This window comes from Tyto alba, unplaced genomic scaffold, assembly GCF_018691265.1.
Source record: "Tyto alba isolate M040663 unplaced genomic scaffold, T.alba_DEE_v4.0 Super-Scaffold_13, whole genome shotgun sequence".
NCBI classification, from domain to species: Eukaryota; Metazoa; Chordata; class Aves; order Strigiformes; family Tytonidae; genus Tyto; species Tyto alba.
This window is the reverse complement of record NW_024881275.1, coordinates 26,967,667-27,111,845: the sequence shown is the minus strand read 5'-3', so window position 1 is coordinate 27,111,845 and position 144,179 is coordinate 26,967,667. Positions and strand designations below refer to the sequence as shown.

General features: G+C 36.1%; 1 pseudogene; it reads left to right on the top strand.

Annotated features, from left to right (window-relative positions):
- Nucleotides 1-13,051: 13,051 nt before the first annotated feature.
- LOC122152897 lies at nucleotides 13,052-15,345 on the top strand (annotated as a pseudogene).
- Nucleotides 15,346-144,179: the final 128,834 nt, after the last annotated feature.

Below are 144,179 nucleotides of genomic sequence, written 5' to 3'. Positions count from 1 at the left end.
GTCAGGTTTGTAATCAGCTGCAAAGTTATACAGTAAACATTTTTAAATTTCTGTATCAAACTGTCTATATTTTCTCATCCTTCAAAGAAAGAAGGCTGTCTTTGACTCAAATACTGAGCAATAAATTGTACTGGAGCAAAGCAAACTTAAAATAAATTCAGATGTCAAGCAATGACCTTGTGCTGGTGCCCAGGGACAAGACATTCAAGGGAAAACTATTGAATCTTTGTACTTGTTATTTATTGGGAAGTTACATGAAAGTGAAACACAAGTCCAGTTTTATTTCTATTGGTCTATCTTTTGCATTAAGACAGAATCATAGCCCTGTACATTTAGATAAATCCCTCCCTATATGTTTATAAAGAAAATATTTTTTCCCAACTCACATAGCTGTAATTCAGAAGTAATTATTTCCAGGAAAATTGAATTCCCACTAGAATAAAACTAGCATGAGTAACCAGAAAATGGGACATACTACTGAAAATTATAAGAAGTCTTTAAGATCAAGAAATAATTTGTCTTAGTTCACCAGTTCACTTACTAAATTAATCAAGCCTTTTAGGAACATATGGAAAAAAACCTATGCATTTTCATCTTGGAACTGCATATCTGCATCATCTATTAGATTACTTCTTCCTTCCAGAATTTTCCATAAAAGTTTTTATCCCTGTCCAAAATTATAGTGTCATTGAAATCTTGATTTGAAAATTACACATGTGCAAAAATAGTTGTATGACTGGATACCTTAGCTATGATTGAACAAGAACTGTCCACACAAAAAGTACAAGAGACCAGATGTTAATTTAGTAGAAAGCTAAGGGTGTAGCAGAAATATTAAATTGCTGAACTGAACCAGAATGGGTTGTCTTCAGATAACGGTAACCATGTGCTGTCCTTAAATCCCAGACAAATTCCACAGCGAATTTAATGCATTTATTATTAGTTTTACACTAATGTATTAAAAGCATAAGTTGGGGAACTGTCATCACATTATTCACAACAGCATAAACTTTTGTGGTTTATCCTTTAAGCAATTTAGGAGTCATATTAGTTTAATTGCAGAAGTGCCTATGCCAAATATTAAACTATCCAACCTCTTCTTTAAACATGAATACACAGTACAACTGTATTTATATATGAAGAAGTAGTAGACTAAGCAGAGGTCTCAGCAGAAGTGCCCTAGCATAACAAAAGTAAACTTGAATTCTTTGTTATATAATAGAGAAAGTGGTTTGACTGGTGAATATTTCAGGAATCATCCAAAGTCCACACTTGTCTCTTGAAGGTGAAATCACCTTGTTCTCCTAGGTTCATGTGAAAGCAGTGCAATTTGTTGTTGAACTACAAACAAAAGGGAGTTTCTTTCTTTATCTTCACCATAATTTTCTTTTTACCAATATTGGTTTCTTGTGCTGTTTCAATCCTCTGAGCTTATAGTTTTTATCAGCATTTTGAATTAATAGTGAACTAGAATAATAGACCTCATTGGCATGGAATCATTGCTATTTTATGTGGAGTTAATGTGATTCCTATTCATTTCTGAATGTTAAAACATCCATCATAAAACAGGTACAGTCTTCAGATGTGTGTACTATTCTTGCAAGATATCTTATATGCCCGAGAGAAAATTGATTCTGTAAATCAACATTTCCTTTATCTCAAACATTCCCACTAAAGCAATTTCAGGTCCTGTTTACAGTCTATTTAGTTATTTTGTTAGTATTTCTTTGGCATAATTGTTAAGTTAGAATAAGCATGGAGCTTAGACTGAACAAATAATTAATTGTAGTTTGGCATAATGAATATGCAAGAATTAATTACTGCAATCCTTATTTACCTAGGATCACAAAAGAGGCATTTTGTCCTCAAGGTTAGAATAAAAGTCAGTACGAAATAAATCTGACATTTCTAAATTCATTGCCATTTAGATGGCATCTAGCAGAAATTTATAGGAGCACGTGTAATGTAGTTGAGGTAGTCTAATTTTAGTACATTAAGTAGCCTCTTGAAACATTCTAGTCTAGTCCTCTGTTTTAATTCTCTTGTAATGTCATATAAGTTATTGCATTTATGTCAGTCATTGAAAAGTAGCAAAATATTCTATATGTTGCAGCTACTACAGAGATTTGTGACCACTTTATATATTATAGCCTGTATCATGAAAGCTATAAAAAGATTAATAGGAAAGCAATCATAAATACATAATGAAATGGACATACTGCTTACAAAACATAATTTACATTATAAAAAAAAAATGCAGAAAAAAAGTAACACTGTGAAACTATTAAAAATAAGTAATACAGCTTGAAATCTAAACCTATTGCTAATCAGATCTGTAAATAGGATTTGATCAAAGTAATCTTGGAATATTACAGTGCCTCTAGAAAAAGAAAGATTTGGTATTTTCCACTCTTTACAGCTCTTTAAAATGACAGCTGCCAATGTTCTTTTAGATATTATTTCCTGAAATACTATGTCTAAGAGCATATATGATGAACATATATGTAGGTAATGTTGCTGTGGTCTTAATATAATTCAGTTTTATTTTAAAAAGATCAGCAATAGAAACAGTATTAAAAATAGATGATTTTTGCTCACTTATACTTTAAGAATTAAAACAAAGCTTTAGAACAGGAGAACTATGATCAGGACAGGCATGGAGTGTGAATGCCTTCAACACTGCTATTTTCAAAAATGTTATTAAGGCACACTAAATACTATAGTTCAAGATAAAATATGATAATATATTTTTAAAAGTGATGAGTGACACACAACCTCTCCTGAAGTCAGTAAAAAAACCCTACTTAGACATCTCTGGAATACTTAAGTGTCTGTGCACAGAATCATTGAGATGTATAGAACTATTTTTTTTTTTTTTTATGCTGTGATATGCTGCTGAGTAATATGAAATCTTGGCTAGAATTGAAAGCAGACAGATTAGTGAGATACAAACAGAAAAAACAGGTGACATCAAAATATCTTCAGTGCAGTGAGTCTGATGGTATGCAACTCCATCTTCTGCAAACTGGTTTGAAGATGAGATAAAAAGCTTTGGATTAAGTATGTAATTAACTGACATCAGAAAAGAGATTTGAGTCAGAGCTGAACTTTGTTGAAAGATAAATTTTTTTAATTGTCATAACGTGAATGAACTGGAAGCTACAGTTGACAAGAAAATGGTAAGTCTGACACAGAAAAAATTTTGGTAGAAGAAACAAAAAAAAATGCTCAAGAACCATTACATGAGGGTTGGGAAATATGAAGATGTTGAAGATTACTTTACTAAAGTAATTAACTGACTAAAGAATACAGTGACAAAGACCATAGTGAAGTTTACATATCTGAGTCTTGTAAATATATGGTCAAAATAGAAATAAGTTGTAAATACAACTATATAAATGTGCTGGTAGTTATATGTCTGATGGACTTAAAGAAGTGAAGGATTTATTGGAGAGTAATTTCATAGTGGAGAGGAAGAATATATATACCTATTAAATGCTCAGAAGGGGAAGTGATCTCCAGATCATCAATCTAGAATTTTCTGTGATCTTCTCTATGAAGAATTTGTTAAGAAAAAAAAAAAAAAAAAAAAAAAAAAAGAAAAGAGTATATTTTCACAGTGACAAAATTGTTATCTATGATGTATTTTAATACTTGATTTTGCTTTCTATAATCAAAATGCCAATAATATTGTTTAGAAATAAATATGAAGACTATCATTAGGGTCAATTGCCCATACAAGTACCTAGAACCTAGAATTTTAACTGCCTCCTTGGACAGACCTGACCTCTTACATAAATATCTTCATAGTAGGTCTTTAGGGGAGAAAGCAAAGGAAAAAAAATTTCAAGCCTTTTAAATTTATCAAACAACTTCACTCTTAAAGCTGATCATTTTACACCAGTTATGATTTATTGCATCTTTTTTTTTTTATTCAACTTGGTAAGTCTGACTTTTTTTGCTAATTTTCTCTACTGATGTGTCTCATCCTTGTAAACTTTACAACAAAGTTTTGCAGACATATCAGGCAAAATATGATCTTAATAATTACAACTATGTCTCCAAAAATAAATTAGGAATGTGTTTTTTCCATTGCTGAATTTAGCCATGACAAGAAAGACAGTGAGGCTGGATGAAAATTACACTTCTGCTTGAAGAGATCTAAATATTCTTTTTCTGAATGGAAATTCAGAAAGATTACAATAGTGTAAATTACTGTTTATCTAAACACAAGTAGTGTAAATATTTTACTGACTGAATATTGATAATATGGCTTGTTTTTCAGATTTATATACTAAATTTTATATACAGTTAATGAGGTGGATCAATCTTTTTTTTTTTCTTTCAGTTAGATCAAAATCTTTTTCTTCAACATGTTGCCTTTTCCTGCCATTTTCCATTGTTTTCTTCCTCTAATCTCCAGTTTGTTTGTTCCTTTTTTTTTCAGAAAATTCTGTTCAAATGTGCAAAACATTCAAGCTTTGTCTCACTATTATACAATCTATAACCTATATTATCAATACATACATACACACACAAACAGATGGAGATGTGTGTGTCTGCATATAAGTGTGTAGTCAACACATTGTTAAATTGAAATCAGTTAAAATAAGACCAAGAAACATTAACTCAATATTTAGGGATTCCTTTTATTATAGTAAGTATAGTAGTATTGTCACCGAAATTGGGAACGAAAGCTCCTTAATTCTGGGTTTAACATTAACAAGCAGGCATTACTTTATTCGGCTGGGTACATAAGGGAATCATTCCATCTAACATGTACATCATACGTTAGAATAGCCAAAGCTTATATCACTCCATTACATACATATTCATCAAATTTCCTAAAAGTCATTGTTATATTTACATAATTGTTACATATGTCATTTAAGTCTCTGAGGCATTTCCATGGGGGTCTCTGGTGGTCTCTAGTGGTCTTTGGAGAGGAACCTGTCTTGAACTTTGTCTGTACTTTGGAAATGGCCTTTCTTTGGTTTATGTCTACACTTTATTATCTCCTGTCTAGCTTCAGCTAGTTCATTCTTTTTCAGAGGGCCTTAATCTTCAAGGACAAGTACTTCTGATTAGGAGTCTCCCAATTTGCTCATGGAGCTTCTCCATTTATGCATTCCCCAGGAGGTGTTTATCATGCTTGCCTAGCTTAAGGACCTCTGTGCAATGGGCAACATGTTGCAGATGTTTGACTTATTGCCTAAGTTCTTATGCTACCCTAAACAATTTTTTTTTCTTCATTCATTTGCCAACAGTATCATATTACTAACACCCAAATATATCTTACTTAAAACTTTAACCCTGATGTGTTATTAAAAGGTAATCATAATATTTAATAACATTAAAGTTTAAAACAGTCATCAGTCATTACATTCTACATATTTCCTTTATTTACTTCTATTCTTCTAAAAGAATTCTTCCAATTAATTTATCTCTCCTCAGGTCCAAAAGTCACTGAGCAGACCTCTCTAGATAGATGTGATTCCCTCTGTACTTCCATATTAAACTAATTTACCTTTCCTATGATTTTCATAGGTGTCTTTAAATGAGAAGTGCTTCCACCCACAGCTTTCTGTTAGTCCATTTTGGACTCCTCCATTATGAAGGATTTGTCTGACAATGTTAGTTCATATGAGGATATTCCATGGCTAAATTCTCTGATCACTAAATCCAAGAGACTCGCTGAAATGTTTTCAGCCCATTCAGCCAAAGTTTAGACACAAGACAAATTTTTTTCAAGTTTTAAAAAAAAACAAAACTAACCAAAGAAAAAAAAATTAAAAAGTGTTCTGGAAATAAATCTTCTACATTTCTCATACGGATCCTGGGCAGTCCACCTGGATCATTCACTTTGATAATGACACAGAAATATTTCCCTTCTATCCATTTTCTCTCTTACTGTTATAAATTTTATGCTGGCCTTTCTTATGTGTCACATTCTGTCCTTGCACAATAGAAACATGTTACGAAGTCTCTTCATACAACAATCAGGGAAATTTCTGCAGTCAGACTTTCTAGTAATTTCATTTGTCAAGTTACTGAAAAACTGTCTGCTCAGCTATATATCAAGGGAAAAATTAACACTTGCAAGTATCTCAGGAAATTATGAGATAACATTTGCTTCTCACATAAAATCTATTCAATGGTGTTGATGCTCTAAATTTTAACAAGGAATCTAGAATCTCTGTGGAAATCATTATAAATGTTAGTAATCTTGCATATTTTCATAAAACTGTAAGAGATCATAAGATCCTCAAATGAAAACAATTTGGTGAAATTGGCAGATCAATTAAATTGGGTTGTGGTTTTGTTTTTGTTTTTGTTTTTGTTTTTTTTATTTTATTTTAATCAGATTATTAGGCAATATCAGTGTTTCTGGAATCCCAGAAGAGCAGAAAAATATACTGAAAGGAAAACATATTGAAAGGAAATAAACTCAGTAAACTGATGCACCTCAAAATACCCACCAAAGATGAGTGACTGTTTATAGTATAAAATAAAAAGTTAATAGCATAAAATTGGGGCAAAAATAAGGAAAAATAATAAGGAAAGCATGGATTTTATTTATTTATTTATTTATTTATTTATTTATTTATTTATTTATTTATTTATTTTTCTGTGTGCTCTGCATCATTAAACACAGCATGCTTCTGATTGTTAGCTCTTATCTGAATCCTATGAGTTTGACAATAATACCAATAAATTGAATGAAAAATCTGTGAAAACATTTTTAACCTGTATTTGATAACAAATCCCTTAATCCAGTGTTTCAACCTGGATCCCAAGATGTCCCTTTAGGGAAGTCTTTGTGCAGTGCTTTGTAATATCAGAGCTCTGCATCAGCCACAAGCAACAAATCAGTGAGGGAAGAATGACTGATTTTTTTTTCTTCATCATTTTATGTTTTTGTTTCTAATTTTTTTTTCCAAATCTTTCCCCCATTATACAGAGAATAATATTTCTTCCCTTTCATTAAGAACAAAATCCAAAATATTAACATTTTGTTTCTTAGCAATAGAGAGGTTTGGATATTTCTTTTGTTTTCCCCAGGGACACATAGTGTCTTTGACACCCTGATATTATGCATGACTAGTGTTTTTATTACACTAAGGATGTTTTATATTATAGCTATACCTACCAGTACTGAAATACTTAAGGTTATGTCACTAATTTCATTATAAGCCCCCTATTTTCATGGCTTTATGATTCAGCTGTAAAATTTTACTCCATGTTTAACCTTGGAAGACAAGGTTTCATCCTTGAAGGGATTTTTTTTGGTGTTGTTTTTCTGTTTTAAACCAAGTTTGAAAACAGACCATTTGATAATCTTTTAAATGGAAAAATCTGACAAAATACAAAAGAAGCAATTCATTCTATGTCAATACATTGTGTCCTTATGATTAACCTCCCTAAACCTGACAACTAAAAAGATAAAGACCACAATTTGTTTGTGATTATACCATGATGTAACTTAGCTCTGAAAAAAAAAAAAAACCTGAAGGCTACATAAAACATTCATTTACTAAATGCAGTATACAATCTCTTTATTAACCTTGTGGAATACCTGCTTATTCATCTACTACACAGCGGAAGCCACATGCAGGTATATCTACGAAGTACAGGTATATGCTGAGACACTATGTGCCATTTGAAACACTGCCTACATCTTAACATTACTTTTGATACTCAATTACTGTGGGATGTGTATATTACGAATTGCAATTTCTATTAATTTTAAACGGTTTTAGATGATGTTCTCTTATGGTTTTAAACATTTGGAAAATCTGAATAGCTCAAACCACTGCTTTGGGCTTTTTGTCACTTTTTAGGCCCCTGTTATAAATTGAATCTTTTTCACAGCTGCTGTGAAAGTATAGTTTGCGTGCATATTAACTCTTTCTATCTTGAATACATGGTTCTTACTACTCACATCATTAAGAGACTGCAAATGTTCAGATGTCCAGCTTTGCAGAGGCATAGGCTACAAAAAAACAAAAACAAAAACAAAAACAACAATAACAACAACAAAAAAAACCACAAAGATTAATAACATAAAGGAACCACATCTCAAATTTTCAGCAAAATATACAACAATGGTTTTAATTTTACTCCCGGGAATTCCTTCAATATTAAACCTTGAATTGAACTGATTAAGAATAATATATGTGGTTCAAGAGACCATTAAAAGTTTGTAACAGTGTGTCAGTCAAAGCATTCTTCTTCTGAAGTCTCTCGTTGCTGGAGTTATATAAGTGAAGTATAGTAGTGGAAACTATTTCTATTATTAGTACAAAGAGTTTCATAAACAGAGTAAATGTCAGTTACAATAATATAAAACTAAACATATTGCACTGTTTTGCTGAAGCAGATTATATCTTCTTAGAAATAAAATAAAAAAAAAAAAATATAAATAGTCTGGCTCAAGTTTTAGTTTCATTTTTGACGGTTGTTCACTTTCAGGGCTTAAAAACCCCTTTAAACAAAACAATTCACATTGGGTATAAAATTTTAATTGTTAATTACTTCCCTTAGTACAAACTCAAACTAATTCTTTTATTCTAGTTAAATGATTATTCATGGATACATGCATGTCTACGCATGTGTCAAAATTCTCTGGCCCTACAGGCTAAAGGGCTCTAGAAAGATGTTCAGTTCCCAGTGAAGGAAAAGGAAACTATTTCATTAGCCTCATTAAGATCCTTGCATTCTCAAAATCCACAAGAAATATAGTGTTTTATCATAGATATGCATATTATCATATTATTAACTAATACAGAAGGCAAAACTTTATTATTGTGGCTGAGGGGATGTTTTCAAAACAAGGCTGCTGCAAATAAGTTGTAATTACCACACATGTAAAACAAACTGCCCAGCAGTTGCTTTCACTTAACCACATGCAAGCTGTGTGGAGCGTACATCTCACTGAGTTCTTCTTAAATTGAGAAAGTTACTTTCTGGGATTGTGCAGCAGAGCACAAGTGCATGGAGGAAAGTTTCCCTGTTCTGTGTAAGACTGGTCATGGTTATTGTCTCCTTGGGTAAAACTGGAGAGGAGACAAGACATGCTCTACCACCTCCCAGAAGAAGGCAAGAATTCCAAACGTAGAAACTGACAGATACCTCCCTTTCAACAGCCTGTGTTGATTGCATTATTCTCTGTTGTACAGAAGACATAGGGTCATATTACAGGATGGTTAATTAAAGCAGATTTCTACAATCTTTATATTAAACTTCTCAGAGATACTAAACTTTTGGATCTAGATCTGTAGGCCAAAGACCAGCATGAAGTTACAGTGAAAGAATTCTTATTTTCTTAAAACATATTGGGCTTTATTGTATTCCTCATTTAATTTTGCAGATCTTTGGCTTTCAACAGTACTGAAATAATAGTGTGTGATATGAGGACAAAAGAGGTGCGCTTACCTTCAAAACTATTGGTGTACCATATTCTTCCATAATTATTTGTGGATGTCAGGTAAACAAGTATTTAAAAAAATATATTTTTTACTTTAAAAACTTTATTTTAAGAGGTCTGACAACTAATTTTCATTGAAAAGATGCATTTTTCTCTGCGTTGATTTCATCATCCATATTAAGCCTTGCACTTAATTTTATAAACAAATACATAATTCATTATGTTCATGCAGCTAGTTGTAATGCATCGCTTTGATGAAGAAAATGTTTAATTCCTGAAATAAGTTTCATCACTCTTTTCCAAAATGGAAAACTTTTTGTTTGTTTGTTTCTTGGAACTATGTGATACAACTGCTACATTTTCTACAATCTGGACTCTCCTCTTAATTTTTCAGTAACTGATTGTCATGGCATAAAGCATACAAAATTTGCAATAATATTTCAGATACCATGAATACATTCAAAACTGAATTCTGATAGTCTCAGCAATTATTAAATTGTTCCTTACTATGTAAGTAGTTTTATGAAAACTAGAATAATTACAGATTGGATACAGCCCAATTTTTCAACACAATTAAATACATATTCTGTCTTTTGTAGCTTTTGCGTTGGGTGAACAAACATACCTTTGAGTTGTAAATATAAAAAAAAAAAAAAAAAAAAAAGAAAAGGCTTTAAAGACCTGTGGCATATTGGAACACCTTTCTCAAAATCCTAACAGGTAATCTTTGCTAGCATCATAAACAGACAACATAAAATCTTTTGCAGTTATTACAAATACATTATTCTACTCTCTCGTTATCTATTTAGATATTACCTTTCATTTTTAAAACCTACTTTGTAGATTCTTTATAAAACAAATCACAAAGCCTCTCATCTATATTTCAATCAGCACCAAATGCTGTACTTTCCCTTAAAACTTGTACCTATTTTCTCACAAGGAAAAGAAAAATCAGAGGATGGTTTCTCTGACGTCTACTCACCAGAATCAGTCTCACTGGGATACACAAAATAAAGTGCCCATCTGGCTATTATTTCTCTTCCAAGCAAGTGATAAGACCAGCCACATGATACTATTGTGCTTTCCCAGTCATGCCAACAAGATCCCTAGTGACAGATGTTCACTCCAGTAACAGATTTTGGAGTAATACCTGAAACAAAAAGGGGCCCAAACAATAGGCCTCAAACCAAAGTTGACTTCTGAGTGAATTCCCCGACCAGCAATCAGCATCTTATCAGCAGAATGAAGCAACCAACATCTTATCAGCATGAAAATGTAACCCTGGGAACAATCCTTAGGAACTATAAGTAAACAATAGGAAGTAACTATAAATCCCAAATGTAAAGAAAAACAGAAACTCCTCGGACATGCCCAGATCCTGGCCAGATCCGGACATGCCTGAGTGAGGCATATCAATCTGCCAGATATCTCCTGTGCGTTTTGTTTAGACTTGTTTGTTAAACTGTATAAAAGCTGGACCCTCTCACAGCACAGACGGAGACCTCACCTACGAGTGGACGCCCTGCGTAGGACTTCCCAATTGCCGGGAAAAGCTCTCCAACCCTTCGCTGTGACGGGGCTCCCCAGCTGATGCACAGATCTGGATGATGGTAAAGCATGAGGGCAATTGGTGATGTATCTTTCTTAATCACTATAGCTAGCTTTAAATAGTAATGTCTAGGTGCATTACCTTGCTTATTCTTTCTGCTGTTTTAAACTAAAGTAAAATAAGCCTATTTCTTTAGCTTGGTGTCTGTGTCCTTTGTGTTAACCTCGTCAATTGGCAAAACAAATTTGGCATCATGGACAGGATTAGAACAAAATGTCATTTTGTCATTAAAATGTATCCAAAAGTTATCTATCGAAAAAGGAAAAGAAATTGTGTGTTCGGGAAGACAGGGATGGGTTTTATTAACAGCATATCGGAAACAGCACTAACGGAAAGAAAAACTGTTGTTAGAGCGCTCCCACATGGAGCGACAGTTGTGTGATTTGCAGAATCAAATTGTAATGTTATAGTGTCAAAACAAGTTGCTTGCCGATAAGTTGGGTACTTATCAGACTGTAGCTGAAAGAGCTGCAGTAAGAGTTGCACAGTAGAAGTATAAGAAAAGAAGGGGACGAGTAAACCATAGGAAAGTGCATGTTGTGATTGCAGAAGCAGGGGTACGGTGGGATCCTGACAGATGGGATGGAGATATTTGGGATTCTACAGGTTCTGATGAGGCTGGTTCCTCAGATGAACCTGTGGATGTAAAACCAGTGTGGAGACGGAAAATAGAATTGGATACTAACGGGCAACAAGTAAGGAATGATGTGATTGAAGATTATACTCAGCGTGAAATAAATGATATAATTGAAAGATTTAAGCAGAGACCAGGGGAACCCCTGCTCTCTTGGATGGTGCGTTTGCATGATCAGGGAGCAGCAGGGGTAACCCTAGATCCAGGGGAATCTAGGAAGTTTTTAGTTTTGAGTTCTGACTCCTTTGTGCAAGATGCATTCCGAAATAATCCTCAGGATAAAAATTTGTTAACCTTGGCTGCCTGGGGATGTAATAATAAATACCGCACGGACAATGATTGGCCAGGTGGGGAATGTCCCTGGTATACTTTGCGAGATTGTATACAGCGGATGAAGGAGGAAGGTATGAAATTGGCAATCTTTATAGGAGACCCTGACAGAATGATGCAAGCTGCCTTGTCTGTCACTCATAGAAACCGATTGATTAAAACTGCCCCACCAGCATATAAAAATGTAATAATGACTCTCTTAATTAATGAGACCGGAAATCCCATTGATGAAATAATTGAAAAAATACAACAGCTAGGTGATCTTGGAGAATGGGGCCCCCGAGGAAGTGCAGAAAACCGAGATACTCGGGACAGCCCTAAAGGAAATGAGAACAGAGTTTCTTGCAAAGAAATGTTTACAGCTTTATTGAAGGATGGCCTATCTCCTGAAAAGATTGATGGTGTTCCAACTAACGAGCTGTGGCGAATATACAAACAAAGAGGGCTGAATAAGCCTAGCAGGAGAGTGCAGAGTTCTGAAACTAAGAATACAGGGGTAACTCAGCCTACAGTACCTCCTCCTGAGCCTCAGCAGGACTTCCCATCTGCACACGGTGGGGCCTCCGCGGGCAGATCAGTTGTTCCGGGGGAAAGGGGGGATTGGGAGCTCTATTCTGATTTATACCCATGGAAGGAGACTAGGGAAATTGTCCAGCGTAGTAAACAGGAATGAAATTATGGCCAAGCTCCAGTGCAATGGGCACGGAAGGACCGACGGCCCCATGCAGAGCTCCAAATATTTTGGAAAAACCGGTCCTCACAAACAGCAAAAACCTTAATTGACACAGGAACGGAGGCCTCCTTGATGTATGGGAATCCAAAGAAATTTAAAGGACAACCTGTAATTATTACAGGTCTGGGAGGGAAACAAATTGAAGCTGTACAAACTCAAATTGAAATGAAAATAGGAAACCTCCCAAAACGACTGTATTCAGTCATGATTGTCCCCATTTCTGAATACATAATCAGAATAGACATTCTGAAGGGACTAACTTTGAATCTCCCAGATGGTCAGTAGCAGTTTGGGGTGAAAAATCATATCAGTATTAGAACAATTTTAGTAGGAAAAGTGAAAATGCCTCCTGTACAGATTCCTGCTGCTACTAAATTAGTGACTATGAAACAATATAGAATTCCAGGAGGGCATGAGGAGATATCACAGACAATTAAAGATTTATTAGATGCAGGAGTGTTGAAACCAGTTACCACAGCTTGGAACAATCCGGTATGGCCTGTCAAGAAAAGTGATGGGTCATGGAGAATGACAGTAGATTTTAGGGAATTAAATAAACACACCCCACCACTTACAACAGCTGTACCAGATACTATTACTTCAATAGAAAAGGTTCAAAAGCATTCAGGGACTTGGTATGCTGTAATAGATTTAGCTAACGCCTTTTTCACTATCCCAATTGCAGAGGAGCATTGGGACCAGTTTGCCTTCACCTGGCAAGAACGACAGTATACCTTTACCAGATTGCCTCAGGGATGGCTGCATAGTCCAACCATTTGCCATCGGACAGTGGCTGAGCATCGGATAAGATAAAATTGCCTCCTCATATGCAAATAGTGCATTATATTGATGATATCCTAATTCAGGGAAACGATGAGAAGGAAGTGCAACAAATACTTGAACAGGTGGTAGATCATATGAGACAGAAAGGTTGGGAAATTAATCCTAACAAGATTCGAGAACCATCCCAAACGGTAAAATTTTTAGGAATTCAGTGGCATTGTGGGCATCGGGAAATATTACCCAAAGCTCGACAGAAAATTTTGGATTTTGCAGTACCACAAAATAAAAATGAGGCACAGAGATTTATTGGATTGTTTGGCTTTTGGCGGCAGCATATTCCCCATTTAGGACAGATCCTGACTCCTTTGCATAAAGTAACAAGGAAAAAATATGAGTTTGAATGGGGAAATGAACAGCAAGCTGCTTTTGAGTCAGCAAAGCAAGCTATTCAAAAGGGCCTAGATTTGTGGCCATTGCAGGAGGGAGAAGTGGAGTTAAATGTGTCAGTAAATGGATTACATGTCAATTGGAGCCTATGGTAAAAACAGGGAAAGAAAAAGGTTCCCTTAGGTTTTTGGGGACGAAAGCTGCCAGAGGCAGGAAATAATTATACACCTTTTGAGAGACAGCTATTGGCATGTTATTGGGCGTTGGTAGAAACAGAGCAGCTTACAGTAGGACATGAAGTGTCCCTTCGTCCTGAAATTCCTATCATGCAATGGGTTAAAAGCTCTCCTAAAACCCATCGAATTGGGCATGCTCAAGAATCGAGTATCATAAAGTGGAAATGGTATATTCAGGATAGGGCCAAGGTAGGGGTTGATGGAGTAGCTACCCTCCACGAGAGAGTAGCTACTGCCCCCACAGGTGATTAAATAATGAACCCTGATTTCACAGTTGAACGGGAATCCCCAGTACGATGGGGAAATGCTTTCGACCAATTGACACCCTCTGAAAAGGAACATGCTTGGTTCACTGATGGATCAGCTAAGTATATAGGAGGGAAGAGGTTTTGGAAAGCAGTAGCTTACTATCCCCATCTAGAAAAATTTTTAGAAACTACAGGAGAAGGGAAAAGCAGCCAGTATGCTGAATTATATGCAGCTTATATGGCCTTGAAACAAGAAGACCTAGGAGAATGTCATTTATATACTGACTCCTGGTCAGTAGCTAATGGGTTAGCTACTTGGCTGCCAACATGGGTAGCCAAAGATTGGAAAATATACTCCAAAGAAGTCTGGGGAAAGGAATTGTGGAAGGATATTTGGGAAATAGTACAGAGGACTAAGGTGTCTGTGTTTCATGTTGATGCTCATAGTAATGTGGACACTTTAGAACGACTTTATAACTCTGTCGTAGACAACCGGGCAAAGATTTCCCAAGCTGGATTAGAATTCCCTCAGAAGGATGATCGTGAAGGCTTGGCAAAATGGGCACACCAAAAGTGTGGGCACCTTGGAGAGAAAGCCACTTACGGGTGGGTCCAAGAGCGTAGCATAACAATGTCACTTGATATGATCAAAACTATAATCGCCCAGTGCCCCGTGTGCCAACATACTCACAAATGTCCAGTGCCTAATATTGTGAAAGGACAACTGGGAAGAGGAAAATTGCCCAGACAAATTTGGCAAATGGATTATATCGGACCTTTACCTCAGAACCTAGGGTGTAAATATGTCTGCACTGCTGTACATACATATTCTGGATATTTGATTGCCCATCCTTGTAAGAAAGCTACTCATCACAGTACTATCTGTACTATAGGCATAATCATTTTGTACTATGGAATTCCATTGCAGATTCAAACTGACAGTGGGTCTAATTTTTGAAACAAATTTGTCCAACAGTATGCTGAGCAGCAAAATATTCAGTGGGTTTTTCATATACTGTACTATCCACAAGCTGCAGGATTGATTGAATGAATGAATGGGTTGTTGAAAGAGCAGTTGAAGAAGTTAGGAGATGGGAACCTATCCCGATGGAAAACTCATCTCACAGATGCGCTACATATTCTTAACAATAGGCCCACTGGGGAAATGGAAACCCCTTTGATGCTCATGACTACACCCAATTTACAAATAAAACCTCTGACAGTAAGTGAGACTTTGACTTACTGGGAAATTGTTCCAGGTGCGATGGCCCCTTACCGGGCCACTCCAGAGGCTGCAGGGCTAGATCTCTATGCACTGGAATTGATCAGGATAAATAAAAAACAGATGAAAGTTATCAATACTGGGATAGGAATTAAAATTCCTCCAGGACACTTTGGTTTGATAACTGCCCGTTCGAGCCTAGCCTTGAAAAGTATTCACGTCATGGAAGGAGTGATTGATGCGGATTATAAGGGAGAAATTAAAGTAATTCTGTTAAACAATGGTGAACAAGATTTGATTATTCATCCCCATGACAGAATAGCACAACTATTGATATTGCCAGTTTTGAAAGCAATTGTGAAAAAAGGGGATCCACCTCAAGTCACCACTGTTCGTGGAGATAAAGGGTTTGGATCAACTAATTTCAATAACGGAGCTGAAGTATGGGTCCAGAGTTCAAGCGGACCTCCTGAACCAGCTGAAGTAATAGCCACAGGAAAAGACAATACTGTTTTAATCATGAAACCTGGACAGGAAAAATGGGAATATGTTCCTGTGACTAAATGTTATCTGCGGGAATAACCAGATGTCTTAAGATTCTATCTTTTAGATCCTGCTAAGATGGATTTGCCTGTGTATCATCATGGTCCATTTGGGAAAGGCTTTCACACCAGGATGGCCATTGGAAGGTCCACGAGAGACACCGCTTAGGTGGCAATGGAAAAATGCAACCAAGACAAGACAACAGGATGATTTCCGATGCAAAGCCAATTCTGCCTGTATTATAGCCAATCTTACTTTCAGTACTCAGTATAATGAAACATGTACATACTGGTGGCCTTCAGGAACAGCATCACGATGGAGAGATCGTGGACGTCTTTTTGTAACCTGTCCTACAGATAGTTCAAATGTCACTATATCTAGTAAAGTATCTCTTAAATGTTGTAATGTATCAGGTCTGCCCAGTTCGAAAGATTATTACAAATGTGTTAATCGAACAGATGGTCATGAGGTGAATGCTGCTCATGCGATAACCCTTCCCATGGAAGAAATAGAAACACTAATATGCCATAATAATTCAGTAATGAAAAATCGGTTACACTGGGGAGACTTCTTTATTATGTTAAAATCTAAACCTCATATTTCTGTTGATCATTTGTACCGCATTCCATCTACTTGTGTTCAGGTAGCTCAACAATATCAGAAACATGTTATTCATTTCAATATTTCTTTCCCCCTGCTACCATCATGTAGATGGAAAAGCGCATGGTATGGTACCCTGTTAGGAGGAACTGGGGCAGGAATGGGAGTTTTAAATTCTATTGATATCGAAACCTTAACAAACAAAGTAAAGAATGCTGGTTATGATGTGGCGGAAGGAATTAGGTTGTAGGCTCAGTGGTTTCCAACTACCTTTACCCCACAAATTGGGTCACTGAACTATGATACAGAATTTTTAAAGCTCTTCAATAGGACTCAAATTAATCAGTGGCATGTTGACCACAACTTTAGCCAGATTATGAATTGGACAACAGGTACACTGCAGACTTTACATGTCCTTATGCAACGAAACAAAGTTCAGAGTGACTTAATGGCTAATAATGAGCTGTTATGGAGAAACATATTTAAGAAATGGATTCCTCAAACCCATTGAGTCAAATTATCTCCACAGACAGTGCAGTACACAGATTTATTCTGTGCTGGTCAAATAGTCCACTACGATGTTAGACAACATGAAGTTATGTGTAAATTTCTAGTACTGCCTGTAATTTTTGGGGAAAAAACACCCTTTGAACCAGAATATTGGCTGCTCCACTTGGAGGGAGATTATATAGACTCTAGGAATCGAACCCGTAAATTAGATTTGTGTACATCCACAGCAAATGGTTTATTGTGTGGACAAAGCTCACGGTTATATGAACCATGTTTATTGGAACAGTCAGTGAATCTGTGTAAATGGACAATTTTGCCCAAAAGCTTTGATATGTTTGTAGAAATTAGTGCTAAGCATGATTGTATAGTAACAAATGATAAAAATATTATAGAAATGTATAATCTAAGTACTCCATTTTCGGGATGCCTCAGAAATGTATTCTATCTCATCTGGCATGGACAGATGTATACTTTTTATTCAACGCATGAAGAATGACTAAACATGTACTGGCATCCCCAAATCTTAGGACTTAATGGAATCAGCTTATCCCTGACTCCACTGAAAACCATCATGGAACAATCAGAACATTTGCGACAACACCTAGAATGACGAAATAAAACTCTGTCAGACTCTGTGATACAGACTGTAATCACAAAGAATCAACTAATGTCGCTAGCTAGCCAGATGGAGGAGACTGCACACCACTGGTGGGACATCTTTACTGGATATTCATCCTCTGCAACCCAAGTGTTGAATTTCTTAATACATCCTCTTGTAATATTGTTAGTTAACATTATTATTATTACTTTATATAATTGTTATGTATGGTATTGTATCAAACGGATAGAGCGAACATATTGGGCTCTTCCAAAAGGGTCGTGATCTTCACTCATAAGTCAAAGGACCAATTGAAACAAAAAGGGGCCCAAACAATAGGCCTCAAACCAAAGTTGACTTCTGAGTGAATTCCCCGACCAGCAATCAGCATCTTATCAGCAGAATGAAGCAACCAACATCTTATCAGCATGAAAATGTAACCCTGGGAACAATCCTTGGGAACTATAAGTAAACAATAGGAAGTAACTATAAATCCCAAATGTAAAGAAAAACAGAAACTCCTCGGACATGCCCAGATCCTGGCCAGATCCGGACATGCCTGAGTGAGGCATATCAATCTGCCAGATATCTCCTGTGCGTTTTGTTTAGACTTGTTTGTTAAACTGTATAAAAGCTGGACCCTCTCACAGCAAAGACGAAGACCTCACCTACGAGTGGACGCCCTGCGTAGGACTTCCCAATTGCCGGGAAAAGCTCTCCGACCCTTCGCTGTGACGGGGCTCCCCAGCTGATGCACAGATCTGGATGATGGTAAAGCATGAGGGCAATTGGTGATGTATCTTTCTTAATCACTATAGCTAGCTTTAAATAGTAATGTCTAGGTGCATTACCTTGCTTATTCTTTCTGCTGTTTTAAACTAAAGTAAAATAAGCCTATTTCTTTAGCTTGGTGTCTGTGTCCTTTGTGTTAACTCCGTCAATTGGCAAAACAATACCTCAAATATTCCCTTTCATGTGTTGTTCCCTTTTTGTTCCATTTGGTATGGGGAAAGTTGTATGGGGATAGAACCTTCCCTTATGATAGTTCAGTCACTGTTGTCTACAATTTGCAGAGTTTTCTGCTGCCATATTTGTTGCTCTTTGTTGATCTTAATGATTGGGCAAAGGGAAAAATAACTAATTCTTGCAGTGCCTAACTGAATTCTTAAATTTTGGACTTTGTCATCATCTGTCATTAGTAAAGATTACAGGAATAATATTTATAAGTGACATTAATTCATGATTTTAGGGACTAAATACACATATGTGTCCATAAAGTCCTTGTCAAGGGGGGAGATGGAAAAGAAACAGAGATAGCAGGAATTTCTTGAAGACTCAAGTGCATTGCAGAAAAATACAAGTTAATCTCAGGGGTACATCTTTCCAGTTCTGTGAACTGATGTGTACAAACCTCACATCATAAGTCTGCCAACATTTTTACTTTCCCCTGTGGGAGACCCTGACTTCAGCTCTGCATGGAAGGAGAATGAATGTTTTCAGTAGTGGAAATGTGACTTGTTAGATGGCACTGCTAACTCAGAACAAACCCTCTCTGAAGTGTTCTTTACATGTGTGAAGACTGAGAAAAAAAGAAGAAAATTGTCCATTATCTGGCTGGAATTGAGTAGACATTGTTTTTTTTTTCTGGAATATTTGTTTATTTTAACATTTCCTCTTGTAATACAGTAAATATTTAGCTGTCCTAATTAGAAAGAAGCTAAAATATCACTATTAAATATCTGTGTAATACATTCTCATTGTCTAAAAATTAAAATGGCTACCTCAAGGGACATTTGTTTTATTGGGAAGAGGCTGGGAGAGGTGTGGAAGGGTGTAAGGATGCAGATATTCCATGAATTTCATCCAGAAATAAAAAATCCTGTCCAACTACACCCACATTATTGAGATTTTAGAGTTGTTTTTCAACTGGATGTTAAGTGAAACAAAGCAGGGATATGTGCCCTGGACTCACTGAGGTTTGCATGCTACCTGGTAAGATGTGATATTTCCTTATAAAAAGCAGGCCCAACTCCACTTAAAGAATTTGTAAAATGTGAGAGAAATATTTCAGACTAGGATATACTTATATCAAAGTAGTAGTCAAACAAAATTATCTACAGAATAGTATTTGAACTTGGTAATGCATGATAATCCTCTGAATCTTAAGCAAGTAGAATCAGAAGGAGTTTGGGCACTCCCCATTTCCCCAGTGAAGCGATAGCCTGGAGGTAATGTAAATGCTGTTCTTCAAACTACTGGAAATGAATGTCATTTCACTAATTTCTTTTTTCTTTTTATAATAGAGATCTTAAGGACTAATTTCATTCATTCACACTACATCCATAGTGACTCTATATATTTATATTCCTTCAGCAAATCTACAGATTTCTTCTTTATACATCTGCCTTGGAATAATAGATAAGATACAACATTACTCAATCAGAAACCAGAAAGAAATGAAGATTTTTTTTTTCTCTAAGTATTTTTATTTTTGCATGCTTGACTATGTGTTTCAGTGTGAGCCAGCAACTCTTGTGTTGATTACACATTTTTGCACAGTCATAGACAACCATAAAAAAACAAACAAACAAACAAACAAAAAAAAGGGCAAAAAAACAGCTAATTCATTTGAGTCTTTGCATAGAGTTGATATCCTTGAATTATGTACAAGATATGTCCTAAGAACTGGCATTATGTACCAAAGTCTGTCTATGCAACCATTCCCACATTCACAGGAGCCTTTTCTGCAAGGATTCATCTGGATGCGGACTGGCCAGTTCTGCAGCAGGGTTCCCTGATGCAATTGCTGGATTTCCCAGACTCTCCACCCAGGGTGTTAAACAACATAAACACACAAATAAATAACACTGGAGTCCAACAGAGGCTGCTGCAGTTACTCTGGGACTCCTTCCACCCAGACAGCTGGTGCAATAATCATTCTGTGCTTTACAGTGAAGGCTTCTATGAGCTGAGGTGACTCTCTTGTCTCAGTTTTGTCTGTTGTCTCCAGTCAGCTGATTGTCTCTACTGAACAGATATTCACTGGGAAGGGAGTATCTGAACAATTCAGAGAATCGGTAACTGCACCAGATGTGCCCAATGGCCCTTATACACAGCTACACCGGAAAAATAACCATAGGAGAAATCTGAATTTCTTCCTTATATCTTCTTTATAACTTAAATTCCATAACTCTCAGAAAAATATGTTCATAAGTATTTATTTTTACACATGTTTAAGATGTATTTTTTTAAATCTGTGGGCTTGTGTCTAGAGGAGAATACACATGGTGAAGATGTGAATCTACTGCATTCTTAGGTTAGTCTTGGTTTAAGATTACTTGAACAGTTAATCTATTGTTTTTTGGCATACATCCAATTTCCCAGTTTTTGCTTTGATGCTTTTGTCTATCAATATCAAAGCAGCACAGTCTGTTGTTAAGCATTCTCCATGACCTTCTTCACTTACTTGCAAATGCTTAGTAAAAATGAGACTGATCTGAGTTACTGACATAACACATTACATATCAGAGTCATGAGAAATACAGGGTGATATTTTGTTTTAACAAGTTCTCTGAAAAGGCAGGAGGTTCTTTGCAAGTCAGAATTCAGCAGCATAATGGATACTTTGGAAATATTTAGGTTTTGGAATGAAGAAATTTTGGCTTTGTCAGGTATTGCAAGTGAAATTTCAGCCATTCACCATCCATTCATTATGCATTCACTATCCAAACATACGGATACATTTAAACTCATTGTTGTTGCTTTTGTGTATCCATTGATATGCAGTTCTTATCTTTGACTGACTGATACGTTTCCCTGTTCCTGTTTTAACGTGATTTTAATTTTTTCTTTTAGAAACTCTCTTGTAATCTAATTGAACATGGGAAATCAATTTTTTAAAATTCATCAATATATACATATCCAATTTAGAAGTAGAGCTATCTAGCATACAGTGAATGACAATATAGCTATATCATTAGAATACTGTCACTGAGATTGAATTGATCTGTCTCTCAGGATATGCAAGCTATGCTTATAAATCTACAAAAAGTGCTGCAAAAATTTACATTTTGGAACTGTTGAAGGAGTTGCAACAATGCATGTTTTCATGCTCAGACAATTAAAGACAATTTTTCCTACTACAATTTAATAAAAATATCAAAACAGAACTGAACTATAATTAGAAGAGGAAAGTACTTTTTTCAGAGCTTTTGTGGGTTTTGTTGTGGGTTCATGAATACAAAAAAAGAAAAAAGAGAAGGATATGCAGGCAAAAGAGTTGTTTTGGCAGTCACAACAGTCTTTGAAAGCTTATCGTCCAATTGACTTTAAAAAAAAAAAAAGAGAAAAAAGAGCACATAAAATGATTAAAACTAAGACAATTTCAAATGTATAACTGTCTAACAGATTTCTTCAAAGGTTGTTCAAAGGTATTTTTCCACTCAACAAATGATAAAATCCTCCCTGTTAAGTCACAGAGCATCTGTCCATCATTAAAATGGATAGTGAATCCTGAGCTGGGACTGTCTAGACTGAGTTGTGTAGCTCTGACATTGGTATTTTAAGAGAAATCTGAAAAACATATTGGTGTTTGGGCAGTTGGCATTTTCTTTTAACCCCATTTAATTCTTGATGAAGAATTCTGCTGTCTTTTGGTAGGCTTCTTAATCTCTCCTGTTATGTGAGAAGTAATCCATTCCTCCAGAGTAGGTACTCATCACCAATAAAACATTTAGAATAAGATATTCCATAATAATAACTCAGAAGTTACACGTGCAAGTATTTGTTCCCCTAACTTCTTGCACCATGTTCAAAAATCACTATTTTTTTTTTAATTTTGGTGATTAATTTTAAAAAATCTTAAAATACATACAGATATTGTATATAAAACATGTGACACTGTTAATTAAGTTTTAGGTAAAGGAGACTGAAAAACAGGAGATAAAAAGATATACTTATGGGTTTTAACTTCCCTTTTATTTTTATCAAAATTGTGTTATTGGCAAGTAACTTTTCTAAAACTAAGGTAATTGTGATTACTGCTGCCTTTCCGTGGTATAAGCCTAAAATTCATGTAATTATATGGATTAGAAAATAGACTGTTCATGATCTTAGACTCTAAAAATACACTCTCCCACCACTATTATACTTATTATATTTCTATCTTATTATATTAATTACTATCATAACACATTAATATATGATATTATGTTATATTATATCACACTGCAATAGATTTTAACAGAAGAAAATCTATATCTCATTAAATCTGATTCCAACCCATCTATATTTCCAGATAATAACATTGTCACCTTCATGGCATTTAGATGAGTTCTTTTGGTCCAAGGCAAAATCCACAATTCTACTTCTGCATTTTGCATCTCTTCCTCAAAGTAGGTCCTCATTTTCTGGATAAGAAATAACAATTAAAAAATGTTTATACCCTTCTATATATCCTTTCTATGTAATACTTATACCCTTTCAATCAATCCACAGAAGCAGTCCTCTGACTGAGGAAGGTGTTGACGGTTAACCAACTTCAAATACTTCAGTGAACAGTATGAGCCACCTTTCATACATGTCACTTGTGCTTTAGGTCTTGCCCTGTTCCACTGTGGTCAAAATAGATTTTACTGTTGTAACAAATGATGGAGGAATGGAGTGGTCAAAAACTCAAACATTAAATCCTGACTAATGACCAGTGAAGACTGACATCTCTTTGTAATTAGAAAATGACAGAATTTATCAAATAAATGAATCCTTATGTATAGTTCTTCAATTTCTGTTTAGAAGCAAGAGATGCTTAGGCTGATTTTGAACTCCTTTTGGAAAGGATTCAGAAAAAACAGCTCATAATACAAACATGTTAGTTTGCTTGGCCAGGAAACAAGCTGGGTATGTAATGAAATTAAATAAAGACATTAAGAACATTTTCATTAGTTACACTGGTAGCTGGGTTTGTAATAAACTTTGTCAAACTAATTAGATGTTACAATAGCTATAAAATAGGAATTTATGCCCATACAACCTTTCAGCAGAAAGATATATTCAGTTCTTAGATATATAGGTTCCTTATTATAGATTTTATGTTTTGGTGTTGTCTCACTCACTTCTTCCAGTACACGCTTTGAAACTCTTACACATGGAATCACAGATGGAAGAAAAAGATCAGAACATGGGTGTTCTAGTAAGAGATATCTGAAGAGATAATCAGCAAGGAATCTGTAGATACTTCAGAAGTGTTGTACAACAGAGAAGAGACAAAATAAGCTAAGGATAGAATTATATATAACCATTGATTAAGATTCACTTAGGAAGATTCAAAGAACTGTAGAAGATCATTTCAGTTTGAAAAGACATGAACATTTTAAATTGAAAAACAGAAAAAAAAAAACCCTATAACTAATGGTAGGAAGAAAGAAAGGAAAAGAGTAAGAAAGACTCAGCTGAGGAAAAGATAATCTCATTGAGGAACTTTACTGAGAAGGAAAAATAAAATAGTTCATTTAATAAGAATTTAGTTGAAGGCATAAATTTGTGGAATGAAGACATTAGAGCAAGAAGGTGTTTACATATGAATTTAGATGGAAATATTAATGAAGTAGTTAACTCCTCCTATCCACATACAAGAGTCCCAGGTAGACTGTTTCTTCAGGGACACGTGCTTGGCATATGGCAGCATGAGAATGTGAAAATTCTCCATGTAACTCACAGAATGGTGAAATATCCTGTGCAGAGTTGAGTGCTAACGTGGGCATATGGCTCTCTGATCTAAACGTGCTCAATACTGCATTCTGTCTTCAGGACCTGAACAGGGCCATGGAAACCTAGCTCAGGATACTTGTCAGACAACAACAGTTAAATATATTCTGAATGCATTTGGGAACTGATATTAACATACTGTTCCTGAAACTGAGATGTCTTACTTGTTTTTCTTCGAGGATTCAGAGAAAATGCCTACAGTTTATGAAACATTGCCTGATCTATGCAGAAGTATGGACACAGGAATTGAAGTGCCTGAGGCCTCAAAATTTTTAAAATTTCTTGACCATGATTTCAGAGAATAAGTGTGGACCACCGGTCTGCCAGAAGTATATATTTAGCTTTGAAGATTTATGTAATAAAAGCAAAGATAACTGAAGGGAAAATTATTTCTCCCTTCTTGGACAGTGACTGTATTATTACAGGGTAAGAATAAGGTTATCTTCCTTCCATACTGCCACCTGCAACATGAGCTAAAATGTGTTTGGAGAATATTTTTTCTTTCATGATCTTTCCGCTTCTATGACAGATTTAAAACACTGAGAAGACGCAATACTAAGTACAGATTATTAACAAAATTCTATTCTATTCTGGTGGTGAAACATGAAAAGAGATGCATGCTAGGACTGTGAAAAGGACACTTTTAAGGAAAATATTCTTTCAGTTTACACAATGAAGTAATAATTGCTGTAAATTCAGGTAGATTACAGCTAGACAATCCTGATGTATTACATTCATATTAGACTCTGCTATACCTTTGCAGAACAATCATATTATTACAATGAATTTTGTATCCTGAAGTTCATAATTGTAAAACAATATAAGAAGACTTAATATAAAAGCAACTTGACAATAAATGTCCCTAAAATCAAACTGCTTTAAAATGATTGATTAAGATTTATACATAGACATAGAAAAGCAATGTATTATAATTTCTTGAGGGGAAGTAATATTTGCAAACAAATTTAATCTTTAAGACAAACCAGACTATTACCTATAATCTTTTTGAGCTGTCAGTATTTTTTCTGTTAATTCTCAGGCAACTCAGCTTTATAACGGATTTTTTTTTTTTAATATGAGGGAAGCTATCTACATAAATAATCACTGAAGAAATAAAACAGTGGTAGGAAAACCTTAAATGACTGTATCAAATTCTATAGGTGGTATAGTGATATAATTTACAGTATTCATAAATAAAAAATGTCTGCCCTCGCCTACTTCCTTTTCAGTCAGGAGTAGTCATAAACTGGTAAAGTCATTTTCTGTAAGAGTGCAAAAATGACAAGAGCCCATTTTTGAAGAAAATAATGCTAGTTTACTCTTTCCCAAATAAGAATTTTACAATCTCAGCTGGGGAGGCAATATTGCATATATTGGTTTTCATCTTCTGGAATGGTTATCAGAAAAGTATTGTTTGCAGTATAGTGATTTTTACTGCAACCACAGGGGGAAAAAAAAAAAAAAAAAAAAGTATATATTTTAAATGAAGCTCAATAGAAGTCCAGTTGGAGAAAAGAAGCAAGTTTGAGAAATGTAATTACAATGGAAAATCGGTACATAGGAACTTCTGAATACAGGACTGGCTTCCTAAAGTGTCTATCTGCATCCTAAAATGCCTGAATACATTCATAAATACATCCTTGGTAGTAAGTGTCTCTCAGTACAAGGAAGAAATTAAGATTTATAAGGGAAGATTTATTAGGAAATGTATACCTTTGCTTTATGTAAATTAGTTATCTATATATGTTTCAACAACCAAAAATTTAGATCCAAACTATAAAAGAGCCTATATTTTTCCTGTTAAAATTCTCCATGCTGTAAAAGACTGTTTCTGGGATGCTCAAAATTACTCACTCTTTGACAGGTTTTCCCTGTTTTGACAGACTACTTGGAAACTGTCCATCCTTTTGGTGCATAGCACTCCAGAAAGGTCTCACTGTCTCTTTACAATAAATACTTACTGAGCTATAGAATAGGTGAAATATAAAATTCTCTTGGATAAGTGTGTAATAATCTGGAATATCTTTTTATCTTATTTCAATTAAAATTTATGTGAAGCATTTACTTGAGCAAAGGGTGGAATAAGAGTGCTACTCCTGTGATAATGTGGTCATTGCTGAAAATCTAGCTACATTCTCTTTCTCTCTCCCTCCAGGCTGTTAGTATGGAAGGAAAAAAAAAAAAATAGAATTTGGCAATTTAGAACCACTAATTTCAGCCAATGTGCTGACTTTTGTGTCACCCTATGAGGTGTCATACCTCTTAAGTCTCTCTTACAAAAGACTATGAGACTTCCTCCATAATTCCTCTTTCCATAACACTGTATTTTCTGAGCCTAGTATATTTTGCATTTAGAGTGCTGCTGCAAAATAACTATAGCATATGAAAGACTCAGAAAAAAAGAGACAAAGAACTGTACTACATACCCCTTAGCACCTGCCTAGTGTCATAAATCTTTATACACATTAACTCTTTAATCTTTACAGGAAGACTAACCCAGAGCCAGTGGTTTCAAAAGACAGGAAGCTGACTTTTGCCTGACTCCTTTTTATCTTATAGTCACTGCTTAGACTTGAGATTAGCACAGCTATCAGTGAGTTGCCAAGCCAGTCAAAAAGATTATTTCTTCTAGAATGTATGAACCGGATTGGGTGCCTGTGATCAAGATAAATCACTAATCTTTTTCAGCAAGGCACTCTATTCCAAAGAGCCATGAGGGCTTGCAGAAGGCAGCGCTGCCCCAAGGCACAGACACTTTAATGAAGAAGTACCTCCAAGAGAAATAATCCAGTAGGATTTGGAGGCAGTTGCTAATGTTGTGTGGTTCCTGAGGAGAGACCTTAAATGAGAGATGGGCCTAGAGTTAGAAGAGGTTTCTGGATGGAAAAAAGGAGGAAGGTGATGGGAGGAAAAGGGAAAAGGAAGGGAAGGGGAAGGAATCTTAGGGTTAATGGTCATTTTAGAGAACAGAGACTCTGTCAACAAATGGAATTTGAGCACTGTTCCTGCTAGATGAAAGGTTTGCTGTTTGCTTTCTCCACAACCTGTATAGGACTAGAAAAATTATTCTCAAAAAGAAATGAGAATCTGAGGGACTCCAGATATTTAAACTCTTAAACAGCATGAAAAAGATAGAAAAGTTTGGACTGGAATGAGCAAACTAGTGCTGAGTACTTAAAAGATGGCAGGATGCAGATGTAAAAGTTAATAAGGAAATTAGGACAGAGCACTTAAGAGACTGTTATAATGCAGCAGAAGATGTTGGGATGATACTCTATTTTCAGGCCTAATAACAGTGTGGAGATACTGAATTAGTCTACCTATTGAAGTAGAAGAGAATAGTCTAAATATCCTGAATATAGTCAGACTCTTAGGGGAGGAAAGAACTGGGTAAACATAGGACTATAAACTTATTTAAGTCAACGTGCATGAGCTCCACGGAGCCACATTAACAGGAGTCCATTAATAAGTATTACAGAAGGAATAAATTCCTGTCCCTCATCATGAGTAGAATCAATTCAGACAATGAAATAGTCAGATCCTATGTCTATTTTTTCCTCCTACATTGGCTTTTGAGTCTATCAATCATTCAAGGAATTGTTTTCTCCCAGTATTTTCTTCTGAAGATACCTTATTCCTTCAGGATACTCATTCTTTATATATTTACCATATTCTGGCAGCTATTGCAGCAACAGTTCCTGTCCTGTTGTAGGACTGATTCTTTCTACTGAAGTCAACCCTAATTTTACTCCAAAAGGAACAAGATCTGGACCCATTTGTTGTTTATGTGAGCTACAGAACAGGGAAAAATCAGTATTCTGGTAACACAGACATTTATTTTGTCTCTTTCTACTGAAACATCTAAAATATTTTTCAGAAGACCTGACAGGCTGTTGAAATGTTATTAAAATGTATGCCAGATGGTCATATTCTCAAGACAATTTCCCCAAACATGCCTACCTCAGTGATCCAGGATCCTTATGTCCTTCACTTCCCAGTCAAAGAGGATTTGGTTAGGGGGATCTAAATACCAACATTTGTCCCTAAGTGAGCGTTACTCTTGAATAATATACAGTCTTATCTATGCCCTATAGAGGTTAGTGAAAAATGAATCATATAGAAATAACTGTAGAGGATGGAGATTTACCAATAATGTTTCTGGATATAAAATCTTAAAAAGAAGATCTAGACATAACTTAAAGTTGATAATAGGAATGTGTTTGTGTTTCTGGTCTAGAACCCTGCTGCATTTTTTTTTTTTTCCTAACTTTATATAGAATCATGGCATTCTGAAAGAATGTATTCTGTAATTTGGGAAATAGAGAAACTGGTTATACTGATCTTAGGGCAGTATGAAGTTCTAAATTGATAGAATTATTCAGCAACTGACTCAGGCACCTGTGTGAACAAATGTCCAGAGGATACACCTCAGTTTTCCCACAGAATTACGAAGTTTCCCATGTCACATGTGCAATGTATTATTCAGACTTCTTTCCAAAGTCGTATTTAATAGTACCAGAGGCTAACAATGTGAGAACAGTATATCTGCAAACAGTGTGGCAAAAAGCAAAGGCATATTTAATTAGCATGAATCTGCATGCATGTCAGTTAATAGTGACAAGGACTGAGCAGCAATTCTTCAGTGCAGAGGAAACAACAATTTGTAATCCTCTCATGCTCCTGAGGCAAACCATGAATTGAATTATAACACACTTCTCTTGAGATGTTTCTCTATCTTGAGTTTTAGTCTTGATATGGTCGTTATGCCCCTTACCAAAGGCAAAACTCTACCAGCTATTTTCCTGTGGATGCATTGTGGAATAAGAAAATACAGCAGATGAGATTTCCTCTCCCTAATCCCTGTGGAGATAAGAGGGAGCAGGGAGCATCTCAACAAATATATGTCATAAGCTTTCTCTTCTTTCCCCCTTCATTTTCATCTTTTAAAAAGTGGGTGGGAAATACGTTGCCTTGCCATAGCCAGGGAGGCTCAGGGGACTCTAAGCACATATCTCAGTTTATAGTGGTTCCCAGAAGGTGAAATAATCCTACAGAAGCGTTTTCAGTTCAGAAGGAAATTTCTTATAGACAAGTGGAGGTTATTCTGTTAGGTGTGAATCACTGTTGTATTAAAAAAAAAAGACCAGAAAAATTCAGAGAATATCATTATATAGTTAATTCTTATCTGTACTCTGAAGACAGATAAGCAGTAAAGTCTCAAGCTATTTTTATTGGAAAAGACTCTGTATTAATTTCACTAATGCTTTGTATATGTTCTCAGCTAATTTATCACTCAGCTGCTCATCCTAGAGCTACTAAAAATATCTGTGAATAAGTCAAAGACCACTAGGACTGGAGTTTTCAATTGTGCTGCTCTGTTCATCCATCAATTCTACTTTAAGTTCAAGCATTGCAGGAAAAAAATCACAGAATCTAGAAATGATACAAAAATTGGTGCATTTGCAACTGGGACTAGAGCAAAGAATAACACCTGAAACCAAGTTATCAGGACTCAGATATCTTTAACAGAAATGCAATCAAATGTTTTACACATTTCAAGAGTTTGAGACTGAAGGACAACAGAACTCAGAGCAGTAAACAACATAGGTTTAAAAATAATAAATCAAAATATATTTTTTTCAAAAGATTTCCAAAAGTAAAGAATGCAAGAATACAGTGTCATATGCATAAGCTTTAGTGAAATTTAACAACATGTCTCTCATTTCTTTCATAGACAAATAAATTTAAATGGATTAATATAGATGCTTTATCATATGGTTTTAAAATCAGCTGGATGGCTGTGAAGAGAGTGATAGCTAGTACAATATCAAGGTAATCGTAAAAGGTCATAGATCATGTCAAACAAACATCTTTGTCTAAAAAAAAAATAAAATGACTACATTTAATTGATTAAAAATAATTCTGTTACAGGGAATGCTATTTAAATATTACCTCTTGCTCTTAGTTTTACTGTAGAATTGATAAAGGGTTTTAAGAGCAAGCTAAAATCCCATGACTAATCTACAGGGATTGTGCCTCACTATGGAAAGACAAATGATGTTTGGTGTAATAAAGTAATTTTATATATAATAGGAAACACAAAATTTCTAAGTTGGGTGGTAGGGGGAAAGCTATCTCAAAAAATGGTTTTGCAGAGAATTGCAATAATATGTTTTAATTAATCCCGAATCCAACCAGTACAGTAAAATACAGTAAAATATTCACCATGGGACAATGTATTTAACAGAGTCACATGATAGAAGATCTGATGAGAAAGAAACACTTGGCAGTTAATATTGATCAGCATTAGCATGCTATCTTAGATATCCACATAATAAAATAGTGTACATTGTGTTAAAAAGAACAACTCTTCCTTCTCCTTCAGTTAACTACTTCACTGACTTTCATACAAGATTCTCCTGACACCAAAAAGAGCCAAAGTTAACCCAATGACATTATAAAAGCAAGAAATATATAGTGTAGTTACGTAATGACATCAAATTAAATTTGGTTTAGAGTTGTCTGTTGTTTTTTTTTTTTTTTATTATTATTTGTGAGTAAAATTTAATTTAGACCGCATTTTCTTGAAGTTGGGATGGGAAATATGGAAAATCTGTTACTGAAGGTCACTGACGTTCAGAATTTATTTTGTTTTTACTTCATAGATATATCAGTCCAGCTCCTAAAGAGGCGTCTTGGAAAGGGTGGTTTCCAGATACACCAATTCTTTATCCACACAGGGACTTAAAAGACAGACAAATCGCAAAAAAAGTTTGCTCAGGACAGGTCGGTGCCTGTATAAAGCTGGTGTAAAAAGCACGATACCGTTTCAGCACTGTGCTAAGCTGTGACTTGTTTAGCCCATGTGGGGCTCAGCATGGGCTCCCAAGGGACTCTTAAGTCTAGTGCCAGGTTTCTTACCTTCATGGTTTATTCATTTGTTTTGAACATACCTTTAGGAAAACCTTAATGTAAGAATATTAATGCGTTTACTTTTTTTTTTTTTTTTTTCCCTGAGAATTACAACCTATATTTACAAAGTTATCTTAATACGAAAGATGTGTATATATCATCCTGAACTTTTTTTAAGCATGTTCCTAAACCCATGTAAGAAGGAACCTAGAATTCTATTATCTGTATGCACAGACACAAAAAATTAGTTCTGTCCGCATACAGATAAAGTGACTGGACAGAAGTTCATCTCCATTCAGAATAATGCACCTAGTTGTGTATTTCAGACCCATATATTCTATAAGCATTCAGATTCCTACCTTCAAATGAAACCATTAATGAATAAATTATTTTCTATATTTTTCAAGAAAATCTACCTTCTCTACGTTGCCTTGTCTACTTGTCTTTACAGAATTTATTTTATGTTATTTTAATACATGGATGAGATGATAAAATATTCTGGAAGACTTGGATTTCTTACTTTAATGTGGCTATTAAAACTGTTGTCTTTGGTAAAGTTTTTTTCAGGTAAATAATTAGCTAAATTATTTAGATTAGTGGAATATATTTAATTTTACATGACTCTTTCTTACTGGCTTTTGGTGAAGTAATTCACTATGTATAGATTAAGACTGGAAATTAAGTGGTGTCTTACTTGGGGGGTTTTTAGGGTGTGGTTTTGAGGTGTAAGGTTTTTTTGTGGAAGTTATATAGAAACATGTATATCTTCTTGACATCTGTCATGCAAAAATACTCCTGTGCTGAAATACAAATATATAGCATAAATAAAGCAGACTTCTTTTAACCTCTTTAGTCAGAAACACAACTATTTCTGAGATACATTGTGATTGCCTTATTTTACAGCTATATCTTACACATTTTTAGTTATGTTAATTTGGTAATTATTATCTAAACATAAATGTATTCTGAGGGGTGAAAAGTAAACTTTCTCTTCCAGTTGTAGGGGAAAATCAAAGTTATTGTATATCTCATAAACATTTTGTTAATCTGTAGAATTCATTAAAAATGTCTTTTTTTGTAGATGGAGAATTCATCAATGAAAAATTGTAAATGAAGGTAATTTTTTAAAATTACTTCCTCTTGGAATGTAATACTGATATGCTTAATTAGTCAATAGACCCTTCTAATGTGCTTTTAACTACTTTATAAATTGACTTGAGAATAAGGATGAGTGTTTAGATATTCTGGTGGGATTGACATTTTATGTTCTTTCATGAGTTTTATTTTAATACACAGAGAATCATTGGCTGTTTTAGTACACTGATCTCATACAGTATATTTTAAAGTGTTATTTGCATCTTTCCATATTACATTAAAAAGAAAATGTAAATTCTCCAAGAAAAAAAGATTACCAATGAGTTCCAGTGGGATGCATTCTAATCTTGCTGTCGTGATGCAAAATTTACGACTTATATTCAGGAGAAGGAAAATCCACAGAAAATAGATTTATTCTATACCCATTTGCATGATGTTTCAATTTGCAATTGACTTTAGAATTCTATGCCCAATAGGAATTAAATTCTATAAGCTATCTGAAATACAGACACATTTTTTAAAAAGACTGTATTTTTACATTTAATGATCCTGCTATGGTTGGTTAACAACTTGCTTTTACAGGAAACCATTCAAGAAGATATCTCTAATAATCTATTTTTAACTGGGAATTTATTTCTTCTAATTTCTCAAATTATCCAGTTTAGTAAGTGTTTTGTAGGATTAATAAAATGCTTTGCAAATAAAAACTGAAATAACATCGCAATATATTTGAAACATTTGGGCTTCAGATCTCTGAGTGCTCATTTGAAAGAAAAAAATATTCAGTGAGCTGACCTCCTTGTAATTCTGTTTCTAAAAAAAATGGTTACAACATAGCAACCTATGTTATTTTTTCTTAATATTGCACATAAGGAAATCTCTCTATCAAGATGAGGGGTTTTTTTTCAGTGAAGTACAATCATAAGTTTTTATTTCTGGGGACCTTGAACAATGCTAAATATAGATATTTTGGTATCTGAGTAAAAACATCTTTGAATGTAGTACTTTATGTTCATCTCCTAACAGTTCTTATACTAAGAAAAAACAGCAAGTAGTACAAGGAAAGGATATAATAGTGTTTATGCATGTGTTTTTTGAAGAAGTAATTGTACACAAACTCTTTTTATCACAGCCTTTTAAATTTTACTGTTCTCTTCCCTCTCCTCCTGCACAAGAACTCAGTTTTCCTACATTTTGAGTGTTTGCATCATCCATGTAAAAGAAGTATTTAAATGTTGAAGTGACTTTGGTTGACTCCTTCTCTTTTCTTTTTTTTTGTTTTGACATTTGTGTGATTCTTTTTTGTTTTCTGGTTTCTGCCAGAAAAAGAATATTGAACTACCAGAAGAAAATCAATTAAGGTTGGCCAAACACCTTACATTTTCTCTACAATTATTCATGTGAATAAAACATAAAATCTACTTAGGATGAGATTGTGTCTCTTGTCTTCAGTTTCTGTGACTGTTTTAGCAAGTGAGTTGCTGGCAAAAATAGATACACAAAGTATACGTTTTAATGTTTCTGGCCAAATATTTTCTGAGAGAAAACTAGAGACTTTGAATTGATAGCAGACATTCACATTAAAAACATGACTGTAAAGTAACTTATATCAAGGATAGATGACCTCAGCTTAGATTCATAGTTTTAGATGCAATATTTTGAGGGCTCTTCCACCTTTCTTTTCAAAAACAGAAGTGGCTTGGGACAAATTGAATTAAGGAATGACAAACTGGAGTACTTATTGAATAAAGTGGAAATCAATTATTTAATCAATCCAGAATTATACAGGTCCAAATTATTTATGTATGCAACTGGGTTTTGCTTTACTGTAGTTACAGTGCTTTAGACCCTGGCTGAGATGACAGTGTGTTTAGAAAATATTTGCTAAGCTTTAAGATAAGACTTTTCTTCACAAATATGTGGACCCTTACAAAAAGTCTGCAATGTTTTGCAGTATGTCTTAATGGTTAAGAAAGAAGCAGCAGAGGCCTGTCATTATGGAGATCATCAGGTTGTCAAAAGCAGTCTGTGCTGGTCATTGGGCTACATCAGAAAACATTTTATGTCCCTTAAAATGTCCTTCTTGAGCTACTGAAAGTATAACCTCAGACTACAAAACCACTGGGTAAGTGCTGAAGCTAATTCTAGATCCAAAGGAAATGCCAGAGTGTCAAATTCAAGCTCATTCCTGTGACATTTGGCATCCATCTTCTGGTAAACTTTGGGCTTGGGTACAAAAGAATATAAGAATTTATTAGACTTCCTAATAATTTTGAAAACTTCTGGTCACAGAAATGCTCAATATAAATCTTAGGATTATATCGAATCCTTCACAAGAAAGGTAGATATTTTTCCACTATATTTCACAATTTATATTGTGAATTGTTTCTGCCATGTAAATTTACATTCGTAAATTTAAAATATATTTTTTTCATGCAGCTTTTGACCTAATTTAGTAGGTTTTTCCTTGGGGATAGCACATCCATTTTGAATTTGATGGTCTGACACTTTTCCCATCAAACTGTCATTTTTTTAGGGAAGACAAAAAGCAGACCATTTTCCTGAAAACAGAATATAAACTAACCAGTGAAAAAAGTAATGCTTGTTTGAAAAATGAGGCAAAGTGGGCTTGTCATTCAACTTGCTGCATTAGTTTTGAACTTCTACAAAGAGAAAAAACATTTATCTGGAAGGAGCACATATCTGCTTAACCAAAATTATTTTGTCACAAGAATGATTCTGCCACTTGGAATTAAAATCTTCCTCCCTAAAGAATAATTATACAGTTTTAATTAATATTTTTTTACCATTTAATTGCTGAAATGCACAATAGGTATCTTACATTAGAAAATCACCATTTCGCATGTTTCCTTCAATCTCCCAATTTTGCATGATTTTAGAATTAATTTAGTTGGCACCAGTTTTTTTTGAAAGAGTGAAGATAGTATAGGTGAAAAGCTCAGTTCTGTTTCTCAAAATCAATTAAAATTTCAGAGTTTCAGAATAAAACATTCCTTAGGAAGCTGAAATAGCAAGACTACCATCTTCTTTATGACACTCTTTCACCAAGATTTTTAGTTTAAATTGATGTATTTATAATTTTATACTGCTGTAGATGCCACAGCAAACATCGGACTAAACAATGATGACAACTGGGAAAAGTAGTGGAACCACAAGACAAAAAAGATGCTTGTTACTGGATCAGACAGAATAGTCAGATGTAGATAATTAAATCCATTTGAACTTCTTGTGAATTTGAACTCAAAGATAACCGAATTTTTATTAACTTTTCTACGCCTTCCACTAATGACAAACATATGTTATAGCTAATCATTCATTTTATCAATAAAAAGAACTGAAAAATGTTAGACACTCTTCCACTCTGTTGAAATAACAATTAAGATAACAATTAAGATAACAAAAACACTTCATATTTAAACTGATTTTAAATATTTTACCCCATAAGAGCTTGCCTTTTAAGGGCCAAACTGCAATCAGTTCACTTATGTAAGCAGATAAGAAAGGAAGTAAAAATTAACCTGAAATTTTCCCTTATTTACATTACCGGGACTTTGAATCACTTCGTATTCACAGATAAATTTTAACATAAAAAGTAGAAAATAAAATAGCAAATATGGAACGAGCAATAATTCAGCAACTAATTCCTTGTAAATCATGTTTTAATAAAAACAGAGGTTTTATTAAATACCAATTATGATTAATGTTCTGAGCATATAAAAACTTACTGTGTAATAAAAAATCAAACTAAACCAAAAAAACTCTCAGGAGTAGAATAGAAGTGTTGACAGCCAGACATATATGACAGCCAATTGATCCTTATTTCTGAAAAGCCTGTTAAATAACTAATTATTCGGGATGAAAAATATCTCTTGCTGTTAGCTCCTAAATATGATCTATATGTCCAAATGATCATTACAGAAGAAACAGTGTACCTGTAGGATCATGGCTTTCTGCTTTTCAGATAACAGTTAAAATGAAATGGAAGAGAAGGAATTTGTATAGGTTCAATGGTTTGGTTCTGTCACAAGATTTTAGAATGCAGTGATCGTGTTTTGTAAAGAGGCTGAACTCCAGCTTTTCAATTCATTAAATTTTATACCATTGTAGCAGCACCCTCGAGAGAGTCCATCAGCTTTCAGACATTGCTGTGTTCTAGTGTCCTGCTCTCATAATATTCACAGTGAATTTTCTTTTTCTAATACACAAGTTTACAACTAGATTTCAGTATTTCTTTTGTAACTCAAATTTTTTAACAGAAACAACAGTGAGCTCATGACTTCCTATTCAAAGTTCAGCACTGTCTGTGCATGATTGAGGTACTTATTCACTGCAGTAGATGTGGTAAGTTAATGATGCCTCTCTGTAGACATGGTATTATTATGTATCTTGTAGGCCTTGTAGGAAGGTGCAGAAGTACTCACAGGTAGGCCCTATTAACCGACTAATTTTTTGCATGCAATTTACCTTTATTTTTTACTTCCTATGTAAAATAAGAGATTTTTTTTTGTGTTTGATCACTTAATTTTAACTAATCTGAGGATTATAATACTATATAAATATTATATAAGTATTATAATAAAATATCCTCAACAGAAACAACTTCAGCTCTATCCTATGCAAATCAGTTTCTGTAGCAATCTTTGGAATAAAATCTCTTGACATCCAAGTGTAGGTTTCAACCCAAGCAGGTCAAGTTTGGTTGTTCCAGAGGGAATTAACTGGACTGTGTATGACAGGGGAACAAGGAACTGGAAGAATAAGAGAGTTGTAAGTTTATGTGGGTCCATTTACATCAACAAATCTGCCTTTCGGTAGTTTGTAGATAATTTGAAAAACGCCCCTCCATTCTGAATCTATATTCATGTGGCTACTTGCAGAGAGGTCCAAGGCACCATGCCATGTTAAAAAGTCCTCTTAGACTGGAACCGGACAGGCTTCCACTCAAGCTGGGCAGAAGAGCAGAAGTAGCACGATATTTATTAGCGTAGATGTGAACCTTTGTAGAAGTTAACTGTATGTTGCAAAATAGAAGGACTCTAAAGAATTCTCAAAAAATAGTTTTTTAAAGGTCAGACTTTTAAAAAAATATATTAGTGGTTGGTAATACCTTCCTCTCAAAACCACAACCTAACAGAAAGAAAATTAAACTAGCAAAAAATTGTGAAGTGTACTGAAAAATGACTAGGCACTGGTTTCAGTTTATAACTGGGAAGGCAAATCAATCAAAAATATATATATATCACTCAAGTATCTTTCTTCTCCTCATTCACTTCTTTCAAAAGTTCTGGGATAGAAATAATATTCATGCAAATAAATTTTGCAATTAAAACCACCTAATTTGAATCTATATTTTTATTTGCTGTGATAGTAAGCAGTTGGATATTAATATTTCCTTATGTCCTCCATGGTTCTAAATGTAGAAGAATACAGGTACAAATTTTCCAACAGACTTCTCAAATAGACATTTCATCACTCAGTTTCATCACTCATACTTTGACTATTAACCCACAGGGAAACCTTCAGTAAAAGACTGATTAATAGGATGCATTTTCTTCACTTACTTGCTTGTTTAATTTTGTTGATATTTCTGAATGATAAAAGGCAAATTATTTCAGTTCAAATGAAAGTGATTCTTTGCTTGACCAAAAACAGGACAACAAAAAAAATTTCCCAATTTAGATAATTGTACTTTTTTTAAAAAGTAAATATTAAGTGAAATATGAAACTATAAATTTAATAATAAAATGTACTTTAAAATGACTCATAGCTGTTGAATAGATTGCAATTGAATGGTTCAACTGCTTGTAAGATTCTTTAAAAGATTCTCTTCAAACAGTTTGGAAATAGTAAAATTTTAAAAGAACCTTCTCATATCTACAATTTGCATCCTTCAAACTGCCACTTAATATTAAAGAAGATTTACAGCCCATTCTGGACTGATGATGTAGGAGATGAAACTTTCTTTGTCTGAAATTATTTTCTTTTCTTTCCTCCTGCTTGCCTAATTGTACCAGAAAATAGCTGGGCATTTATATTCATGATGCAATTTTTCTAAAATTCAATATCCTTGACTCCAGACTTGCGGAACATTGGAGAATGTCAGCTGAGAGCTAAATCCTGGAATGTCTCCTTTCAAATGCTTAACCAAAGGAATCATCTCATGGACAATTACTTTGTTTCTGAAAACAAAAACCAAACCAAACCAAACCAAAACCACAAAACCAAAAACAAAACAACAACAACAAAAACAACAACAACAACAACAAAAAAAAAAAAAAAAAAAAAAAAAAACAAAACCAAAACAAAAACATAAACATAAACAAAAACAAAAACAAGATTTCAGTACAAACTCAGGTTTTTAATTTTATACTATATATGTTAGGGTCTGTCTCATCCTAATCAGGTCTCTCCATTACAAGTCTGAATTACTGTCTCATTAAACGTGTAGCATATTCTATTGCTGCTCTAATGAACATAAAATTAAGAAAAACACATCTAGATTTAGATTTTCAGCTTTTTTTCTATTTTTTTCTTAGAACTGTGTAATAAATTGTATGCAATTGTGCCATGGTTGTGTGGCCTTATGATGTGAGTATTCATGCAAGTCACTTAAAAGGAAGAAATATTTGCTCTCTGGATTATGCTAGACTTAGTCTGCAGTATACATATCTCTATATGTCCCTATATATCTAAAATTTATAAATAATTTAGCATATAAATATATTGGGTTTGTCTGCCTACTTTTAAAAATAAGACAAATGGTAACACAGAAAACAAGAAAAAAGACTAGTCAAACTGGAAATTAGCATTATGGGGTGAGTGTTGCAAAGACAATCCACATTACATTCTCTCTCTAGGGGGAATTACACATCTCTAGAGGGTAAATGTAATTTTTCCCAGTTGATCAAAATAATGACAAGAATTCAAATACTCTGAGGTTCAACATTAGGTTTTGTTCATGCTTTGTATGCAGCTGATACAGCACTGTGCATGTAAGATGGCAAATTCATTGATTTCACCACCCTCCTTAGTTAGACAGCATACCAGATATAACCTAGCATATAGTAGTGTCTTCACTTACTGAGTCTGTTTTATGGCCTTTAAGTGGAAAAAGATTGTATGGCTTTCTAAGGCTAGTAATTGTCATAAGAAATTGTGAGTGTGGGAGACAACTTGAATTGCTAAGAATATAAAGCATTAGATGAACATGTTCACTTTGAGACAGACTTGCTTTACTCAAAGAATACTTATTATTACCAGTGAGCACATCTCAATAGTCTTTTTTCAACCACCTGACCTGCATTCTATGAGGGAGCTACTAACATTGCCAGAATGCATACTGCAAATATACATATATGTGCAAAGGAGGAAAAGTGGAATTTTACATTCAAATGATCCATCCCCTTCACCCACCAATATTCTGTTTTAAGAAAAACTTCATGAAGACAAATTATGGATACTTTATAGAATATTTTCTCTGATTGTTCAACTCTCTTATCTGGGATGTGGTTGAGAACATTGAAATTAAATCAGTTTTTGATTTTTGAGGTCAAATAACTCTGCTTTTACATGGTAAGCAATGCAGAGATCAAGCTTTTATGAAGGACTTATTATCCAGTCTCTTTGGTTAACAGATCAATAAACAGTAATAAGTAGCATGACAGAGAAGTTCTATAGAGCTAGTTGCCTACGCAACAGGGCTTTTATATTTCTGACATTTTAATAAATCACCATCCAGAACATTCAGAATCAATTGTATTCTACATATTGCAGAGATTTAAAAATAACTGCTACATTTCTACACCACTGATTTGTCATTAAAAACTTCAGAACGCAGGCCTGAAAAAAAATGATGTCCCCTCTTTCTGTTAACCTTACTTACAAACTCTTTGCCTATCCTCATAAGATCAGCTAAAAGTTTAATAGTTTTAATCCTGAACAAGTATGTTAACAATTTCATTAACCACCTTAGAGTTTCATTTATGCTGCCATGCTTAGTTTGTTTATATTTTACATTGGTTTTCACTTTATTTGAGGATTTATATTATTTTCTCAACTAGAAGTATTATTTCTGTAAAAAAAAATAAACAAACCCCAAACTTAATTTCAATTAATTTAATTTAATGAGGTTTTTTTAATTATTTATAGCACTTTTACAGAAAAAAAATGTAATTAATATAACTAAAGGAAAAAGTTAAGAAGTTTAGATTTCTTAAGCAGCAAAGACATCTTCATCAGTGTGTCAGGTGCACCTGCCTGCTGAAAATGTGGCTTCCTGGCTGTTGAACCTTTCCTGTGCCCTTGTTCTCAGGGCTTTATGGTAGTTGTGGTCCTTGGCCAATAGGAACTGACATTGCCCACAGATCAGGTTTGGCTTGGGTGTAAATGGAGTCCCCTGGGGGACCCATTTTGAGCTAGTCTCTCTCGGAGCAGTGTGCTGCAGGGAAGGACTCTCCCCTTGGGTTGGGATATCGCCCAAGGAAACCCCTTGAGCTTCCTATGGTTTGGGATGTTGCCCTAAGAAGTTCCTCGAGGCTGAGAGTGCTTTTTTTATTAGGTGAGTGATTGAGCATTTTGCATTGTCATTAAACCCTAGGAGAGTATATTGTGTTGTCATTAAACCCTAGGAGTTTGTGTGGTGATAGTCTGTTCACTTCTCATAGACGTCTGAACCTGCCATTTGTATGTTTGTGGAGTGTTGATTAATTATGCTGAAAAATAGATATTATTCTTATTGCTGTTTATCTGAGATTTTCTGCAACAATTATCTCTGAAATTTTAAGTGAAATTTAGCCACTGAACAGAAAATCTATTATTTATAGTGTTTTATCTGTGACTCCCATACTAATTTCCTTTCTCTGTACTTTCTGAACATGCAACAGTAGATCTCTTCCAAGACATACTCTTGTTAGCAGGTTTTAAGTACTTTTCATTCAGAGTTTCAAGATTTTTATAGAAGGAGTAGACCTCCTCTGAAATTCAATAATATACTCAAGAGAGAAACAAAATTTATTTATTGGGGCACTCATTTGATAGCATCACTGCTTACAGAATCATGGTTAACATTGACAAAAATGAGACACTGAACACACACAAAACTCAGGGACAACAATACTGACAGAATATGTAATCACTGTAATAGGTAGTAGCTGTAACTAATATTGAATTCAGAGAACCAAAATGAAGCATTCTCTGGATTACAGCTGAAGCCAAGGATATTTTTCTGACAATTTTAATGGACTAACCATTATGATACGTAAAAAGGAGAGTTATTGAGGCTACTTCATTCCTTTAGTTTAATTTTTTTTTTTCAAAATCCCAAAGTGCATTTCCTCGAAGACTGTGTAGGAAAATAAAAGTTTTATTGCAAGCATTTGGAGAAGAAAGCACTATTTAGTAGAATTACACATTTCTCATGTAGAGTCTCTCTTTTACAAAAGTCACATTTTTGTATTATATTTGGAACTTTTTATGAAAGATGCACACATGAGAAAAAAAAGATACTAGATATATGATAAGTTGAGAAATGAGGTCTGTAGCAAAACACTGTGTTATTCTGGGCTCTTTATAGAAATGAATACTCAGCTCATTGTGCTGAAAGATGGTGAAATCTATATATACATAACTTATATACATATATATGAGTGGCATGTGACATTGTTTTAATTATTTTTATTATTTAATTAATTTACATTACTAAAGTAGGACCATTCTAGGATAGTGCATCAGTGATAGGTAGCTGATCCTCAGTGATTTTTATATCTAGTGGTATAAATTTCCCTATATAAACAGTGTAGGATAATGAAACAACTGCCCTGAATACATCTGTCATTTGGAAAAACTTTTAAGTTTTATTAATGTCTATGACTGGTGTAGAGCACTGGGATCAAAACACATTAATTTATTCTGATATTTAGTTTCTCATTTCTCAGAGCTGTGCACCAATTGACATAATCATAGTTAAAGCTTTCAGACCATAATGGCAACATTATCCACTTGTTGCTGAGCCTGTTTCCTTCACTTCAAAACCTTCTACTGAAAGGTATCCAAAGAGATACTTGTTCCATGAGGCTCAACTAGAGTATTTGCTGAGAGTAGTAACCATTAAGTGGATTTAATAGTGGGTTTAAATCAGTTTGGGCTTAACACTGTTTTTATGTTGTTGCTTTAGAAAATATAAAGCTGACATTAGGAGGAATTCTTTTGTCATATATTTAATGCAAGGCATACCCTTCAGTCACAGTAAGTCAGAATTTACTAGTGGTGATTTTTCATCAGCCATGTGCCTTCATTTATATAGTTTTGAATCCAGTTTGTTTGACTCTATTCTCAGAATCTTCAGACTTTTAAATTTTGGAATATTCAACAAAACATAACAAAATTCTATGTGACTATTCTGTGTTAGAATAAATAAATTATTAAAAAAAAATTCTGACAAGATTATAACTCTTAAAGACAAGTAAAACCTACCTTTTCCTTTGGATAGCTTCAAGACATATGTTTTTTAGAAGAAATATGCACTATTTTCTTGCCCTTACATTATGCAGATATCTGTGAACAGGAAAGCACACATCTGCAATACCATGACAGAACATAGTGATTATTCAAATCCTACATATTTGAGTTGGTTTGTTTTTATTTACTCTAGCTCGGTTCCTTACTAATTTCAGCTAGCCCATATTAACTCATATTATTTGGTTTAATATTAAAATTTTTGCTTTGCTAGTTCATCACAGGCAAAAATACAGTATACATGTTAGAGCTACAAAAGCTACAGTTTTCCTCCATCTTAGCCCTTTACCTATTTGAAATCATTATTTTTTTTTCTTTTAAATATTGGATATATCCAGCTATATAGATAGATTTCCCATGATTTTTCCATTTGGATGACTGTCCTGGGTTGAGTGAGTGGTGGAGTTTTTTGGTGGCAGGGGAGGGGGCTATCGGGGCGGCCCCCTGTGAGAAGCTTCTCAAAGCTCTCCCGGCTCCACGTCAGCTCCACTTCTGTTTGGGAAATTGAGCCAATCGGCTGCGCCTCTGCGATAACGTATTTAAGAAGGGACGTGGTGATGTGCAGTTGGACTTGTGAGGAGGAGTTGCTGCAGCTGCATGAACACCAAGGTCAGTTGGAGGAACGGAGGAAGAAAGGAGGGGGGAGGTGTGCCAGAGCAGAGACCCCCCTGTAACTTGTGGTGAGACGGCAGGGTGCCCCCCCCTCTGCCACCCATGAAGATCTATGGTGGAGCAGACATTGATTTACGGCCTGTGGCTTCTGCTTGCCTGATCAAGGTTCTGTGCCCAAAGAAGGATGGGGTCTCATGGGAAAAGGCAGCCCCACTGCTGTAATTCAGTGCTGGGAGGATTGCAGCATGAGAGGGAGTCCCACGCCGGAGCAGCTCGGGAAGGGCTGCAGCCGTGGGAGGGAATCCAGTCCAAGAAAGTTAGTGACCCATGACGGAGCAGTGTGGGGAACGCTGAGGCCCATGGGAGGAACTCATGTTGGAGAAAGTTTGTGGAGGACTGTCTCCTGTGAGAGGGGGACCACGATGGAGCAGGAGGAACAAGTTCCGGACACTGCCCTCACCGAACATGAAGGAATGGCAGCGCTGACTGCACCCCCCATTCCCTGCCCCTGCGCCACTTGGGGAGGAGGTAGAGATATCGGGAGCAGAACTGAGACCAGGAAGAAGGGAGGGGTGGGGGGAAGGTGTTCTCAAGATGTGGCAATGCTTCTCACTGTTCTACTCTGTTATGTGTTGTTATTGTCTTTAATAAATGTACGTTCTTTTTTTCTTCCCCTAACGAGTCTGCCTTTTGCTCGTGATCATAAAGGGGAATTTTTCCCCATCCCAGTCCTATCTCAAGCCCCAAGCCTGTCTCTCTGTCCCTTCTCATTGCCGGAGGGGAAGGGCGAGAGAGCTGCTGCATTGTGGTTGGCTGCCAACCAGGCCCAAACCACGACAGTAACAAAATTGCTTTTCAGAAGTGCCAGAACAGGAACACCAAACACTGTAAGATATAATTTAATATTAAGAATTATCTTGGCTCTCCAACCAAGTGAGTCTTTAATACTGATCACTGAAGTCTGTTAAATATTGTGGCACAAGAAGCTACTCTCTGATCTTCTTGAGCCTCTCAATTTTTTTCTTTTTTGACTGTTCCTATAAGAAACCGAACACCTTTGGTTACTTCCAAAGTCTCACAATTCCAATAACACTGCAGGGATATAAACCAGGAGGAGGTTAAACAAAACCAGTAGTTACCTGAGCATCTGATTTTTTGACTACTTCATTTTTTGGCCAGCAGCTGCAAGAAATTTAGCTAGGTTATTTTCGGGGAAAAAAAAAAAAAAAAAAAAAAAAAAAAAAAGGAAAAAAAAAAAACCACACACACACAGAAAAACCTCTATCTTTCTTTCTCTTTGAAGAACCACTTGCCTTTGTCAAATCTTTAAAATAAAACACTTAGAAAACTGAAAGAAATTAGCATATGTAATACATTCTAATATATGTGTTTGCAGAAAAGCATAATTGGACATTTGAGGAATATTTTTGTACATTGGTCTTAAATTACTTTGTATTGAACAAAAAAGCTCTGGAAATGCCTTCTGGTATAGTTCCACAAAGATTACTTAATTATACTGTGGGAGCACTGAAGGGCAATGCCTGACCTAAGGTATATCACATGGGCATTGTTATTTACTGAGTGGCTATTTGTTTATTTCTGGTATGTTCCTCTAAGTCCCTTATTAATTATCCTTAAGCTTCCAAGTTGAAGCTGATATGTAAAAGCATTATATCATCTTATGCTCTTCTTTACCTAAGGGGCACTTAAATGTTAACACTGGATACAGTGCCTCAAGGCTATTTTCTAGCATTATTATACACTTTATAAAATATTGCTGAAGCACACAATGAACCATGTTAAACAGTAACCAAATACTTAATAAATGTATTTTAATGGGTAGTGGCATTGCTGAAATGTGTGCTTAGTTGGCAAATCTACTAATTAAAAGAAGTAATTAATTTATTTAAACTATGTGATGGATACTATAATTCCAATACAATTTTCTTTAAAAATTGTAGAGATTTGACCACAAAACAGTTTTCTAGTTTCAGAAAACTTTTCATAGAAATCAATATAAGCATTTCTTAAGTAGAATTTTTGGTAGTTTTTCAATGAAAGAAAAGAGTTATCAGGACTATATTCTTATATTTATTATATTTTATTTAAAAACACAAAACAGTATGATTCAAGAACAGTTACTGTAGATGGAAAGGAGATGATGATATTTGCTTATATGTATATAAGTACATTGAAAATATGTTCATGGTGTCACTGACTGCAACTTTAAATATCTGTATTGCTGTATAACTCAAGCACAGGAGGAAAAATTGCTGTAACCTGCTGACAGCATGTTGAACAAACAAGAATGATATGGTTCCCTCCCTCTGTTTTTTACTCCAGATTGTTCTGCCAATTTATCCTGAAAAATTTTGATCATCTGGAAACTCTGTCTCTTCTAAAAACTGTATTGCCACAAGAGGTGATGAGATCTTATATGGTACATGAGAAGTTGTTTTTAATCAAGCAACGTCTGCCAAAATCTCATGTTTTGAATTTATTTTCTACCATTGATCCAAGATAACTTGAATCTGATGCTCTTCAAACACACTATGTATACTATTTCATTCTAATAATTTCCTTCTGAAAAAGTTTAGAATTTCACTAAGTCCTTTATGTTTTCACTTTTGAAGTAATAGTTTCCAAACTGCTTGCAATGCCTCACATATAAATAAAACATTTAAAGGTCTATTCTAGCGTATTGCCAGATGATTGCAGTGAGTTCAGTTGGACAAATTTAAAGCATTAGGAACCCCTCAGGTAGACTACTGTTTCCTTACCTGAATTTCAATAACTCTATTAATACTGAAGTAATGCAGCCCAGTAAGACCAAAAAAGTGAGTATGACGCAACACGACGTTCATACTAGGGTTTTTTTCTGCTATCTTATTCTTGTCTAGTACTGAGCACTGGTTACCCATTAACAGTTGGAACATATTAGATCTATCTCTGAGTATGTAATGCTAGTTTTTTCATCTTAAATGAGCATACTTCATGTTTTCCAGGAACACTTTGCAACATGAATCAAAACATACTAAAGGGAGGTCATAAGGAGATTTTTTTCCCTCCTCCACCTGCTTCTCCTCTCCCCCCTCTCTCCTTATCAGTTGCTGTAGGAAGCAGTATAAAAATATTTCAATGCTGGGAGCAGGTATCATTTCCAGAGCTATTAATCTACTGTATTTATTGCCACTGCATCCTTTCTGCTGTACACTGCCAGGCATGAAAACCAGCTCTGCTTCACTTTCTCTTAATGTTCTTGCTGACATAGCGCTGTGCCAGAAAGACAGACGTGACTGCCAGTATCTGATGGGATAAATAGTTCTGTGGCATGTAAAACCAGAGTGGCAGTAAAACCTAGGCAATGGCTTTACTTTTTTATCAGCTAGAGGCAGATACATAACTCAGAGTTGTAGGGATTCTGTCCCAAGCTGTTTCAAAAATAAACTGTGTTAGCAGTTGAAGACTCTGTGACTGAAATACAGTATATTTCTGTTATTTAATATGATGGGCTGGACTGCAATTTTTATCCTTTCCTAGGCGATAGCTACAAATGCAGCAATTTAAATATGAAGTAGGAGGTCAATAATTTCCTACATGGCTACTGAGTTTTGACTACATATGGTAGTCCACCTCCCTTGCCCTGAAAAGAAAATGAGTTGGAGTAATGCAATTTGGGAATTTCAGTAATAATCAGCAACAGTGGAAATTATAAATACTCAAAGCCATTCACACAAAATATCTTTCATTTAATCCTCTGGTGCTGTATAGTGTAATCAGACCGTTAAAGAGAACAGTTCCTCCCAGTGTGAAAGTCTTTTTTTTTTTTTTTTTTTTTTTTTTTTTTTTTTTTTTTTTAGTGTAATAAGGTTTGTAGGGGTGCATTTGGGAAAAAATAGTTATCTTGGGAGATGATTCACCAATTATTTAACCTTCCCTGGAGGCTTTCCTCTTAAGTTTTCAGACATCAGGTTTTAAAAGTTAATAAAAATAGAGGAAAACTTTATCTTCTTTTTTGGAAAAATGCAGTTTATGACCACATAACAGTCTAGCATAGAATAAGGAAGTGGTGGAAATAAAAGGCAAGAATAAACACAGTTCTATCCATGGCCCCAATATATACAGCCATCTGCCTTTCTTACTGATAGGAAAAGCTCAGAAAATAGTAATGCTTCTTCATGGTTATAATCTTCTGATACTGCTAATAGTCTAGTTTAAGCATTGATTATTAATGAGATCTTCTTGAACTGCCATTTTGGGAGCTGTAGGTTGACACATAGGAAATTCTTTGAGAAACAAACTGAAGGGGGAGATTTCAGAATGTTGGCTAACTTGTTAATTAAATAGTACAAAGTTTTTAAGAACACTGTAACTCACTCAGGAGCGAATTCTTAAACTAGAAGTTTTTAATCTATGTACCTTCTTGGGTTTGTACTTATTTTCTTTAGTTTTTCTTGGCCTGCTCTCATATTCATAACTACTGACTACAGGCATTCACAGAAAGTAATACTACACTATCACATTTTTTTGGTTATGATATCTGCCAGAATTTAATTTTTCAGTGGTTCTTGTTCCAAAAGTTCTGCTATATGGATATTCAAGTGGCCTCTTTACTTTTAGCCTAAATGTACAGCCATTACTGCATGGACTAAGCATACATGCACTCAGATGTTGCGTGGTTAATTTCCAGCCTTGAGATTCCTGGGTCATGGCTAAGTCTCATAATAATTAGAGCTATTGAGAAATAATGATGAAGTGAGCTCTTTGGCTATCTTCTCTTGTTGTAGGACAAATGCAGATATGCTACCACAGAGAGACTTTATTCTGACAGGTTAAACATACTGTGAGTTCAAAATAATCATATAGACTATGCCTTTTCTTAAGAAATAGCAACTATGAACTTCTCAAAGATTGTTCCCCAGAAGACATGGATCCACTATTATCTGTCTCAAGCTTAAAGATAAAAGCTCTGATGAAATCTCATTAAATATTGTGCAGATTCTATTGATTCGAGTCTATGAAAAATGGTGAGGGACAAAATAGGAAGGGGACATGACACAATCTATACCAGAATTCATAATTTATAAACAGAAAAAAAAGAAAAAAAGTGTCTGCTCAGATTCCATATATATCCTGCAAATCTTACAGAGGCTACTTTCTAGAATGCACAAACAATATGCACACACACCACGCACAAACAAAAGGACAAGCAATATAGATATCTTTCCATTTTGTTTAAATATTTTTTTTAAGATTGATTAAAGGTAAAAAACTTCTGCAACTCCTTCTGCGTTTGAGACCTATGGAAACATCTATCCATATTTATTCTCTATCATTTCACCCTCCTTTTCTGCTAGCTCTTGTATAGACTGATAAATTCTAGAATGTACACCTTAACCTTATTTTTAATCTCCTCCAGATGCACCTGTTGAATGCTGATGAATTCAACAGACTCTGCCTGGAGCATATTAAGTGCTTTTTGTTTGTCCCAAAAACTTCTGCAAAAGCTTCAAGAAGAGTATGGCTGAATGTCAAAGAACTCTAAGGAGAATTATTTCAAGGACAACCCATGTCTATCTGGAAGTTGTAGGTTAGTGAAGCAAACATCTACTAGCTGAAAGCCTCATTCCTTGAAATCCACGTGTCAATGTGAAAGCAGTCCTACCTGTGTGCTTAGAAACAACTTGAGACCTAAACAACACCCTGTCAGGGAAAACAAATGAGAATAGATTAAAGTCATGATGCTTATGATCTTGCAAACTGTCCAGTAATACAGTGAACTTTCTTGGGGCACAGTTAAGCAAAAGTGAAAGCAAGCCAATTACGAGAATTTTTAAGAGACGGGAACAGAAAAAAGGGAGGAGTATAATTATTTCTTTATGAAGTGTCTTTTGTTGACTATCCAGTATCAAACTTTAACTTTCTAATATCACATTTGAGAAAGTGAAGACCAGATCAACAAAGACACACTTTTTCACACCATATTTTATAGTGGTAGGAGACAACCCTCGAGACAGTAAGACGAAGGTGTGGTAGATGCTTGAATACTCCCGTAAACATAACGCTTTGGGCATTAAAGATACATGGAAGAAGCTGGAGTCATCCAGCTCTGGAGTCCTCAGTACAAGAAAGGCATGGACCCATTGGAGCAGTTCCAGAGAAGGGCTGTGAAAATGATCAGAGGGTTGGAACACCTCTCTTCTGAGGACAGATTGGGACAGTTGGGGTTGTTTAACCTGGAGAAGAGAATGCTCTGGGGAGACCTTATTGAAGCCTTTCAATACTTAAAGGGGAATTAGAAGAAAGACAGAAACAGACTTTTTTAGTAAAGCCTGTAGTGATATGACAAAGGGTAATACTTTTAAACTGGAAGAGGGTAGATCCAGACTAGATATAAGGAAGAAATTCTTTTCTGTGTGGGTGGCAAAACACTGGAACAGGTTGTCCAGAGATGCTGCATATGCCCCATTCCTGGAAACATTCAAGGTCAGATTGGACAGTGTTCTGAGCAACCAGATCTAGAAGAAGATGTCCCTGCTTATTGCAGGGTGGTTGCCCTAGATGACCTTTAAAGGTCTCTTCCAACTCAAATCAATGATTCTATGATTCTAAGAAGTATATTTTCTTATCTGGGTCTGATTTAGAAATACACCTGATTGATTATTATCTTAGTTGCTCCGAGCCTGCAAAGGTGGGAGACAATGACTGATACTCACATATTAATGTGTAAGGATTGCATGTTTTCTCCACCCATATTTCCTCCTTTGCCTTTTCCACTAATTTAAGAAATCTTTGGGATGAGAAGCTATGAGAAGCCCAGCGTAGACCTTATCATTGTCTATAACTACCTGAAAGGAGGTTGTAGCAAGGTGGGTGTTGGTCTCTTTTCCAAAGTAATAATCAATAGGATAAGAGGAAATGGCCTCAGGTTTCACCAGGGGAGGTTTATATTGGATATTAGGAAAAAATTCTTCACTTAAAAGGGTTATTAAGCATTGGAACAGGCTTCCAAGGGAAGTAGTTGAGCCACCATCCCTGGAGGCATTTCAAAGACATGTAGATAAGGCACTTAGAGACATGGTTTAGTGCTGGACTTTGCAGTACGTGCAGGTTTTGGCTGGGGTAGAGTTAATTTTCTTCATAGTAACTAGTATGGGGCTATGTTTGGATTTGTGCTGGCAACAGTTTTGGTAATACAGGGATATTTTAGTTATTGCTGAGCAGTGCTTACACAGAGACAAGGTCTTTTCTGCTCCCCATACTGGCATGCCAGACAGTAGGCTGGGGATACACATGAAGTTGAGAGGGGACATAGCCAGCACAGCTGAACCAAGGGATAGTCTGTATCGTATGACATCATGCTCAGCAATAAAACTAGGGTGGAGGTTGCCAGGGAGACTGCTACTCGTGCATTGGCTGGGCAGTTGGTAGTGAGCAATTGTTCTCATTGATGTCACTTCTCTTTTCTGGGTTTTATTTCTTTCTCTGTTATTTTCCTTTTCATTAAATTTTTTATTATTTTTATTGACTATTATTAGTAGTATTATTTTATTTATATTTCAATTATTAAACTGCACATATCTCAACCCATTAGTTTTCTCACTTTCACTCTTCCAATTTTCTTCCCCTCATCCTGCTGGGGGGAAGTGAGTAAGCAGCTTTGTTGTGGTTAAACCATGACACGTGTGTCATGGTCGTTAAACTACGACACAGTGTTAAGTTTGTGGTTGGACTTGATCTTGAAGGTGTTTTCCAACATAAATGATTTTATGATTCAGTGATTCTATGAAAATGGGGACTTAAACCTTTCAGCTGTTGATTTGACTGTTTTCATGCTTCAGGAGAAAGGACTGTTGTTCTTTTAGATTGTTCTTACAGGAAGCTTCAGGATATATGAAGATCTTAGTTTTTAACACTGTGCCTTGGTGTTTGCTTAGAGTGGCTAGCATGTTGCATTGTGATTCCCCTCTGCTGCCCCACATATGTTTATGACAATCCCATAGCATTTTAAGCCTTCATCTTTTATTAGTTGCAACGATAGAAGTGTGAACGTAAGTGAATAGGGAGAAGAAGAGGATTAGATCATCAGTTCCATACACAGTCGAGTGGAAGAGAAGCTATTAAATGACTGTTTCAGAGCTGTAGAGATTAGCTGGAGACATAAAGGTAAACGAGCGTCTGTGATTAGGTGACCAGAACAGGAATCCTGTTTGGACCTGTAATATCAAGTTGTCTGTGAGAATATCAGAGGGTAGACAGTTAGGTATTGCATCCTGTTTAGTGTAAGGGCACATGCTTAGATTGCGTGAAATCACATTACATCAAGACTAAGTTCAATTGTTGAATGGCTGAATATCTGATTTAATTTAAGAGCTGGTAAAAGCTCATTCAGTACGTTAATGTGACTACAGAATTTATCTGTTTTAGGAAGAATACCAAGGGTGTTCATGAACACTGGAAAACCACAAACAGAAATTTCATAAATCTTCTATGACAAAATCAGAAAATTATACAGTATAAGTTGTCTTCATCTTTACTGTTATGTGAGATACTGTATTTTCATCTATGGCTTTATTAATATGTTGGCATGGTTTAGGGCCAGCCAGCAACAGAACATCATGCAGCCACTTGTTCACCCCTTCTCCTTGGTGGGATGGGAAGGAGAATAGGAAAAAAAGAATAAAACCCTGTGGGTTGATATAAGAGCAGCTTAATGAACACAAGAAAAGAAGAAAATGATAGTCACAACAATACTAATAAAATTAATACATAAAGCAAGTGATGCATAATGCGATTGCTCACCACCCTGATCAGCCCCTTTTCAAGCTGCAATCATACTCCCACACTGGCCAGCTCCTCTAGTTATACACTGGGCATGATGTTAGCATGGTGTCAAATATCCCTTTGGCTGGTTCGGGTCACCTGTCTTGTCTGTGCCCTCTCTCAGCTCCTTGTGAAAATTACCCCTATCCTAGTTGAACCTATATGTATGCTCATATTTATTGACACATATATTTTGGTTACTGAAGATGAGATCTCCATTTTGAAATAACCATGTAATAAGATAGATAATATAGTTTTCATTTACATGGTTTTTGTTTAATCACTTATATTTTCTTATATGATGTAGCCAACATAATAAAGTGGGGGGGTTGCCTTTTTTTCTTTTTTTCTTGGCTACCATAATGTGCATTAATTGATTGTGGGGGTTTTTTCCTTCACATTCATACTATATCTGTTCATTTTTCTAAAAGTGTTCATTCAAACAATTTGCAACATTACTACATAGATATTTGTGACAAACATGTGATATTTTGAAACCTTTTCCAGAAACAGCTGAATTATATCTATCAGACCTTTTGCTGAATTAGTTCTTTTATTTTATGGTTACAGATTCAGTAGATTTTTTTGGCCATATATATGCTGAAACTGGAGTTTTATCAAGCCAAATTAATTAGACAATTACTTTTTCACATAACTAAATTACTGTATGCAAAATCCTGGAAGGAGGAGCTTAAAGAAAAATAGAAAAAAATAACAGTTAACTTGCATTGTAAAATTAATTTTAAATAATATTCTTTTGTGTTCACATTTATCATAGCTGCTTTGAAGCCATGGGAGCTTCACAGGGATGTACCCAAACCAGGGCATCCTAAAACGCCTAGAGGCTTTGGACACTTTTCCTACACAGTGTGATTTAACACTGTGAAACCTGCAAAATGAATCTGGGACTTCATAAGCATCCAGAGCCATTGAATAATGAGCAAGTGAAGCCAGTGTTGCACTACAAGTCCAGAACTTGGATTTTACTTTCTTGATCCTTAAGGTAACACTCACCAGCTGCATAATTTCACTAAATAAAAATAATAATTTTGTGTGCACAAAACCCAGGTGTATTGAATACAGCTTTGTGGATAGAGAAGAGTTAGCTTTTGATTGAGTGAACATAGAGGATATTGTAACTTGTTCAATTTGAATTTTCACATTGTAGAATAACTGCATGATCATGTGTTAATCCTTTTGACACAGTTTCTACATGAGTTTCAAGGTTTTTTTTTTACTTTTATACAGAAGTCCAGAGCTGTCCTCAAGTCTCTCGTGCAAGGTGATGTACAATTCCTTTTAGTCTTGGGGAATTATGACTCTTCAAAATATCTGTATTAAAGCCATGGAGAAAAGAAAAAAAAAAATTCACACAAAAGAGAAATCACATTGCATATAAAAAATACCTTACAGACAATTGTAACTCATTGTCTGGTGTGTGAACTGAGTCTATTCCAGTAGACAGAGAATGAGAGAGGACTCAACAGCCAAGTAGAAAATAACTTCTGATTGTAAAATATGAAGCTTTACAAAGTCATAGCTGACTTCTACACTTCAGAATTGTGTTTCATACTTTTACATTGATTCCACAATCATCAATGGCCTTATCTCTTTCTACCCGGTTTAAAACCATTGAAAAGTGCAATTACACTGATATAAAAATGGATGCATTGTGTTGGATATTTAGGAATATTTACTAAGAGTATTTTACAGACATTATATGGAAAGGGGTAGAATCTGTATTACCTAGAATCCATAGCTCCTCAAACCGGAAAAAAATGTAGACAATTTGACTTTTTGACCTTCATGAATTAGATTTCCACTGGAAATTACAACCATAATGTTTAACAAATTCAAGTCAAAGAATACTAGAATTTAAGAATAAAGCATTAATGAATTTTAAATTCTCAAGTGTGTAAGCACTTAAAGAAAAATATGCAAGGGTTATAAGAGTTTATTTCATTATTTTTCACTCTGGAAAAGCTGAGTTGAAAGAACGTAAAATGCCTTGGGTGATTTTGATAGAAATTCTATAATGCATGGCAAATGTACTGAGGAGAAGTGGTAAATATTTAAGAAATATTTGAACAGACTGCAGTTGATATCCATTCATGTTTAAATTTAAACAACAAAAAGGTCAGAAAAGGCCAACATGATTAGGTGAGGTGATATAAAGAGCAGATCAAGTAAGAAGTGAAAAGTGTTAAAAATATATATACATGGCATAGTAAATAACAGGATCTACAAAAAATATGCAAAAGTAAATTAAGCCAGTTACTTTTGGAATAAAACGAAATACTGAAAGCTGAATTAACCATAATGTTGAAATAAACAAAGGGTCCTTCAAATATAGAGGCAATAAAGAGTTGAGAAAAAGGAAAAGTGGCCTACTAAGAAAATTACAGAAAAAATTTGAGATAGGAAATGTGAGATTAATCAGCAATCTTATTTTGTCTTTGTTTCCTGAGGAAGTTTCACATGACTGTTTTGTCTGTCACTACTCTTCAATAGCTTTTGAAGAATTAACTTTTCATCTATATTTGACAGTGGAAGCTAGGTCTTTTCAAACATCTTCATAGTTTGTGTTAGCAACTGTTGCTGCTGAAAAGAAAATGTTATCATGTGCATTAACAGATAGGTGCCTGGTTTAACTAGCTGCTTGGTGACCCTACATGTACTACCTGGTTACTCTGAAGTTATATCCAGCATTTCCTGAGCCATTTGTCAGCCAAGACACAGAGGAAAGAGCTCAAAGCACTTTGGAAAACAACTGAAGTACAGGCAGGGGTTGGGAGTACTGCAGCAGAGGAAGCAGGTCATGGTGAGGGAGTTTATGGAATGTAACTATGGGATGCAGTAGCAGATGGTGAGAGATGGTGGCATCAGAGAATTCATTCTGATTCCTCATCAGAGATTAGGAAACAGGACTATCCTGTGTTGAGGGAAAGGAAGAATTAACTCACGTGAAGTCTCCCTCTTTTCCTGACTACATATTCTGAAACCTGAATACAAGATCTGAGACAATGGATCATGTTGTGTTTGATTTGTGATCACTGTGCATGGATGAGAGCAAGATTTTATTCTGTTCTGTCTACTCAGACAAAAGGCAAAGTTAATCATATACCCACAGAGAGGTTTTCTGGACAGTAAAACCACACTCATTTTGAATTGTCTTTGTGTCACATACTTTTCAGAAAAAATATAAAGCAAAAAACATCTATCACAAGGTGTGATTGTAACTCCAGACCACCAGAAGCATGTCAACACTAATATGTGTGGATTTATCTAAGCTGCAGGGAGTTATATCCAGATGTGCTGCTGTGTTTCTCTAATTAATTTATATTTTTCCACACTGCTTAATATCTACTTCATTCCTGATACTTTTCTTTCGATCTGAAAATCTCATAAGAAGAAAACTGACAACAGGACTTGAAAAGCCATAATAGAGAAAAAAAAATATAACAAAATTGTGTTATAGAACTGCTTTATTTCATTATTTCTCTTTCTTCTCTGATAAGAAAGCTTGATTAATTGAAGCTTTGCATTTCATTTCCATGCCTCACATAGGGTAACAGAAGACCAAATCTTGTAGAAACTTGAATTAATTTCATCAATGGGATATAAATGTAAACAGGATTAAAACTTCGTATAGTGTCCAGTATTTCTCTGATACCATTTTGTCATACTAATTCATTGTCCTTTAGTGGAAGCTGGTTATTCCAAGTCATTAAATCTATCTTCTCTTATTCTAGGTAATAACATCCCATAATCACCTCCAGAAGCTCATTAAACTCATTATATATTTATTCAAAGTCTATGCCAGGAACCATGTTTCTGATGACTGGACACCTTCTAATATCCAGCCTACATTTATTGAGAGATAGCTTATTCCTGTTTGATCTTGCACCAACATTGTCTTTTGTGTAAGTATTTCTTCTCCATTTCATGTACCTTCACCCACTGGGTCCAACAAGTCAATCCATTGCCTTATTTTTATTATATAAGTGCCTTTGCAGTGTCTTATACCAGAAGGCTCCATCTTCATCTGTTCCTGTTTCAATTCATAGTTTAGCAAGAAGATACCCTGTATTTCAAATGATTTTTTAGAATTGTAGAATCATAGAATAGCCTAGTTTGGAAAGGACTTCAAAAGATCATCTGAGCCAACATGTTGTGGGAAAGAGAGGATAGGTGAGATTACCTAGCACCCTGTCCAGCTGCATCTTAAAAATCTCCAGCAATGGAGACTATCACATCCCTAGGGACTTTTAGTGATTTATTGTTCTTATTGCAAAAAAATTTATTTCTTGCATCAAGACGAAACATGTTTTTTCTCATCAGTGCTCAGGAATGACCACGTCTATTACAAGATACCTCTCAATATTGTTCCATGCAAACTGAAATATCTTGTTGCTTTCCTTTGTCCAGAATCATTAATGAAAATATTCTATTCTAGTAGCATCACCTTCTAGGCTAGTCTATGCACTGATGTTCATTGAGGCCTTCCAAAGGTCTATAAACAGCAATGTAAGTAACCATTTACTTATATGGACATAAGTACTTACACCCATTTTATGTGATTTAGTAAATATTATCTTAATTTTACATTTGCTGAAAAGAAACTGAAAACAGTTAAGTGACAGAATAGAGACCGAACCTAATCAAATTCTGTTTAATTTGTATCAAATTCATACAGACACAAATCCACATTGCTTTCTACCTTTTGGGAAATAAGTGCATTCTATAAGACAGATTTATTTTGTATATATTTGACATTTTTAATTCAAACAGGATTTCAGATGACACTTCTTTCAGAAACAGGACATGCTTAAGCTTTCCAATTACTCTACTTAACAGAACTTGAGCCTGATTTTTGTTTAAATTAAATTGGACATTAATACACTCAAAAATTCAGTGTTGTTCATGGAACAATTACATTTAATGTGATAACATTCATGTTTCTTTCTCAGGAACTTGGTCTAAAAAATGGTTTGGTTTTCTGAATTTAAGTTTCAATAGTACAACATAATGTATACAATTCCAAACTGTCAAAATTACTAATGGAAGATTAATCTCTATACACTGTGAAAAGTACAATCACAGGACTGCATGTTATTATTTCCAAGGTATTCAAACTGTAAGTACAATGATTTAACTTTAATTGTAGAACAACAGCTAATTTAATGTTTAGTTTAATAATCCAATGAATCTAAAAGAAAATCATTCACAAGTCTACAAGGTAAATTTTTCCACAGCCTTCAAAAATTGACCATTATTAAACAGTGTTGTAATTTTTCTAACATTTCAGTATTTATGATACAATGGCAGATTGTGCATGAACAAGTTGAATACATATCAGATCGGTTTTGGTTTATTTATTTTATTGATCTCTGTTCTGTACAACTCTCTAGTGAAAAGATCATATAAAATGATGAGCTATGCAAAACACGATTTTGTATGTCTCCTTTGTTTAATTTTCCAGCAAAATGTATGAAAAACCCCAATTCCAATATTTTCTTGAGTTGCTAGAAGAGAAATCCAACAAATCCTGCTTCTTACATAACAAATTAGCAGTTTGTTTATTAGTTTGCTTGTATCTTTTTAGGAATATATAGAACTTTGATTGCATATCTTGCATCTCCTATATTTTAAATTTCTCTTAATAGTTCTCTCTTTTACAAAAGTTTGTGATAAAGCTTTTTACCATCTCTTTCTTTTAGCCAAACTCTTCTCTTATATGAGACAGATGTTATCTCTGCTGCCTTAACAGCTTCAAAAATTTACATTTAGTTTAGTTCTAGTTCTCAATATCCTATAAGACAAATTGGAGCTTTGTAGGATTTTTTAAAAATTATTTCTTGAGTTGTATCACTTAGACCTTCAAAAGAGAAGGGCAAATTTAGGCAGAACCTAGTCAAAAGATAATTTGAGATTTGTACTAATAAGCTTGCAATTTCACTCAATTCACCACCCACATCAAAGTCTTGTGCAAGTAAGAATCATCTTTATACCTGCTTGTCTAGGAATAATCAATAAGTTGTCTTTGACTTTACCTTGACCACCTGTGGTAGGTTTTCTCTTGTGCACACAGTCTGTGAAATTCCTCTTCACTGGGAATACTCAGCTCCTATAACACATTCTGTAAGGCTGCATATAATGTAGATATTACATTGAACATGGAACTTCCCATAGTTTTAACACAGCATATTAAATAACACTGTATGAAAGTGACTTTGTTCATCTAGGTAAAGAAGTGTTTTAATGTTTTCCCTTAAACACATTGTTAATATACAATTTTTTTACTAGACTCACTCTAATAGTCTAATGAAATAGTTTAATGAAATGACTTCTATATTCTGGACTGTAAGAATAAAAAACCTCTTAGGGAAAAGAACCTAGCATAGTAAAAATCAACTGATGCCTTTACAATTCCATATTCCTTGTTACTTTTCAAATTTATTATACAGTTTTCCATTTCTTTCAACACAGGAGGTAGTTATATGAGTTCTCTCATTTTTCAATATTTTCTAGTTCTGCTTAGATGTACCAGATGTATTTCTTTCAGACTGATGCATTTTTAATTCAATTGGATTTGACTCAAAGGAGAATATGAATGGTCTAAATGAGTTATACCAATGGTTATCTAGTCTTTATGCATTTCAGATACATAAATTTGTATTTCATTTCAGGCAAGCTGTTAAGGAATCAATACCCAAGGAAGAGCAAGGAAAGACTGTAGGATATTTCATCCATGTACTCTCCTAGTCTCATGTAAACGAAGTATGTTTTAATATGAGTTTCTAAATGCTAGTAATATTACATTTGATTTACCTTTATATAAATAAGGGATTCAAGATGACTAATTATTGCAATTTTTCTAATGTAAGATGTTTTGAGCCATAATCATCTAACTTTCCATGATGAGTGGTTCCTGTTTTTCTGTTTTATCATCTTTGAACATCTTCTCAATCATACCTCTTAAAATTTTAAAACATCCTTGGAATATAATGTTCAAGCCTCTCTTGGAAAATAGCAACAATTTTTCTATTAAGTTGACAAAATTGAAAATTTCAACAAAATTAAAAAGCAATATGAAATAAGAATGCTTAGATTTGTCAGATCTTTAATTATGAAGTTAATTAGCCAATTTGCTGATTTTATATATGATATCCCTTATTTTATAGTTTCAGATACATTTCTTCATGAATCCTGGAGAGACTTTTCCCAGTCAGTAGGCTGCATAACTATCTCAAAAGGAGAAATATCATGTTTCTCTTACAATACATTGCATTCAGACTTATTGTTTTATATTTTACTATATTAAATTACATTTCCATCTATGGTTGCAATCATGTAAGATCTGAATCACAAATAATAGCTTATACTATGTCATATTTTTTTATCCTGATTGACTTTAAAGAGCTGAAGGAACACTATGGTACTTGGACTACCTATAACTATAAAAAAACAGACAAAAAAACCCACCAAACCTGTCTCTCCTGCTGAGAAACCAAATAATAAAAAAAAAAATACTTAACTATGCCTTTTCTGTATTAAAGTAGAAGAGATTTTCTTCCCACAGTATGCTGACCATGTAAGCAAATTCAGAAGACCTGATGTACCACCAGAAGTGATTTATGTTTATTTCCTGAACGAGCTTTCTGAAGAGTCATTAAAAATCTCTCAATCTGTGTAACTTAGTTGTTGTCTGCTTATAAACTCAGGAACTTTGTGGCTGCCTCTCAAAGCCTAAAGCTGTCCATGCAAAGCACGAGTGTGAATGCAGTAGAAATGTAACTGTAAAACACATTTCACATGTAATATGGGCACTGAGCTATAAGGTAGAAAGAAAGTAAGTTTGCTTTTGAGGCTTTACTGTGCTCTTAAAAAACAAACAAACAAAATCTTTAACTGAAGTAATAATTACAAAAACAATGAAACATTATCTTCCTGAGAAACTCATGATCCCAATTTTACAAATTGTCCATATAAACAGAATTTAATTTTAAACACCAAGAATTTTAAATGTCACTGAACTAGTGTATTTCAAACATCATATTTTATCAGATAATAATGGGACTTTACAACTTGTTGTGGCTTGAGCTCAGAGGGCAACAGAGCACCATGCAGCATCTCACTCACCCTTCCCTTCCAGCACTGCAAAGGAGAAAATAGAGCAAAAGGCTCAGAAATGGAGATAAGGTCAGGGAGGAATGACTCACACATTACTGTCATGGACAAAAGAAATACTTTTTAGGGGGAAAAAAAAAAAGAGCATAGATTTAATACAGACACTAACAACAACAACAACACTAAAACCACCTTCCCTGACATTCTTCAGTGACCTGACTCTTGGGTATATCTAGATGATGTATTTTCACAAGCAGTTTCTCTACCCAAACAAAAAATATCTTACCAAAATTCAGCAGCCCAGATGGGTTTGCCTCTCTGCTGTCAGCTGTTCTGTTTCCATTCCTGTAACAAATTGTCTCAACCTTGACCAGAGACAGGTACTACTTGGGGCTGGGGGAGCTTTGAGAATCTTCTCACTGGGGCTACCACTGTACACCCTCCACCACTACCAAAACCTTCACTGCTTACACAAACACAACACACAAATATCAGACAAATGTTAGATTTTGAGATTTAGAGCTCATGGCCTTACTTTATTTCTTAGCCAATCATGATTTGTCATATCATTAGTTGCTTTGCATGATTTTTTTTATTGTAAAGGAGTATTTAATCCATTTCCCCCCCCCTTTTTTTTTTCCTCCAGTGTACCACATCTACAACATTTGCCATTATGTCTTATGTAACAGTGAGCACGATGGTAGCCTGTCTTAATAGACAGGCTTTAAACAGTAAACCTCAATGTTAGACTCATCTTGTATTTAGAATGTTTAGACACATTAATGAACTTCAAAATGCAAGCATTGCTATCATTATTTTGAGTTTCAAGTATTTCTAGATCTCTGGATTGAGTGGTTAAACAAAAAGTAAAAATAAAATCTTAAAGGAGATTCAATTAATTATTTTTTAAATGCATTAAAAGGAAGTATCAATACTAGTTAAAAAAACAGAGCCACAATGGATACCACTTTGTTTCCTAATAAGTCTGTACTTTCTGTTGAATTTCTCTATTAAAAAACTGGCTATCTCCAGAGGTGTTACTGTCAGTTCTGGAGATGTGACAAGACTGCAGTGTATACTATAGTCACTACATGGCTTCTGGGCATATAACATTTGACAAAATTAATTAGAATCTCCATGATATAGAGAAACAAATACACAACTATATGTCAGATGTAATGACAAACATACCTTCCTCTTTTAGTTAAAATATATGTGATTAATATTAAAATATATGGTTAACATTTGTGTGAAGCCAGAATGTCTTGGTTTTTATAAAACAGTGTGTATTACAGTTGTGTGATTTTTGTTGTTGTTCTGTTACAATATAAAGAGAATATTTAGACTGATACAGAGGGAATTTTATTTACTTAATTGTCCTGGTTGGGGCTGGCCTAGAGTTCCCGTTGGTTCGGCAGCAGGAGGAGTGCTGCAGCAGACTGAGACCCCAGGGGCTCCCCAGGTCCTAGTGCCCTCACCTGTGTGTGGGGGCGGGGGGAGCACATCTGGAGGGCTGGGCCCGGATTGGCCGATATTCCATGTCATGTGACATTGTGCTCACTATATAAAGGCAGGAGTGGGCTGGGAGGGGCTCTCACTTCTGGGAGTGTTACCGTGGGGCCTTTGTGTTGGGGATCGCCGGCCAGGGTGTCGGTCGGCGGGAGGTGAGCAGCTGTATTGTACATTGCTTGTTGATACTGCTGTCAGCGTGTTATTCTGTTACTGTTATTAAACTGTTTTTATCTCAACCCGCGAGTCTCCCTTTGCCCCTCCGATTCCTTCCCCATTCCCAAGTGGAGGGAGGGTGGGTGACTGACTGCGTAGCGTTTAGCTGCTGAGCAGGCTCAAAAGATTACTGTCCTTTTTGCTGCCCAACGTGGGGGACAAAGGGTTGAGATAGTAACAGATTTGATTTGTGTGAGCTATTAAGTTTGATACAATGCCAACTGCCCATCCTGTTATAATGTCATTTGCTTGACTCCTAAAATCGTGGGTTTTGTTGCTGCAGTTATGTTATACATCACATTACTTACCATATGTAGTCCCCATCCTGCTGCTTATTACCCGTGGGAACTGGATTAAGATATTTGCCTTGCTGTATTCTGTAACACTAATCTATGGCATGAGAAAATCGTCGGTCCAGGGAGTACGGGGGCATTTGTACTCAGTATGGTCGTCATCTGTGTACACAGCAGGGCACCTACTGGAATGGGTTAGTAATTACACCCTCCACCTTTTCTCCTAGGAGAGCCCACCTAAGGGGGAGATACCTTCTTCCATCTTCCCCTTCTCCAAGCTACTTGCAAGTATACTTGAAAATGATGAGAACTCCAAATGTCCATGGAATGCTCATATTAATGTTGTTGTCTTGTTGCTGGAAGCTGTAGTGTTCCTGAATGTGGTTCAGGTTCTGTTTCAGGTTAAGCAACTGTTTCTGAATACCACCCAGAGGTCTACCCCAGGGTTGGAGAGTTAGGAGTGGCTGGGAATGTGGGGTAGCATGGGCAAGTACCTAGGACAGTGGGGACCTCCAATGTTTGGAACTTCAGCCCTGAACAAGTGCGAGATCCTGAGAAACTAGTAAAATATTTAGAAAAGCTATGTTGTCATCTTGACACCTCAAGAGAGACACAGAACATTGCAACATGCTGGGGCCTGGCCCATGCCTGCTGAACCGTGCTCACCACTCTGCAGTGTCCTCAAAAGAAAGACGCCTCTGCATCTGCGAGCAAAACAACCAGCACTGCAACCACTCTGACACCCCCACCACACACTGCAGCCACTCCAACTCGGGCAAAAGACACTGCAGCCAATCTGACCCCTACAATAAGTACTGTGGGTGAACTGGAGCATCAATCCATGACAACGTCTGTTGCTTCCATACAGAAGAAGAAATACAATAAAAAATCCCCTTGCATTGTAAAAGATGATGATGAATGAGGGCCGTCATAAGAACAGGAGGAGGAGGCAGAGCCAGTGATAATCACCCAATCCCTATCCCTGAGTGAACTACGAGACATACGAAAGGATTTCAGCTGCCATCCAGGTGAACACCTCCTTACCTGGCTGCTCCGATTCTGGGATAGCGGGGCCAACAGTGTGGAATTAGAAGGTAGAGAGGCCAGGCAACTGGGATCCCTGTCCAGGGACACAGGCATTGACAAGATGATTGGAAGAAAGACACAAACGCTCAGCCTTTGGAGTCGAATACTGTCAGGCGTGAGGGACAGATATCCCTTCAAGGAAGATCTTATATGTCATCCAAGTAAGTGGACCGCCATGGAGAGAGGCATCCAACACCTAAGGTAACTAACTGTGTGGGAGATGGTTTATTATGATCCAGACAATGCACAGCTAGCCATTGACCCAGATGAAGTCATATGCACCCGGCCCATGTGGCGGAAGTTTGTATGGAGTGCTCCATCATCGCATTCCAATGCATTAGCAGTATTTGACTGGAGAGAGGAAGAGGGACCAACTATGCATGACTTGGCTCGCCAACTCCGGCACTATGAAGAAAGTCTCTCTTCTTCCATTGTCATGGCTGTGGAGAAAATATCACAAGAAGCCTGACAATTCAAAGAGGACATGTCCTACTCCCCACCTCCACAGACTAAGTTCTCAGCTATCAGGAAAAAATGACTCCCTACTCAAGCGAGATGGTGTACACCATGGGGGAAACTATGGTGTTACCTGCACGACCATGGAGAAGACATGAAGACATGGGATGGGAAACCCACCTACGTTCTAAGAGAGCGGGTCCGAGAGTTGGAAGGAAGAATGGTTAGAAATCAAGGTTCTTCCAGGAGAAGTGCCACTCCAGTCTCTGCTAGTCAGTTACCCAAACCAAGCAGAAGAGTTGACTTTGCCCCTGATCCTATGAGGAGAACTTACGAGTTGTACTTACAAGAAGTGAATAACCAGGATGAGACTGAGATTTGCACAGACCGCACTAACCCCTTCATCAATAATGGATACTATGAGCAGCATTAGAGGGGCCCTGCCTCCAGCCAGGTGGAGGAGAGGGACAACTGTGTTTACTGGACTGTGTGGATTTGATGGCCTGGCACATCTCACCCCCAGGAGTATAAGGCTCTGGTGGACACTGGTGACAAATGCACCCTGATGGCGTCGAATTTCCAAGGAACAGAGGCTATCCGTATCTCAGGAGTGACAGGGGGATCTCAACATCTGACTGTGTTGGAGGCTGAGGTGAGCCTAACTGGAAATGAGTGGCAAAAACACCCTGTTGTGACTGGCCTGGAAGCTCCCTGTATTCTTGGAATAGATTATCTCCGGAGAGGGTTTTTTAAGGACCCAAAAGGGTACCGGTGGGCTTTTGGCATAGCTGCCTTGGAGACAGAAGAAATCAAAGAGCTGTCCACTCTGCCAGGGCTCTCAGAGGATCCTTCTGCTGTGGGACTACTGAGGGTTGAAGAACAACAGGTGCCGATCACTACCACAACTGTGCAATGATGGTAATATCGCACCAACAGAGACTCTGTAGTTCCCATCCACCAACTGATTTGTCAACTCGAGAGCCAAAGGGTGATCAGCAAGACTCACTCACCCTTCAACAGCCCTATATGGCCAGTGCGGAAGTCTAATGGAGAGTGGAGACTGACAGTGGAGTATCGGGGCCTGAATGAAGTCACACTACCATTAAGTGCTGCTGTGCCAGACATGCTACAGCTTCAGTATGAATAGAAAAAATAGTTAAAATTCTTTTCAGAGCCGGCTTCGCCATAAAACAGGGTAAAGTCAAGGGCCCTATGCAGGAGATTCAGTTTTTACGAATCAAATGGCTAGATATACATTGTCAGATTCTGATGGACATGATTAATAAAATAACGGCTATGTCTCCACCAACCAGCAGAAAGGAAGTACAAGCTTTCTTAGGTGAGATAAGCTTCTGGAGAATGCGTATTCCAAATGACAGTCAGATTGTAAACCTTCTTTATCAAGTGACCCGGAAGAAAAATAACTTTTTACCTGGCCCTGAGCAAAAGCAAGCGTTTGAACAAATTAAACAAGAAATCGTTCATGCTGTAGTCCTTGGGCCAGTTCGGGCAGGACATGATGTTAAAAATGTGCTCTACACTGCAGCCGGGGAGAATGGCCCTACCTGGAGTCTTTGGCAGAGGGCACCAGGGGAGACCCGGGGTCAACCCCTGGGATTCTGGAGTCAAGGACATAGAGGGGACGAAGCCCCTTATAATCCAACTAAAAAAGAGATACTGGCAGCATATGAAGGGGTTTGAGTTGCTTCAGAAACACATTGGTACAGAAGCACAGCTCCTCTTGGCACCCCGGCTGCCGGTACTGGGCTGGATGTTCAAAGGGAGGGTCCCCTTGACACATCATGCAACTGATGCTACATAGAGTAAGTGGGTTGCGCTCATCATACAGCGGGCTCGAATAGGGAATGCCAACTGCCCAGAAATAATCACAAATTGGCCAGAAAATAAAGACCTTGGAATGTCACCAGAGGAAGAGGTGACCGAAGCTGAAGAGGCACCGCCATACAATGAACTACCAGATAATGAGAATAAATATGCCTTATTTACAAATAGGTCCTGTCACATTGTAGGGAAACATTGGAAGTAGAAGGCTGCTGTGTGGAGCCCCACATAATGGGTCGCAGAAGCTGCTGAAGGAGAATGCAAATCCAGTCAATTTGTAGAGGTGAAAGCCATCCAGCTGGCCTTAAGTATCACCGAGCGAGGAAAAATGGCCAGTCCTTTACCTCTACACTGATTCATGGATGGTGGCAAATGCCCTGTGGGGGTGGTTGCAGCAGTGGAAACAAAGTGGCTGGCAGCGTAGAGGCAAACCCATCTGGGATGCTGATTTGTGGCAAGATATTACTGTTCAAATAGGATCTTGACTGTGAAAGTACGCCATGTAGATGCTCATATACCCAAAAATTGAGCAATGGAAGAACATCAAAACAACCATCAGGTGGACAAAGCTGCAAAGATTAAGGTGGCTAAAGTAGATCTGGACTGGCAGCATAAGGGCGGAAAATTTATGGCTCGCTGGGCCCATGACTCCTCGGGCTATCAAGGAAGAGATGCAACATATAGATGGGGCCTTTGTGTTGGGGATCGCCGGCTGGGAGCAAGTGGGTGTCAGTCGGCGGGAGGTGAGCAGCTGTATTGTACATTGCTTGTTGATACTGCTGTCAGCGTGTTATTCTGTTACTGTTATTAAACTGTTTTTATCTCAACCCGCGAGTCTCCCTTTGCCCTTCCGATTCCCTCTCCATTCCCAAGTGGAGGGAGGGTGGGTGAGCGACTGCGTAGCGTTTAGCTGCTGAGCAGGCTCAAACGACGACATTAATTTTGCAGTTAGTATAACCAAATTTCTATGTTCACCATTTTTTCTTATAGTTTTAATATTTGTGGTTTATTGTACTTTTGCATAATGCCATTTTTTTTTCACTAAAATTCAGCTAAATGTAACCATTGTTCACCATTTTTTCTCTTATGATGAGCTCTATTTTTTTAAATAAAATATTATTAAATACCTGCTTGTTATTTATGCCTCAGAAATCTACACTTACAATACTCAGTTCTGTCTAATATCACTTACTTCAAAGGAGATAGGTTTTAGTTTTAATATCTATGATTTTTAAGTGTTATTATCACAGTATTACTTGCAGATTCTAATCAGATGCAGGATATTGAGTTAGTCTTACGTCCCATAGCTATCTTTTAGGTAAAGGTATTTAGTTGTATGTGTTTGCACTGATTTTATGTGGTATTGTGTACATTAGGAAGATTTGCACACATAAAGATTACCAGACAAGTTGAGAGCCTCTGTGCAGTAGACTAAGTTCAAGAAGCTCCAAGGTAGCTAACAGCAGCTGAGGTTATTCAACTCTTTAATTCAATATTAGGAAAAATAAAAACCAACAACAACAAAAAAAGGCATGGTGCTTTTATTTATTACTAGGACTATGATTCTTATCACTGATAGCAATTATATAGGAACTAAACTAAAATACTAATAAACCCATCTAAATTAGATTAAGTAACTGTAAAATAGTCATATATGTTTTTAAATAGGTGCATGCAAATAGCATGCAGCTTGGTAGTTCATATATAAAAAAATTGTAAAACCATTAAAGTTATGAGAATAATTTTGAGACATTTTTGTCCCACCAAGGATATTCCTGTTAGATGTCTTTATTTTAAGTCTAATTAGACTAATGATTTGGCTTGTATAGGATTTGCGATTTCTGTATTTTTCAGAAGACACTGGTTTTGTAAATTGTATGTCAGCATGGAGTCTTATGACTCTAAACCAAAGTAAACCCATTTCAAATTCCAACATTTCAACTGAATGCTGTATCCACCTAAAAGCAATATAGCCCACAAAGACATTTCTGTATTCAACAGTCCTGATAGCTAATTTAATAACCTTTAGAGAAATACATTGCCCACAGTAAAATAAGATTTTCTTAAAGGATAACTTCATAATAGAATATCACTGTATTGGTATGTACCTGAGTAACACATGCAGACAGTATCTATGGGAGTAATATATGACCGTATTCTTCACCTGAAGCACACAGGATTGTCTGTATGAATATCAGAATTTTTGGCATTTAGGCATTTCTTTTAGAGGCAGTTGAGACCCCTGAGTCTCTTCATGTAAGTAAAGGGACAACTGAGACAACCTTACTCCTGGGAGCCACCCACATGTCCTTCCTCTCCTCCACCTATCTGCTTACTAGTTTTTAGAGAAAAAAAAACAAGTGATGATGTTCAGGAACAAAGAGTTAAAACCACATGCCTTCTTTTGCCCAGTATGTATGCACATTGTCCTTCGTGAGTAGAGACTTTTTTCCCATCTTCTTCCAAACCCACAGTATCTTCTAGAGTCAAGTTTTTTTGACCCAAACTAATAGCCCTTTCATATGAATGGACAAGTTTCTTAATACCAGTAACAAACACAGAGTCAATAAATCTTTAAACCTAGAATGCTATTTATGTATAGTGACTAATGCTCTTTCTCTATACCTTGATGTTAACACAGATACTTTAAAATATTGAGAACTTTTGACAACTTATTTACAAGAAATTGCAGATGAAAAATTAAATTGATCAAGATATTCAAGAGCACAGACAGATATGTTTTTTTATGAAACAATATCTACATTAGTTTGTAAGCTTATAATTACCTGATTGCCCTAGTATTTCATTGCCCTGCTTCCTGTCCTGCCTTATAGACAAGACACAGTCCTGTAAGTATTTGCAAGCCTGGACAGAAAGTTTAACTCAGTCTTAGTGAATTGCTGGATCTTCTGTCTTTATGACATGGATAATAAATCTGTATTTATTACTGTACCATTATTTAGTTATAAATTGTTTGTCCCTAAAGCTCTTAGTACTGCATCTGTTACTATGTCCCAAAATTATAGATTGGCAGGGCCACCTCAAACCTTGAGCTAGAGAGGTCTTTTTCACTGGATTATCTTTTTCATGTGTACTTTATGGGAATTTATATATCCATGTATGCACAGACACAATTCAATTGTCATATTTAAAAACAAAAATTAAAAAAATTGTAATTCTGGATAATTCTGGATGGATAAATCACAAAGAAGGAAAAAATAAAGAGCTGGACTATGGTCAAGGAGTCTTTAAACAGCCCCAAGAGAGTTTGTCACCTAGCAGTATTTTTGGATAGAACGTGAATTTAGTGTAAGGTGAGTAGAAGTTATTTTCTTATATCCCAAATAATTAGTCAAAGAAGATTCTGGAGTACTGGTTTTTCCTCATATTTCCTTCAATAAAGAAATCCTGTGAAATACTTAATGTGGGAAAAATTCAAGAAACAGCAGAAGCAATTAGATATTTATTCACCTACTACCTAATAATTAATACAAGTAATAATTCACTCAGATTGTTTATTCCTACATATAAAACAGTTACTTTATTTAATTATTTATTTTCCCTGAGATGGATTAGAAGTTACTTCATTTGGTTTCCATTTTTTTTCTGGAATCTTCATCATCATCATCAACATAAAGGTCATCTAGATGAAGCACCCCCCTCCCAGAAATGAAACCCCAACAAAAAAATGCATAATGTTTTGAATGTTTTTCACATCTCTAGACCAATACTAATTACTCCTTTCTCAGTATGGGTTACATCATGTTGCCTCTTTTTTTGGCAGAAAGTACTCTATACCATCCCTTTTTGCTGACTGAGTGGAAAAGGAGAGACCTAGCTAAGGAAGTAAACTTCAACAGCAACTTTAATCATTCTGCTGTGTAAACTTAAAAATTATCCTACATACATTTTTATATACAGATGAAGTACATCATTCAAATAATTCCATGTTCAAATAATACCATATGATGTGTACTAGCAAGGTCTGGTATAGGTGTCCCACCTCCTGGTCTGACCACCAGGCTGGAGTTTATTCTTTCCACCCCTCTCTCTGTTTATGTTTTTGGTATTGATGACGAATACATTTTCTACAAAGTGGGTTAGTTTTAGCATGAGGAATGAGAAGAATTCCACTTCTGAATACTCAATAGCCTTGTACAATTTAGGGTACTCCCAAGAAGTAAGAGATGATGTTTTCAATTCCTGCTTATAAATCCTATGGACACTGGATTTAAAGTTGTCTCCTCTATCTCTCCTGTGAATGTTTCAACCACAAGACTATATTGTATTCTGAGTTTGAGCTCTGAAGAATAGCCTTGTCAGGAGAGATTAGACCTTTTGTATAACATGACATACCAAATCATGAAGAATTATGACAATTATGATTACTTAGTCTGATGCTTAAGATTCAGTGTTCCAGTCCTCGCTCTAGTAATACGTATTTGTATCTCTGTAAGAAGACTGCAGTGCCCACAGTCATACTCTATAGGATTCCACAGGACAGAAATTACATATTCATCATTACAGACAGAGGATGCAGAGACATTTCTCCCTCTTTGTGAAAATACAGCTTGTCCCTCACAGACTTCACAAATTCCCATTTGAATTCACAAATAAACTTGTAACTAACACATCATACTTTATCAGTAAGCACATAAAGTTTCTCTTTTCCTCTTCCTCCTTTCTTTTGTCATTTTATTTAGTCTTGATATAATTGTCTTAGGTTAAATACAGCTGATTGTCCTTATATGTTATATTGCATCTACCCTAATTATTTACCATCATCAGCATAAGTCATGCAGAATCTTTTGAGATCACCTGGATAGCTCAGCACTGTCTCTGTGAGATAATAATCTTACCAACACCCCTTATTTTTGCCTTTGCACATAGATTTACCCATTTATCTTAGCACTTCTGCAAAGCACTTTGAAGTATCCACTACAACCATGTCAGAAGACAATCACACATCACAAAGTTAAAAAATAAAAAATATATTCAGCAGAGGATATGCAGTGTACAAAAGACAGAATTCTGTGTTTTCCTCAGGGTTATAGAACTCTTCTCTCACCTACTCTCAGGCTGTCAAAGAAAAGATACGTAGGCAGACAGGTAAGTAGGTAAACATACAGACACAGACAAGAAGACTTCTTTCGACAAATAAGAAACATAGAGAAAAAAAGAGGAGAAGACATGAGTGTTCTGTAAAGATCAGTAACAATAACTAAAAGACATAAACAAGGCTAAACATTAAGCACAGTTTTATAATAATGGATAATTGATTACTATAACTGTTTCCATTATAAGTATAGAGGGAAATGAATTTCCCTACAGGTAATTGTTTGGGTTTTTTTTCTTTTTTTTTTCTGCTAGAAACATCATTTGTTTTGTTTTGTTTTCCTGGATTATTTTTTTTTTCCTTCCAAATATTTATTCTAGTTTATTGTACATATTATTCTGTAGTAAATGACTCAGGTAGAAAGTGATCACTAAATCCTGACAGAAATGTCTCTAGACAGCTTTCTTTGATATAAAACATGTTTAACAACTAACCTAAGGAAAGATATTAGATATTTCAGTTATACAGAGATGTAAAAAGAGTGACAGAAAATATAGGGTTGTCAGTTGTACAACCCAAACTGTGTCACCCATACTTATCTCAACACACATGTGATGGTAAAAAATCTTGCTGAGTATGAGAGTAACACAGAACAGATGAGGTTGGCAAGCACCGCTGCAGAACAATTAGTCCAAATCCCTGCTCAGAGCAGGGGGATGCCTAGAGCAGGATGCTCAGGACCATGTCCATTTACATTTTTAATATCTCCAAGGATAAAGACTCCACAACCTCTCTGGGCAACTTGTGCCAGTGCTCAGTCACTCTGAGTGAAATGTTGCTTCCTGATGTTCAGAGAGAACCACCAGGGTATGTTGGTGGCTCATGGTCAGCTTGTTGACCACCAGGACCCCCAGGTCATTTTCTGCAAAGCTGCTTTCCAGCTGGGTGGTTCCCAGCTTATACTGGTGTGTGGGGTTGTTTGTCCCCAGGTGCAGGACTCTGCACTTCTTATTGAACTAGATAAGGTTGCTGTCAGCCCATTTCTCCAGCCTGACCAGGTCCCTCTGAATGACAACATGACCTTCTGGTGCATCAGCCACTCCACCCCATTTTGTATCATCTGCAAACTTGCTGAGGGTGCACTCTACACTGGCATCCAAATCGTTAATGAAAATGTTAACAGTATAGGCTCCGGTATAGATCACTAGGGTACCTCTCTAGTGAATGACCTCCAGGCGGACTTTGTGCTGCTGATCACAGCTGTTTGAGCCAGGCAGTTCAGCCAGTTTTCAACTCACCTCAGTCTCACTTGTCTAGTCTGCACTTCACCATTTTGTTGTTTAAAATATTATGGGAATTGGTATAAAGAGTGTAATATAGGCTATACTCTTTATATATATTATAGCATAACATAGCATAGCATAGCATAGTATATATGTATAGTATACTATTGAATTCTGTTAGTTACTTTTATACCTTTGTCTTCCTATCCCCACCATTATAGATAAGGCTGCAATTTTTTCACAGGTTTCTGAAACACAAAGAAAGAAGTAAATAAATAAGAAGTTAGATTTTTCAAGGGAATCACAGAAATAAGATTCTTAATTAAGATTTATTAGGTTTATGATAGAAAAAGTCTTTTCTGCCATATAATCTGATTATTGTTTAGTACAATTTTTGAAGTGTAAATATGGTTTCAGATCCTGTAATACATAAGTAAACATTATTTAAAAAAATACATCAAACCCCACCCACCAAAATAAAAAACAACCTACATTTTAATATATTTCAATATAAAAAAATTTTGTTTGGACCCAAATCATTTAAGGTTTTTATCTATTCCATCTACAACAAATTTCCTAGAAGAAAAACAAATAAGTAAACAAACAAACCCTACAATCTGTCTTTATCTTTGAAACCTGAAAATTTTGCCTTTGAAGTGATACAAACAAAGCAACTCTCTTAAAATGAAGATTGTATGTCTGTATGGAACACAAACAACATGCTTTGAACAATATATTTTTATCAATATAGTGCTTGTGAAAGGTGCCCTTAAGACCTCTGGAGACCAGCATTTTCTTTTATCTACATAAGCAGCTCAGTGAAAAAGAAGCATGTTTCCCCACCTTGTCTGCCCATAGGTCTCAGCTCTGATTTGCCATACCTGTGGGTGTGGCTCATTTAACCCCTAAGAAAAGAACCTTAAAAAAATTGTTTGTGTGGATCACTTCTGTGATATAGAAGTCAAGAACATTTCATATAGACCAACAGTCATCCTAATTATTTTTAGCTGGTATAAAACTCAGCTGAAATTGAACTAGTGACCTGCAGATGAAAGGCTTAGCATAATGTTACTGACCTTGTCCCATCTTTTGCCTCAGGTGTTGCTGATGTTCCTTTGACCCTGTAGTAAATTTTTCTTTTCAGTTTGCAAAGCTGGTGGGTGTCAGAGCCAGAGTAAGACCATATTTCTGCAAGTCATGTGTAACAGGTGATGCTCATGAGCTTGTAGGAAGAAATGTTAACATAAATAATCTTTCTATCACATCAGATGAGAAATAACATTCAGCACATCTGAAGTATTCATTTACACCTAGTGGTCACTTCTGCAAATCAACAGCACATATCGGATTGATATCCAATCAATTGATATCAGCACAATCGGACCAGATATCCATCTTTCATTGCTTTTTTTGTCCTAAAATGAAAACTGTGGTTTTCTTCCAAGTATTTAAAGTTCTCTTTAAAAAACTTTCTAAAATTTTTACAATTTCTGTTAGCATGACAATATGCAATCAACTTCTACTGTCCTCTCATGCAAGCAGTAACTCATTGTGTCTCTGGGAATATTATAGCTGTATACTTGTTGTAGTGTCACAGACTGAATATATGCTAAAAGGGAGAGTGCTTGCAGCTAAGGAGAGGCGAGCTTTCTGTATTTGACTTAGAATCAGAATCTGAGTTATCATGGATTCCTCTGGAGATTTAATAGCCAAAACGATAGAGCTTTCAGGTTTTGCTGACTTCTGAGTGATATATTATCATTTATAACACCAAGACATAACTGAATCATTTGAGGTCCAACACTCTATTAATAATTCTGCATATGAGACATCTGCCCATGCAAACATTGTGAGCTATAGCCTGTGTATTCATGCTTATTGAAAGACTTGATTGCAGCAAGATGGTACTTTAAAACTTTGGGGCATCTCTAAAATAAGTGAGAATGCTGGTGGAAGGTTTTTTTCCTGCTGCTAATCATAGAGAAACATGTTAAGGCTTTCAATCACCTGCTGTTTGTGTCACAGTTTTCAAAATAGCTGACAAATTGAGCAAGATTCTTATTTTACGGTTTCATTAAGTGTAGTCCTTTGCAAAATGCAATTTCATATGATTTTAATTTTCCAGTATCCAAAGCGAAGTTTCATAACAAGTTTCAATTGCTGTAGCAATTAGCAGGATTCTTTTCTTAATTTTTTTTAGTTAACAAATTAAAGATTTTGATCTGTCAGCATTGTCAGGTACCTTTTCCCCTGAATTTATCTTCCTGTTCATCTCTGATCAACCTGATGACTCATAAGGAATTCAGAAGGGTGTTAATCACTTTTTTCTATGTAAACTGCGTACAGTTATAAATTCAATTGCTTCTTTCATTTGAAATCTTTTCCTACAGAACAATCTTGTGCTGGTTTTGTCTGGGATAGAGTTAATATTCTTCATAGTAGCTAATATGGGGCTATGTTTTGGGTTTGTACTGGAAACAGTGTTGATAACACAGGGATGTTTTAGTTATGGCTGAGCAGTGCTCACAAAGAGTCAAGGCATTTTCTGCTTCTCACATCACCCTACTAGCAAGTAGGCTGGGGGGGCACAAGAAGTCAGGAAGGGACACAGCCAGGACAGCTGACCTTAACCGACAAGTGTGTTATTCCGTACTATATGACATCATGCTCAATGTATAAAGCTGGTGGAAGAAGAAGGAAGAGGGGGATGTTCATAGTGGTGGAGTTTGTCTTCCCAAGTAACTGTTATGCGTGATGAAGCACTGCTGTCCTAGAGATGGCTGACCGCCTGCCTGTTGATGGGGAGTAGTGAATGAATTCCTTGGTTTTCTTTGTTTGTGTGTATGGCTTTTGTTTTACCTGTTGAACTGTCTTTATCTCAACCAACAATTTTTCTCACTTTTACTCTTCTGATTCTCTCCCACATCCTGCTAGACGGGAGTGAGCAAGCAGCTGTATGGTGCTTAGTTGCTTAGTTCAACCATAAATACTAACCTGTCATTCAATCAAAAGTCTTAAACACTTATCAGTTATTCATCATGTGATTGCAAGGCTTCATAAATCTTTCTAAGGCATTTTGGCGTGTTACAGGCTTCTACTGAGAAGAGAAAAATAACATTGCATAACCACACTCCCAAAGTAACCATTTTGCCCATATTTCAGACAGATCATTTTGGGACCAAAAAATGTTTGATTAAGTTTCTCAGTTCTGTTTTGGCTTTGGTTTTGGAAATCTTTGCATTATGGTTTCATAAAATCTCATGTCAACATGCACCAATAACCATATCATTTTTCATTCCAGTGACAGAACCTCAGATTTCATGTCTCTTCAGCAATATGTGTAACATTCCTTTGGTGAGAATAGGCAATCATTTTCCTAACTTGAATCTAAGTCCTCAGTTCAGTCATAGTCTGGCCAGTTTATACTTCACTTAGTTTCTTCTAAGGTGTCTTTGAATGCATGAAATCAGACACTGCAAGTTAAAACTAAAGATGAACTGAATGACTGCAGTGCTAATAGTGTCCAGGTTTCTTGTTCTGCAAGAAGTTCTGAGATATCAAGGTAAGTTGTGTTTTAAAAGACAATTAGAAAAGATAGATATTTGGATTTCCCCATATTTTGATGAGAATTGAATAGACATTCCAAGTCTGTATTTATGAAGTTACATTTTTGTTTTAATTAAATAATGGAAACAAATACTAATTTTATAAGGCAAAATGAAAGTATTATCTTTTCAAAAAGTCATGAGCAATTCAAGGTAGCTTTATCAGAATGTGTTGCTCCATGTTTTTCCAGACAGACTCCAAACCACGTGTTTCTACAAAACAGCTATATTTTCCCAGAGATGAGAGAGGGGAAGTGTATTTCTGAACTAGCTTGTTATAAGACCACAAATCAACTGAATCTCTATTGCATGCAAAAATAGAATTGAGAAGAACCAGTTGAAACCTTGTGCCCAGTCTTCCATGACTCCAGCCTTATGAAAATCTTTCAATGAGTTAAGAAAATACCTACAACAAGTAGTACTCATGTATGTGCATACTCACACACAAAGGACCTCACCCAGTATTTTGATGAAGTGCAAAGGACCAAAACATAGAGGATGGGCAAATGAGAGATCAAGAATATTGTTTTGTTCCTTCACTTTCAAAAAAAGTTGGGTGCTGATGATTACTTTGATGTGAGATAGATAGATAGATAGATAGATAGATAGATAGATAGATAGATAGATAGATAGATAGATAGATAGATAGATAGATAGATAGATAGATAGATAGATAGATAGAGATAGATAGATAGATAGATAGATAGATAGATAGATAGATAGATAGATAGATAGATAGATAGATAGATAGATAGATAGATAGATAGATAGATAGATAGATGATAGATAGATAGATAGATAGACAGACAGACTGACCTCACTGAGGACAGCCATATAAAGACGTTTCTAGGCTAAAAAATCCTGATTTGGTTGTGTCTTGGATTATACATTTCACTCAATTGTATAGTTCAATATAGAGCAATAGCTAGAGAAAATGAAAAACAGAAAACATTCCACATGGGGAATCTAATGTGCAGCTGCTTTATGTCAGTAGCATGAAGGTCGGTACCATAAAAAATAAACTTAAGATATCATTCATTTAGTTGCACAGAACAGAAATTGTATTTGTTTATTAAATTAAAACATATTTAAATTAAATATCTTCAGATTTGTTGACCCTACTTAAAGAGTAGAAATTAAAACCCTATCAATTTTTCTACAGCTGGGGACTATTTTTAAAAAATAATTTCAAAATAAATTATATGAACTGAGAGATCTAAATGGTATAGGTTTATAATGTGCAGCTTTCACACACACAGTTTAAACCATAGTAACAGTTGCCATACTTTTTTATCAGAATGAAGTTAAATGCATTATTTTCCTGGTTTTCATTATTTTCACGATCAATTCACTTATATATTTGAATTTTTCTTAGCTAAAAAAACCAAATATTTCACTCCTTTAATCCTAAATTGTTGAGATTGGGCTAAACTGGAAAAGTGATTGTGGTGGTGGGGAAACTGGATGATGGATAAGCAAGTATCATCCTTGTTAAGGTGAACATCTTTGCATCCATCCTAAGGAACAGCCTTACAGGCTGGGTATAGACCTGAAGAATCTTTCTGTCTGCAAAGTTAAATTTAAAAGAGAATTCCACCAATTTTAAAAAAAATTATTTCTTAGTGCATATTCCTTTATCGATAATAAAAGCACTTTAACTGTATATCTGATCTGGCCTCAAACTGAAGATGATATGTCGAACATTAACTTTTTAAATAATTGCTATAGTGCTTGTCTTAAAGAGGTATTCTGCTTAACAGAGACCAATTGATCTTTACAAAAAATATGCTCCTATTTTCATTTTTCATTCCAGGCACCACTGTATATAAATACTTTTATGAATAGATTAGTTCATGTTTTCTTCATCTTTTAGTTTCTGACATTATTCTTCCAATTTTTTCAATGTGCATGAGAAAGAAGAAATTAGGATGAATGCACAGATACCAGCAGATTGATGACAATAGCAGCAGACATAATATCCTTCAGAATAAAGAAAGGCCCTACCCCACATAAGCCATCTGAGGGTCTGTGTTTAACTCTAGATGATGCTCTGAATTAAGCAAGATGATGTTCTAAATTAAGCAGGAATTTCTCCATCCCAGTTTGAAAAAAAAAAAAAAAAAATCTGCATTATACAATGGGAAACTGCTTTTAAGACATGTTCACCACAGTGGAACAGTAAGAAGCACTTAAGGACAGTGGAGTGGAAAATAAAAGGCAGATAAGTGTGGTGGACCAGGCAATATGACAAGACAAGGATGAGGTGTGTAAGAAAAACTTAAACAAAAGTTCTCAAAAGAATAAAAACAAAATGTAGAGTTTACTTTCCTACTGAAACTTTCCTTGGGTAAAAAAAAAAAAAAAAAAAAAAAAAAAAAAAAAAAAAAAAAAACCTAAAAAACAACACGACAAAAATATACCATTGTGAGGGTTTATTTTAGGGTTTTAATTTCTAAGTTATATTCTGCCAAAATTCAACCTAAATTCTGTTCTAGCAATAGGATTTCTTTATCACACATAGTGTATGCTTTGGGAGAGGGGTTGCAGGGACAGGGAGAAACCCAAACCTTTAGTGGCTAGGGAGATGGTGGAATTGAAAATTAGATGTGTCACTGGAAGTTGAACCTGATACAATGGTTGGTGAAACATACCACTATGCTGGGACTAGAAGTTAGTTTTTAATTCAGAGGAGTGATGGCTTCTCCACAGAAGGAAGATAATAATCCTTAACCTTTAGCTCCCTTCCTGTGTCTGTCTTCTTCCATCACCGGAAAGATAGATGACAATGATAACTCCATTGTTTTTTCATGTGCTATGTTGTGCCCAGATGCTTGATTAGTTTTTCTTTTGACCTCATGACCACTAAAAATGAAGATAAAATTGAGTTCAAACCTGTGTTTCAGAGGTCAAATACCAGAACTTTCCCTACTAACTACTCAGTCCATTGTTTTTCTATCACAGGTATAATACTGCCTGCACTACTTGCTTATGGAATTTTTAAACAATCTTTATAGAAAACACAACTGCACAAAAAAAGTGAGGAGCTCTCAGCCTACAGAATAACATTCAATTTTGGGGGACCATTACTAAGGACTATCATACACTGACATTTCTAGTTTTAATATTAGCTAATAAATATTAGGACAGCACTAAGATTGGAATTAATAAAAGTACAAATTTGGTAGCATTTTCTGGACAAAACAAAACAAAACAATCTGTTGTACATATAGCCATGTTATTAGGTTTATAAGGATGAATGTAAAACTTTGCTTTACATGACCAAACCTAGGAAGAGAATTCATCCCAGAAAATTTGCAAATATCTTTTTTTAAGCACCACTATAAGAACAAAGAAGAAACCCTATTATATGTATTTATAACATTTCCATCAGTAAAGTGCTTGGTCATATTTCCCACATCTTACATTTAAGCAACATAATTTCCCAGGAATGAAGATTAAATACCACACAACATCTTAAATTCAAAAGAACAAACGTGAGAAAGGAAGTCTTACTGTTAGGATGCTGAAGCTGGAAAATACTAAGCAAAATGGTGTACAAAGATGTTACAAAATTATTACAGTGTTTAGTCTCAGATTATGAAATATTTCTAATTGGAACAAATTAATCCTGCCCTGTTGAAGTAGTTTACCTCAGCTCATTTTTACAGTTAACTTTACATACTAAAAAAAATACTCAGAAAGGAAGATGTGATTTGTCTCGTAGTTAGTTAAAAGCTTATTGTTCTGCATAGTTTGTACTACTGCAGCATAAGGATCAGGAGTACTGTGATTTCCTTGATGAACTCTGCTTATAAAACTGAAAGGTATGTTGTGAAAGGAAACAGAGAAGAATTCGGAAAAAGTCTTCATAAATTCTTTTATAAAGATTTAAATTTCTTCTGATAGTGTAAAACTGAGTTAGAAAAGAATGTTACACTTAAAGAATTATATGCAGAAATCTCTAATACTAAGGTAGCTCTATATTTACTTTTATTTCTAGAAAGTCCCACTTGAAGGTAAAATCAACATGTATGTGATACAGCCAAAACCAGAAAAAAACCTTTAGGAAAAATGACACTGAAAAGAAAAAAAAAAAAAAAAACATTTAGAGAAAATTCTCACACCCTAGAATTATATCTCATTATGCAAGTGTCTGAGCAATCAGTATCAGAAATGGAAGCAGCTAGTGGAATGATCACTAATTCCTGAATCTTCCTGAAATTTGTCCTTCAGTAACTTCTCTAGCTTACCCATAACGAGCCTAAAAGATCAGATCTCTGTCTTTCCCAGGCAATCAGAAAGCAAGCACAAATATAAAGCTGATTGTTAAAAGCACACAGGTGACACAGTAGTTTATACACATTCATGCAGATGTGCAAATATGAGAATCATAGGAATGTTTCCTGTGAAAAGGCCACAAGTAGATTATGGCACGGTGAAGAAACCAGTCCAGGCAGACAGCCTTCCAGCAGACATGAGCATGACCATTTAGAGGCATATTTAGCAGTCTCTGCAAGGTCTGGCAGTTTCTACAAGCACAGCCTCATGCTGATGGAGAAAACCAAACTTGATATTTTAGTACACTGAAGTGTCCAGATTCATACCATGATATCTAAAACAAAGAGGGGTTTTAAACAGTTGACGTTAGTCAGGCCCCACTGTCAAGTAATCTCTTCCAGAAAAGAGTTCAGAAGGTTGATAAGAGCTATATTACCTGTGTACTACTGCGGAGCCGCGGACGAACGACACGCCGAGACGGGTTCAGTGTGGGAGATAGAGCATCAATCAACGTGTGTGTTTATTGGTCCAGGGTACATATATTTATACAGACAATGATAATTATTATGCCTACTAGTCACTAGCTGATTGGCTTAAGCTCTAAAGGTCATATTCGCACGGTCCACCTACTTGCAGTTAGCTTACAGCACAAGCTTCTCATAACACTAAGTTTCTCATGTTACTATTTCTGATTCCTCTTGACTTGTTTTCAATACACAACAGTACCATAACACGTTTCTCAGACCACCGTTACCATAACACTAGGTTTCTCAGACCACTATTCCTAATTCCCCTTAACCTGTTTTCGACACACCACAGTACACAGGGCTGAAGCGTCCTTGACATTCTTCATGTATCAGCAGCTGCGAGCAGCTGCAGGCAAACCCTAGTGAGGCCCAGCATCAGCAGCTAGAGCAGGCTCTGATCATACAATTGCTCGGTGGGCTCAGGAACCTTGTCTCTGAGTCATTCTCCAACATACTACCTATAAAGAAATTTGTTTCTTCACAGAGCACCAAAATTCACTTTTGATTCCAAGGTGTCAACAGATGGCAACCAACAAGAAAAATGGAAGCTGTCCCTTCCCCTTTCAGCTGAAAGCTACCTGTCCAATAGAAGCTTGGTGGGGATGATGGACATGCTAACACCTAGCCCAGTAGCTTGTTTCTCCTCAATATCTTTTGTGGATGACCACTGCAAGCCAGTCTAAGACCAGAGTGAGGTTTCGCTCATATTCTCAGGAACAGGATTAAGACTTGAAATGGAGTCAAGTGCTGCAAAAATTTATTTGCTCATCACAAACGAAGAAGGGGAGGAAAGACAGAAAGAGAGGAAGAGAAAAGGGAAAAGGTTTGTGATAGCTACCACCACGGAGCTGAAGCCTGACAGTCTGGTTAAGAGATGAGTCTGTGGAACAAAGGTGAGAGGTGTCCATGAAGACATGATGGTGGTGAGGAGAAGCGATGGTGGTGGCAAGGAGAAGCAGTGGCAGTGATGAAGAGAAGTGGTCGTAGTGGCAAGGAGAAACAGAGCTGAGAAGAAGTGGAGTGGTGGTGGTGTGGACAAGAGACAACCCGCATCTACCATTAGCAATGGTGCGCATGCCCAGTACCGTCGCTGGGGGGCATGTCTGACTCCAGAGTTTTAAGTGGTTTCCCACCCTGGGTCTGGGCACATGCTTGGGTTGAGGTATCTCTGCTGACATGAGAGCAGTGGTATTGGGGGTCCTGCTTCATCAACATCAAGGAAAATAAACACACAATCTCTGACAATGACATACTAATTGTTTTATACTTTTAAGATTGTAAAGTCTATCTGCTTATGGCAAAAACTGCCCTAACAAAGTAACCTGGAGAGGAATGTGTATGTGGATGACATCTGGGTATGAGGGAAGACATATTCTCCAAATTATATGAACTGTAGTCAGATCTGTAAGTCTATCCCTCTGCCTGTGTTTCATTCATCCACATGTTCTAACTGTTTCTGAAATCAAGCTCTAAAGTGTGCTCCAAGTCCTGAAATACTACTGATTTTTTTTTATCCTACGTGACAATAGCTTTAAAAATACAGTTAATATTTTCACTGGCTACTAAAAATGCCATCAGTGTGTAGAAGGGACAGATGTTATGTCTTCCACATTTCCAGAGTTTTACATTTCAGTTTCCAAACATCTTCAGTAAGATAAACAAATTAAGTGTAGAAATAATTCATAATATCCACACTTACAAGCTGACAAAACTTTGAATTCTTTATACAATTCTCTATGCTTTCTGTGAACCTGATAATAAGGTTAGTGAAGTTAGTAAAATCAGATTTATATTTTCTGCTTAACTATAATGATTAATTTCCATATTTTTTGTTTGTTTAATAATATTTGTATGTGATCCCATCACCAAGAAAAAATTATAATATATTCTATTAAAAAACAAAACAAAACAAAAAAAAACACCAAAAAAAAACACTTAAATCTCATGTTAGATACTAGATACAACCAACTATGAAGTTCCAATACTTTGTATTGTAGTTGCAGAAGGTTAAGATTATACTGAAACACTTTACTCAAATGAACTTGGATGGTAACAGTTACTAAATTTGAGTATAGTAAATTAATTTTACCATTTCAATAGTAGAGAAAGGTAGATTAAAATAGAACACAGTGCCCAGTTATATTTTTATCTATAAACATATTTTCAACAGAAGTTTCCTGGGTTGAGTGAGTGGTGGGGATTTTTGGTAGGAAGGGAGGGGGCTATAGGTGCAGCCCCCTGTGAGAAGCTTCTCGAAGCTCCCCCAGCTCCAAGTCAGCTCCACCTCTGTTTGGAAACCGAGTCAATCAGCTGCGCCTCTGGGATAATGTATTTAAGAAGGGACATGGTGATGGGCAGTGGGACTGGTGAGGAGTTGCTGCAGCTGCGTGAACACCAAGGTCAGTGGAGGAACGGAGGAAGAAAAGAGGGCAAAGGTGTACCGGAGAAGAGACCCCCCTGTATCCTGTGGTGAGATGGCAATGCAGCCCCCCCTGCCACCCATGAAGATCTACGATGGAGCACTGATCCACTGATTTATGGCCTGTGGTTTCTGCCCGGATGATCAAGATGCTGTGCCCAAAGAAGGCCAGGGTTTTGTGGGAAAAGGTAGACCTGCTGCTGTAATTCAGTGCTGGGAGGATTGCAGCATGCGGGGTGTCCCATGCTGGAGCAGCTTGGGAAAGGCTGCAGCCTTTGGAGGGAATCCACTCAGAGAAAGTTAGTGACTCACAACAGAGCAGTGTGGGGAACGCTGTGGCCCGTGGGAGGAATTCATGTCAGAGAAAGTTTGTGGAGGACTGTCTCCTGTGAGAGGGGGACTAAGATGGATCAGGGGGAACAAGTTCCAGAAGCTCTCCCCACTGAATATGAAGAAAACAGCAGCACTGACTGAACCTCCCATTCCCTGCCCCTGTGCCGCTGGGGGAGGAGGAGGTAGAGCTATCGGGAGCAGAACTGAGCCCGGGAAGAAGGGAGGGGTGGGGAGAAGGTGTTCTCAAGATGTGGCAATGCTTCTCACTGTCCTACTCTGTTATGTGTTGTTACTGTCTGTAATAAATGTATGTTCTTTTTTCCTTCCCCTAATGAGTCTGCCTTTTGCTCATGACAATAAAGGGTGATTTTTCCCCATCCCAGTCCTATCTCGAACCGCAAGCCTGGCTCTCTGTCCCTTCTTATTGCCGGAAGAGAGAGGAGAAAGAGTGGCTGCGTGGTGGTTGGCTTCCAACCAGGCTCAAACCACGACAAGAAGGAAATACATTTCTAAGAAAAAAATATTATAAAATGAAACTACAAAATAATTCTGTTTTCTGAGGAACACATTTTGTTGCATATTTCACTTAAAGTGAGAGGAAACCATAACTCTGCCAATGGCATTAAATGCTTATCTAGTTTTGGTGTATAGTTAGAAGTCATGTCTCCTGTTATAGTTAAAGAACAAAATGAGATTCCTTCAGAGCAGGAGCTTATATTCAGAGCTTCTGATTTTTCACTGGAGGAGCTTTTGTCTCTTCACTGAATAAAGGGGGTAGCCTAGGGAATATAAGCTAATATAAGGTTATTGGATATATAATTTCAGAACCTTAAGTTATATGGTGTGAATATCCCTTGTTGCTTCAATTATTTGTGTTTAGATAAGCTAGAATTGTCATTAAATTTCCAGGCAAGGAACTCCCTGCCATCAAGCAGAAAATCCAGGGATAAATAAATATATATTGGCAGAACAGAGGGCTAATTTGGTAATATTAAGAAAGGAATCTAAAATGTAATACTATTTTTACAGTGCTGTCTTGGGAAAAAAAAAAAAAAAAAAAAAAAAAGCTGTATTCGAAGTAAGTAGAGACTAACAAATAATAATTATAATTTTTTAATTATGACAAATTATTCTTACAGATTATGACAAATGTTTGATTATTATAAGTATATTTTTGAGGAAACAAAATCTTTCCGTGAGTTTCTTAAGAACATAATTCACATCTTTAACATTTATTTGACATTTAAAAACATTAATTTATTCCTCCAAGGAAATATTTAGTAATAGATATTTGACTGTATGAACTTAAACAACCAAATGGACTGAAACAAAGATTTGGGAAACCAAACACTACAAACAACTTACTTGCTGAACAGTGAGTAGAAAAAGTAGTTTCTAACCCAGCCATTTCTATTGACTCACATTTTTAGAATTACTTGTTTGGCTTATAAATCACAATTTATCCTAAGGTCCTTTATATGTCTTAACCCAAACCAGCAACTAAGCACCATACAGCTGCTTGCTCACTCCCCTCTAGCAGGATATGGAAGAGAATCAGAAGAGTAAAAGTGAGAAAAATTGTTGGTTAAGATAAAGACAGTTTAATAGGTAAAGCAAAAGCCATGCACGCAAGCAAAACAAACCAAGGAATTCATTCATTACTCCCCATCAACAGGCAGGTGGTCAGCCATCTCCAGGACAGAAGTGCTCCATCACACATAATGGTTACTTGGGAAGACAAACTTCATCACTCTAAACATCTCCCTCTTCCTTATTCTTCCACTGACTTTATACATTGAGCATGATGTCATATGGTATGGAATACCTCTTTGGTCGGTTGGGTATATTTTGACACCGCTGTCCTGGCTGTGTCCCCTCCCCACTTTTTTGTGCACCCCCAGCCTGCTTGTTGGTGGGGTGGTATGAGAAGCAGAAAATGCCTTGACTCTTTGTGAGCACTGCTCAGCCATAACTAAAACATCCATGTGTTATCAACACTATTTCCAGTACAAACCCAAAACATAGCCCCATATTAGCTACTATAAAGAACATTAACTCTATCCCACTCAAAACAAACACGGTCCTTCTTGTCATGTAGTGCTGTATCACTGTGTGTGAATGACCACAATGGACTTTGTGAAGACAAAGAATTTAAGAAGAAAATGGTATAGCAAATAGTCTGGAAATATTGGGCCATCTTAGTTTTCTTATTTAGAAATGATAAACATGAACATTCTGCAGCTCTAACATTCAAAGTCTCCAAAAGACCTTCATTTGGAATGTAGCAGATAGATTAGTAGCCCTGAATGAAACTAAATCATATGCAAAACAGGGATTAATTAAGCTTCCAAAGGATACATACACTTTATTTCACTTTTGTTCACCTTTACTTTGGATTGCATCATTACAATGTTCTATGATGTCTGAAAATTAACAATCTGCTATGACACTGAAATCAAGGTGAAGCTAATCTATGAGCAATATGAAGAATCATTACATTAGCAGAGCATTTAGCCTTTCATGTTTGTACTGAAAGAAGATTTACAGAACTTATTGGTCATTTTAATGACATTTTGCTGTGATATTTCCCCAGATAAAAGATATTTGCAAGAAACATTTGCAAGAAGAAAGAGGGGAGACAAGAAAGTATCCATTCATTAATGTTGCAGGTGCTTAACATGGACATGGTTATATGTAGAGATGTTACACATACGTAATAAAGATGAAAGTATGTAAACTCTCTGGGTAAAGCAATTGGAAGATTTTTGAAACTGTCTATTTTGTGTTTTTCTGGAAGATGAGAATTATTTTAGAAAAAAAAATAACATACAATGATGCAACATGTTTACCTTTTCTTTCTTTCCTACATTAAGAATTCACCACAGAAGTTGTTATGTTACAACTTCAATTATAACATTAAGAAAAAGATAGAAAATCAATGACACACAGTGAGATGATCCCCTATAACAAGGTAGTCCTTGAGGAAAATTGGAACTCTAATAATAGTATTGGTTTATTAACAAGAACCATCAAGTAAGTCTGAAGAGAACACTTTCTGATAAGGAATCTAATTTAACATGAGGTCAGTGATTGGATTATTTATAAAATATAGCACAATGTACTACTGTGTCTGAGATTAAACCAATTAATTTCTTATGTAAAGGGCAGCATGTGTATTTGTTCTTAAAGTTGTTCTGTTCCATGTTTGTGTGATAGTAAATTAAATATAATGGATAAAGTTGGGAAAGATTGACATCGTATAACTTGCTTACTTAATTTGCTCATTTAGTAGCAGTATACATTTTTTTGTGCTATGCATTACTATATGAAGTGTAAAATTCTTATTTAAGGCAGGAGTGCAAATATATGATGTAGTCTCCAATTATCTGTTCCTCCTGGATGTTGAACTGTGTGTATGCAACAGTGCATGTACTGTGCATTTGGAATACCAGAGTTTATCTTGTCAGGAAAGTTTATCAATTTACCATATTTTCAGGGAATCAAAATAAATTAACCTTTTCTGCTTTCTTTTTTTTTCTTTTTCAATAGTAAGTCAAAATTTCTTACACATCAACTACCAGCTGAGACCAAATTAACACTGTTCTTCGTGACTCCCCTATGTCTCAACTGGTAGGATTGCTGCCTACAACATCCAAAGTTCTTAAGTCTTTTTTCAGCGGTGGAAACAAAGTACAAGCTCACAATGTGGTCCCTGTGAAAGATTCTGGTGGGTAATCAAATCAGTTGATCGTGTGGAAGGTACAATGGAATTCTTACCATTATAGTCTCTTACACCCTGCATAAAGATTGAGGAGCTGAGAGAAACAAATTGCCATATCTTGTCTCTGTATCACACATTGAAATTAGAATATATTTTTCTTCATTTAAGAATAAGTTCAGCCTGAAAAGCACAAGCTTACTAGTTTTGTATGTTTAAAAATAAGAAAGGCCAGATAATACTTCAACCAACTGATCTAGCTAGCAATTCCTAAATTAATATCTCAAACTCAGACCTGAATTTTTAATTTCTTATGGGTTTTTATCTTTTTCCTTCTGATGGATTTTGTTTTCTTAGATGTGGTTGCTCTTTACTGGAATGTAACAACTTTGCAAGATACAAAAGCATTACTTTTGATACACTTATTTTCTTGTGAAGGCAAATTTCCTGACATAAATTTTCTCTGTAGTAGTTACTTGCTGTATTTTGATCTTACAAAGTGATTATGGGAGAACAGAGGAGCATCATTTTCTTCCTGTCCTATCCTGTCTGCTACACTGAGTAGTCATCTTCTTCATAGGTAAAGGTTTCTATTATACAAGACCAGTGGACAAAATTTTTGTTCTAATTGCAATGTAACAGAAGCCCTTCTTAAAGCCTATTATTTACAGTAAGTTCCAGTCTCTTATTTCTCATTTTCTGGACTTTAGAATAGAATAGAATAGAATAGAATAGAATAGAATAGAATAGAATAGAATAGAATAGAATAGAATAGAATAGAATAGAATAGAATAGAATAGAATAGAATAGAATAGAATAGAATAGAATAGAATAGAATAGAATAGAATAGAATAGAATAGAATAGAATAGAATAGAATAGAATAGAATAGAATAGTTCAGTTGGAAGGGACCTACAAAAAACATCAAGTTCAACTGCTTGACCAGGGATGAACAAAAGTGAAAGCGTGTTATTAAGAGCATTGTCCAAATGCCTTTTAAACACTGGCAGGATTGGGGCATTGACCACCTCTCTAGGAAGCCTGTTCCAGTGTTTGACCACCCTCTTGGTAAAGAAATGTTTCCTAATGTCAAGTCTGAACCTCCTCTGATGCAGCTTTGAGCCATTTGCAGGTATCCTGTCACTGGATCCCATGGAGAAGCACTTGCCTCTCCTCCTCCCTTCCTCAGGAAGCTGTAGAGAGAAATGAGGTCACCCCTGAGCTTCCTCTTCTCCAAACTAGACAAACCCAGAGTCCTCAGCCACACCTCAGAGGACATGCTGCCTTCCAGACCCTCCAGCTTTATTGTCTTTCTCTGAATGCATTCAGTGTTCTTTTTAAATTATGTAGCCCAGAACTTCACAGAATACTCAAGGTGAGGCTGCACCAATGATAAGCACAGTGGGATAATCACCTCTTTTGACCATCTGGTTATGCTGTGTTTGAAGAACCCAAGAATGATGTTTGCTCCCTTGGCTGACAGGGTACACTGATAATTCATACTGAGTTTACCATCCACCAGCACCCCCAGGTCCCTTTCTGCAGGACTGATCTCCTACCACTCCTCTCCCAGTTCATGCTTGTGTTCACCACATATTTTTGGTCTGTTTCCTCTCACTTTCTCAGGACCAAGACTAGGAGAAAGAAAACTATCATCTGTCTTAGTACTGAAGGAAAGAATATTGAAAAGTGCATCCCTTTTTCCCCAGGTCAAAAAAGCAAGAGAAACTCCCTTACCTCTAAACATCAGTGATGAGGTATCATAGCAACATGGAATGGTTGGAAGGGACCATTACAGATCATCTAGTCCAAGCCTCCTGCAACGAACAGGAACAACTTTCACTAGATTAGATTGCTCAAAGCCCTATGCAACCTGACCTTGCACACTGACAGTGATGGGGCATGTACGGCTTCTTCAAGGCAACCTGTTCCAGTGTCTCAGTACCCTAATCATAAAACATTTCTTCCTTATGTCCAGTTTAAACCTATCTTAATTCAATTTAAAACCACTGTCACTTCTCCTATCACTACAAGCCTTAGTAAAAGTTGTACTCAGTCTTTCTCATAAGCCTCCTTTATAAATTGAAAGGCTGCAATAAGGTCTCCCAGGAGACTTTTCTCCTCCAGGCTGAACAACCTCAGCTTTCTGAGCCTGTCTTTCTAGAAAAGATGTTCCATCCCACTGATCATTTCTGTGGCCCTCTTCTGAACCCAATTGAACAGGCCCATGTCTTACTTGTGTTGGGGACCACAACACTGCATACAGTACTCCAGGTGGGGTCTCACAAGAGGAGAGCAGAGAGCAAAAACCACCTCCCTCACCCTGCTGACCTTGCTTCTTTTCATGCGGACTAGGATACAATTAACTTTCTGGGCTGAAAGCACACATTGCTGGCTCATGTCCAATTTTTCTTCCACCAGTATCCCAACTTTTCTGCAGACTGCCTCTCAATCCGTTCATCTCCCAGTCTGTACTGATACTAGGGATTGCCACAACCCAGGTGCAGGACCTTGCACCTAGCCTTGTTGAACTTTATGATGTTCACATGGGCCCACTCCTCGAGCCAGTCAAGGTCCCTCTGGGTGATATCCCTTCCTTCTACTGAATCAACTACACCACTCAGCTTGGTATGGTCTGCAAACTTGTTGTGGGTGCACTCAATTTCACTGTAATGGTCCTGGTATGGACCCTGGAGGGACATTACTTGTTACTGGTTTCCACTTGTACATTGAGCCATTAACTCTTTGGACACAGCCATCCAGCCCATTCCTTATCCATCTAACACTCCATGCATCAAACCCATATTTCTCCAATTTATAGGTAAGAATATTGTGGAGTACTGCATGGAAGACCTTACAGAAATCCAGGCAGATGACATCTGTAGCTCTTCACTGATCCTCTGATGCAATATCTCCGTTGTAGAAGGCCACTACATGTTAGGCATGATTTGCCATTGGTGAAGTAATGTTAGCTGTTTGTATTCACCTACCTGTCTTCATTATGCTTCAGATTAACTTCTAGGAGGATCTGTTCCATGGTCTTACCAGAAATGGTATTGAGGCTGACTGGTTGGTAGTTCCCCAGGTCCCCATTTCTAACCATTTTAAAAAAGGGGGTGATATATCCTTTTCTCCAGTCACTGAGGCCTTCACCTGACTGCCATGACTTTTCAGAAGATGTCATAGGTGTGATACATAAAACACTAAGATTAAACACTATTAAGTGTTTAACTAGGTAAAAATTACTACCTGTGTATTGAACTTCATGTGCAGAGAAATATTTCTTTTTAATTTCTCTCTCATGTATACTTCTTGTGAATATTTTCCTGATCATGGACTTCAAATTAATTGAAAAATGCCACTCACAGAGATGGACAAAATTAGGATTTGAAATTAATTGTTATATTTTTTGTATCTACACAATAATTCTAAAAAGTGTTGAATCTCTTCTGGATTCATTTTAGTCCATCTTCAGTGGAAAAAAAAATGTACACACTTGGGTTCACACCTCTTTGGTATAAGGCAAGCAAAATCACTGGTGTGACACCAGGGACTAATTTGCCTCCCCTCACACCTACAAATCCTATAAATGAGTGAAAGCCAACTGCACTTTGGTGAACTAACAGCTCCTGATAAGTGAACACAAAGATGTGATGAAGTCAGCTTTTCACTGAGAAACCTCTCAAGAAAAGACAGCCTTGAGGCTGATGTCAGTCACTCTTCAGAGCTATAAATATCATTCACTTTTTCAAATTTAGACCTCTTTCTCTCTTTAACCTCCCCTTAGAATGAATACAACCGAGTGTTACTACAATGGGGTATGCTGGAAAGGCATATTGAAGAGAAAATCAGCATTTCATGTTATGGAGCCTTTGTAGTTTCCTATTTTATTTAGAAAACTGGGAAAAAAAAAAAAAAAAAAAAAAAACAGAAACAAAAAACAAACAAAAAAACCCCCACAAATGGTCTGACCAAACAGAACCTGAACAGATCACCCCAAAAGAGGAGAAACAGCCTCTGTCAGAAGACTTAAAATGCAGTAAAGAAACACATGTATATACTAAGCTATCAGGAGGTGTCAGGACTGGCTCTTGTTGATGTGTATTACTTATCCTGATTACTGACAATGACAGCACTCCATTTTCAAGAAGTACATAGCTTTGCTGCTCCCCCATTATAAGTATGGACTGCTGTGTGAACTTGTAGTGCATGTTCCCAGGAAACACTTCAGTTTGAGTAAATATGGGTGTAAAATATGTATTAGAGTTGAAAAGAACATTAAAATTACTTTTCCTAAGTTTATACTGCAACCATTGCATAACCTAATCTGCCACACTGTTTTTAAAGCCAGAAAGAGAAGTAAAAGATTTGTGAAAAACAGTACGTACGTCATTGTTCTAATGAGTTTACCATCAGAAACTTTTCTTTATGCTTCAGTTATTTTGGTATTTCTTCATGACCTCTATGCAGCAAGGAGGAGTTACAGTAATTCAGCATTGAAAAAGAAATGCAAACACATTTACAATAAAGGACAAAGGTTGTACAAAGACATATGAGAGCAGACGAGCCACAGATCAAAAGGGACTAGAAATAAGAAGGAAACTTTGAACTCTCTAAGCAAGACTATTCTGAAACATTCTTCTAGCAGAAGTATTAGAGGCAAAACAGCATAACTAGTGTTAAAGTAGAGATCAATCATTAAATAAAAGGAATTGCAGTGGTGTGTGTGTGTTTAGTCCCGGATGCCTGTGACCAGTGGCTATATCCATACGCTTCCATCTTGCTGTTACGACACTGCAGTCTCTTGAGGTACCTTTATAACAACCCAGCTGTGTTCACACTATACCATATAGGGTGTTACATAAACCACAAGCATGCTGCACACATAACCAGACAACTTTGTCACTCATCCCATCTTGATTGGTTTGTTTTTTTTTGATATGATGGAATCTGACTCATCTGTAACACTATACATGCAGTGGTCTTTCTTACATTGTTTTGTCAGCTTTTACATACTTCCCTTAACATACATAGTTCCTTGGGAACTGCTACAAACTGGAGAAAACAAGAAGGTGAGTTACGTTCGTTGTGACAGCGTTATGCATGAGAGGGTCAGGGTAAGCCTATTTGGTCTCTGCAATAAAGAATGAAAGAACTTCTGTGGCATGTATTCACTGGGACTTTGTGGAAGAAAGCAGTCCTGTCAGTAGAAAAGCAGCATGCCCTTTGATATACTGTGTTTGCAGAAAATCTAGGTAGATCCTATTCATGTAACATACCAGGTGAAACCTCCTCATTTCTTATTATCTGAGCCTCTGAATGATTTTGTCTGCCTGCCTCTTCCTTCCATTATTTCAGACTTGTCTCTTTTGTGCAGAGAACTTGTACCTTTGTCACTATAATACTGTGGCTATTTGAACACCATGTGAAAAATACAGGCTGCCTCGTGACATCGTTCCAACATGGTTCAGTGGGGTGAGGAGTCCTGCATACTTATTCCCTGCTGTCACACAGAAAAATCTTCAACAAAAAAACTTGGCCACTTGTTGATAGGAACTCACAAGCCAGTATCTTGTATCATCCAGGGACCTGCTGATAAAATAGCCATCTATTTCTTAGGAGAAAGTGTAAAAATCTAGCTAGTCAAATATAATCACAGGGAGGACTGATAAGAAGTTTGCCCTAGTTCTTATCAGCAGTCACTGTGATACTTGAAACTAAGCTTACATTACTACTTTTAAAAGTTGATTTTTTGTGAACAGAGGTTTATTCTGAAAACAAGAGCTGTCTTATAACAGACTGTACAGTTCCACCATCTTTGATTCAGTGTAAGGTCTTTTATGCTGTGAAGAAATATCCGTAGGAGGCTTAAGTATGGCCATTAAATTAAATATGGCCATGGTGTTAATTAATTCAATTTTTAATTTAGTATTGAACATAAAAAGCTAAGATATTAGAGTCCCATGTCATCTAATTGCATCAGTCTAGCTGCTTACAGTTGATGTGCTCTTTGTTATATTGTTATGTGTTTAAGCCTCCTTGCAAAGGTGGCAAGGTGTGAGCACTCTAAGAGAGATGGGTAACACCAATTTTATAAAGCCTCCTTTGAGAAAAATAATCAGCTTTTAGTCATCCTGAACTATCTCATGTTCTAAGTGCCTTATGATGTGGGAGAACGGTGAATAACCCACTATTAATTAGACATTTTTTGATCTTTCTGTGATCACAATACACTTTTCTTTAGAGTAGATAGAGAAATTTTCTTTCTGTCTTCCTAGCTGATATACACCTTTGTTCAAAAGCAGACAGAATACTTTTCTAATCTTTCCCCATATCTTCTGCTGGAGGCTAGTGTATTCTGTAATAAACTACATGTTCCTCTGGATGGATGAATTTGCAAGTACAATATGCATTACACTAAATAAAAATGAAACCATTCAAAAAGGCTACCAAAAAATTATAACTTAAAATACAGCATTCTTTTTAAAAATAAATGTCTGTGTGTATACATAAAAAGATCAGTATGTGTTTATATATTATATACAGAGAGAAAGAGTGAGAGAGATCATGGGCAGGGTGAGACATTTGAAATTGAATCTAGCCTCATGAATAAAGCAGCTATTAATTTAGCCTAAAGCAAGCTATTTAGTGAGCTAGCATGAGAAAGGTCTAAGTTATGAAGTGGAATACATCATATGAGTTATAATGTGAACAACATTCCCAATAATGGAGGATAGTTAATAGCTCACAAAAGAAATAATTTTCTTAATTCTCTTTCTGGACACAAAATTCACAGTACAGAAACAATTAATAGGACTAATGTATGAGAGAAGATGCACTGAAGGACTCTGCCTGAGAAGCAGAGGGGTGCTCAATTTAATTATGAAAAAACTTCTCTTTTTAAAAAAAAAAAGAAAACATTAAGTCACAGAAAACACTGCTGAATTTCTGGACTAAAAGATATGTGGATCACATGATGTCTTATAAGTAGAAGTAATTTTTCTGATAAGTGGAACAACCTACCTAAGAAATCTATAAGTTTGGGTTTTTTTTTTAAAAAAAAAACCAAACTTCAGTTACAGCTACTTTAATATAATACTCCTTTAAAAAAGAGTGAAACTACACATGATAAATGCTGTCTCACTTCCCACATATACATGTAACAAGTCATTTCAGACAGAATTGATATCAATGCTTACCATTGCAATTACACAACACTTTCTATTACAGAATGTTGGTCAGCACGGCATATATCATTATCAATTTTTATATTTGGCCTGAAAGCTTATTCACTACATATTCATCTACAGGTGTTACATCATGTAAAGTGTTTTTTTACATTTCTCCCATCAAAGTCTTCTTAACAATCCACAATATATTTTGGGATATACTGTTGTAAAAAAAGCTATTAATGTATCAAAATTTAATTACATGTTCAAATATTATTCATCTACCAGTGTTTGCAACATTGACATACACTTTTTAGCACATTTTCTGGCAACTATTTTACAGGTAGACAATGAGATCAATGTTTCATATGCTTGGACACTACAGTAAGAAATAAGAGACACAGTGAATCATACAGCCTTCCTGACAGTGATCTACTTTACAAGTTGTGTAAATTGCTGTCCTGGGTTGAGTGAGTGGTGGAGTTTTTTGCTGGCAGGGGAGGGGGCTATCGGGGCAGCCCCCTGTGAGAAGCTTCTCGAAGCTCCCCCAGCTCCATGTCAGCTCCACTTCTGTTTGGGAAATTGAGCCAATCAGCTGCGCCTTTGCGATAACATATTTAAGAAGGGACGTGGTGAACGTGCAGTGGGACTTGTGAGGAGGACTTGCTACAGCTGCATGAACACCAAGGTCAGTGGAGGAACGGAGGAAGAAAGGAGGGGGAAGGTGTACCGGAGCAGAGACCCCCCTGTATCCTGTGGTGAGATGGCAGGGCGGCTCCCCCTGCCACCCATGAAGACCTACGGTGGAGCACACATTGATTTATGGCCTGTGGCTCCTGCTCGGATGATCAAGATGCTGTGCCCGAAGAAGTTTGGGGTCTCGTGCGAAAAGGTAGCCCCACTGCTGTAATTCAGCGCTGGGAGGATTGCAGCATGCAGGGGAGTCCCACGCCGGAGCAGCTCGGGAAGGGCTGCAGCCGTGGGTAGGAATCCAGTCAGAGGAAGTTAGTGACCCATGACGGAGCAGTGTGGGGAACACTGCAGCCTATGGGAGGAACTCATTTTGGAGAAAGTTTGTGGAGGACTGTCTCCTGTGAGAGGGGGACCACGATGGAGCAGGAGGAACAAGTTCCAGACACCCCCCTCACCGAAGATAAGGGAAGTGGCAGCGCTGACTGCACCCCCCATTCCCTGCCCCTGCTCCACTGTGGGAGGAGGTAGAGATATTGGGAGCAGAACTGAGACCGGGAAGAAGGGAGGGGTGGGGGGAAGGTGTTCTCAAGATGTGACAGTGCTTCTCACTGTCCTACTCTGTTATGTGTTGTTAGTGTCTGTAATAAATATATGTTATTTTTCTTCCCCTAACGAGTCTGCCTCTTGCTCGTGATCATAAAGGGGAAATTTTTCCCCATCCCAGTCCTATCTTGAACCCCAAGCCTGGCTCTCTGTCCCTTCTTATTGCCGGAGGGAAAGGGAGAGAGAGCTGCTGCATTGTGGTTGGCTGCCAACCAGGCCTAAACCACAACAATTGCTCTTTCTGAACTTCCTCATCAGGGAAACAAAAATAATAGTACTTTAATACACTTTGTATGAGAATTTGGGATGTTTCACATAGTATACAGATTGTGGTTTTCTATATTGGTTGTTGCCATCAGAATGGTTTATTTATTTGCTTATTTGTATTTCCAATAAATTTACTTTAACATCCTCTTATTGTAATTATTGGGGGAGGGGGAGGGGGGTGTGCTTTCTGATTGATGTGGTTTAACCCCAGTATACAGCTATACCCCACACAATTACTTACTCACTCTTACCTCGGAGGGGTGGGGAAGAGAATCAGAAGGACAAAAGTGAGAAAACTCATGGGTTGAGATATAGACAGTTTAATAGGTAAAAAAAAAAGCTGTATGTGCAAGCAAAGAAAAATAAGTAATTCATTCCCTCGTTCTTATCATCAGGCAGATGTTCAGCCATCTACAGGAAAGCAGGGCTTCATCATATGTAATGGTTACTTGGGAAGACAAACACCATAACACTAAACTTTCCCCTTCCTTTTTCTTTCCCCAACTTTGATTAATAAGCACAATGCCATACGGTTTGGGGTACCCCTTTAGTCAGGTGGCGCTATCTCTCTGGGATGAGTCCCCCTGCCAACTTCTTTTACATCCCCAGACTACTCACAGGTGAAGTTATCAACACTGGTGTGGTAACAAATCCAAAAGATAGTACCATACAAGCTACCATGAAGAAAAATAATTCTGTGTCAACCAAAACTAGCACACTGATTTACATTATGGCATATCAACAATTTGTTGTGTTAATGATACCGCAGCAGATATATTAACTGTCAGATCCTTACAGTCAAGATTTTAAAATCTTTTCTGAAGATCAGAACATTCTAGAACGTGCCAGGAAAGCAGCTGTTGTTGCTATAAAACCATTTGTCATTAATTTGAGCCCGTGTGTGTGGTAAGTTCTGGAATGATGTTAACAACATAGTCTACTGGGAGTGAGATATTTGTAACGGTTTACAATTCTTATTTCCAAATACATGACTAAGAGTGACGAATCCAAAGGTTATACTTCAAAATGCTTAAAAAATATATGAATATCATAAACAAATCAGAGAATATTTGGGAAAAAATATTCTTCCAGATAGAATCATAGTTCTTATTCTTTTGTGGAAAAAAAAAAATAATTAAAGTACCTTTTCTTGCATATTCACCCATTTTTTTCATAGATCATTTGCAGCATTATTGTGATCTTAAGAAAAATTTAACATAAAAAGTTCTAGAATTTTCCTTGTAAAAAATAAAGGAGATCTTAATGAAATAGTCAACATTAAACTACACTAGACTACACTAGACTGTAATAGTTTTCTTGGAAGAGTCAACAATCAGATAGTCCAACTTCATGACCAGTTCAGGGATGAACAAAATTGAAAGCATATTATTAAGAGTGTTGTCCAAGTGCCTTTTAAACACTGACAGGCTTGGAGCATTGAGCACCTCTCTAGGAAGCCTGTACCAGTGTTTGACCACCCTCTTGGTAATGTCAAGTCTGAACCTCCTCTGATGCAGCTTTGAGCCATTTGCAGGCATCCTGTCACTGGATCCTAGGGAGAAGAGACCAGCACTTGGACTGATGGTCCTGTGCTGTTCAGAATTCCTTCCAGAGTGCCAGAGAGCCAGGCATTATCTGCTACCAAGGGAAAGGAAGCTCTATCCTCTGTGTCAACCTGAAAAGAGGAAAACCAGTCACATCTCCGTTCTTGAGAGTGTTCTTTTACCTTACGTTCCCTTCTGTTCCAAGGGATAGCTAGTTCTCTTTAAAATGGAGGGAAATTCACCCTCTAGGTTTTGTTAGTAGCTATTCATCCCACAGGGCAAGCATAAAGGGGACTAAATTATAGAAAACAGAGCAACATGGAATTAAAAAAAAAAAAAAAAAAAAAAAAAAAGAAGAAAAAAAAAAAGAGAGAAATTTATCGAAGTCAGATATCAAAACACATTTCAGGCAGCCCTTGAAAGGATGATTAGCAATCATCCTTTAGGTTAAAAAATCCATGAATCCTCACTTGGTCTAGGCAGCATTTATTTGTCTGACTTTAGCTGTCAAAGCACCTAGTACTATTTTAAGATTTTGTTTCCTTTCTTTTCATAACTTGCCTAATGCATCTTTATTTGAGTTGTTCAATGCTCATTTTTCCTGTCTTTTCCCAGTTTTCCTCCTGAAAGAGTACTGAGTAGTATATCTCCCACGTTCTCTTCCTACAGTAATCTGTTTCACTGCTACAGACATATGTGGGAATTCTACTACTATCAAAATGCCAAATATAAAGCAGAAAAAAACAAGGGACAGTTTGAGAATGCTTTGTTATCTAAAAATGACGGGACGAAGTAAGCAAAAGGATATATTTTACAGTGAGACAGATAGTACTTGTGATGAATGGGACAGATAGATTTGGCAAAAAACAAATCTGGAACACACAGTTCCACGTGCCATGAAACAAATGAATCCTGCTGTGCTAGGTCTGTGTGTGTGGCAGGGGTTTTTGGTATCAGGGAAGGGGGCTACAGCGGTGGCGCCTGTTGTTACAGATTACAAATATCCTAATGAGATAGCTTGAATTTTAGAACATTATTTTGATTTTTGGCTGTATGAGTGATATAGAGTTATAATAGCTAAGAGAACATAGGATATGTTAAGATCTTAGGAACGAGCAACTAGTATTGTGTTTGCCTCAATTACTATGGAAATAGTTATGGGTTCTGAATTAAAACAATGGATACCAGAAGAAACTGGCCTGGGTTTGGGAGATCAGCCAAAGAATGAAATAAGCATGTACAAGGATGGAGTTCAATCAGCAGACGCCGTGAGGAAGACCACCCGTGACCACCAGAGGACCCCCACCCAACAAAACCATGCATGCGTTAGGGACATTAGCATATGATAAAACTTGCTTTAGAATTGCTTGGTAGTTTCATAAAATTTATGGTACAACTTGATAAACTAGAATTTGAATCAGTAATTAAGTACACTATTATTTCACTAATTAAACATGTTGAAATGAAATTTTAAAAATAAATCATCAAGTTGCATGTGGGTGTTCCTCCTCAGTTTTTGACTAAACTAATAAACTCTCAGAAAATGAAGTTGATGCTGATACCTAGATGAATAAGCTATAAAAAAACATACCAAACACACTTTTTTCAAATGTTATATTTAATTTAAAGAAACACATTAAAAGCCAATTTGTCACACACAAGCAGAATTTGATTTTTTAAAAAATTGGATTTAGACATAGTGCATGGGGAATTCTGAAACACCTGGAGAGATGGAAGTATATTTTATTATCTACAAAAATCAATTTGCCAATTATGTCATAGCATTAGTGACCTATGTAATAACTTAAAATTATTAATCTTATTTTTATCTCACTATTGCCTTTCAAATTCCAAACTACTTTATTCTTTGTAGATGCTTTCAGTCGCTACAGGAAAAATAATGGTGACAATGACTTTTTCTTTTGTTTTTTAGTGGATGAATTTGCATTGAAACAATACTGTATAGGTCAAAATCTGACAGAAGTAGAACTAAGTAGGAAATGTGTTACATTCTGTCCTTGACAATGCAAAAAATTGTAATGCACTCTGACATTAAATTTTGTGATCCAGAACTCCCTACATCCTTCATAATCAAAATGACAGTATTCATAACTGTATTTTTCAACTTTAGCATCTCTCTCTTTTTGGCCGCTAAAGCTACTCATACATTCAACATTAATTCATGCAAAATTCCATCAGGTCTGTATGTCCTACTTTTTTGCATATTAAGCAAACGTGGTGTAACCATTTGGTATATTTACAATAAGGATTATTAATATTTCTCACCAAATACCAAAAAAGCAAAGCTAATAATTTAAAAAGATGAGTAAAAAGTTGAGTGAAAGATGAGTAAAAGGCAAAAATAGAGAAAGGACAACAAAATGCAATCCAAAGCAGTTTTAGAGTAACAGGTATTCTCATTTTGGTTGACAAATATTAACATCTATGAACTTCTGTCAAAAAGCCAGGTAGGTAAGGGCCATATTGGCATTATGGATACGTTTAAAACACAAAGCTAATACAGACACTTATTTAGTAATATTACAAGAAGTAGTCAGAGTAGTACCTTATTGTTATATTTTATTGAAATATGATAAAATGTTATTTTCATTGTGTCAGAGATACTTAGAATAGAAAGTTCAGTTGCAAGGGACCTACAGTGACCACTTAGTCCAACTTCATGACCAGTTCAGGGATGAACAAAAGTGAAAGCATGTCATTAACAGCATTGTCCAAATGCCTTTTAAACACTGACAGGATTGCGGCATTTAACACCTCTTGGTGTTTAACCACCCTCTTGGTAAAGAAATATTTCTTAATGTTGAGTCTGAACCTCCTCTGGTGCAGCTTTGAGCCATTCACAGGCATCCTGTCACTGGATCCCAGGGAGAAGAGACCAGCTCTTTCCTCTCCTTTTCCCCTCCTCAGGAAGCTGCAGAGAACAATGAGGTCGCCCCTCAGCCTCCTCTTCTTCAAACTAGACAAACACAGTTCTTAGCTGCTCCTCACAGGATATGCCTTCCAGCCCTGCTACCAGCTAGTTTACCCTCTTCTGGAAGCATTCAAGTACTTTAACATCCTTTTTAAATTGTGGGGCCTAGAATTGCACACACTACTCAGTGTGAGGCCACAGCAACACTAAACACAATGGGATAATCACCTCTTTTGACCAGCTGGCTATGCTGCGTTTGGCGCACCCAAGGATGCAGAGGTTTGCCCTCTGGGCTGCCAGGGCACACTGCTGGCTCACACTGACCTTACATCAACCAGCACCTCCAGATCCCTTTCTTCAGGGCTGCTCGCCAGCCACTCCTCTCCCAATTTATACTTGTATCAAGTGTTACTCTGTCCCGTGCAGAATCCAGCATTTGTCCTTGTTAAATTTCATGCCATTGATGACTGCCCGATGTTCCAGTCTATCTAGATGCCTCTGCAAGGTCTCTCTGTCCCTCAAGGGAGTCAACAGCACCTGACAGTTTATTATCACCAGAAAACTTACTACGGGTGTTTTCGACTCCTACCTCCAAGTCATTGATAAAAATATTGAATAGAACTGGACCTAGAATTGAGCCCTGAGCAATACCGCTTGTGACTGGCCACCAGCCAGATGTAGCCCTATTCACTACAACACTTTAAGCCCTGCTGTTCAGCCAGATCATCACCCAGCATACCGTGTACCTGTTCATCTCACAATTGGACAACTTGTCCTGAAGGTTGTTATAAGGGACTGTGACAAAAGCCTTGCTAAAATTCAGAAAGCCAATATCCATCACCTTTCCTTCACCCACTGAGCAGGTGGCCTTGTCCTAGAAGGTTATTAGATTAACTAAACAGGACTTTCCCTTTGTGAACCCATGTTGACTGTGCCTCATGATTGCATTGTCCTTTAGAAGACTTTCAATAGCAGCCTGTATGTTCTTCTCCATAATTTTTCCTGGTACTGAGGTTAAACTAAAAGGTCTGTAGTTTCTGGGGTCTTCCCTCACACCTTTCTTGTAAATTAGAATGACACTGGCTAGCTTCCAGTCAGCAGGGACCTCCCCGGACTCCCAAGACTTTTGGTAGATGATTGAGGGGCGTCCTACTGTAACATCCACTGACTCCTCCAGTACTCTGGCATGAATCCCCACCAGGCCCCATGAACTTACAAACATTCAACTGATACCACTGGCCCCTTACAATTTCATTGTCCACAAATGGAAAGTCATTGCTCCTGTACTCATGGTCTTCTGACTCAGAGGATTGGACAGCCCAAGTTCTATCAGTATTTTTAAAGATTGAGGAAAAAAAACCTCACTGAATGCCTTCTCTTTTTCTTAATCCTTATTTGTCAGGTGACCATCTTCAACAAGTATTGGTTTAATGTATTCCTTAGACCTTCTCTTACTATTAACATATTTACAAAAGTCTGTCTTGTTGTCTGGCACCACACTGGCCAGTTTCCACTTTTTTTGAGCTTTGTCCTTTCGTGTCTTCTACCTGCATATGTAAACCATTACTGTGTAATATTCTTGAAATGCCTCATCTCTCTTCCAGAGAATACAATTTATTTTTCCTCCTGATTTCCAAGTGGATTTCCTTGTTCAGTCAAGGTGGTCTTATATCCTTCTTACTCAAGTTATGTCACAGCGAAATTGTATGTTCCTGTGCTTTTAAAAGGTGGTTCTTAAGAACTGATGGGCACTCATGGTCTCCTAAACACTCAAAAGCAGAATCCCAGTGGACACTGATAAGTAGCTCCCAGAATAGGTTAAAGTTTGTTCTCTTGAATTCCAGGGTAGCAAGTCTGATGATCTTTCTTCTCATTGCACTAAAAATTTTAAACTCAACATTTTCGTGATCACTCTGGCCAAGACTGCCACCTACCAACAGATTTCTCACAAATACTTCTCTATTTCACAGATAACAACTACAGCTCTTAGAGGATATCTTTCCTTGTTGACTCACTGAGTACTTGTGACAATAAGTTAACTTCAGCAAAGTTCAGGAATTTCCCAAACTTGCTTGTCACATTAGTATGATATTCCCAGCTGATGTCTGGGAAGTTGAAATCTCCCGTACGGACAAAGGCTACTGATCCAGATATTTCTCACAATTTCCTATAGAATAACTCATCAGTTCTTACATTCTGGCTGAACGATCAGCAGTAGACACACACTGTGACATCTGCTTTGATTTTCATCCTCTAATCCTCATCCAGAGGCTCTCAACCACATAATTCCTAACTACAAAGACTGTACTGTCAAACCTCTTCCTTACATATAGTAGAACTCCTCCACCTCGCCTGCCCTGCCTATCCCTCTTGAACAGCCCATAGCCCTCCACTCCAGCACACCAGTCAGCTATCTGACCTTGGTGAGAATACTTTCACAGATTCCTCCTCTTCTATTTTACCATGTCTTTAATCTACCATTTTAAGAGCCTCTTACATATTCTGTAAAGGTAGCTGAGAGGGTAAGGAGGGGTTCGTCTTACAGCTCTGTGCAGTAACTTGCTTCTACTCTTCCTTATCCCTCATGATACTGACTTCATCCTGGTGCAAAACATATACTGGACCTTTCTCAGTAGTAGCCATACTGAGTTGGCTTTTGTGTACCATAGATAGCAGAGCACAGCTCCATTGGTCTATTTCCTTCTCAGACTCTGAGGTGCCCCTCAGTCTGCCCACCTCCTCCCAAATCTCAGCCACCAGACAGAGCAGTTCATCTACCTGGATATACCTCCACAGGTATGCTTACTATCATCTTCCATCTCCTGGAGTAGCCCCAGACACATCCTGCAATCTGAAACCTAGATGGTTGCATACTCTAACAGAAGTTTTGCCTGTGTGTCTGTGTTGGTTCTACTGGGTGCTAGAAGCTCTGAAGAAGCAGAGGACATGACCTTTTGCTGGTGGTCACTGTGCAGCCAGATACCTATCTGCTGGGTTATATATATAGGTATATGCATCCACTGCAATTAACTCTGTTGATTTATTCTGTTTAAATCGCCTGCACTGCAGAGTACAGACTGGGACCTCACTGGTTTGTACAATCAGTGGGTAGAGCTCAGCTGCTCAGAGAACCTTCACTTTTCAACTGCAGCCTCTCCATGTCCTCATGTATCCTTCATATCCCTCACCAATGCTTGCTGCTGCTGCTGCTGCTCCTAACACTGTTACAGTGTCCACTGCAGTTTGGAGAAACATCTTGTGGAAAGAACTTTAGAATATGTGTTTTAGTAGATTGAAGTCATAAAGAGGTATTAAAATGGCCAAAGTTAGGATTCTTTTATGGCTGGAAGTGCCTGTGATAGAAGACATTATACAAAATTTCAAAGGTATTGATATTAATTAGCAAAGAGTGTAATTTTGGCAAACTTGCTTACTGCTAAGTGGGTAAGACCTTAAAATAAGATTAGTTTTCCAGAAAATGCTATACATTCTTCTCACGCAACAATTGCTTCTCAGATCTATTTTCCTGCACCATTTAAAAAAGAATAAACCCAAAGATATGTGAAATTTTGTCTGCCACACAGTGAGATAAGTTGAGACCATCCACAATCAGAGAGCCAACATAAACCATAAGGGTTTTCCTTGACTGTGTCTTGTCTCAAATTGTAAGGAGATGATTTGTGGTCCAAGTATCAGAAACATACTTGCAGGGAAAAAAGCAGACAGCATAAATTCATTAGGTTGGTAATAATTAGATAACAAACTGTAATAGTTATTTATGCACCTTTAATGCAGAGGTTTTAAATGCAGAATTAAAGATTTTCTGTTAAAAAACTCCATGGACATTTATCTGTAGTTCAAGAAAGTCCTTATTGTTGACTCATACTGGATTTAGAGAGTTTAAGACATACTTACCCTCTTTTTTATTTGACACTTTATTTTGCACTCTTCTTCAAAATAACTGAATTGAATTTATACCATGATCTCAGGTCATGAAGGGGCATTTCTGACACTTGCATGAGGTAAAAGGAGTTATTGTTTCAGCTCTGTAATTATACTGCTGTCTTTCTGCTTTTAGCCACACCTCTGAAACACAGTCTGTGAGGATGGGTATTATAGTGGCACTGGCAATCAACCACTATTGTTACTTCTCATGAAGCAAAGGAGACAGCTAATCACAAAATGCTGAATGATAAAGTTGTACAACAATTAACAGAAGGTAGAACCAAAATAGGATTGAACGACATACATTCTTGTATAATGCAGCCCAGCAAGAAAAAAGTACAAGAAAAGTACTGAATTTATATGTCATTAGCTTCCACCTTTCATTACACATCAATCCACGTATCTCTTTGGCATCCCCCTTTGCATCATACGTTTTTTTGATAAACCATACAGGGAAAGAGATTGATTAGTTATGTAAACTTGAGCTGCAAAAAGAACATAAACACAGGAATGGAGTATTGACCTGTGTCTACCTGCCAGCAGACCAACAAGATGTTCTAATTACTTTTTTTTTTTTTTTTTTTTTTTTTAATTCTAAAAAGTGACCATTGGCAAGCTTCCAAGGCCCATACGCACTGCAACTTGTGGCAAGGTTTTTGTTACTTAGGACCTTGTTCTTGTCGTCCATCAATCTCTTAGACTCTTTCTGTTCTGTTTTCTTCTCAGATTGATCAAAATTGCATTAGACAGAAGAACAGATTGCTGTGTACACAGTTAACAAATATATCTGTAAGATAATCTCCAAAGTCACGTTAGATTAAGTGATGTTTTTGTGCCAATATTTTGATTATTACAGACTGTTCTAATTTTATTTTTCGAGAAGACTGAAACAGAACCCTTGTAAAACATCACTGTGGAGATCCAACATGAAGCCAATGTATAATCACAAATTCAGTTTTCCTTATGGAAGAGGTATACACTACACTATTTAAACTGTACCTACACACTCTTTGATTCTGCCAATTTGCTAGGTTTTATAACTATGAGCTGTTTTATTAAAAAAACAAAAAAATGTTAGCATAGCCAGTAAATGATGATAATTAATATGGGAAAGCTGTGATCTTACTTTTGTCTATTTTTTATCCCTGAATCTTCAGACTTCCATGTAAAAATATAAAGATCAGAAATGCTGCACAGACTGTGTTCTGAGGGCTCACAAATTATATTTGTGGTGTCTTCCAAACTAGATTCTTATATCATGACTATTCGCATTTCAGATGGTGATAACTTAGTCATAGTTAATTAAGAACGGTTCATTTCCTTGTTCATCCTTCTTGTCCTGTCACCTAGCAACGGATGTGATCTAACCCACTGTTTTCCTAGATGAATAAAGGAATATAAGTAGAAGAATAGAATAATTTCTTTTGTTTACTGTGAAGTCCAACTACAATGTAGTCAGCCCTGACTATGCTTTTGCAGGAATAAAGTATCATTAGTTAACATGTAATGAACAGGACATTTTACTAAACTGATAGTGAAATGAGTTTGATGAAAGGATGGAAGAAACAGACAACCATGCTTTATCATAATTTTATTACAACATGATTTAGATGCTGATTAGGACCATATAGATGATATTCAACAAATATTGAATTTAGTTTTCTACTTGTGAAATATTTAACAACTAGCTTAATTTTTATGCAGATCTATTTGCTCATTAAATAATTAATAACAATAAGAAAAGATTAAGAAATGCCAGTCTGTGAGTTTGCCTTAAAATCTGTATTGGTAACAGCTGAACTTTTAAAATTTATCCTAAGACTAATAAAATTAGTTTTCTGGTTTTATTGGCTTTTTTTTTTTTTTTTTTCCCTGTCTTTCAGTAACTACTTAATAATTCAGTGTTGAATTTATCTATTTCTGGTTGAATGTGAATATTTGACAACAAATACACACATTTGACTAAAACATGCAAGCCAGTTACAAAGACTTACAAATTATTGTTCAGCTTATGTATAGTTGAATGAGAACTGCCCAAACATACTCAAATTTTTCTGAATTTGTTCTCAACACTGATCCTATATGTGACCCCTATGGAAAAATGTAAATGATAATCTAACCTCCTGAGATATTTCATATGTACATCTCCATAGTTTACTGGAAGTTCATGAAGAAACACTTATTGGGAAGATTATTGATTTTTCATGCTCTGTTTATTAGCAAATGTAGTTATAGAGGAAATATTATTTTGAATGAGTTATTTTAATAAGTTTATTTGTTTATGGGTATTAAAGTGCTTGATTTGATTTTACATATGGTAAAATGTCACTCAGATATTCTGGGGAAATGTTGCTGTTTAAAGTCCTGTTGGTGCTATCAGAAAAATAAAAATAGGTCACACAGAAAGGAAAGGAATCTTCTTTGACTGTATTGATGAGCTATCAGATGCTGCTTTCTCTCAGCTTTTCTTAGCTAAGTCTCTTAAATAGTTTACTTAAAATTCTGCTAGCAGAAAATAAAAGTCCATTTTTTTTTTTAATTAAAAGTAAATAATAAATAATCATGTTTGCCATTGTCTCTGGTGCAAATATCAAACCTGCTGACTGTATCAGTGCACCAAAAGAAGGTTATTGAAAAGAGAAGGAGAAAGAACAGGAAAAGCATGAAGAATTAAAGTCTTTGGAATGAGGCTTGAATTCAGGAAACTAAAGCAGAAGAATAATACATGCAGTTTTATACATCCTACTTTTCATCCATCCACAAATCACAAGAAGAACATAAGAGCAACAGTCATAATATTTTAAATCATATAACATGAAATTGTGCTTAAGAGATATGACAGAAGGCTCCTTCTAAAGAAGGGGCCAATATTTCTGTTCTACTGGCAAATGTATGTCATGATATTTGTGGATAGTGAGACACACAAGAAGAGCTTTGGAAAAAAACAGTGGGGAAACAAAAGGTGTTGATTTACATGTGGTGAATCAATCTATGGAAGGTGCTGTTGAAGTATCTCTTGCACACAATAGTTTCTATCAGCTGGAGTCCCTCATCAAATATTTTATTTCATTACATTCTACAGACTTTCTCTTGATTAAATTTTATTGCATCATGGAAGTTATAATCCATCTGGGAAACCTGGCAGAAAGAGAATGTTGAGCATACAAAGTATTTGCGCAATAAATCCCATGACTCAAACTTATGGACTTCCACTGAAAAATATTCTGTATTATCATGTTTGGAGAGCTGTTTTTTATAGGACAAAAAGATGAGTTTTTTCCACAGGAAGCAGATATTTTTCACACAAACAAGAATCACTCTGCTGAAAACCAGTTTTCTGTCAAAACAATTTTAACTGAAAACTTTGAGCCATCTGTTTTACATCATCACAGTGAGCAGAATTTGGAGGTAACTTGGTACAGTGCATAGGCAATTCCAAGTGAATTTGCCTCTACCAGCTGGTACAGACCAGCTAACAAATCTGAATAGTATAATGTTCAGTATAATTTAGTCAACCTATTCTAAGTAATTCCATAGTCTGAATAAGTGGACTCTATTATACCCACACTGAATTATATTTTTTTAGTTTTTATCAGTGTTAGAAAGCAAACCATGCATCTATTATTCATCTGGCCAAAATATCTTGTTTGTATATGTTGTCAACATGGAAATGTTCAGTGAACACGGTATCAATTATATCTGTTTGCATAATTCAAAGAAAGATGTATATGAGTATATGATTCACTTTGAATAATCTGAAGGGGAAAAAAAAAAAAAAAAGGTATTGAAAAAAATCCTTGTTAATTAAATAGAATAAAGATTATTTTATACATCAAACATTGAATCTTCTTTTTCTAAGCATGGAGTTATAGGCCTGAAAGGACTTTCAATTATTTTCAAAAATGAGATAAGAGTACTTGAATAAATATTTTTAAATGCTTGAAAATTTTCCATATGAGACCAGTTCGATAAATTCCCTGTCTAGCTTGTTTTGTTGTCTATTTGTCAAAAAAAAAAAAAAAAAAAAATCTAATACCTAATGAAAATCTTTGCTATCAAATAAGTTGGCTCTTATGAAAAATGTCTATCCTAATCACTTGGCTGTGCTAACAAGACAAAACCTTCCTGAAATCAAAAAGAAGGTAATGCCCATTTCAGATGACTAACCCTGATTTAAAACTACAAGAAATGGCTAAACCTTATAGATAAGAAAAAAACAAATGAAGTGGCTTTGAAAATCCTGGAAAAAGGAACTGCTAAGACAAACATACTGTAAATCCAAAAAGCTGTATATCATAGCAGTGAAACTGGGACAGTGGAGTAAGAGTGGTAAAGAGGAAGAATCCAGGAAATGAAAGAAAGTGAAAAAGGATACATAAACCAACACAAATTATATAATCAGCAGTCTCTGTTGAATAGTCATGCACCTGACCAACACATTTTGAAAGACAACCCTTTGCCCTTTATTTCCACTCCACTTGCATATGACTTTCTTCTGGGGAACCAGGAGCATGGGATTTCTTCCCTGGCATTGGTGAGAGAAGCACTTTTCATAGCATTGACATGACATAACATAACACAAAATAACATAACATAACATAACATAGCATAGCATAGCATAACATAACACAATTGGACCTAAAACTCCATTTCTTCACTTTCTCCTGTAACATTTATTACAACTTCATGTACCTTTAGCAGAAAGAGCTATTAATAATTACATTCTTGATTTAAGAGTCTTCTATAAAGTAGAAATCCTCTATATTAGGGAAGATTCTGCTACCTTTTACAGTTTTTCTTCCTTTATGATATTTTTTTCCTTTTTACCTAATTCATATTTCCTCACTGTGATAAATAATAGAAGAATTTTGCTTTTGCTAAAAGTAATTAAACAATTACTTCTTAGGCTAAAGCTATTATTAGTACAATGATCCAAATTTTAAGAAAAGTAAAAGACTTTACTACTGGGAAAAGAAAAGGGGGGAATTGATCTGAGGAAACACCAACCCAACAGCCCCCTCTCCTTGGGATGCTCACCAGATGGTCCATATCAAAGGGTGGTAACTCCTTTGCAATGGAATGAGAAAGAACAGAATGGGCCATCTCTGGTATCCCTTGTCCTTGAGATAAGAGAGGAATCGAAACCTCTGAGCCATAAAAGACAAAGGAGCTGCAAATTGGCCCAGACTTGAAGGACAAGGTGTACGTGACCACAAGACTGAAGAAAGAAGAAAGAAGAAGATAAGATTGTAGAAGAAGCCAGGAGGTGTGCCGAAGGTGTTGAAACTGGCAGCTGTATGGATAAAAGGGGGTTTGAAACTTAAACAATTTGGTGAGCCTGGACGGAGCTGCGACTCCTCGGCCACCCCAACGCTGCATTTGCTCTCTTACCTTAATAAAGATTCATTAATCCATATTTGGATGTGATTTGCCTTAATCTACCTAGAACACAGTTTATTTAGAAGAAAAAAAAAAAAAATGTCAGGGTGTGAGACCTAGATATGAACTGTTTGTCTCGAGTGGTTTGTTTCAAAGATTGCCTGCGTGCCAGGCCACAGAGATACCGTTGGTGAGAGACATCTCACCAACAGCTGCAAGACATCCTGGCGCATATGCAGGAGTTCGGAGGAAGCCGAGTTCTCATGTCATTGTTATGGAAACCACAGCCTCAAATGGGGATAAGAAGGGCTGTTGAGACGAGCCCCATACAATCGTCAGATCACCCATCGCCAGAAGCACCAAGAGAATTGGACCCCCGGGTTGCCGTGGATCCATGGTGGTGACTATCCTTGCAAACCTAAACCTATCCCAACCGCTTGCTTGATTTCTGCCTTTTCCTTCCATTCTACCTTATCTCTACGTATTTCTTTCTTTTTTTTTTTTTTTTTTTTTTTTTTTTTTTTTTTAAAACATTTGATAGTAAAAGCTGTTTCTAGTGTAGAGCATTTGACCTCATTTGTGACTTAATCTCATTCCTGGGATCATGTTGAAACCTCTCCCAACACTGGACTGGAACACAGTTATTCTTGTATCTCTTTAAAATGATACAATATTCTGTAACTTTTATGTGTTTGGTAGTTGTCATCAGGGGAGATAATAAAACTGACCAGAAGGAAGAGCTCAGACTCCTTGAGCGATTGCCCGCTAGACTGTTCCTATCCTATATTTTCCTCTCTGTTACTGTTGCAGTTACCTTAATGAAACAGTTGGAATCCTAGAATATTATTTTGATTTTAGTTTAAAAGTATGTTTTTGATTTAACATGAAGCTACAGTAGCTCTGAAAATATAAAGTACACTAAGGCCCTTAGGATTAAGCAACTAGTATGCTGTGTGCTTTGAACATTATAAGAATCATCATGGGCTCTGAATTAACGTAATGGGTACTGGTTATGGATCTTGACTTGAAACAATAGGTACCTGAGGAAAACTGGTTTGGTTGGAAAGATTGGGCAAGGGAGAGGTGAACATTAACCAAAGGTGGAATGAGCATGCGCAAGGATGGAGTTCAATCAGCGGACACAGTGATGAAGACTATCAACGACCACCAGAGACCCCCATCCAGTATAACCACGCATGCGTCGGAGACATTTGCATAAGATAATAATTTCCAAGAAACAACATGAATATGCTAATCATTGCCCTTCCCCCATTCTATTTAAATCAATTAGTGAGGATGACCAATGATTTCTGCAGAATAGGAATATAGGTAGGGAGAGGTAACTAAAAGCCAATCATTATAAAGGTCAGCTTAAACGTTAAGGAATTATTGATCTTATGTAACTATGACTCTGCTGAAAAAGTGTATAAATATGTTGTGCTTTGTACCTATCGACGAACACGTCTTTGGTGGAGTTATCCCCCGTGTTCCCCAGCGCTGGAATAAAGAAGTGCCTGCTTATCTGCTGTGTGTAGATAAGTTCTAATCGCGATTGCGACCGCTAACATTACTGTGCCTACCTTGAAAATAATCACATTTTGAGTGTTGCATTTGTTAACGAAACCTGTTTATTCTGCAACATGAATGACTTCTGCGATCTACTATAACTCCTACTCCCAGCTCCTTAAATACACTACTTCTTTAGTGCTTTTGTTATCCAGCTATTCTACATCTTGGTTTGTGAATTTGGCTTCATTTCTGAGATGTGTTTTGTACTTATCCTACATTAACTTCTTCCCATTTGATATCAGTTCAATTCTTGAGTGGACGGTAAAGCACAGACTGGTGGAGTCCAATGTTCTTCTGTTGCACTCAGCCTTTGAAAAGTACTCATCAGCTAAATTTTTAATGAATTCCATAACTTGATCTAGATGTTTCCATTGTCTGTATAGAAAAACATATGCTGGATATTTTGTTAATTCAAGATATATCATTTACACTTTTCTGAATTCATAGTTCGGACACAAAAGAAGTTATCGAGTTTATTGTAGGACTTTATGATACATTGGAATAGACATTTATTCTCTTGAAAGTATACGAAATCACCTGTAAAAAGATTTTTTTTTATCTTGTGAGTATATTGAATCTAGATTGAGGTTTTTTAGTTCTTTTATTTTACTGAGATGATAATTAAAATAGTTAGGATGGGTCAGCAAGTGCAAAGCAGATACCATAGTCAAAAAGAGGTAAAATTTTGGAACTGATGGTTGAGATATGCAGACAAGGAGAAAGGAGACTGCCTAGTCTAACTGCCCCTCCTTTTGCTCTGCAGTAGTACAGCCACAAGACTATTGTATGAGGAATTGGTGATCCACATGTTTCGTTTCATGTTTACAGGTGCACTTAGAACAGCCTGAAACAACTTACCAGCAATCTGTGGTAAAGATTACACAGGTACTCCACATGATGGGTAGCATGTGAGTGCTCTTTACAATGGTATAATTAAGCAGTGTACACATAAGCAGTGCACAGTTGAGCAACATACGTTTATTTGATGTGTACTCAGTCATAAGTATATGGATAATGCTTTGTCTTGTGGACAGGTATGTTATATATACCTGCAGGGAAACTGAAACTTTATTGTGACAAGGTTATTGGAGCATACTATCTAAGGGTATCTTCATAGCTAAGTCCATGTTCCAGATGCATGTGCTATCACTGACTGATGAATCTGTATTGTGAGCAAGATTCTATAAAAGAACTAGAAATCTTGGAGCTGGTGAATCTTATTACAGATAGGAACTCTGCGGAGCACATTGTGATCCATAAAGAGGAACTCACCTGATGTTGCAACAGTTGGGGTTCCCAGAAGCAGAAGCCATGTGAGATTGCTATCACCTTTTCTATAATTTCCATCCTTTACTCAATAAATTAGCTAGATAGATTTGAGTATCTGCGCCTTTCTTACTGAGATCCCAAAAGAACTGACACCTTCTTGGTGCAAAACCGCCTCTCAGAGACTTATGAAGAAATATTCATTCTTCACAGCATGCTCTCTCTCATGTTTTAAAGCTTCAGCCACACTGGCCACTGTCAGCTATGTGAATGGTTTCTAAGGATCCCGCAGGAATAAAGTCCAACCAACATGAGTTAAGTACCAGAACAAACACTTTATTTGCCCCAGAAACAATGGAAATAGCGCTCTCACCCAGCAATAACAATTAGGTTTTCCCCACAGATTTGGGGAGAGAGGAAAGGAAGAGAAGAGAGGGAAGCTGAAAAAGAGGGTAAGAGTTGAAGATAGAATAAGAATGTCGTCACCACCTGAAGTCTGCGGCATCCCAACGGTCTTCCTTGCATCCAGTTGTGGTCCAGTCCTAGGTGGTGGTAAAATGACGCAGCCTCGTGTCTGCCTTTATAATTTCAATTTCTTGCTATGCCACTCGTCTGAGCCAATCAGCATTTGAGTAGGAGAAAGAGCGCTGATTTGTTGGGGCCCTTTGTGCTCTGTATCCAAGGCAGAGTAGACAGTACAAGCACCTCCAGCAGGAAGCGGAGAAAACCACATGCCAATCCTCTCTGAGTGGTGAACAGTTTTTTGTTCAGGAAACTTGAACTGTCTTTGGGCTGTTTGAGACAATGGTCCCCAAGGGTCCATTCATCACACTCTCCTTGAGTGAACTGGAATAAAAAGCATACATTCCAGTAGGCTTTCTTAATATCCTATGAACAGATTGAATGTAGTTAAAATTTGAAATATTTGCCATACTAATCATAAGGATAAGCATAAATATAGTGCAATTTACAAGACTTCAGTTTAGTAACTCATTTTTTTTGTGATTATTTCATGATTCTGAAAGCAGTGCTCATTTTCACTTAATGCTTTCCAGTTCCTCATGGTCAAAGAATTCTTCTGTTTCCTAGGAATCTGTGATAGTACTGCCACAGGGTTATAAATAAAAGTGTAGAATAAGAGCCCTAGTGAAGTTTTGTCTTAATCATCAAACTCTATCAATATGGAAAGCTCAGATAGATAAACCTCAGGATGCCACAAGTTTTATTTATCTTCTAAACTGTGGCAAAATGCCTTGTACTACTGAGCACCATGTATTGGTGCCTTAACTACAGCTATGTGTTAATATGCCAACACAAAGCACTATTATGACACTCTTATGCCATTAGTTAAAAGTCACCAGAAAATAGTCTGATTGACACTTCCCACGCAAAAATTTATTTCTCCCTATCTGTTTGATTAAGAAGTTACAGATGGGAGAAAACATAACATTGTAGCTCGACTCATCCAAAAATTCTGTGCATAAAAGATTTAAACACAGTCTGCAACAAGTGTCTTACAGTTATTCAACAAATATGTAGTCTGAACTGAGGAACATGTGAGAAATTAAAGAACTGACTAAGTACCATTTATTAGAAGACAGCTGATGCCCCTATATTCCCACTTACAGTTTAAGGAACATTATTTTGCCTGAGAAATAAATTAATGTGTGTACAAGCACAAGCGCAAGGAGAGAAGATCTGCACAGTGCCAGACCTTGTACAACAAATAAATAGCAAGTTGTGGAAGAGGAATGTTGAGCTTTCAGGGACCATGTCTGAAGTGTATCCTCTGGTGACAGGGAAGATTGGAAAATTAACGCAGAGATGTTCTCCTTTGATGCAATTAGACTGGCATAATCTATTACGGAGTTTGAAATTATTAGAGAAATGTTAATGTTTACATTAACAAAATAAATACCTCCCTAAATGTTAGTTGGTTTTCAACTTAGAAAAGCAGATATGCTTTTCTGCATATTTGATAGGCTGGTTATTCACAGATGTACTAGGAGAAAGCCTCAAAGCCTTTCCCCATCATATTTGCCAAGAAGGTTGCACACAGAAGTGGGAAACTGATGAGCCAGTGACCATCTGTCTGCTGTTGACTTGAACACTTGGACAATTTAGCTGTGATTGATTTTTCCTCTTTTTCATTTCCAGGGCCCATCCCAACTCAGGCTGGTATTGTGACCTTTCCAGAACTCTTCCTTTGCCTATAATTATCACTGTCATGCTCCTTTTTCCTCTGTTCACCAGACTTTCTTTTTCAGTGCTTCATCACTTGATCAGTACAGAATGAAATTTTGGTGTTTTTTTGGTTGTTTTTGTTTTTTTCCACAGTATGACATATTTCTCCATTTGAATGACTTTCTGCAAACTGAGACATTTTGTGCAGCAATTCAGCTTCCTTGAAAGACAAAATGACAATGATGAGAGAGGAGTAATGTTTGAAGACAGCTGTAGAACGAAGGTGTATGCTGTAAGCTCCTTCAAAAAGGAAATCAAGAAGATGCCAAGGAGAATGTAAGCCAAAAAATGTTGTTAAATCAATCAATAGAAAGGACCTGCATGGTATTCAGTGCTGCTAAAGAAAAAATGTTGTTCCAAAATACATTCAAATTTAAGCTAGGTAGTTATTGAGAATATCTGCATCAACTAAGTATTTTGAGTTGGATAGTTTTTCCTCACACCATTTAATAAGTCCTGAAAATAAAATAATAAAAAGCAATGCACTTTTTCTTCACTTCTATTCTCATTGTTCTAGAAGGTTTGGAATATCTGACAAAACAATAAGCATGAAACTAACACTATCTCTCCTTACCTATACATAAATACAGTTTTCTGGTTCATCTTTGTTGTTGCAGCTGTCAGATTTTCAGGAGGTTGAGATGTGCATATGGGTGTGAAACATCAGAGGAACCATATGATATAGCTGTAATATGCCATCAACAAAAAAATGACACCAAAGATTGACAAAATAGTCTTTAGAGTTGCTTCAGTATGACAGTGGCTCTTCTAATTCCAGTGCATCTACTTCTAAATCAAACTTCCAGAAGATCCCATAAAATTGCCTGGTGTTGGAATCATTCTGAAATACATCTTAAATGTCCTATTCTCATACAGAAATGGACAGGGAGGAGGTATAAAATTAACAATAAATGAAAAAACATTAATATTTAAAACATTTCCAGCCTAAAGTAAAACAATTTCCCATTATCCCTGATTTTCTCTTAGCACTAGCCATGTCACTTTCTTGGATCTAATGTACTTATAACTAATGCACAGTATGTGCTCTAATTTTCAGCAGCATCGACTAGTACTGATTTTACAGAGTTTTACATAGTCTGACAGACTTCTTCCACACTGCTTCTCTTATATATAAATAATTTCATTTCAAAGACATTAAGAAAGAGTCAATAAAAGGTCCCTTTTTATGAAGTAGTTGAACTCAAATTCAGTTTAATGAAAAGTAATGGAGTGAGAGTATCTTCAGTTTTGTTAGTCAGGTTAAGTTAATTCAGTTTTCCTTTTAAGCCAGGGTACTTGTTATTAGAAATGTTTTAGAATGGTACAATTTTGCTAGTGCAAAGTAGAGCAGTCAAAGAGGATGACTTTAGCATTGAGACTGAAGAATGATTATCACAATTCAGAAATATAAATCATATAAGAAAAATGGTCCTCTAATCTGGAGAAAGAGTAATCTCTTCACTTGCAAGATGTGGATTAAAAACTGTCTAGCACAAAACTTGTGAAAATAGCTCTTACTGTCTTCATTAGGCTTTAGATCAGATTTCATGATCTTACTAAGATATTATTTCTGTTGTTTTATATAGTATATTAAATGTTTTCATCATAAAATCCCATTTGCAGATAGCATTCATCTGGTAAACCTGAGCAGCATCTTGAAACTGGATTAGAAGAATAGAAAACAGGTGAGCATTACAGTGTTCTGGGTCAATCCTTGAGAAAGTCTTATAAGAACTGCTTTATTTAAATAGTAACTTGACACCATATGGCTTCATTTTTATGGAGCCCAAATTCACATACAGTTTTCTGGGGAAATGTAAAGCTGTTGAAAAGTAAGGCACTGGTTCTCCTAGTGAAGTGAAAGAAACTAGAAAATGAGCAGTAGATTGAACATGTTTCACTAAGTTCAGGGACTGCTCTTGCATAGGAGTATTCAGCCAGTTCAGACACCTTGTTAAAGACAGAACATATATTTTTAAGGCTTTAAATGAATCTCCATCTGCACATATGATGAGAGTTTTTCATTTGTACAGGTGTGTTAAATACAAAGTCAGAACAAACAAAGAAACAAACAAGCAAAAAAATAAAAACATCCCCACCCCTTTGAAAATAAGCACAATAACTGTGATGTTTTGTTTTTTAATTTGAGTTGTTTTGAAATTTAAATATATTATCTCCAGTTGGAGATAATTATTTTCTTTCTCTGAGCCAGCTAAAGCTTTTAAATGGAGAAGTAGAACAATTAGGAAAGCAAGGGTCCAGAGCAATATTTGAAGCTAAATGACTAAGCAACTACAAATTAATCTTTAACTGCGGTCTCCCTCCTTTCAGTGATGTGAAATTTCAGAGCTAACTTCTCAAGCATGACTTGGAAGACCTGGGTTCACTTCATTTCAGTTGAGATATTTTGAAGATTTATCCATGAGACTGTTGTAGCCTGAGACTAAAACCAACTAAGGATCAGAGTGTCTTTGCTGAAGATTAACCACTATATATAAGGAACTTACCATTTGGGCTAAAAGGGAAAAAATGTAGGTAGGTTTGTGTCCTAGTAGCATGATTTGTTCTTCTTTTATTTAAAATAAAGAACACCTTTATAGCTTTTGGAATAAGAAACAATATCACAGAAGCCAAGTTGCTCTACTTCTAGCGTCTCTAGTTTTGATTACCTTACTATATTTTGTCAGCACAGAGACTTATTATGATTCCAGTTAAGTTGTGGTAAGGATGCCACATTACAGACACATAGAACAATCTACCTAAGCCACCTGTGAAATCACTTTTAAACCAAGTATGTGCAAGTGTTAGAGTTCTGTATATATAAAATACAGATATATTTTGGAGCTTCATTGGTCAGCAGACTGACAGTACTATTATTTCCAAGTAATAGTCTTGTCTTTACTTTGTATTTCTGCAGAACTGGCCTACCAGTATAAACATTGCAGTAGTTTGTTTAACACACTCTTATTTCTATTGACCGAGACCCATATAGAGAAGTTGACAGACAGAATTTCCCATAATCTTGGTGGAGATGTTAAAAATGTGTGTCCATCCATCATTTCGTTGAAGTAAAGCCTGATCAAGTTTGAATCTGTGAATGAAAAATGACTGTGTTAATTCAGTTATATTATTAAAAAGCAATGACTCTGAAAGGAAATGCTACTTTTTATTTAACAGAATGCACATTTGTGCCTAGTCACTATCATAAATGAATTTTCTACATAAGCCATTACTGTATTTTTTAAATCTTTTACCCCATGCCCCAGTGGATGTAATAACCATATTTGGCTATTACATTTCTTTAAATGCCACTGTAACAAGTGGCCTATAAAACATTTCATTTTAAGAGATACAATTTTTTAAAATACTACTGTACAGTAAGTTACCTTTTTAATATATTTTTTCAAAATTTCATAATTTGTAAACCTTTCGGGAAACTTTAGTGAACTCACTTTCAGTATTTGTAACTCAGGAAATCCTGTGACTAATCTGATGGTTTCATTAATACATGCAATGGGAGTCATAAAGAAAAAAATATTAAAACCTTATTTCTTTAGCATAAATAATCCCTAGGTATACAATAGAATCATAACTATCTGATGTCTTGCATTTTAATGCTGAAGAGCATAGAAAAATATTACTCTGTATTAGTTTTAATCTTTTTTATGAGGAAGGGGAACTGACTGACTTTTTGTTTGTTCTCCTCATTGTGAGCCTTTTTGCTGTGATGGTTGAGCCTAGAATTTTTAAGAATGCTCTCACATCTTAAAAACTGAACAAATTTTAAACAGCAGTTGTTTTGTGTAATAGATGCTGAAGAATTCTGTATTAAGCTGTGTATTTTTTTCTGTGAGATGTGTAATCCTGAAGATGGCAAACTGCCATGAAAAATGATGTCTTTTCCAATAAATATACTTTATTAAGCTGTTTAATTATGAAACCAAAAATACTTATTCTTTGATTGGTCTATTCTTGTTGGACTGTGCTTCTCTTCCCCCTTCCCTTCCTGATAGCTTGTGGGGGAGGGAAGATAAAACCCCACATTCTTTAAGAAATCAGAAAACTGTGTTTACTTATAGTAATAGTAGATCATGAATAGATTCATCATGTTTTCTTCCTTATTAAGAAACAAACTACCAGTGATGTTAATATGTTCAATCAGTTAAAACCGGACTCCTCCCCTCCAAGCTATCTTTGAACATCAGTGTTCAAATAGCTTTCCATTTTGTAATTATCAGAGGTGAGCACCAATCTTTGGCATACATTTCTGGACTTTTACTTTCCTATTTAAGGTTAGTGACTGAGGTTTCCTCTTTAAGGTTGCAATTAGTATTAGAATTACACATTATTATGAATTGTAGGAGTGCTAAGTGTTAGTATGAAGAATACTTGGAAGGAAGTTCATTACATTATTAGTACTATAACTTCTATGACACTTTGTAGAGCTCAGGTTGACATTCCTTCATACATACAGATTTGTTGTGTGGTCAGAAATGGTTCTGCGTTTCAGGCAGCTTCACATTTTATAGAATACTTGATTTCAAGAGGAATTAATCAAATTGCTTCTGGAACTGATTTGCCTCTTCCTCTCTTTAATATTCTAACACTGATGCTACGTCCTCTCAGGCCTTCATTGGAATATATAATTTTTTTGTATCTTATTTTTGTATGCTTCTCCTTTGCCATTTCTTTGCTATTAAATTCTGCTTCCCTCTGATCATCATTTACAGTGTTTTGAGAGGGCTAAAATGAAATCATAAATGCAAGGTATCAAATACTTTTTTGCTTATTGTTCTTGAGACAAATTGATTAGGCAATTTTTATATGTTACGGTCAGAGGATCCTGAAATTCCACTGTAGAATTAGCTTCCAAGAAAATCAAATCTTTATCTAGATGCTATTTTTGTGTTTATGTCTTAAGCTTTTCTAAATTGAGTGATTTAAGAGCCAAATAAAGTTTCAACTTTTAAAATAAACTTCTGTGTCAATATATTTCTCAATTTATCTAATTCTGATAAGGATAATGGTAACTACTTATAATAGGCATAGTAAAGAAAGAAGTTATAACTAGTTCTTTTTTACAGGAAAAACAAGACACAAAAGGAGGAGTTAAGAGGTTTTAAGAATATTCAACACTTCCTTATACCAGGGCATATATTAATTTACATATATTTTATTGCTGCTTCTTAGAAAAAAGGGCTGAAAAAATGTTTTATCAATTTAACACGAAAAATTTTGAAAGGTGAAAAACCATATAAGTTTAGATGGGCATAGAATAATGAGTGATGCAGAAAAATGCTTGTTGCATGCTACAACCTGATAAGTTCTTGGTTCACACTAGTGTTTTTTAATGAACCTCAGAAACAAATTGCATTCAAGGGCATAAATTGGCCCAAGCAGGAGTGAGAGTGAAAGTGAAAGCAAGAAAATGAGACTGAACTCCATTGAGACAGAAAATCACCTATACTTGGCCACACTTTTTACAGATAAATTGTTGTTCTAATTATGTTCTTGTTCTTCTTTCATTTGCATTTCTTTTTGATACAAACCTGTCTTTCTGAATAGCAAATGTAATGCAATCTTATCATGTTTTCTATCAAGAAAAAATATCAGTGGTTGAGTCATTAGATTCTTTTTACCTTCTAGAGATAGAAATGGGAGTTTTACATTGAAGCAAGTCAGGTCCACACTGTTAATCTATAATGACATGTGATATGAAATTATATATTTTTTGATGGTGTAATTGTTCAACATGCTCTTCTATAATACTCAGTATATTCTCTTAATTTACCAATCTGAACTATGTTTTCTACCTTTTCATTTGACCTCATCTCAATATATTAATTATGAAATATGAATTAAGGTGAAAATAGAGTATTTTGTCTCTTATGACAATTAAATTTCTTTCTATTCTTCTCACCATCAGACTGAGTAGTACAGTACTTCCAATTCTTAAATTTCTCTTTTCTTTAACTATTATCTGTTGCCCTCAGACTGTCACATTTAACAGTATTTCTTTTAGCCTCCTTATTTTGGTTCTCTACACTTGGGCAAATAATTTATATTTGAGTATATACTAGGTGTTACCACAGGGAATCTTTGTTTTCTTCTTTCTGAATAGATACAAATGTTTTAGGACTCTTTATAGAACTGCCTAAAATTTCTTGATAGATATCTGTGATTATGACAGTATTTTATTCATCATCTGCTGGTCAGTTAAGAATACAGACATTCTTAACTTGAGGGCAATTTATTCTGAGAAGGTGGAGAAAAAAGATTGTAAGTTTTAAAAGTTGAGATTGCACTTCTGGATATTAAGGATTTATCTTTCTAATTAGTGTTATTTCTTTTTGAACTCTAGAATGGATAACTTAAAAGTCTTCTCTATAAAAAGTCAACAGTTTGAAACTTCATAAGGATTTAGTCAATAGTCTTTTCACAACCCATCCATTTCTTTAATCTGTCTTTTTCAACATTATTAAAGTACAGCAGTATTAAATATATATATATATGTAAAATAGAGTAGAGAATTTTGGTTGGAAGGGACCTACAGTGACCATCTACAGTGACAGATGTCCAACTGCCTGACCACTTCAGGGATGAACAAAAGTTAAAGCATGTTATTAAGGGTATTATCCACATGCATCTTAATATTGACAGGCTTGGGGCATTTAACACCTCTCTAGAAACCTGTTCCAGTGTTTGACCACCCTCTCAAATGTTTCCTATCGTCAAGTCTGAACCTCCTTTGATGCAGTTTTGACCTGTTCCCACACATCCTATCACTGGATACCAGGGAGAAGGGATTACCACCTCTAGTTGACTACCGTATGCTGACACATGATGATGACTCCTCTGTCTGTATATTCTGGGTTTTTCAGTAGTACACTGTTGTCATTTGAGACTGGTCAATATCTAAACGCCACACAGTCTCTCATCCACCCTTCCCCCAACTTGGGAAGGGTGAGGGAATAGGAGGGGCAGAGGGAGACTCACCGGTTGAGGTGAAAACAGTTTAATAACAGTAACAGAACAATACACAGACAGCAGTATCAGCAGGTAATGTACAATACAGCTGCTCACCACCCGCTGACCGACACCCGCCTGCTCCCAGCCAGTGATCCCTAACACAAAGGCCCCGTGGTGAGTGTAACATCACATGACATGGACTATCGGCCAATCTGGGCCCAGCCCTCCAGCTGTGCTCCCCCCACCCCCGCACACAGGCAAGGGCTCTGGGGCCCGGAGAGCCCCTGGGATCTCAGTGTGCTGCAGCACTCCTCCCGCTGCCAAACCAACAGGAACTCTATTCCAGCCTGAACCAGGACATACACATTTAGCCATAGTGCATTGCCATCATCGTTTGTTTTTTCTCATATACATGTGAGGGGTTTTGATGGGTATTTCAGACATGATTGATAGAGAAGATGAAGCATGGATAAGTATTAATTTTCAAAATTATTAATAAAAGAGAAGTGCCAAAACTGTACCAGGTCAGGAAATAATTATTTTAATCTGTATAGGAATTGCTGTAGCATATTGCTCTAGCAATCTTTTCCTTCTTTTGCTACTGAATATCTGTGGTCATTTACAAGATTATGTATCATAATAGCTGGCATATTTATCTATTTCCTAGGAAGGATTTGTTGCATTGACTTCAGATTTTTTTTCCTGGCATCAGCATTCAAGAATAAATTGCATTAAAGTACACACTAACTGAAGAAATAACCTAGAAAATTATGTTGTTAAAACAAACAAATAAAATCTTTTTATTGAATAAGACTATTATTTATGGATATAATACATATATATCCATTTATATGTTACATATAATACAAATAAATTGTGTAATAGTCTATGTTTTGTCTTCTGTAGAGACCTATGGATCAACTTCAGACTGTTAAAAACTACAGGCTGTCAGTTCTTCAGATGTCTTAGCAGTTGCAAAAAAACTGAAGCTTCAGTAGAGAAGAGTGAAATTGGTTACTTCTATGGCTAAAATAGAAATTTTAACTTGTAACAAAAGTGTATTTTTTATGTTGAATAATTTTAAATGCAAGGTGAGTATCAAAATATTTTGATACTCATCAATGTTTTGCTATGTTCTTACAAAGCTTCATCTGTCTATTCCAACAGCATAAATGAGAAAATTATTATTATTTCTTCATGTGTGATGTTACAAGAGGACATTCATACATAACCATTTACTCATCTTGAAAACGAGAGAAAAGCCAAGCAATAATTATTAAGAAAAATCACATATTTTTGAAAGAGATTGAGGAATATAAAATACATAGACTTAAAACTGACTCAGAAATTCCTTGTTTGGATCTTATTTAAATAACAACATAAAGATTAGTTACTGGTAACCAAAAATCTGACCCTAATACAAAACTGCAGGGTAAAAAGATAATGTGATTGTGATTTGTGTTGAAATTAGTCTAAACAGCAGACCTATGGCTTTTTAAAACAAACAAGCAAAAAAACCTACAATAAGAACAAATTAATGAGATTCAGAAATTCATTTTGAGTTTAATAATGCTTAATACAACAACAAAAATTTCTGTTCATCATGTATTTATTATGTCCATATTTTCCTGTTATTAAGGTTCATTAAGTTGTGGTGTGGTGTGCTCCTTTATATATAACTGTACACAGCATTACAAAAACAAAAGTATCTGTCATCTCAGAACATTAAGAAGTTTTACTCCATTTGTTTAAAGGCTATATGGTCAGTATGATAAAACCTCTATATGATACAGAGAGATATAATGAATTATTCTCTTGATAAAGGCAGCTTCTAGTGGGTTTCAAAAATAAAGGTAATTGATCTTTTTTTTTAGCTAGAAGTGGAGCACACTTTTGAATCTGAATAAATTTTAGCAAACTTGAAGTAACATTCAAAGTATTTTCAGCCATGCTTTTTTATTTTGAAATCAAGTTGGAAAATTCTACTTCTATTTAATATAATACTGTATTTCTTTCACTGGATGAGTTTATATTTTTCCTGCAGGGTCACCATAGTGATTTAAAGATAATCCAATCTTGTGACAAGTGTTATTTTTGGGTTTTGATGCTGTGCCAGTCTTCAGCCATGAAGTAAAATAAAACAGACTTAATAGGAAAATAAAATATTTATGGTACATATCTATATAAAATCGGTAAGATATACTTTTTCTAACTGTTAAACATGGGTTTTAAATGAAGAAGCTTCACCTTTTTGCAGAATTTAAAGTTATGTGTGGTAGTAGATAAAATCATACTTAGAAAAAACCCTTTCTCTAAGGCACTTAGAATACAATATAATATGCATATCTGCAAGGTGTAGAGAAAAAAGAGGAAGAAATGTTGCATTGCTTTTAATTAGTTCAACACCATACAAAATAATGTATTTAAAGCAACACCATAGCAGTGTTCTCCAGAAGTCAGTAACCCATTTAAGCTATAGTGATAGCTGGGATCTGCATAAGAAAGGTCACTTTCTCTACCTCTTGTGAGCATTATTTGGTTAGACAAAAGGGAGAGAGGAAGAAAGAATAAGCAGTGCTTTCGCATTATGTTTCATTGAACTATAGCTGCCATCAGCTGCAACTCCTGAACTTTTCCCTGCCAAATCAAATCAGGCAGGCTTTTGAATTCTGAATAATTTCCAACTCAATGGTGAGAGTAGTGCCTCTACCAGCTGCCAGCTATGCAAATGCAAAATTAGTTTGGACTGTTATTGCAGATGAGTGGAGACATTAGGCTTAGTGAAACAGAGAAAATACAGTCATAAAGGAAATATGGCTTGAAAGGTCAGTGCAGAAGGAAAGCAAGTGGATGCAGGAAGTACTAGAGAGGTACTGTTGAATTTACCAGTGTTTTCTATGTGTCCATCAGCTCAGAGTTCATTGGAATTTTTTAGGGCAGGCAGAGCAACCTGCACGCATGAAATGAGAGAGCACTGACATCTTTCATCTCTCATTTATGCAGGATACTTGGGGATCTGAGAGGATGTGGCAAATTCCATCTGGAACACAGAAAGCTGTGTGGAATGGTAGATGTATTTGGTGATAGAAGCGTGTTCTCTGACATTCAATATCAGATATCCTCTGCAGAGCAACCAGAGGAATGTTCTGTGATACAAACTTCTTAATGAGACAGAGCACATCGTTCTACTCAGAAGACTCTGGGGGCCTATGAACCAGTTTATCTTGCCTCTGTCTCCCTTAAAAAGGAGGAGTACACTGCTACTACTGCTCAGAAGAGAGTTGAATATATCCAGGATAAAAACAGGTACTTCTCAGAGTACCAGTTGCTGAACAGGAGTATTTTTCCAGCATCATACAATTTATATGCCACTTATTGTAGGGGCAAGAATGTTGTTTTGGTATGGCAAGACTGATAAGAGTAAAGGGAGTGATTCACAACAGCTTAAATTTCTAGCCTGTGGCTAGAAGATAAGTGATCTTTTTGTTACCTGAGATGACCCATTAGTTGGAAATATTTTGAGGTAGATGGAGACACAGAAAGACTTGGGGAACCTGAACTTTTGAAATTTTCGTCTTAGTAAGCTTGTGTAATGAGCTTATGCATATTAACTTCTCTGCCCTGGAGAGAGCCAAGGTCCATTTCCACAAACATGCGACATATGAATACATACATAAAGGAGCCTGTTGGTAGGCAGTTCAGGAAGTCTGTACAACCTGTAGTACTCAGCCAGTGAGGAATCAGGGGAGGGAACTTACCATATAGAGAAAGGGGTATAAACTATTGTATGATATCTGTTAGGCGCTTCCACTTGGTGAGGTGCCCAGTCTTGGAAGAACAAAACAAAACATGCTTCACAAATGAGACCTATCTGAGCCGTTGATCACTGGTGATTGACTATTTCTCACACTTACCTCCTCCACCCACTACTAAGTTTATATTCAGCAAGGTGGATATTGTTATCTCCAGCATGTGCATGTGTTCAGTCATCTTTGGATGTCAAATCACAAAACACAGTCGCATGTATGAAACTAATAGGAGGCACCTATGCAAAGATCATACTTCCATCTTATTCTTTCTTTGCTACACATAACATTCTCTCCTTATGTTATTGTATATTTCTAAAACCCTACACATAACATTCTCTCCTTATGTTATTGTATATTTCTAAAACCAAACATGTTTAAAGTCTTCCACAGAAATTAACAGGTCTTTCAACACCAGCAGATATTAAACCTCTGAAAAACTTTCTCACAGTCCATTTTAAATTTTATAAAAATTCATGACTGCAAATGAGATTTGGAAACATGAGGTTGAATTATTCACCATTGAATAAGCATCTTATGCTTCCAGTGTTGTCAGACATAGAGGAAGAATCAGACTCTTAAATAAAATTTGAAAACTACTGTCAAATGATTTCATATCAGCTATGAAACCAAGCTTACAGTAAGACCTAACATTTTTAAAGTTGAATGTGTATTCTAAAAAGAGGAAATATGATAACCACAATAATCATCATATATTTTTTCCTAATGGAAGAATAATTCTGCTTTATAAATTCTACTGAAGGAGACAAAGTACTGAGCAAAGCAGATTCTTAAATTACCCCCAAAATCTTTAGTGTTCTCTTATGAAATTTACTCAGCAAGAACAGTAAATTTTAAAAGAGTTCTCATACTGGTTTTGATATCTTAAAACTACAATAGGAGGTTAATCTTCAGATTTCTCTTTGTTCACAAATTAATGTATATTAAACTGAAATATCGGTTATAATGATCTGATTTCTCCCCAGGACACAGTTTATGTCTTCACAAACTGTCCAATAAAAGTATGTTTGATTTAGATAATACAAGATCCCAAAATTTTGGATTATCTATTATGGGAGTTATACAAATTGTATTTCAGGGGGAATAAATCCCACCTTATGAATTCTATACCTATTAACTTTTTTTGAGGTTATAGGTCTGAAGCAAAAGCCCCACAATATGCCCAGACTGAAATCCTTCACTTCACTGAGTGATGAAAACCTCATTTCTATCTCTGAAGGGCTGCTTTACCAACATAAAGCATGTTATGGAAATTAAGCCTCTTCTAGATGGTGTGGGTGCTCTAAAATTATATGAAAAATCTAATTCAGTAATAGCACTGTCCCTTCTGACAAGTTCTTATGAGAGCTTAATTAAAAACTTTTGAAATTTAAAATGCCCATGACTAGACATCTACCTTATTAAATTAGCCATGTATGTACCTGCATGTAATTTAAATCTGGATTTAAATTAAATAAATGTGACTAATAGATTTTGAATTAAAACTGCATTGTCAGTATCTTCAAATGTTAACTCACTGTCCTTGGTGACAGCGGGAGTGGAAATCAATATTTTCTGATTCTTCATCTTCATTTTATGTCTATACACACAGCATTTAGCCTGCTTTTATGAACAGATTCAAAGAAATGCAGGATTACATTTTTTTTCCCTTGATTGAAGCAGATACAGTCTAGAAATATGCTTCATTTGAAGTACATACATATTTTGTGATGGGATAAATTTTATTAAATATTTAATTAATACTGAATTGCTAGATTAATGTTTTAAAGAGGTTTGGAACGGGACACATAAAAAGACATTCAGTTTAGATAATAATTCAGATATCTTTGAAGTAAGAAAATATCCTTCCATCATTATAGTACATGACTATTCACAAAGTACATTAATATGCAAGGAATTGACAGCAGATTATTTTTTTCAGAGGACATGATCTGTTACCCATTGGGAATTTTGCAAAGTGTATTTGAGAAACAAACAGATTATTAAAGAAAATTCAAAAGAAGTGGAAGGAAGGCCAAAGGACCTATAGTGTTGCTGAAATTAATAATCCTGGGATTAACTCTTGGCTCATAACACATTGAATGCCCAACATCTTTGGGGATAGCCGAATATCACTCTGTTCCTATAGCACAAAATTTTACAGGAACTTAAGTCCTACAAAAGGTGGTCAATAGTATGCCACATTAGTGGGGAGGTAAATATTATAACCATATGTTCCAGCTCTGACATAGGATACTGAATTCATCTGTGTGACAAATACTGGATTCTGGACTGTGTGTTTATGCACTGTTTTCTTGTTTTTATGGCTATAGGTTAGATCTCTGTGAACCTCCTGTCCCTGTGAATACTCCTGTGAGTTAACAGTATGGATAGACAGTGAGTCTCCCCCAAGGTTCAATTCAAATGGTAAGAAAATCTCCCCAGTGTAAACCTATCTGTACAGCCAGAGTCTTGACCATTCTTACTCAGCTATGACACTTCAAGGAGACCACATCATTCTATCTGAAACGTTTTGTACAGTTCTGCATCTGTTTTGAGTAGATTTCATGTAGCCTTCAAACAATAAAAGCAAAGTAATGAGAGATTATGTATCTGGTCTTTTAGAATGGCAGTTGCCTGTCATGATCTCTGGAAATGCAGAACTTATGTTGGGTGCAGTTTTCCAAAAAATGTTCTTTCGGCACAACCTTGAAGCCTAAAAAGATCAGCAGATACTTTAATGACTCATATATTCTGTATCTATAAAAGGAAAGCTAAATATTTAAATGCATTTTTTTTTTTTTAAGAAATTTATGAGACTTTTAGAACATGACTGTCTAAAACATTTGTTTAGAATCTATCTTTTATATGCTCCATGTAAGTTGCATTATTTACAATTTGCTAAGGATAAGGCATATCACTTCTCTTAATGAGAAAAAAAGATGATGTTTTTGCTTTTTCAATCAAAGATAAATTCAGATATGTAATTTTAGAAATATCCTCAATGAGTTTCTGATTAAGGATTAAGCAAGTAAATATTGTCTACTGCTGTTTGCCTCCCATCTCTGTTTCAGCTCCATTTACAAACATTGACTACATTCAGAAACAGTGAATAGAAAAGGGAAACACTAGGCTCTTGGACTATCTTCTGAAATGACCAGTTTATGGGACAATCAGCTTCAGTTGTATTGGTGGAATTTTGATGTTGACATGTCCCCTATAAATTGGATAAAGTCTATCAGCTCACTTCATATTTGTGCCAAGCAGCAAAGATGGTAACTAAGAAGCTATTGAGATGGTAATGAATTGTTGTCAGTACGTAATGTGTCATACTCAAATATATGTTTTGCTATTTCTAGTCTCTTGGGCTGCATAGCCCCTTGATGATCAAAGCAAAATGTTTCATGTATTTATTCCTTTATTAAATAATTCAAGGAAAATTACACTTTGTATTTGTTTTGTCTAGCCAATAAATCTGTGTTTTATAAAAAGGGAGAAGCAACCTGTGCTTATTCTCAAATAGACAGGAGTCTGTGAAGTATTTTACATTTTTAGAGTCCCAGAAGTGAATGATAAATTAAAAGACATAAATTCATATTTGTAGCATTCTCAAAAATGAAGGTTCATAACTAGAAAATCCTGTTTCAGCAAGGAACTTACATACAGTCTAATTTTCAGTGCATATGTAGTTTCATTAAAGTCAGGTAAATTAGCCCATGTTAAAGTGCCTTCCTGGATAAAAGCCAAAATTAAGAACAGAGTAAAATTAGAGAACTAACAACTGCTTAATGCAAAGTGTGAAAGAAAACATGGACTATGTAATCAGGGAATGTGACTGATTGAATGGTATGAATGGTATCAATGAATGGTATAAATGAATTCACGAGACATAATGTTTTCTTAAGGAGAAAAGAATAAATATCATGATTAAAGCATGAAAATCTGGGACTTTAAACTAAGCATGGGCAATGTTTTGGGATACAAAGACCTGGGTCTTTTTAATAAAATATATGTTCTCATACATCCTTAGAAATAATAGGTTATAAAATTAAAAATTTTAATTACTGAAACTAATTTAACACTCAGAACTGTCTGGGAATTACATGGTAATATGCCTCAGAAATGTAAATTACAATAAATTAATGGTCATCCTTGTGATTCTAAACAGATTACATGTGATATAGGTACCAAAATAAGGCAAGATAAGCTACTTACGCTTAAAAATATTTGGGTACCTGCCAGCACTTAGACACATAGGTAACACTAGTTCTTGCTTTAAAAGCAACATATATGCTCCAGCACAGGGCGAGACCTGAGGGAAATTTTCAGTCCATCTCTACTATGTATGGTCTGTAACCCATTTGAGTCTGGGATCATGCAAAAGATAAGTCTAGGAGGAAAATCTTAGTTCTGTGGACATGCATTGGCACTCCACACCCACAGTTAATCTCTTCTGCCCTTGCAAGTGTATCAAGAAATCTTCATTAGGTGAAAAAAAAACATTAGGAATCTTTTCTAGAAGGTCTTCCAAGGTCTTACAGAGCTTTGAATTTTGGTGGCTACATTATGCGGGCAAGTTGTAGATTTCATCAGTGTCCTTGACTGCTGGCTGACACCTGATCCTACAGAATGTTGGAATTCATGTACAGAATGGACTTAATCAATTAAACTAATGGGAGTCATGTCACATATACTTTTTCAAAATTGTACACATGTTTATCATAAAGGAAGAAGTTCATGGTGATGTTTACAAACTAAAGTTATAAGAAATTGAAAATATATACCCTGCAGGTAGTTGCCGATATATGTAGCAAAATCCTGTGAATTTCTTAGGATGATGCTTAAGTCATTTATCAGAGAAATACACACAAGGAAAATGATATGTAGATGTCCCACTCTGGGATGCCTCTTTAGCTTTATCTATATTTATAGTTGCAGAGACTTAATGTGTTTTTTTACATTATTCTTTGATGAGTAAAGGAAAGCTGTCCATTTAATTCTTTGTGTGCTTATTTTCTCCCATCACATTTTGTCAGCTGGTAAGCCCTTATGCAGAAGATCTGCACACAACTCACAACTTGTACCCAACCATGGGTGTCTGTGTGATCCTCTTGTGTCCCCTCCAATCTTTGTGGAATGGAACTAAACTAGTTTTGCAAAGTTTCTCTGAACAGAGTATTTCTCATAATTTTAGGTAATAAGAACTTCAGTTGAAGCAGGTTAAACATCATACTTAATTACAATGTATCTTGTGTTATTAGCCTGCATGTTCTAGAACTGTCATCTTTTTTTCCAGAGAGTAAAATACAGAAGAAAACAATGTGAGAGAATAGCATTTTAAGAGAAGCTTCAGATACATTACAGATTCAGATCTCTTACTTATGTTACAATACAGTTACATGGCTATTCATGCCTGTATGAATCTGAAGATATCTCTACACTCTTAATTTTAGTTGTATCTTCACACGCTGAAGTAGAATTCTAGTGCACTGCCTCAATTATATTATTTTTGCTCTTCATCTCCATTATTACTCATTATTTAGACATTTTACACATCTTAGCAAAACATTTTGTAGGCTTACACACTGCTTACTGCTGGTTCACAATCCCATACTGACATCTGTAGAAATGCCAGAGACAGATCTTCACTTTGATTAACAGTGGGTAAAGGGACAGATGTGTTATACTAGGTCACATATTCAAAAATGGTAAATTGTGTTCATCAAGTAAGTGAGGATTCACGATATTATCTGACTGTAAACAAGCTAGGCTTTTTCTACACTTCAAAGTGTTATGACCACAGTTATGAATGGTAGTACTGAGAGTAGAAAGATCATACGATTAATTGTGAAAAAGTTCAGAGAGAAGTGCGCTTGTGCTTTAAAAGAAGTTTATTACATTACAGAAACTGCTGTAAGATGGGTTGAAATTGAGTTAAAATACGGACTGTGCAGAGGTTGCATAGGGGAATGGAAAGAAACATGTCCTGCAAACACATGCAGGCCACCCAGTGTGTAAGGTGATGCCCTGAAAAGGGCTGGAATGATGACTCCTGATCTTAACCTCATTGGGAAACACAGGCTGGCACCCAGTACAAACTAGGTGATTGCAGCACCCAACTCAGGTTATCAGAGAGCATTGTTGAGGCTTTTGACAGGACTGTGCTTGTACAGGAAGAATATGGTGCAACTTACTGGCATTTTGCTGGTAATTGGGTGGTGACCTACATAATATCGGTGTCATTACACCACCAAAATCTTTTACATGTGAAAGACAAAGCTTTGGAATGTATGAGGATTTTAATGGTATTCTATTGTTTTCTCTTTATCATTTTAATTTTTGGTCTTGAGTTAAGAGCTGCTGGAACCCATAAACCGATGAGGCAGCTTTTCTAGCCCCTGATGGTGAGGAAAGGGAACTAACTAATCAGTTAAATATTCAGTGCTTCAGCTATTTTCTTAAAATGCTATATAATTCAAGATTATGCTTTGTACAAATGCTACTTCACTAAGGAAGTAAAAAAAAAAAAAAAATAAAAAGAGTTTATTTGTATGTGTCTTCTTTGTGGTGTGGACTAAGTTATTTTAGGAAGATACATTTGAGGAATGGAGCAACGTGTTATTTCAGAAGACCTATACAACACTAAACTGCAGCAGTAAGTTACAATATGTGTCTACGAAGAAATGTGAAAGCCTGAAGTTTTATTTCTTCGAAACTTCACAAACAAGAGTAAGAATGGATAAACAGGAACCAAAGTTTAAAGTTACTTCATTTACCTCTCCCAGTCAGAGGACTGTTTGGAAGAGCAAAATATATTCTAAAGCTAATAGCCTAACTTGAAATTATTCAGTGGATTCACTTTTCTGAAGGTTACAATGCATTTGTTTTTAGTGTGACTTTCTCCTCAGTGTGAAGTTACATTTGGTTTAAACTCTTGGAATTATTGCTCATAAATCAGGACATTTTGCACATCATGAACAACTAAGGAATGCAATTTATTTTTGCAGGTTTCTGAGCACAGCTCAAAGAATTTTGTTCTCCACCCAGGAGGGAGCCTCTGATCAATCATACCCAGCAAAATTAACCCAAACAAGTGACTATCTCCAAAGAAAGCTTTTATATAAAATAGTGAGTGACATCATCAACTGTTGTCTCACTCCTTTGGAGTTGCTGAAATAGTGGAAAAAGAAAGTGAACTTGTAGCTGCGAGTTACTAGGGGAGAGGTGTAAAGCCTATAAAACTATTGTGGCAATGTGCACCCTCATCTTTACCTTCCCAACATACAGGCATGTGGCAAGGAGCAGGGCAAAATCAGCAAGGAAGGAGGCAAAACTACACAGATCCTCAGAGAAAATTTTTGTGTGACATATGTCCTTCAAGCAGTTGTCATCATGTAGAGAAGCATCAAGGCTAACGGCAAGGTGGTTTGGGAACCAGGCATCCAATAGCAGATCCCATCTGACCACTGGTTCCCACCTCTTACAGAGCATATCCTAGTGATGGTAGACATAAATCTTCCACTTTTTTCTAGCAAGCATTTCTCTTGAAGTTCTTATATAGTACAAACTGAGGTACTAAAAACCCCAAAATTTTGATATCTACAAAATTAAGATGAAGCTGAAAGGCAAATAAGGCAAGCTTGGAAAAACTCTATTTCTAATATTTTTTCCAGCATCACAGCTGCTGTTACTTTGTATTCTTGCATTTTAATTAAAATGTAATTTTAACTGAATACCGTGCTGGAAAGATAGTGCATTTTAAAACCAAAATCTGTCTTTCCAAACTTATTTGCCTGATGTGATTGCACTCTTTAACTAAATACATTTTATTTTTTTCTTCCATAAAAATGTATAAAATTTTTATTATATTAATGAAAATTTTCACATAAGCAACATTCTTCTCAGGGGATCAGTCAATGCAGTACTTGCAAACAAAAATAGAGATAGCCTAATAGACATAAGAACAAATTAAAATAAAACCCAGACTTCCTTTATAGAGGAGAAGGTCCGGCTGTATTTATCAAATCATACTTAACTCTTTAAAGGAAGTTATACCCATATTTCTGTTCTGGATAGCTATAGGAACAAATAGATGATTTTGTTATTGTTGTTGGTTTGTACCTTAATATGCATGATGACAGCAGGAGTATGTCCAATCAGATGAAGGAACATCCCACATATAATTTCATTATATCTGCTAGGCCTGAACAGGAAAAGATTAGTTAGAACTCTTATTCCTCCTCAAAGCTAAAGGAATATGGTGAATGTGTGTAAAAACATTTATGGATAGCTGATTAGACTGTCTTAAATTTTTTTGTGAAATAAATGTATTCTGTATATTTTACTTGCTTTTTTTTTTTTTTTTTTTTTTTTTAGTTTTGTTTTGGTTTTCCTTTTTATGATCCCTCAGTTCATATTGAAGAAACTGATATGTGTTCTGAGACCAATATATGGCGAGTATGTCTGCACCACATACTTTAATAATACTTTAATGCAAGGTTACTATTGGTAAATCTGTAATGGTGTGGACCTTGGCATGCCTCAGTATTTGTTACAGAATCATAGACAAATACACAGTTTGGAATGGCCTCTGAGTTATGGGTGTAGTAATAAGGTTTATTAGAGCTAATCAGGTATCATGACAAAAGCTACAGTCACATTTCTGACAGCAAAATAGTCATGTTCTGACAGACATTAGGAGTGGGAATAAAAAAAAAAAACAACCAAGCAAGCAAACAAAAACCCCCTGAACAAACAATGTTCAGAAACTAGCAGGTATGAAACAACTATTTTTGTCCCTAGCTGTAGCAGTAGAATGTTTTTTCACAGACTGATGAAAACATTCTCAGCACTTCTTGAAGATCCCTTAAAAAAATGGGTAGCTTAGCAAGTGGAAACACTGGTATCTTTTTAGTATTTATAAAGATGTCTCAATGTGTTATTTAGTATTGATAGTATATTCATCAATTTGACTCTTGTTGCTAAGCTTTATTTTTTCATAATATAGTAATGGTAATGAATTTAGGTACCATATTATGACTTTAGATTCCACATTAGGGTGAAAATGCCTAGAGTACCATTTTTCTGAAATCAATACTCTGATTTACTATTTGCATCGTTTTTACCAGTAAATACATTAATTACATATCTGACATGATTATCCATTTGTAGCAGTCTATGAAAGGCGTATGTGACAGTGTATGTGTTTGGAGAGGAAGGAGATAATGTTTCAGAACAAAAGCATGAAGAGATGAATTGCCATTGTGTAAATATAAAAAAAGAATCATTCAACAGTAAGCATCAGGACTGAAATTACTTTTGAATTATTTTTTAACAAATGTCAGCCATCTTACTTATCACTGAACAAGCCACATTTGAACTAAGCAGTTCAGTATCACATTAACGGATGTGGTTGTGCATTGAACACAGGTGTAATAGTTGATATACTGTCACACGGTCTGATGTTAACCTAAGATCTTTGTTGAAATACTTATTACTGATGGCACAAAATGTAATTGCTAATTTTCTGCCTGAATGGTTACATATTTTCTCTAAATCTTAAGAGTTATTCATCCCTTTTTCACTGCCCATTTCTCAGAGTTTAAGGCAGATGTGTCACTGGTCCACAGACCAGTAATTGAACCTGTCACTTGCAATCTACTGACTTAATTCTTCAGAAATATACCCACTGCTTCATTCACCTTCCTGCTTATTTTTCTCTAGATATCAAATGTCTAACTTAAACCTACACTAACACAGATTCACTGTTTACCTTTGTGGTACGTGCACCTGCCCCAATAAAGGCCAAAACTTCTCTACCGCTGAAAGGAAAAAGTTTAAACTAGAAGCAGCAGTTTGGGGATTAAGCTGCTCAGACCACATAGTGACTGCCATCAAGTATCCACTTTGGCTGGTGTCAACCATCATGTACACACCTTGAAAGGCAAGGCCCTTTGGCCAACAGACAAGGCCCTCAGCCAATGTAATGCCTCAGTTGAGAGAAGTTTCTAGACAACTGACCATATATGACCATGGATCAGATTTGACTAGGTTATAAATGGAGCCCTATTAGAGGTCAAATGGAGCCAGTCCTCCTCAGATCAGTGGATCTGCTGTCAGGGACCCTCCCCTTAGATTGGGACCCCACTTAAGGAAACTCCCTGGGATTGAGATGCCTCATATTTTAGGTGAGTGATATGTGCATTTTTGATCATTATTCCTGAAGCTTAAGAATTCTTAAATCAGTTGTTCTGTAATTAACCACTCTTGTATCACTGAACTTGTGGTTTGCTAATGCTGACATAGTTCTAAATGATTTTGATAAAAAAGAAACCTTGTTAAAATTTATACCTGACAAATTTTGATTGGTGTGCCTCTGGAACAATCTTGCAGATCTCTTGTGTTCAAAGCAAAGTATTCAAGAGCAATCTGAGGTTGATAATTACTTTGCATTCAGTGTAGAACTCTTGTTCAAAATAAAGTGTCCATTACTAGGTTAATTTTAATAAATGAATCAATCAGGTTGCAGGAGTTAGAGTAAAACTAAGTAGAGGAAAATATACAGGTAAAAGGCTACACAAAATTCAGACTAACTGACAGTTTTTGAAATCTTCCCAAAATAATCTGGATGACATCAGGGATTTTTACCCAATGGAATGCTATGGTATACATTTTGGGTGACCAAAGTTTTGAAAGATAATACAAAGCACAGGTGTGTGCAGAAACTTACAGTGAGAGTGTTGTAGAATAATTATGATCACACTATTAAAAAATCTTGAAATGAGTTCTTACCTACATAACAATAATTGGGTGTTTTCAAACCCCAGTCTGTAGATGTCTGTACAGATGAGCACCTTAGTAAATGTCCATGTGATAGTATTAATGTAATCAAGGCCAGATAACTGAATGAGCAGACATCATTAGTAACATATTACTCAAGGACAATTCATGCTGCTTTTTCCAAATGAAAACTTTCTGAAATGCTCATGAAATGTTCAACTCAATGAGTTATTTATTTATTTATTTATTTATATGACAGCATAAAAAAGTTGACTGCAATAATATCAAGGCAGTACAGATAGTCTGAAATCCAGAATTCTACTGCATACACTGTCTAAAAAATTATTTTTGAAGTATCACATTTGGGAGCTGTTTCAATGCCTCTTCACAAACAAATATTCATGGTCTTGTCAATGGCATCCTTGACTGTGATGGTTATTTGGTAGTGGAAACAGGATATGAATCAAGTCATCTTACACTTAGAGCATCAGGAACAGCTGCTTCTAGTCACATTATTTTCTTATTCAGACAGATAAATACTGGGAGGTAACACTATATTACCTTAGACGGTTACACTTAATTCAGTACATTTTATTTTTTTTTCTTCCACTATAGTGTATGACACGACTTACCCAGAACTCAAAATAATATTTCATTTGTTCTCACTGATTTCCTCCTCTGCCCTCCTCCTCTCCCCCTAATACTTCTTCAGTTGGAAAAGTGCTAGGTCATATATACATTTTTTGGTCACATTAATCAACTGTTATCCATCAATGTATTAAATATATTATACATAATAGTCAAAAATTACTAAATAGAAGAGGGAAAACATTTAGTAAGAGAAGTACACTGCAGTGCATATGAACAAAAAAATAAGACATTTAAATATTTCCTCTATGTCACCTGTATGTTGCTTTCATACTATTTTTTGAAAGTATTTTACACTAGTAATGCCATCTTTAAATACAATTTTTTAAAATGCAAAACACTATAAAGGCTGTTAATTGCAATGTTATTTAGAGAAGAATTCCTCAGTCTTGTTACGTTGTAAACTGCCATTTTCTTAGAATAGGCACATACCCAGTAGTTAGACCCTTATCTTGGAAATTCTTCCCTATATGGGAACCTTCCACAAGATAATTTTACATCACCTTCAAATCTACTACCAATGACTCTGAGGGGTGGGAAAAAATATCCTGGTATAGCATTTTAATCCTAACAAAAGTTTACTTCAGGATGAGACATTCTACCATTTCTGAATCAAACTTCAAATTGAACTGCACTGCACTGAAACAGGTTGGGGTGGTTGGGGTTGCATGTTGTATTGTCCAAAGGAAAGATTACTCACAGTGGAGCCGAGACTGCCCTTTTTCATCTAATTTATGATTGCTTTTAAAATTAAATTTAGAAACACTGAAGAAAAAGGAATATGAGATGAGAAGATGTAAAACATAGTGTCATCTTGAGAGACTTCATTGCAAGCAGGTGCCACAGACTATCTCAATAAGTGTGGTACCTAGGTTATGTTTTGATTTAGTTTAAATGTTTTTAATTATACTAAATGGTTAATTGTGCAGGTTTTGAAATAAAAAGAGATAGATTACATCAAATTTTAATGTCAATAAATTTCCAACATTTGAAACCAAAACACAAATCCAGAAGAAATTTAACTTGAGCTTACATGCTTCAGTCAAACAGTAGCCAACTGCTGATCCTATTTATTCTGCCAGTTAACTGTGTCCTACCAGGGTGAAAAGCACCCTTAATGAACATGGGTTTCCTGGTTTATGTTTAGTGGTACTAGAGCGCTTCATGTTCCTTTGCAATTTCTCAGTTGTGATTGAGGCACGGTATCACGACATTACAACCAGTAAGGTTATAAAGTAGGTATGTTTATTCAGCGCTGGGCACACGGGGGAATCATTTCCTCCAAATGCACGCGCAGCTTGGAGCCAAAAGCGGCTCCTTTTTATTACGTAGAATGTTACATATGTATCACAATTCCAGGAATAGGGAGGGAATATTACAATTAGTTCCAAGAAATCCTTAAAATATCCCCCACCCCAAGCCCCAGGTGCTGATCCTCCCCTAGCAACTCCCATATTATCAGATAAATGGCATGTCTTAACAAAACACAGGGCATGTCCCAACAAACAAAGGGCAGAGCATGTCTCAACCCCCAGGTGCAATGTTTCCTGAGGGTGGGAGGGGACCTTCTGGTTAATCTTTCCTTAGATCATGATGAGTGGTGTTATAGTGAGATAGCATGTTTCTTTCTGCCATTAGGAAAACAGAACTTTTCCAGAAGTTCCTAGCTGCTTGTGCTACAGAGAGACTTTTCAAAGTCAGGTAAGCATTTTAGAAAAAGTATCTATCCCAAGATTCTTCACCTTCTGTGAATTGCGAATGTAGTTCTTCAAAAATTGACAAACACTGGATTCCTGATTTGTCAGACCATTCTTCTTCTGCAAAAATGTAATGTATATTAAACACTTTGTAACAGAGCACTTTACAAGAAGTTTGATGATGCGGAAGTCTCGGACACAACATACATGATCAATGTGATCAAGTTAATGCCACTTTATTAAAGGATACACAACAATTTATACACTAGCACAAAACACACGCGTTACATTTTGGTTGCTAATAGGTTAAAGCTGCTTGTTCTCGTGCCTTGCTCTGCCGTACCTACATTCTATTTCTACACCTTGTTATCTTGTTTTTTACATTCCAACCTCCTTATTACCTCTCTGAAACATAGGCAGTTTCTCAAAACCCCAACTTCCTTATCTCTTTTGGCCTTGCATATGTCCTTCACAACAGCTGCAGTTGTGAGGCCCCTCAGTCTGGATTGCTCATAGTATGCCTATTTTCTTCCAGCCACTCCACAGTTTGAAAGGGAGATTCTAATTGTAACTGGCTCAGAAATGATAATTTGTGACCAAGGAATGATCTGACATGGAGGGCAAGAAGGCCAAGCTACAAAAAGGGGTTAGAAAGTCTGGAAGCAGAAATTCCAAGACAGAAGGGATCTTTGAAAGGTTGTGAAGTTTCCATTGGTGGTGAGATAAGAAAACAGCCTCAGCATTTTCTTGTAGCCGTCTTGGTGTGGGACACCTCAGGGGCCACATTTGGGCAGCAGAGCTGGGATGGGGGATGGACATACAGCTGGGCTGATGTGCCCCATGCAACTGCTCTTCGGATTGGTGCAACATGTGTCTATAAGAAAACTGTGACGCATATTTGCAGACTTCGTGTTGAACCATGTATTGCAGTAGGATTCTGCCTGTGAACTGTTCATTCTTTTTTTTCTATTTAAACATAAACATGTGTTTAATTCATCTTGAAGGAAACCATAAAAATTCCCCAACAAGTTTCACAAGAGAGTTTTTGGTTCAGTACATCTCATGGCTTGATCACACTGTCTATACTCTGCTTATGTGTCTTCAGAGTTTTTTAAGATCCTGAGAACCTTCCTAATTGTCAGACCCAAAGCTTTATGAGGCAACGTAATTGTTTTATTTGAATATCATCTTCACAACTCATTTACTGCTGGTAGGCTGGCATATCATCATGAAGTAGATAGTGCTAATTAAGTAGTCATGTCTTAACATTAACATCCTTTATTTAACTGGTAATGACCAGATGGAACAGTATGCTTCAGTTATATTAAATGTCTAATAAAAAGCTTGTATATACATTATTTGTAACATGAAGTAGTATCCATCCTTAGAAATTATGATTGGAAATTATGTTTTCATTTATTTAAAAAGAATTTTTCTGGGGAAGGTTGTCGTGGTTTGAGCCTGGTTGCCAGCCAACCACCATGCAGCCACTCTTTCTCCTTTCTCTTCTGGCAATGAGAAGGGACAGAGCCAGGCTTGGGGTTCAAGATAGGACTGGGATGGGGAAAAAAATCACCCTTTATGATCATGAGCAAAATGCAGACTTGTTAAGGGAAGAAAAAAAGAACATACATTTATTACAGACACTAACAACACATAACAGAGTAGGACAGTGAGAAGCATTGCCACATCTTAAGAACACCTTCCCCCCACCCCTCCCTTCTTCCCGGGCTCAGCTCTGCTCCTGATATCTCTACCTCCTCCCCCAGTGGCGCAGGAGCAAAGAATGGGGGGTGCAGTCAGTGCTGCCGCTTTCTTCCATCTTCGTTGGGGGGAGCTTCTGGAAATTGTTCCTCCTGCTCCATCGTGGTCCCCTCCTCACAGGAGACAGTCCTCTACAAACTTTCTCTGACATGAATTCCTCCCACGGGCTGCAGCATTCCCCACACTGCTCTGTCGTGGGTCACTAACTTTCTCCAACTAGATTCCCTCCCAAAGCTGCAGCCCTTCCCGAGCTGCTCCGGCGTTGGACACCCCCGCATGCTTCAATCCTCCCAGCACTGAATTACAGCAGCGGGGCTACCTTTTCCCACAAGACCCCGGCCTTCTTCAGGCACAGCACCTTGATCAACCAGGAGAAAACCACAGGCCATAAATCAATGTCTGCTCCACTGCAGATCTTCATGGGTGGCAGAGCGGGGCTGCCCTGCCATCTGACCACAGGATACAAGGTGGTCTCTTCTCTGGCATACCTCCCCTCTCCTTTCTTCCTCCGTTCCTCCACTGACCGTCGTGTCCACGCAGCTGCTGCAACTTCTCACAAGTCCCACTGCAACAGAGGCACAGCTGATTGGCTCAGTTTCCAAACAGAAGTGGAGCTGACTTGGAGCTAGGGGAGCTTCGAGAAGCTTCTCACAGGGGGGCCGCACCTATAGTCCCCTCCCCTGCTACCAGAAAACCCCACCACTCACTCAACCCAGGACAAACACAAAGGTAGTTCTGGTAAAGCAAGAGTTGTTTTGTTTACATTCATTGTTCTTGATGGGGAAGAGGAAGATCCAAATGATTTGGAATCATTATGAGGCTATGATTTTACTTTTCTTTAAGTTGTCCTAGCTAATTAACATATTTTGCACTGCTGATAAAGAAATAAAAACACTTAATTACTTAATATTTTACCCTGAATAACTTTAGCTGAAATTCTGTTTTAAAAAGCAGAAATAAATATTTTGGTCTGATTTTAATACCTAACAGGCTTATACCCATTTGTCCCTGAAAATTCCAAACTCAAATCTGAGTGACTGAAAGGACTCACTAAAAGAAACATTTTTAAAATTAAAAGTTAGGCATCTAGTGTACCTTGAACTCAACATTATCAAAATCAAATTTGTAATTAAAAGCTATTAATGTTACAAGGTAACTGGTCCTCTTTGTTATCAGGACAATAGCACCAAGAATAACAGTTCTGAAAAAACAGAGTTCATAAATCTTCATTTAGGATATTTAAAATACATTATGTCATATTAAGTTAAAGAAGGATGACCTGAGGGAATAGAGATTCTTAAAATTAACATATGGATTGTTTCGTGTGCTAGAAGCAGACAAATGCGTGATACCCATGCTTTGCTGATTATGTGTAGAGGATAGGAAGGAGGAGGCAGGATGAGAAAAAATAACTGCAAAGCCCAAAGACAATGTTTGATGAATACATCTAGAAAGCTTCCCACAGCCCACAAGATGACACTCTTAGAAAAGCCTTCAAATGATGGTTCTATAAGACAAACAAACAAATAATAAAACCCCCAGAATTCTTTTAGGATAAAATATTTTTTTAAAAAATATTGTTGATAAAAGTAGTGGTGAATCCTCTATTTCTTATTTTCCATTCTTATTTCTTTTTGCTTGTCTTCCCACTTTTTGTAGACGATTCTCCTACACAAGCCTATGGAGCTAATAAAGATGGAACAATGCAAATACAAGTAGGGATTCATTCATTCACACAGATGGAAAACTTTACATAGATTATTTTTTTGTACATGCATACCAAAATACAATTTTCTGAAGGGTGTTTAACTTCATTCCAACACAGACAAAAGCAGAATAAAATTCCTTATTACTATTTGAAAGCCTGTAATTACAAAATAAAACTTTGAAGTTATAGCTCCTGATCTAAACAGAAGTATGTCTTCATTAGAAGTTTAAAATCTAGTTTCACTGGACCTTTCTTAATGAAATTACATGATATATCTGATTTTACTAGCCACTGTTATTTTTGTTTCTGTTAATGTTTAGTTTCTACCTGAAAGCAGATTTATATCATGAAGAGAGGATGAGTGAAGCCATGATTGAGAAAGATTTTGACAATATCATTTCTAGAACAAACATGATCTTCTCTGGCTAGGATTTAATAAAAAATTGCTTAATTTTTCCAGGATCAGATTATTCTTCCTACTTATCAATCTTGCACTGACTGACAGGAAGAGGATCCACAAACTAAATACCAGAAACCTTTCCAAAAGGAAGACATGAACTTGGAAGAAGTAACAGCCTTTGCACCATCTGCAGAAATCTTACTAAGTGGTCGGTCTCTTTAGGTACGGTCACATGATGGGATGTAAGTATATGGCAAGTGCTCTGCAGCAGAGACACAGAGCAGTAGCTTGAATTAACCAGTCAATTTTAAGATTCACATCTTTACTGTTTATGTATTACTGCTACCAGGATTCCTTCAAACTTCCTCTGCTTTGGGTCTTCTGCAAGACAAGACGCTTTTAAAGCAAATCTGGATTAACTGGAAATTCCATTAGGAAATATTTTGAGATTTTAGACAACTTCTTAGATGATCATTATATAATTTGTGTATGTAATATTCACAAGCTAGAATAATACAATAAGAATTATTTTTCCTATCACACTGTATTAACTAATAGAAATCTCTTCAAACTTAGATATCTCAATATAAGAAAGAGATTATTAAACTCTAAGAAGTTCAGAAAACAGCATAAAAATATCAAGGGGATGGAGAAACTGGTATAGAGGAAAATTTTAAGAAGGTTTAATATGTATAAGTAAGCTGTGAGAAGAAAGGGGAGACAGTTATAAATCTTAGTAGCACTCAAGGTGTACAGTAATCACCAGAGGGAGACTACTGGGTTTTGAGATCTGGAGATTGAAAATATTTAAGATGAGTATTAGGAAACACTTTTTTGACAGTTAAATATATTAATCCATTAAATATTTTCTTACAAGAATATCAGACACTACTAAATTTTGACTGGATAAAGCATTAGAAAATTTATTACATGAAATTATTCTACTTTGTTAAACATAATTGTCACATGTTTGAACTAGGCCTTGTCAAAGTCAATGGATTTTTCCAGCACATCCTACAGGACCTCAGTATTTCTTATTCAGAAGTTTGATAGTGATTCTAACACAGGGAAGTTTTGAGAACAAGCGATGAGAAGAATACTGGAAGCTCCAAAGACTACCAGAAATAAGGGAGTGAAGAAACAACACAAACTGACAGTAAAGGACTTTGGAACCATGTTTGTTTCCTAGGAAAAGTACCCAAATGCATAAAATATCATGCATTGCTTTGCTGTTGTCGAGTTTGGGATTTTACTTTTTTCACCATAAAGCATAGAGAACATACACTAATTCAGCAAATCAGGCTCACAGGGTTGTGTTTTCATTTTTTTTTTGTCATTAATCTCACTCAGGTTCCTTCTCTCAAATTTCTTAAGAAGAAGCACAGAGGTTGCAGAGATTACCAACAAGTATTGAAATTGAAGTGACACAATGATATAAGAAAATATGGGT